General features: G+C 42.2%; 1 protein-coding gene across 1 annotated transcript; it reads right to left on the reverse strand.

Moving 5' to 3' along the window:
• Positions 1 to 3,718: 3,718 nt before the first annotated feature.
• On the reverse strand, positions 3,719 to 95,458 carry ZEB1 (zinc finger E-box binding homeobox 1). The gene is made up of 9 exons (XM_072154059.1): positions 95,361 to 95,458; positions 35,664 to 35,858; positions 33,285 to 33,347; positions 27,866 to 28,027; positions 20,139 to 20,341; positions 19,455 to 19,560; positions 17,052 to 18,817; positions 6,809 to 6,989; positions 3,719 to 4,840 (listed from the first exon to the last, which is right to left on the reverse strand). The coding sequence occupies exons 1-9, from the start codon at positions 95,416 to 95,418 to the stop codon at positions 4,308 to 4,310; spliced, it is 3,267 nt and encodes a 1,088-aa protein (XP_072010160.1). The 5' UTR covers positions 95,419 to 95,458; the 3' UTR covers positions 3,719 to 4,307.
• Between the last annotated feature and the right edge of the window lie 48,721 nt (positions 95,459 to 144,179).

The following is a 144,179-nucleotide window of genomic DNA, read 5'->3' on the forward strand; positions in this document are numbered from 1 at the left end:
TGTAATTAAAATGTTAGCTAATATGTAATTGGTTGTTATTTTAAATTTTGCTCCCCTTAGCAGAAAAATGTTGTGGACATGCAATGTAATGGCCGTTTAATCAGTCCTGTCCCTGTGGAGAAGACACAGGACAGAAGATGGCCGCTGGTCACATGTCCACTTCATGTGTCTTGCACCTGACTGGGTAGGTCATGTGATCACCACTATGTTTGGCTGTATTCGGTTGGTTGCAGTGCATCCAGTATGACCAGTGTTGTGGTGAGAAGTCAACCCAGTGCGGTAATGTGCAGTGATGGCAGTTACACATCATTACTATGGTAACAGAGCAGGACAGTCTGTTACATCATCACTGGGAGCAGAGCATAAGAGAGAGAAGCTTTTACTGAGAACTGAGGGATCGTGGGACTTGTAGTTGTAGATGGTGGCCACCTTGGAAAGCCCATTACATTTTGTGAATGATAAAAGCAAACAATTCAAGGTCCATTTTGTGATTTATGACATGGAGTTCTGTTATATTCATTTACTTGTAGCATTATGGGTTTTTGTATTAGACGTTCAGAATCTTGGAGTACCCCTGTAACTGTGAAGGCTACAGGACTGGGTCAGGTCTAGGGAGATGCTCTCTGCATGTAGAGACTAGCAGCTACAAACAACATATCAAAGACATGATGTGATCCAAATGGGGAGCAACACTAGAGGTCTCTTGCCTGCTGTTATTCAAGCTTCTAGTCAAAGGGTCAATGGATAACGGTGGCCTGGTCTGACCATCTAAGAATTTTGCATCACTTACCTGGTGAAGAGAACACACCTGGATACCTTATGTTATGGGAATCTTTGTATTTACTGCACGTTATATCAAAGCATACCACCTACCTCAACATTCTTGTAAACCAATCCTTCTTTGCAGTTTCCTAGGACACAAATCAAGGTTTGACCTTTTCAAGAGCCTTGAAATAAGACTCAAGTTATCACCCAAACCAGAGAAATCTACTGCCATTGCCTTCTACTGCCATCTACCTTTTTCCCCAGGTAGATTTGCCATGAGGAGTCCTTACTCGTTGGATCTCTGGAGCTCTTTGAAGTCAATGTTTGGCAATGGTGGCAATCACAGAGAACGAACCCCTACTTAACTATGGATGCAAACAGGTCTTCCTAATCTGAAGGCAATTTCAATACAGATGATTTGCAACCTTCTTTTACTTGTAGCCATTGTAACTGCTTCCAAAATGTAAAATTACAATAAGCACGAGGAGGAGCAGAGTTGACTGCACATAGTGTCCTATCGGGTATCTCCGGTGCTCTCTGAGAAGCGACGGTGATTACATAACACAGTACTCAGGAGCGGATGAATATTATAGCACCTACAAGTCTGAAATAACTTCCTACATGTGATAATAGAACCAGCTCCTTGGAGGATGGAGGATGCTTTCCAACTGTGGTTTTGGGACCCTTGGAGGACCTTCTAAGGTTCTGAAATGGCTCTTGTGAACATGTGTATTAAGAGCAGGAACAGATGTACAAGGATTTCATGGGTGAAGGCCCTTCTCATTATATAATTTGGTGGCTATAATTTCGTTTTAGGTGGCTATGGGCCCAGGGCTACCCCCCAACCGCCTATACTATAATCCACTACTGTCGATTACTCTGCAATTTCCAGTACTCCAATAGTATTGAATGTGGGATCAGTCACATGCTCCACCTTACACTTCATACAATTAGTGAGAACAGGATCCCTGTTCTTATGATCGCTCCTAGCAGTTGGACCCCCACCGATCAAGTGCTGTGGATGGGGGAATAATAATACAGCACCTTTAAAAGATCACTGGATACAGCCAGTTATCATTTAGATACAACCCATGTTCAGTACTTGATTAACCACAATTTAGATTTCTAAAAAAGCTTTCCGAAGAATTAATATTTAAGCAAGCCAGCCCAAATTTATATTTTTTTAGAAGGAATTTTATGTTCATATAAATATTAAGTAGCTGAACAAGATTCTAGTATTTGACAAAACTGTAATTTTTTATTACGCACAGTAAATTATAGGACATATTTGAATTACCATTGTATTAGAAAGGAAAAATTGCTGGCTCTCCACAAATCTGGCCTGACCATGGTCTATTATTTTCCTTTATTCTGTGCCCTCGGAGTGTAAATGTTCCCCACCAATCTTGCATAAAAGAAAATTGTAAAAAAAAAAAAGAAAATACATATAAAATATTAATAAAAAAAAAAAAAAACTTGCTGCTATGCAATTTACCCAACAAAAGACGACAGAAGCGGCGTAACTTGTTGATGTATTTTATTGTGAGAGAGGGAGCTTGGTAAAAAACTAGAAAATGACTATGATATTACAATGAACATAAAAAGGTAGGTTTCATTTGCTTTTTTTTTCCCTGCCAAAACATACAAAAAAAAAACCAAAAACAAAAATAACACATGAATACAAGAACTAATTGGCACAAAAAAAAATGTTAAACTTTGTTCCCACTTCCCAACACTGTTTCGTAAAAGTCATCTAATTTGGCTTGCTAAGGACAATAATTGTGGTGTTTAACGTTAATCCGAAATAAACTGCTTGGCATCGGGCCACAAGTCTCACAGTGAATTTCAAAAAGTTTCTTTTACATAGCAAAATCCCCGATAAACGGTAACACGGATTTGATTGAACGTGTAAATTTAATACATTCCGGTCTTTTAAATTACCTGTTCTACAGTCCAAGGCAAGTATAAATGTTAACATAACACTGTTTTAAAATCAAAATCTCAATGCAAGAGAACCACTTGTAGCTCTACTTTAAATCTTATCAACTTTCCAAAATTTCATACTAAAATATATTATTGTATTAATACAAACTACAGTTTTATACACTAGACTGTGTAATAAATAAAGAAATATAAAAATAAGACACATAAATATAAAAGTTTTCTAAAACTAAAAAGGGTACAGGTCAGTAAGAAGGGTATTAATACTGCCAGGGTTTTGAAGACGTACAGTACACAAAACGAGAAAAAAAAAAAAAAAGTTGCACAGGCCTAAAAACGAAAAAAACTTAATACTGATACTGGTAATTTTATAGCTAACACCATTAATAAACGAGGTCTATAATAGTTAGCATTTTGGAGCATATATTGGCAATTTGTTGAAATTTTTTTTTTTAATTAATTCACGGGAAGGCCGTGTACAGAAAATATTAAAAGACAGAAAGAAAGGAAAAAAAGAAAAAGAAAAAAAAAAAAAAAAAAAAAAAAGGGAGGATAAAAAGACTGGAATTAGAATTTTGATTAAAAACTTTGTTGGCTTTAGCTACATAGAAGAGATAAAATACCAATACTACAAATGCTAGTGATTACAGACCACCATTAGATAAAGGCCAAGCCTTTAAAATACTGAAAATGGCACTTACAGCACAGAAAGTCTTGCATAAGGCCAAGAGAAGATACATAGCTTTAAATCCTTCATATAGTTACTACATTTTCCAAGCAAATATGAACACTGATGTCTGCAGTTTACTTCCCCAGAATAAACTGTTAGTCCCTGCAAATAGGAGCTTCATGAAAAAAAAATAATAAAAAAAAAAATAAAAAAAATTGTAACTCACTGTTAAGAACACACCTCTTCCTTCCACGCCGCTGTCTTAAGGCTAAAAAATATGCTGTAAATTATATAATTTTATTTTTCTTCAAACTATATTATCTATAAAACTCTACCCGGGTCTTGGACAATGACAAGGTAGTAGTAGCATTTAAAATAGGATTTGTAAAAGGAATTTTTGTAGTGCAGTTATACTCACATTTCTTTTTTTTTTTTTTTTTTATAAAATAAAATACTGAAGCAGATTTAGTAGATGTCTGTAACGGTAATAAACAATAATTATTATAATAATAATAAAAAAACAAAACAAAAAAAAGATAGAAATTTCTCCCAAATGTACAAACTAACCAACACAATAACAAAAAAAAAACGTAATACTGATAAAAGTAAAAATGTTTCCAGATGTGAATATGAGCAAGGATGAGCAGGTTTCCGGTAAAAAAAACCCGATTCTGAGTCATTATATACTGGACGTTGTATGTAACAAACGCATTTCCTACATTTTTTTTTTTTTTTAAATTGCTGTGAAAAATTTTTTAAGTTTGAGATTCAGGCACACCTGGATTTTTTTTTTTTTTTTTTTGAACACAGTAGTGAATAGAAATCACAGTATACACACTACTGTGTTTCAGAGAAAAGCATGTATAATATAGAATAAACTTCATTAGAACGTCAAGACTTTTTCCATAGTGGAAAACATAGAGAAGACCAGCTATGGTTGGGCAGCCTCATTTTCCGACACGTGATTTTCGGCAACTTCTGGTTCCGAATTTTCAATTTTATCTACACATTCGTCATCCTTCATGGTACCTTCCAATGGTCCTGATTCAACCCCTAACTCTGGTTCCTCTAGATCGTGCATTAGAACACCTTCTTTTTCATCCTGTCCATCATCCGTATCCTTCTCGTCCTCTTCTTCTTTCTCGCTGTCATCTTCCCGCGTTATGCTCTCGCGTTCATCAGAGTCGATCTGAGATGGAGAAGCTTGGGAATCTACATGTTCGTTGCTGAGGGTCTCCTGTAAAGTCTCTTCATGCTCCATGCCGTCACGTTCCTCCGCTTCCTTCTTGCAGTACGAGTAACGATGGTTCATGTGTTGGGAATAGGATCCGGAGTGTGAAAATCTCTTACCACATTTGTCACATTGGTAGGGCTTCTCTCCAGAATGGAGACGCATGTGTTCAATTAAATGGTGTTTGTGTTTGAATGCTTTAGTACAGATCCCACACTCATGCGGCCGCTTTCCTGCAAAGATTGAATGAAAAGGTTAATCAAACGCAACGCATTTATGACCAACATAGTATCCAACACCTAGAAATACAATGGAGACCTTGATTCTGTTTGGATTTTGTGTTCATTTTTATGACTATCCAGTTGCCAATAGTTTACAATGTGCCAAGGCTAATACAGGGTTGGTCTACGTGAATGTTTGGAATGCATTTGAGGTATAACATTCAACAGGTTTTCAAGGTCAAAGACCTGACAGGACACCGAGGGAAGATAAGAGTGAAATACCGAGCTTACATACTTATACAGTTGTAGCAATAACTTCTCTTAGGTCTGAGATGGGGTAAAATACAGTGAATGTGTAATGTCAATGCAAGGCATTTTGTAGATTTTTTTTATCCATTACCTATTGGGGGTTTTGGGCACATTCACAAAGAGAGTGAGAATGGTGGTCGTAAGGGGGGGAAGAGTGAGGAGGATTGTGAGGAGTAACAGCCTCACCACCAATAACGTCTTCAGTTTTGGAAAAGCTGTGGACATATTTGTTGACGACGGGTACTCAATCTCACTTTGCCGTCTAAACTTGTATTTTCGGTGGTGGCTCTCTATCAAAGGCAAAGTCTTATGTGTTTGTCATGTGATCGCCCTTGTTTCTCGGTTTGGTGATCACAAACTGCTTATTTAGACATGACCACTGGAGGGTCACGTGCAGAATAACTGTGAATACTTCTAGCTCACCTGAGAACAGGAGTCGCCCTTCAGAAAGCCAAGAATATTTTTTTCCGGTTTGTCACCTTATCAATTTTTTTTCTAGTATAGGAAAACCCTATTAAGTATCTTGGGGCAAGATCTTCACCTAACTACAGGCAGTCCCCGGGTTACAATCAAGATAGGTTCCATAAGTTTGTTATTAAGTTGAATTTGTTTGCAAATCGAAACTGTATATATTTTTTAGATCCAGACAAAAAGATTTTTTTTCCCCAGTGCCAATTGGAGCCTCAAAATATTTTGCCTTAATGGGACCAAGGATTATCAATGAAGCTTCATTACAGACACCTTACAGCTGATCATTGCAATCTGGGACTATAGTAACATCCAGAGAGCTTCACCAGAGGTCACAGTGGGCAGAGGGGTCTGTCTTTAACTAAGGGTCATCTGTAAGTCAGGTGTCCTTAAGTAGGGGACCGGCTGTACTGCATTTGCTGCTAGATCAAAGTAGTTTGTCTGAAAATAACTTGCGAATGCTGGTTTTATCATCTTAGTTGCCCCAATACATTATTCTTATCCCATAACATCTGTTACTTATTCATATCCTTTGTTTCTGTGCAAAATAACATTGTATGAAAGTCCCTGGAAAATAAACAAATCATCACCTAAGAGGGAAATAAATGAAGTGCACAATTATCTAAACTGCCCTAGAATTGGGTTCTAAATTAGAAATACGTTTTAAATCCCAGCGTGGAAGTGACAGGAGCGTCTTGGTTTTTATGCCTTTTCTTGTAATCGGTGATTATCACAAGCCCCAAGAATCTCTGTACACACAGATTGCACTTGTCATTATTATGCTACAAAGTTAAGCGAACAAATTACATTTCATTAATTAGAAATCTGAAGAGAGAAATGTTGAAGGACGATTTTGCGACTAGAATACACGATTAGGTGTACCACATATGGTGATCGGGTGACAAATCCTTTTTGATAGGAGCGGGAAGTATGACAAGCCTTTTATTATTAAACCGTGAACCCACAGATTCAGGCAGAAGAACCATTTATTGTGTATGGAGGCCTCTCAACAATTGCCAGACCATAGATGTTGAGGGAAATGAGGATCTGGATCCGAGTATCAACATGCCCCATCTTGTTCTTGGGGAACATATTTTGCACCAGGAGTGATGGATTTTTTTGTGTATGGGAGATACAGAAGGGAACAGTAAAGCATTAGGCCAACCTAAAGAAAAAGGCTAAAAATGTACACAGACTACGTACCGGTATGTTCATACTTGTGCCTCAGTAGGGAGCTGCTCTTCTGGAATATTTTATCACACAGGTCACAGGCATACAGCCCGTTCTCCGTCTTCTTCAGTTTCTTCTTGGGTGGAGTGGAATCGGAGTCATTTTGATCCTCTACATTTGACACTCCCTCTGAACTTGTATCCTGTCGCTCTTCCTAAAAATCAAAATTGCAAAGTTACATTCGGATTCTGTGCACACTACACCCCAACCGGTTAACACGCTATTAATCAGATTAATAAATAATGCAATTTAATGCTGGCTACATCCCCTGCAGGACAGGTTTCACATAATTACTGTGATCAGACAGAGTATAACATGATTCCACTGGAATCGAGGAACAATGCGAGGAGTATTCCTAGTTGGGATGCGACTATTAAATTATTGGTGTACCGGTCTGTGCAGAGAGATGTCAAGCCCATTTACAGTTATCTGTGCATCTCATATCTATTTGTTCTAATATGCAACAAAGATATTTGCTGTTTGCAATCTTTAGTCAGAGGTCTACAATATTCAGGAGATTATAGAGGAAAAAACACAAGCAGAACAGCTACAGTGTCCACCTATCCTTAGCTCGGCTTGGTCGTGGCACTTAGTAGACTGCTGAGGTCATATCACGTTGCATGGCTTGTTTGCAGCTTGGTCTGACCCCAAGTGAATGGGGTTATGCTGAAATACTAAGTAGAGCCGCTGTACTTTGTAAGATGCTTGGCTTGGTAGACGGGTTTGGTAGACTATGTAGAGGTTGACACTCTCATCTTGAACGTTTCCGTCTCAATAAACTCACAGTCAAAAGAGTCTGATCCCTGCCGATCAATCTTACTCGTTGCCCATCCCAACAATGGGTGATCAATAAGTTGTATTAGCCAATATAGTTCCCAACCTTCCCACAGATTTGTGACGCAGCATGTACTCTGCTTCTGTAGTTTCATAGAAGTAAATGGAGTAGTAGAACTCATACTGGACTATGGTTCCATGTGTATCAGTGGCAGCGAGGGACCACCATTCTTTTGATTCTAGCAGTTGGACCGTAACCAAACTTATCAATAAGTTTTAAAATGTGTCATCTTGGGACTAAACACAAACAGATAGTGCTGTATATAGTTCTAAATGTTCATGTAGGCATCCTCCTCTATACAGTACAATTTATCGTTACTCTCTGTAATGTGTTGTACATGTGTCTTGGGCCAAGTTCACTCCAGTGTCTATTGTACATAATGGATGCATAAATAAAGCTCCATTAAAGTCAATTGTAGAGTGAAGGGTTAGAGAGAGCATAAGGGAAACCTGAAACAAAAAGTTGGCTTTTTAAAATAATTTTCTAGCACAGAGCTTTGCCAAATTTATTAAGAGACCCTTTGTATAGGATTTTTATTCCACCACGCAAAGGATCAAGAATGCTATAAAAAGACCACCCGTTTTAGGGGCAGTGCACATCTCCCCTAGGTTTTTAGTAGAGGCAGGACCTTTACGCGTCCTGGAGAGGACAAATAGGAGGTAGGGGGCGTGGTTTAGAGTGGCAGGATTCGGCAAGGGGAGGTACAGAAAGAAGGGGACTGCTCGCCAGTAGCCATATTGTCACCAGATGTGGTAGAACACATGGAGAGACTTGCATTTTGTTCCATTACACTTTACCTTATCTTAAGTTGCCTCATCAGGTTTTAGCTCACAATAACTGAGGCAAATAGCTGAAGACCTAACGGAGATGTTAAGTGAACTTGCCCTAAATCGGGTTCTGTCTGCATTTTGTCAAAATTGGATTTGCATTTAGCCTTCTACCAAAGTAATATGTTTAGTGTTGTATAAACAAGAAATAAGGGTTAGAATAATGTTTTAAAGGTAATCTATCATTAAAATGAAGATTCCCTTTAAAGGAAACCTACCACAAGGAATCTACCACTAGAAGTAGATTCCTCCTTCCTGCTTCTGCCCTAATCTGTAATTTAATAATCCTGGAACCCAACTTGTAAAAAAAACATTATTTTAGTAAAATGTAAAGTAACCACAGAGGCTACTGGGGCGTGTACTATCCTGGCCGGGCACTGGGAGCTAAGGCTACTCCACGCCCCAGTAGCCTCTGCGATTAATTTACATTTTACTAAAATAAAAGTTTGTTAAGTTATTTTAGGTTCCAGGACTATTATATTACAGATTCGGGCAGAGGCAGGCAGGAGGAATCTACCATCACATCTACTTCTGATAGGAAACTTACGATGATGAGCTACAAAACAGATTTCAGCCCCAAGTCTCTGATGTATTCATTGTTTGGCAGCCATTAGGATATGACTAGACGGATGGAAGCGGCTACAGGTGCCTCGCACAATGTTTGTGTCACTCAGGATGCCAGACCGGAGGAAAGCATGAACCATTAAAAGATTAGGAACTATGTTTGGAAGCTAAAACCCTGAAGGAGGAAGTAGAGTCAATCCTCTCAGCTGTGACAAGTCAATAGGTGGCGATTTACCAGAGAGGCTAAAGGGAATTATCTGGACTCCTTCCTTCTGTAACGTCAATACTATTATATTGTATAACAGGGGCTTCTAGACTGAGGGAAAATGTAGTAAGGAAAAGTTATAGGGGATGTCAAACTTAAACATGTTCCTGTATGTGGGTAAGGAAGGGAATTGAACTCCTTATGGATTGCCTTTCTCCACTGAGAATTCTGGGTAAGGAAAACATAAATAAGCTACATAAATACAGGGTAAAAAAAAAAAAAAAAGAAAACTATGTTTCCAGTGCTACCTTAAATAGGGCAGCTCCATATAAGACTAATGGACAACTTTATGGAAGATATTACTTCAATTAGAGATGGCGGACCCAGCGGCTTTTCTGGCAGTATTTAAAGGGGTCCTCCAGTCGTAGCAAGTTAGGCTGATCGATGGGAATCTCGATGATGGGACCCCCACAGATCACGAGAACATGAGTCTGTTGCATCCTAGTTACACCTGAAATAACCGCAATCGTGATTCATCACTAAGGAGCTGACGGAGACAGACGAGTGCGGAGCTCGGCTATGTCGGTCAGGGCCATAGAGATGAATGGAGCTGCCAGCGCATGTGTGACTGGCTGCTTCAGTCATCTCGGGTGCAACGGGGCATACAATGGACTCCCACTTTTGTGATCTGTGAGGGTCAAATGTATATAAGGTTGGAAAAATACACAAGTCCATCATTTAAGACTTAAATGTTTTTCCCCGTAACCCGTGATATTTTTGCTCTCCAGAAAGTCATCCAGGCCTCTCCTGAACATGTACAAAGAGTCCACCACAACAACCTCCTGGCAAAGAGTAGTATCCATAGTATCACTGCTCTTACAGTAAAGAATCCTTGTCTATGGCGTAGATAGAACCACCTCTCCTCTAGGTGTAGATTTTGCCCCCTGTCTATGGTGATGGTAGAACCTCCTCTCCTCTAGGTGTAGAGGATGTCCCCTGTCTATGGTGATGGTAGAACCACCTCTCCTCTAGGTGTAGAGGATGCCCCCTGTCTATGGTGATGGTAGAACCGCCTCTCCGCTAGATGTAGAGGATGTCCCCCGTCTATGGTGATGGTAGAACCGCCTCTCCTCTAGGTGTAGAGGATGTCCCCTGTCTATGGTGATGGTAGAACCTACTCTCCTCTAGGTGTAGAGGATGCCCCCTGTCTATGGTGATGGTAGAACTGCCTCTCCTCTAGGTGTAGAGGATGTCCCCTGTCTATAGTGATGGTAGAACCACCTCTCCTCTAGGTGTAGAGGATGTCCCCTGATGGTAGAACCTCATCTCCTCTAGGTGTAGAGGATGTCCCCTGTCTATTGTGATGGTAGAACCTCCTCTCCTCTAGGTGTAGAGGATGCCCCCTGTCTATGGTGATGGTAGAACCTCCTCTCCTCTAGGTGTAGAGGATGTCCCCTGTCTATGGTGATGGTAGAACAGCCTCTCCTCTAGGTGTAGAGGATGTCCCCTGTCTATGGTGATGGTAGAACCTCCTCTCCTCTAGGTGTAGAGGATGCCCCCTGTATATGGTGATGGTAGAACCTCCTCTCCTCTAGGTGTAGAGGATGCCCCCTGTCTATGGTGATGGTAGAACCACCTCTCCTCTAGGTGTAGAGGATGCCCCCTGTCTATGGTGATGGTAGAGCCACCTCTCCTCTAGGTGTAGAGGATGCCCCCTGTCTATGGTGATGGTAGGACTGCCTCTCCTCTAGGTGTAGAGGATGCCCCCTGTCTATGGTGATGGTAGAACCACCTCTCCTCTAGGTGTAGAGGATGCCCCCTGTCTATGGTGATGGTAGAACCACCTCTCCTCTAGGTGTAGAGGATGCCCCCTGTCTATGGTGATGGTAGAATCGCCTCTCCTCTAGGTGTAGAGGATGTCCCCTGTCTATGGTGATGGTAGAACCACCTCTCCTCTAGGTGTAGAGGATGCCCCCTGTCTATGGTGATGGTAGAATCGCCTCTCCTCTAGGTGTAGAGGATGTCCCCTGTCTATGGTGATGGTAGAACCACCTCTCCTCTAGGTGTAGAGGATGCTCCCTGTCTATGGCAATGGTAGAATCGCCTCTCCTCTAGGTGTAGTGGATGCCCCCCTTGTCCTTGTAATGAGGTCTCCCCTCAGTTGTCTTTTTTCTAAGCTAGCTTGCTATGACCGGAGAATCCCTTTAAGAGATTAACACTCCTGCCAGCACCATTTAAAGGTGTTACTAGCAGGGGTAAGCCAGAACTCGGTTCGGGTCTCCTCATCCCTACTTGGGATCATAGCCAAATTACAAAGTAAGAAACAGACACCCATCAAGTCAAAAGCCTCAGATAAAAGTGGTTCACTAGATTGTAGACCGAGCCCTTCGATTCTTTCATCATTTCCATTTATATAAATTTGAGAATGCTAGAAAACACAAGCAGCATTATTGCTTCAGAATGTAGATGAGGAATGGGAAATTATCACACGCTGTGATGAATGTAAAGGGGATGTGCGTAAACACATAGACTGCGGCGCAGCACTAATCTCATATACACAGGTGTCACAACAAACAAAGCAACGCGACGCAACACTCCGAGCCGCCAGTACGAAACACTCCTCATCAACCCAACGTGCCAATTACAGCTAATAGCCGCTATATACTCATCAAAATGTGTACACTACACCTCACGTGGAAAACTGGGTTAGATTTGAGCCATCTGTTCCGACACAGAAGGGGTAACCACTCTATATTGGGCCAAAATGTCCAAGCGGTTTTTTGTCATTTATTTTTACCAAGCCCCACTTTTGAAATTTTCAGTAACAATAGCTGTATGAGGGCTTGTTTTTTGTGGGAGTTAAATCTTTTTTTCAATGGCACCAAGTTCAGTTTATTAGTTCCATATGGGTATTTGAACATCATTTGATTACTTGCATAACACACTACACAATTTTTGTAGTGCAGCACATTATACATACTCACTATTACCAACAGGAAGCCTATGAAACCCCCCTCTAATAGCCAAATAATGAGGGCATACCTTGGGGCCTTTATAGGACCCCAGCTGTCCTCCTTCACAACCAGCACCCTGCAAACACCCTACAGCAGTGATAGCGAACCTTTTAGAGGTCGAGTGCCCAAACTGCAGCCCAAAACCTGCATATTTTTTACAAAGTGCCAAAACAGCAATTCAAGCAGTAACTTATTGCAATTTTCTTGCTCTGTGCTGTACCACAGCTTTCAATGGGCACCAATATCTTTGACAGAAGGAGAGGAAATTTGGGTTGTCACTGGAGCATCCCTTGACAGCCCCCGAAACAGGAAGATTCAGGAGTTGCACAGAAGTGCTCCAATGATAACCTGACCCTGTCCACACCTCCTCTCTCTGCAGCTTCAGTTATACCAGGATTATACCATTAAAATAATGCTAAACATGGCAAGTCCTGAGACTGCAGGAGGATCCCTGTCTGGCGAACTCTGCCATGGTGCAATAGCCTGAGTGCCCACTGAGAGGGCTCTGAGTGCCACCTCTGGCACCCGTGCTATAGGTTCGCCACCACTGCCCTACAGGATGCTAGCAGAGTTAAGTGTGCTATATACCGCCACATCTGATAGTTATACATCGGTTACATGCAGTAATGGCAGCAGACAGGAGTCAGGAGATTATTCACCCCACAATTATGATCATTGGGTAAATCCAACCCAATGTGCATAAAAATACCTAAATATAGAGAACTTTTAATCATCTTTACATTGAACTTTTGCAGTCTTTGTTAATAAAAATAGGCTTTAATCAATACTATATTTTAAAATGGTTGTGGATCAATGCAACCTGGATCAAACGTCCCACTCAAAAACAAAAATCTAAAAACGCAGTTCCATTGGTTAAAAAGAAATTTGCATCCAAAACTACATGTTGGGCTTTCAGATATAAATTTTGACCTGCACTTTAAGTAACGAAACTCACAAAACCCAATGGGAGAGAGCAGTCAAGTATTTGTGAAAATGTATATGTATGTACATATGCTTTCCCATAAGGTGAGAAGTGATAGTTTTCAAGAATTTCACCCCTTAGGCTCTTGACGCAAGGACTGTTCATCTTCCGGCTGGACTGCATCGCTGGCACCATCTTGACCGTTTCGGTGCCAAGGCTGCAGTCTGGCCATCAGGTGAGAAGTCCTTGTATCATATTTTCATATAATGATGCATGGACTTGCATCCTCTGCAAGGACTGCAGTCAGGGGGTCTGGTTTGATGTACAGCTCTGTTCAGGAGGGCTAAATTTGGGGGAGGATTTTGCCATATGGAGGAGACAAAACTCAATTCTTGGTAATCTAAGATTATCGTTTTGTTGGTTACCTATTCAATTAGCCAAGTGTGCCGGTTTCATCCATGTTCCCATTTCATATCCCACCAGAAAAGAGATTTAAAAAGATATGCAAATGAGCCCCCACCCCAGGCTTCGGATTCACATAATCACCCCCCTACCCGTCCAGCTACACTTCAGCTACATCCACTCATTCTTCTGGACATCCTTCTCTTGCCAATGTCTCTCCTCTCCTTTTCAGATCTGTGTCTGCACATTCAAACTACAGGCAGTCTCCGGGTTACGTACAAGATAGGTTCGTTCTTAAAGGAAACCTACCACTTCTGAAGGTAGGTATGAGATGCAAACACCGGGCACCAGCTCAGGGTGAGCTGGTGCCGGTGCTTAGTCTCGTTAGTGTTAAAACCGCGGTATCACGGTTTTAACACTTTTTAAACTTTCTAGCAGAAACTGCTTCGGCCCTACATTGGAAATGCCGCAGGCGTTGCGCACGCACGGTCGCGCGCAGCGCCGAAGCAGTTTCTACTATAAAGTTTAAAAAGTGTTAAAACCGCGATACCGCGGTTTTAACACTAACGAGACTAAGCACCGGCACCAGCTCACCCTGAGCTGGTGCCCGGTGTTTGCATCTCATACCTACCTTCAGAAGTGGTAGGTTTCCTTTAAGTTGAACTTGTATGTAAGTCGGAACGATATAATTGTAGATCCAGAAAAAAATTTTTTTGCCTCAGTGACAATTGTAGTTTAGAAATTTTTTGCCGTCATGGGACCAAGGATTATCAGTAAATCTTCATTACAGACACCTTACAGTGGGCAGAGGGGTCCGTCTGTAACTAGGGGTCGTCTGTAAGTCGGGTGTCCTTAAGTAGGGGACCGCCTGTATAACTGGAACAGGAGCATGCATGAAACCAGCTTGACAGGCTTATTGAATAGACAACCAATTAGTCCGTAATCTTAGTTCGGGGGCTGATTTTGAGTGAAAGTTTCCCTTTAAGCTGTATAGCTGTGCAATGAATTGGGCAGGTATGTAGCAGGTGTAAATACCAGTATTAGTACAGGAACAGGTGGTGCCCATTGTGGTTAATTTACAAGTTCTCACACGCTGCAAAAAAAAAAATCTGAAGTGATGCCTTACAGATAATAATAAGAGCAGTAACCACACGTACGCCGGCACGTGTTAATAGTAGCAATGTGCAGAACGCCTGCTATGTACACCACATGTCAAGAGTTAGAAAATAAAATATTAGTTTTTACTCTCCAAATCCTTCCCCCTTGGTCTTTAAAGAGCTAAAACTGTGATGATTAAGGGGCAAAATGATCCAATGGAACATTTAAAATTTCTTATAGGTCTTCAAATTCTAAAATCGGAGCGTTCCGAGAAAACCAGTGACTGACATCTGAACACACCTCACACCATGGTCCTCGAGACGATCCTCGAGATTCATCCTATAGACGTTTCAGATCATCGTTGCCATGGTTAGAGGAAAATTCTGCTTCTAAGACTAATACTTAGACTCCATCTACATAAGAATCCGGTGTTACCTGGTGATATTACTTCTTGCTCTCAGTTTTGTTGGTTTATACTACATATACACATAAATTACAATACAGCTGCCTGTTAATGGAGTTCAGTTTACTGCAATGGCTAGCATACAATATATTACGTTTTTCCAATTAATTCAAGCATCTAAAGCGCGTCACCTCGAAACCACTCCAACATCTGGTACCAGGAAACGCAGAGAAGAGCTGGAGGGTCATATTTGCAAATCAGGCAACACAAAAAAAAAAATGTTTCAAGAAATATATAAAAAGAACCTGTCACCAGGTTTGAGGCAAGTCCAACAACAAGATGTTATGCAGATGGGATTCAGGGCCCCAAACTTGGCCATTAAAGCAACAATTTATAAACGAACATAGAACTTCAGTACGTGAATGCGATTGTGCAGTGGAGCAGTTTGTACCATCTACAGTTTCATCTGATGCTGGAGGGTATCTGGCATAAGTTTTCTAAAAATTACAGAAACATCTAGTTTTTATATATGTGGCAGGTTCCCACAGAGCCCTAGTAACTAACCGACGCCCTTCTTTTAGCTAAAAATTGTTTCCCTCAGATTCCCATATATTCAACTTTATAATTTTACCTGGTGTCAAAGGATGTCTATAGCAAGTCGAGGTGGGCATGGCCTCCTTGGGCTGAAAGCAGCAGCTCCTCCCCTTGCTATCTCTGCATGTAGCAGTAATGTCATGTAACCAGGGTGACATCATTGCAGGTCCTTTAGCCTTCTAGCATTATATATGCTTGGTTTACAGTTTTCTATCATGAAAACAAAGTAAATGATATCACCTGCCTGCATGGAGAGAAGCATAAGTCCATACAGGCATGCTGTAATTTTTTTTATGGGGTAGTACAGCATGGGGAACAGATTGCTAATGCTAAGAGGCTAAAGGACCTGTGTTGATGTCACCCTAGTCACATGACATTAGGTCATGCCCCTTGACTCGCTCTAAAGATGCATTGATACCTGGCGAGTTTATAGCTCTGATTTTGTGGGTATGTGAGGGAAACAAGTTTAGCTAAAAGAAGATAACTTGATGGACAAGTGTCTTTTTTCAACCGTAGAAACTATGAAACTATGAAAGGGTGTCAGTTACTAGGGCTCTATGGGAACCTGCCACTAGTTGTATTTGTGAAAGATGTGGTGTCAGGTAATATATATTACATATATATGATCATGATATATGATCCTATTAACCACAATACATAGCCTTCATAAGAACGCTGGCCAACACATGAGTTCAACTGTTGTAGGAAATTGTTCTTGGCAATTATACTTCATTATAAACAGAGAAATAGATTTTATTGACGTGGCTAGTTGTCATACAAGTAAATTTCTGGTTGAGAATTCAGTCTAATGTGGACCGTAGTTACTGGTTTCGAGAAGGCGAAGCCGGATTATTGGGAGGGCTCTAGGAGCATGTGCCCTGGGGCCCCCATCACCCCACTCATAATGAGGCCCCCCCAGAAATCTCCGATGGTCAGTTCAGGAGAGATAGAACGCCTGAGGAGGCGATAGAACGCTCAAGGAAGTGTGGCATGGAACTGGCGTGGCAACTGGGACGAGCAGTCAGTATTACTGCCACTGTGGCAGCTAGGCTAATATCCATGTAGGAGAAAGGTTACAATATTAATGATAATTTAGAACAGTAATGTGTACCGCTGTTTGGGCTCCATTCAGTGGGGCCCCCGCCAGATTTTGAGTCCAGGGGATCTACCTTAATCAGGCCCTGCAAGAAGGTTTAATATTACATGTCCCATGTTCCGATAGCACACCTTCTCATATTTGACCAAGGTTCAGGCTTGACCTATTCTTTGGCCAGTAACCCACATTCTCTTTGACAACTGTCAATAGAATCTATATCTGCATGCAGTTTTCAAAAAAACATATTAAACATTACCTGTATCCCGTTTGTTTGGAGGCTTTTTTGTTGTGGTTCGGGAACGACAGGTGTAGACGTGGTGGCATAAGTATATGTCAATTGAGGAATCAAGATAGTCCGTTTGTTGGCAGCTAGTGCCCTTAAACAGGGTACACTGTTCTGATCGGTAATGGCAACAATAGTAGGTAATTGGGCAGTGACGGTAGGAATAGCAATGTTTATGGGATTGGCACTTGGGTTTATAATGAGAGCCGTCTCCGTCTTTGCAACACTGTCTATTTGAATTGGCTCTTTTTTAACACAAGATAAGTTCAAGGGTTCTTCTTGAACAGAATAAACACTGCTCTGGTAAACGCTAGTAATGGAAGGTCTTTCCGGTACATTTCCAAGCTGCTTTGGTAAGGATAAGTCTAGAGGTTCTGCTTGCTGCTCCGATGGGCCTAGTCCCTCGTCAGAGATTGTTGCATCCTCTGAGTTAGTCAAAGAAGAGAGGTTTAGTGGTGAAGGAGAGGTTGTGCCACTCTTAGAACCATTTGCTGTCAATGATTCAGAAGGCTCACTTTCAGGGAGGTCATTTTGGCCATTCTGAGCTCCAGCCTCATCTTTCGATTCAGTACTTTTTTCTGTCAAGACACCATTTTGTTCAGGTTTTGGAGACGATGACCTAGAAGACTGAACTGAAATTTCTCCGCTTTGCATTTTCTTAAACCACTTTTTTACCACGTCCAGTGGTAGATTTACTGAATCTGCAATTTTAGAAAGTTCTTCGGCACTTGGCTGTGCATTCAGCGCATAGTAAGCTTTAAGAAGAGAGAGGAGGTTTTTCAATGGTGGTTGACCGGGAGTAAGATTTCCATCTGTGCCGTCCACAGACGTCGACTCAGACTTGATAGGTTCATCTTTGCTACTTTCGGAAAGTAGATCACTCTTTTTCTCGTCATAGTGCTTGAGTTCTTGAAGTGCATTTGTGTTTTGTGGACCGTCATCGGAAGTCATGCAAGTGCTGTCCGCTGTAAACTTTGTATCTTTTTCCGTTTTAATTGTGAGATCTTCCGGTAATTTTTCCGCCTTGCAGACCTCTGCTGGGACCTCTTTCTTTAGGTTTTGTGGAACAACTGGAAGTTGACTTGGTTGCTCTAGGCTGTAATTTATGATTATTTTGGTTGTACCATCTTGATCAACCAGAGGAAGACTAATCGCTGATATGACAGAATGACCCGCTTGCTGAATTGTTGCAGAGGTGAGTGTCCCTTGATCTTTGGATGCAAGACTTGCGTGGTTATTTTCTAATACTTGTCGGATTACATTCCCATCCACAGCCACCTTCAGAACATTTTGAATGTCACTAAGATTAATACTAATAGGTGATACCAGGCCCATAGTTGGTAGAACAACAGCTTGTACCACACCCTGAGGAGTACTGGTTGCCTGCAAAGGGCTACCACCACTAAAGACCCCATTTTGCAAAGGGGCTGTACAGTTGATTCCTGACGCAACCACTATGGGCTTTATTTCAAAATCCACAGGTTCAGTCTTAATTTGGTTTACTGGAAGTTGTTCCTGTAAAGGCTTGTTCTCTATCTTTTGTCGAATTGGTGGCCGCACTGGGCTACCAGGGGATGCAGTAAGGGATGGGGAAGAACACTGAGGGGTCTTTAATCCAGATCGTGCACGTCCATTAACTGGAATAACTCCAATGCATTTTTTACTGCTTATGTGGGAACTGTAAGAACCCGAATGGGAAAATCTCTTCTTGCAGTTTGGGCACTCATATGGCTTTTCTCCTTTAAGACAAAACGTTTAAGATAATAAAATTACGAGGCAATGCAAATTTATATATTTATAAATTATAGTTAATGTTTAGTTAGTTTCAAGCAACAGAATAATATTCAAGCTGGACACTCTCAGCACTTTCAATAAGATCCATCATATTTAAAGAGAATCCGTCACCACAATTTACCTGTGGCATAGCCCTACATAACATAGCAGTTAGTTCAGGAATCTTAATCAAGGTGACAGATTCCCTTAAATGGGTGGGGATGGTTTGTTGAAAAATATTGTTCTTTAACACTGTTCTAGAATACATACAATATGTAAACAAAAATTTATAAACGGGTTGGCCTAATTTTTATTGTTACGCCAACAGCATCATTGGTGACGACAACCCCTTCTCCGCCAATTACAATCCATCTAAAAGCTGTTATCCTAATAATCAACCGGTATACAATAGATAAACAGGTTGGATAAGACACAGCGAGTGGTTCGGTATGCCGCGCTGGAACTTCTATGATCGCACTGTAAGGTCACCCCCCCCCATACATAATGGAGATCTAGCTGTGCTCTAGTGCAATCATTTCTGCCTTGCTGTGTACAATAACGCCTATAAATTATCCATCCCCAGCAGAGTTTATAAGTACTTACCACTGTGGATCCGTAAGTGTTCCTTTAGGTGATGTTTGTATTTGAAAGCTTTTCCACATTCAGTGCATTTGAATTTACGGTTTCCTCCAGATTGTGTTACATGCCTCTGCACGACACAAAACACAAAAGTAGTATCTACTACAAGATAGAGTAAGGGAAGCCACAATTTTCTCATGGATAGTAGCAACAACCTGACATGGGGTCCAGAAGCAAATTTTAAAGTATTTGAAGCTTTTCACACGGTGCACTCTATAATTTACCATGGATTAATTGATCATCAATGGGGTCCTAACTAAAATGGGGCTTGCACATTTAGGAGGGAGTATTCCTGAAGCACCAGTCAAGTGCAATATGAAGTCCATATTGAGGGCACCCGTGTGTACATAGAACACACGTCTTAGGCCTCATGCACACAACTGTGTACTCACCAGTGTGTACCACACGGCCGGGTGCAGAATAGGGATGGGGTGTGAGCATTCCTCACTCCACACTCTCCATAGAAGCCGAGTGGCCATGCCACAAATGCAGCCAAATATAGGACCTGTCCTATATCTTGCATCGTGGATGGCCAGCTCAGTCAAAGTGTGGCCACAAATTGAGTGTCCGGATCACGTGCCACCATACGGTTCTGTGCATAGGGCCATAGGGAAACAAAAAAAAAATTGCAACAGGCCTGTAACATACCTGATCTTTTCCTGATTTATGTGAGGTCATGTGACGGTCAAGCTGGGTCCTATATGCAAATGTGTAACTGCACATAGAACAGCTGAAGTTATCTTCATTCTTCTCATGCCTGTACTTGATGTGTTCCTTCAGCGATGTGTAGCGCTTGTATCCTCTATCACAGTATGGGCAGGTGAGGAGTTGGGAGAACGCGTCTGGAGTTCCTGTAGACGACATTGAATCATGCATTTACCATACGTGTGTTTCACTGTACTTAAAAGTTCTCCAGTGTTAGAAAAACATGGCCGCTTTCTTCCAGAAACTGCACCACATCGGTTGGGTCTGGTACCAATTCGCTCCACAGAAGTTATTGAAACCAGGTTGCAGCGTAAAACACAACCAATGGGCATGAGTGGTGCTGGTTTTGGAAAGAAGCCATGTTTTTCAAGCGCTAACCAATAACTTGAAATCGTTAAATCTCATAAAGTTGATGCCATACTGTCCCAGGTAACTGTGCCATACCAGCCACTTTAGAATCCCTGCATTTAACAAACTTAACCTTGGCCTTCTTTCCCCATTCTGCACCCCTATAACAAGGAGGTGCTGCCACCCCCATTGTACCTATGACGGTACATAACTTGACATCTTCCATAGAGAAGCAATACACAGCATACACTTAACTTGTAACATGAAAAATCCTCCCATAACGTCGTTTACTTAAAAAAAAAAAAAATGGTGCACAATGGACGACCTGCAATGGTTTGCAAGAAGGATACCCCTATAAACTCGATGAAAACTCCAAGAAACAATACTCAGCCAACTCACCAAGTCATTGTTTTTTGTTTTTGTCATATATGATTGAAGGGGTTTTCCCATGAATCAAAGTTAGGCCCTATCCACAGGAACAAACGACGAGGGGTCCGAATGAGGTAACTAGGAACCCATCGGACCCCTCGTCGCTCCCGGAAAGTAATGGAGCAGACAGTCGTGTATGACCGTTCATGTGCCATCGTCTGCTCCATTACTCTCCGGGATCGACGAGGGGTACAACTGAGGTAACTGGGACCCCATTTGAACCCTCGTTTTCGTGATCTGTGAGGGTCTCATCATTGATTCGCGAGAAAACCCCTTTAAGTGGTTGAAACATGCTAATATGTTGGAAAAGGAAAAAGTTAACTCTTTAGCTACCTTGCACTATAAGCAAAAGTTGCAACCGCATCAGAACATTTGAGAATCTGTTCCTTCTGGAATAGATATACTGGTTTATATCCTGAAAAAAATATTTCCCAAAATCCCCCAGTGGAGAATCAATGGCTATAAAGTCTCCACACGCCTGCAAGGCAGCTTTTATTGGCAAAGTCTCCATAAGGAGAACTCTTACTTCCTGAACCTAAGTGCCTGGGGTACAGACACCATTAGGTTAAAAGATCAGGTTTAAATACTGTAGAAGAAAGGGAAATGCAGAAGAACTTGATCAAAGTCTGTGATGTCCTAAGGGCATGTTTAAAACTATGGATAATGGGGTAATAGTTTGCCTGTCCTGGATAGCACATTCCAGGAAACTGGTGCAGCTCAAGAGAAGTCATAGAAAACGGAATCCAAATTTTGGGGTGATTGGGATAAATGAAAGGAGGTTCAGTAATGTTACAAACTAGGAGTGAGTAGGAGAGATGTCTGATTATATTTTATTTTATAGTGCATGGGTAAACAGAACAGGGATCCAGGATCAGGCCGTTGCAGCCAGTTCCAGTGATATCTGTGCATATCTATGGGGCGGTAGACCTTCTCTTTCATGTACTGAGGTAGAAGGCGGGCGCTGAATCAGAAACTCTCACATCCTTAAAATTTCATTGTATACCTGACCTCTGAAATAGCTGGTGACTCGCGAGATGAAAACGGAGGTTAGATGTTAGAACTCTTCCTTCCAGCAATCACTTTCTCCTCACACGGCCATCACAAGTCATTGTATTCTTATTACAAAGTATCCTATTGCTTCCAGCTGCTACAGTAAATTGCACCTTGTTGCAGACATTACCAACCTCTCGCCATTAGGATTCATGTGATTTATTTGTATTTCTACTCATTTTCCAGCAGTGTTATTGCTGCTATAGAAACTTCTGAAGCCTCCAAACCTTCAAAGAACCTTCAAAGTGGTCCCATCCCCGTCAGCATGTGGAGGAGACACAGACGACGGGTCTTTTATAGAAGCCAGACAGGGTGAATGTTTGTAAAATCCACCTCATTGTCCACTCTTACAATCAGGGACAGGATCGCATTGTGCCACGTATTTTATCTTCTAGAATGTCAACCTGAAAATGTAGTCTGAACTACTTGCAGCACGTTATAGAGCAGGAGGAGCTGAGCAGATTTCACAGTGTCCTGTCTGCAGGCAGCATGTTATAGAGCAGGAGGAGCGGAGCAGATTGTACATAGTGTCCTATCTGCATGCAGCATATTATAGAGCAGGAGGAGTGAGCAGATTTCACAGTGTCCTATCTGCAGGCAGCATGTTATAGAGCAGGAGGAGCTGAGCAGATAGGACACTATGTACAATCTGCTCTGCTCCTCCTGCTCTATAACATGTTGCCTGCAGATAGGACACTAAGTACAATCTGCTCCGCTCCTCCTGCTCTACAACATGTTGCCTGCAGATAGGACACTGAAATCTGCTCAGCTCCTCTTGCTCTATAACATGCTGCCTGCAGATAGGTCACATTGTACAATCTGCTTTGCCTCTCCTGGTCTATCTGCTGGCAGCATGTTATAGAGAAGGAGTATCTTAGCAGATTTCATGTAGTGCCCTATCTGCAGGCAGCATGTTATAGAGCAGGAGGAGCTGAGTAGATTATGCATAGAGTCCTATCAGCAGGCAGCATGTTAAATAGGAGGTGGAGGTTAAGCAGACTGACCTATGTCTGACCATTGAGAACCTAGAGGTCAAGCAATCTACATCATGCTCCATATGATGTAAAGTTTAAGTGGATTTGTGACCATTGCTCCATTTAGCTCTAGGAGACAAAGAAAATCTATCAAAATTAAGCAAGATATCCCGGTACCGAGACTGTGGTAATCTCCTTACATTAGTTATCCATGGCCTCCTAGCTTCTAAAATCAACTTTTTAAAATTGTACTAATGAGCCCAAAGGGCTCTGTGGGGGTTGGGGGAGTACCATATCATAGTATCATAGTATATAAGGCTGGAAGGAGACGCAAGTCCATCAAGTCCAACCTTTGAGAATTAAATAAATGTTTTATCCCCATAACCCGTGATATTTTCTCTCCAGAAAGTCATCCAGGCCCCTCTTGAACATGTACATAGAGTCCGCCATAACAACCTCCTGCGGCAGAGAGTTCCACAGTCTCATTGCTCTTACAGTAAAGAACCTTTGTCTATGGTGATGGTAGAATCGCCTCTCCTCTAGGCGTAGAGGATGCCCCCTTGTCCTGGTCACAGGCCGAGGTATAAAAAGATCTTTGGAGAGATCATTGTACTGTCCGTTCAGGTATTTGTACATTGTAATGAGGTCTCCCCTCAGCCGTCTTTTTTCTAAACTGAATAATCCCAAATTCTGTAATCTGTCAGTGTATTCTAATACCCCCATTCCCCTAATAATCCTGGTCGCTATCCTCTGCACCCGTTCCAGCTCTACTATATCCTTTTTATATACTGGTGCCCAAAACTGTACACAATATTCCATGTGTGGTCTGACCAGGGATTTGTATAAGGGCAGAACTATGTCTTTATCATGAGAATCTATTCCTCTCTTGATACATCCCATTATTTTATTTGCTTTAGCAGCAGCCGCCTGGCTCTGGTCACTAAAATTAAGTTTACCATCCACCAATACGCCCAAGTCCTTTTCAGCTTCAGTTTTACTAAGTAATTGACTGTTTAGAACATAATTATACTCTTTGTTTCCATGGCCCAAGTGCATAACTTTACATTTATCTACATTAAACCTCATCAACCATTTCTCTGCCCATCCCTCAAGCTTCCACAAATCCCTCTGTAATGCTAAACTATCGACCTCAGTATTTATTACTTTACACAGCTTAGTATCATCTGCAAATATTGAAACTTGACTGTGTAAACCCACTACAAGGTCATTAATAAAAATATTAAAAAGAAGTGGCCCCAATACTGACCCCTGTGGCACTCCACTGGTAACATCTACCCAATCTGAGAATGTGCCATTAATGACCACCCTCTGTTTTCTATCACTAAGCCAATTACTTACCCAAATACACAGATAGATTTTCTCCTATTCCCAGCAGTCTCATTTTATATATCAACCTTTTATGTGGCACGGTGTCAAATGCCTTTGAAAAGTCCAAATATGCAACATCTACAGCGTCCCCCAGATCCAGTCTTGAACTTACCTCCTCGTAGAAACCAATCAGATTAGTCTGACAGGACCGATCTCTCATAAACCCATGCTGACGCTGAGTTATAAGGTTGTGCACAGTGAGATACTCCAGGATAGCATCTCTAATAAACCCCTCAAATATTTTCCCCACCACAGCAGTTAGACTCACTGGTCTGTAGTTTCCAGGATCACTATTTGATCCTTTTTTGTATATTGGTACCACATTTGCTATGCGCCATTCCTGTGGAACATAACCAGTCCTCAGTGAATCTTCAAATATTAAAAATAACGGTCTGTCTATCACCGTACATAATTCATGCAGAACCCGGGGGTGTATGCCATCAGGCCCCGGTGATTTATCTATCTTAGTGGTTGCGAGGCGAGGCCGTACCTCTTCCTGGGTTAAACTGTTGACATTATAAAAAGAATTAACATTATTCCTCATTGTGTCTTCTACCTGGGGATTTTCCTGGGTAAAGACAGTTGAGAAGGCGACATTCAGTAGATTGGCCCTTTCCTCATCTCCTTCCACCATGACCCCCATGTTATTTCTAAGGGGACCCACACTCTCTGTTTTTAGTTTCTTATCATTTATGTACTTGAAACATAATTTGGGATTATTTTTGCTCTCCCTGGCAATATTTCTCTCAGTCTCTATTTTTGCGGCCTTTATCTGCTTTTTACAGGATTTATTTTTCTTTCTATAATCCTGTAATGCCTCATCGCTACCTTCATGTTTTAGCACCTTAAACGCTTTATCTTTCTCGCTTATTGCTTTCCTTACAAGACTAGTTAGCCACATAGGGTTTTTCTTGTTCCTTTTATGCTTTTTCCCATAAGGTATGTGTTTCTCACAGGACTTTTTCAGAATATATGAGAAAAAGTCCCATTTTTTGGGGGGGGGGCTTTTGTCTTTGAGAACATTATCCCAGTCTATGCCTTTAAGGTCTTCCCTTAGTTGCTGAAAATTTGCCCTCCTGAAGTTTAGAGTTTTGGTTGCCCCTTCACTAACGCTCTTAGTAAAGCGTAATACAAAATCAATGATATTATGATCACTATTCCCCAGGTTCCCCCCAACCTGTAGTTTTGATACCCTATCAGGTCTGTTGGTAAGGATAAGGTCCAGCAGTGCCCCCCCTCTTGTTGGCTCCAGAACTAGCTGCAACAGGTAATTGTCTTTTGTTGTTGACAAGAACCTGCTGCCTTTGAAGGACCTGCATGTTTCTGCCCCCCAGTCAATATCTGGGTAATTGAAGTCCCCCATGATAAGTACTTCACCATGCTTTGAAGCTGCATCCATTTCACTTATCAGCATTTCCTCTGCTGTCTCCATTATATTTGGAGCCTTATAACAAACCCCTAGTAATATTTTATTATTCTTTTTCCCTCCTCTTATCTCCACCCATAGGGACTCCACATTTGCATTACTGATGTCATCTCGCAGGACGGGCTTGAGGCAAGAATTCACATATAAACAAACCCCTCCCCCTTTTTTATTTATACGATCCTTTCTAAAAAGACTATAACCATCTATAGTAACAGCCCAGTCATAGCTACTGTCCAGCCATGTCTCGCTGATACCCACTATATCATACTTCCGCTCCAACATCAAGAGTTCCAGTTCCTCCATTTTGTTTGTGAGGCTTCTGGCATTTGTGTACATACACTTTATATGGTTTTCCCTGTCCGTATTCCTTTTGTCCTTATTCCCCAATCTCATTCCAGCCCCCCTTCCTCCCCCATGGACTATGACTCTTCCCAGCTCTCTATGTACACCGTCTATTTGCCCTGCACAAGTGTAGTTGCCCTCCCCCCAGGTCTCTAGTTTAAACACTCCTCCAACCTTCTAGCCATTTTTTCCCCTAAAACAGCGGCCCCCTCCCCATTGAGGTGCAGCCCATCCCTACTGTAGAGCCTGTAGCCGACAGAAAAGTCATCCCAGTTCTCCATGAACCCAAACCCCTCCTTCCTACACCAACTTTTGAGCCACTTATTTACCTCCTTGATCTCCCGCTGCCTTTCTGGTGTGGCACGTGGTACAGGCAGTATTTCGGAGAAAATTACCTTTGAGGTCCTTGCCCTGAGCTAATGGCCTAAATCTCTGAAATCATTTTTAAGGACCTTCCACCTACCTGTTACTTTGTCATTAGTGCCAATGTGGACCATGACCGCTGGTTCCTCACCAGTCCCTCCTAGTAATCAGTCAACCCGATCCGCAACATGCCGAACCCGAGCACCCGGCAAACAATACACTGTTCGGTATGCACGGTCTTTGTGACAGATTGCCCTGTGTGTTCCCCTAATAATGGAATCTCCCACTACCAGCACCTGTCTGACCTTGCCTGTGCTCCCATTACCCTTCTTACCGGAGCAGACAGTCCCCTGTTTGCTAGCGGCCACGTCTTTCTGCAGCATTGCTACCCCAGAGCTGATATCCCCCTCATCCGCCAGCCTGGCAAACTTATTGGGGTGCACCAAATGTGCTCCAGATTCACAGGCTGTTACAATGAGCAGAACATGCCTCATCCTCCCCTTGGAGACCTTTTGTGCTCATTGTAACAGCCTGTGAAGCTACAGCACAGGGAAGCTCTGGGAACTGCCACATTAGCATAATTTTAAAAGAAATATAAGACAATTACCACAGTCCCGGTGCCTGGATCTATGAGTAAGTGTCCCTGGTTTATCATGATGGATTTTGATGGTAGATTACTACTACTCACTGCTTTCTAACCAATGACGTGTCCATATAGAGTCGCTGCATGTCGAATTTGCTTAAGATGGTAGGATATGCTTTATCTGAAGAAAAGCGACAAGTCGGAAGCGCGACGTGTTATCATTTCTATGGTTACGTTTTATTAATAAACCGTCGTTTTTCCATTTGACTGGGTCTTTTAAAGAGACAGCGGCGCCGTTCAGATAAAGATCCCATTTTCATGTTATTGCTTTGTTCTGCATGGTGGAGGTGGTGGTCTCCTATTTGGTAGAGCCCCATTCCCTCAACCCCATAGATGCAAATGTGATGGCCAAGCTCGGCAATAGTACTCTGCTTAGAGGAGATACTCGGGGACGGATCAGGAGAATCGGGAGTCCCTGTCATTACCAGAATCACAATCACTGGTTCAAATCATGGAAATATTATACATGAAAATAGTTCAGAAATGGTAAAAAAAGCTAGAAAACCAGTGAAATCCTAATGCACATACATAAATACAACCACTTATTTTGATTATATATAAAGTGAATATGGCACAAGTCCTTCTATGCCAATACACGGAAAGGGATAAATCCGATGTTTATAATAAGAGTCCGATGCCTGCGGCCATTAGTAAGCATTAACATAGACAAAAAGGACTTGAGAGCAGTTTTTGGAGGTTTAATTACCATTTTCATCATGGCCGCTAGCCTCGGGCGTGCCTTGCCTCTGGTCATCCTCGGGAGCTTCTGGATAGATGACAGCCGTATCACCTTGCTGGAGGAACTCTTCCACATTAGGATCATGGTTTTGTTCATTTTCTACATCTGAATCACATTCTTCATCATGAACTACGGAGAGATAGGAGATTATTAACGGTCTTATAAAAGAGAATAAACATATTTATATTAAACTAAATAAAAAGAAACTTAAAAGAAAAAAGTATTGTCAGAACATATTCTCATTTTACACAACACAATCTAGAGAAAATAATATTGTAAAAGGAATCCTTAAAAGGGTCGTCAGCAAATAATTTACATTGTTTATCTAATGAAAGTTTTCAGTATACATTCTGTTTGAATTCCTTACAGTTTCTAGATCTCTGCTTGCTGTCATTCTATCGGAAGCTTCATTGTTAACTCCCTGTGGATAGAAATCCGCACCTGTGTGACATCACATGACCAGGGATCTAACCAGCCGCGCACCTGTGTGACATCACATGACCAAGGATCTAACGAGCAGCGCACCTGTGTGACATCACATGACCAGGGATATAACGAGCCATGCACCTGTGTGACATCACATGACCTGGGATCTAACGTGCCGTGCACCTGTATGACATCACATGACCAGGGATCTAACGAGCCGTGCACCTGTGTGACATCACATGACCAGGGATATAATGAGCCATGCACTTGTATGACATCACATGACCAGGGATCTAACGAGCCGCGCACCTGTGTGACATCACATGACCAGGGATCTAACGAGCCGTGCACCTCTATGACATCACATGACCAGGGATCTAACGAGCCGCGCACCTGTGTGACATCACATGACTAGGGGTCTAACGAGCCGCGCAGCTGTGTGACATCACATGACCAGGGATCAAACAAGCCATGCACCTGTGTGACATCACATGACCTGGGATCTAACGAGCCGTGCACCTGTATGACATCACATGACCAGGGATCTAACGAGCCGTGCACCTGTGTGACATCACATGACCAGGGATATAATGAGCCATGCACCTCTATGACATCACATGACCAGGGATCTAACGAGCCGCGCACCTGTGTGACATCACATGACCAGGGATCTAACGAGCCGTGCACCTCTATGACATCACATGACCAGGGATCTAACGAGCCGCGCACCTGTGTGACATCACATGACTAGGGATCTAACGAGCCGCGCACCTGTGTGACATCACATGACCAGGGATCAAACAAGCCATGCACCTGTGTGACATCACATGACCTGGGATCTAACGAGCCGTGCACCTGTATGACATCACATGACCAGGGATCTAACGAGCCGTGCACCTGTGTGACATCACATGACCAGGGATATAATGAGCCATGCACCTCTATGACATCACATGACCAGGGATCTAACGAGCCGCACACCTGTGTGACATCACATGACCAGGGATCAAACAAGCCATGCACCTGTGTGACATCAAATGACCTGGGATCTAACGAGCCGAGCATCTGTATGACATCACATGACCAGGGATCTAATGAGCCATGCACCTGTATGACATCACATGACTAGGGATCTAACGAGCCATGCACCTGTGTGACATCACATGACCAGGGATCTAACGAGCCGTGCACCTGTGTGACATCACATGACCAGGGATCTAACGAGCCGCGCACCTGTGTGACATCACATGACTAGCGACCAGTTTTTGTACACTGGAAATAACAATGAAGCTTCCCTTTAAAAGGGAAAATGTACATTTATATATTTTTCCAATTTTATTGGAAAATTGTAGAATTTTTCCTTACACAATAAAATTTTTTTCTGTAAACAGGTTTCACAATGCACAAAATTTATCACTCCAACAGGACTTTTCATTCAGAACAGGTGATTATCATAGCTCAACTCCTTCCCCTCCCTGCACAATGCCCTCTGCATAGGTCACAGAGCATGCTCATAATTCTCTCCCATAGAAATAAATGGCTGAAAATTTTTTGGTACAATAAACCCAGTTTTTTGATGTACAAGGCATGAAAAAGTCGGAGTTCATGTCGCATGGCCAGCAAATTGCAACTTTTACACTTTGCCACACCCATTTTTCAAAGACGTGGTTTGCAGTGTACAGGGTGGGGACGCCTTAGCCCCGCCTATTTTGGTATGACCTCCATCTGAATACTGATGCAGACTACAGCTGAAATCTACTAGGTGTATAGTTCATTCTGGTGCACAAGTAGACTAAATTTGGAAAACTGTTGATATTGTATATCTTGTATATCCTGTGCCAGGTTCGGGTATTATTTAGATTTGTCTCGATAAATCTTCCCCATTGAGTTTTTCTAGACACCTGAAATGATTTTATCCAATAAAACAACAGTGATTCTTCATGGCATGGCGCTGACTAGGAATAAGTTCCATTTGTTAGTGGAGATGCCCTTGCCGATATACTTGTCACCCTTTTGAGTCTTTATAAAAATGGTCCCGATAAAGTCTCCAGATTATAAGTATATAGAGATTAACCTTATAAAGTGCCCTTATAAATAATCTTGCAGAGATTAGATTGGGTGCGGGCCGTCTATGCGACATAACTGCTGAGCCTCTGTAGACCACCAGTGCCCGGACCAAAGGTAAGTAGCTGGGTAAATTTAATTATTAATTTTATATTCTATGGGCCAATAGTGAAAAAATTTCCAATCCTGTACAGCCCCTTTAAGGTTATGAATAAAAACCAGTGAAAGTAATAATAAAACAATGGGAGATTGGGTAATGCATTGTTATATAATGAGTTTCGATGGCCATAGTCATAGGACTTCCGAAAAACACAAGACAACTCAAAGACATATATATGGTGACTAATGATTTAAAGGTGTTACGTTCTACACATTGGCGTCCCATTGACTGGCGGTATTATATCATCTACGTATTATAGCGCCAGACCAGTGAATTATTCGGATATAGTTGGATTACTGTCAGAAGTGATGGCTGATAAATCAGATGCACCCTGCGATTTCCAGAAAAGTGGGTAGAAACCGGGAAACCTCATTCATTTGGGAGGGTCTGACATGACAGCAATGAGAGAATACATCAATCCAGTCCTGTCCCGATGCCTCTCATGTCATGTTAACAGAGAAATGTCAGGGCTGAAATGACCCTCAATGAAAGTCAAACCTTCTTGAAGGCGGATGGAAGGGCCGGTATGTAAAGTCAACTTTTATTCTTGTTCCAGTTTTTCACATCGCAAAATTATAACTATATTATATTTAAAAGTTAAAGCGTAACCGTCATTTGAAAAAAAATTTTGTGTGTTGGGGGATGATGACAAACATTTTTCTAATATACTTTATCAACAAATTCTGTTTTGTTAGGGTTAGCTACTCCCTCCCACAGAGATGTATATTTCAGCCTGTACAGTGTGTGTCTATGAAAGCTGCAAGAGCTCACTAATTTGTGTTTGGTTACACAGCTCTGAGAAGGGAGGATTACAGCCAGGGAAGAGAGCAGCAAGGATTACCACCCACAGCTGTGTAAGAAACAAGAGATGAGAGAGAGACTTGTCTTAAATCCCAATTTACCATAGCAATGTAGAAGTAATATTTTAAGGGGCACATTGCAGCCTGTTGCTTTACCAACCAAGCAGAATTTCTTAATGAAGTATATTAGAAAAATGCTCACAACAGACCTCCCCTCACGACACCACACACAATAACAAAAATAATCTGAAATGAATTTCACACTTTTACCACACAAAAGTTAAAGACAGAATGGCTAAAAATAATCAAATCTCAGCTCTTATTTTTCTTTGGCCATTTTAAAAAATAAAAGCAGCGCTCCGATTGGTTGCTATGGAAAACTACATTTTATGTTTGTTTTAATAAATTTTGTTTTGAGGATTTCACTTGGGGAAAGGGTAGAGCTAATCTTTAAAAAGGAGAAAGAACCACAATCCACAAAAGGAAAAGGAATTGAAAGAAACATGCCTGCTCTGCTATTGAAAGACTGTCAGCTAGTGACAGAGGGAGGGAAACGCTGGATTTTAATTACAATGGCAGCAATTCTCACCTAAAAACAATTCCTCCAGGTCAATTACTTGATGGGATAATTGGCAGATGTAATTAGAATAAAGAAAATAACATATAAAAAGGAGTATGCAAACTACCACGCTACAGCTCTGCACCACCTACCACTGGTGTATGGCGCTGTAACCTAGCACCCACTGAGACCCTGGGGGCTCTGCTGAACCTTGTAAATGGGATATTGAGAAGATTCATAGAGGACATGTCCATAACCCACATAATATTTAAATATTTAGACCCCAGACCAAATTGCAAATGTTCATTTGTCTTAGTTTCTGAAAAGGGGGCATCAAGTTCTGGGAGGTTACCTGGGAGACTTGGGGCTTATTTACACGCAAATATACAGGAATCCTAGCATTGTACACATCCATAATGCTAAAAGTCTCCAGGGTAGCATTTGTTCGGTGAAATATGATTGGTCTCCCGATCGCAAATGTGTTTAGAAAAGCCTCACACATTTTTTTTTTTTCAGAAAAAAACGCAGAACATGTGTTGCTAAGCATTTAGGTCTAAACACATATGCATTTGGGAGATACTCCTCCCCACCCTGCTGTGCTTGAATTTCTTTTCTAAATACAAGTCACTGTTGTGTAAACACGACCTATTCCCACAATTCAGTCACTGCGCACCTTGGGCAGTTGCTTAGACCCGATGATTCTCATGTGTGGTGACATGCACTGTGAGGTCTTATATAGACAACTGTGTGCTTTTCCTAATAGAGTCCAATCAGTTTAAACACAGCTGGACTCCAATAAAGGAGTAGAACCATCTCAAGGAGGATCAGAAGGAAATAGACAGCATGATGGACAGCAAATATAACTGTCACAGCAAAGGGTCTAAATACAGTGTACATTAAAGAACAAAAAAAAACCACTTTTCTTACCAATTGGCTGCAACGAAACGAAGGGTGAAAAATTTAAAGGGGTCTGAATACTTTCTGTACCCACTGTATGCTTTGCAAGACTTTGAGGGGCACTCCCTTGCTTTTCATTGGTTAATGCAGTGCCCGCACATTTGTTTTTTTTGTGAACAGAGCTGCAGGCACGTACATGACTGGCTGCTCTGTTAATTTGGGGGTACATTGAAATCCCCTTCATGTGGCATCTATTGCTGCTACACATACCAGTTTGTTAACCCTGGATAAACTGATCTAGTTTGACTATCATTTTGAAGGATCTTCTGACTAAAACCTTACAAAAACTTTAAATGATTACAGGAGACATTACAACGGCGTACACCTCATATTTTTGGTCAATGTAAATCCATCAGACAATGTATTTTGAAACTGCAAGTCAAAAATAACAAAAAAAAAAAATTAACAAAAATCAAGTACCTGCACATCCGAGTTCATCTACTTCAGCTTCAGGCCCCAGGAGTTCATTACCATCTGTTCCATCTGTAAAACACAAAGAAATATGGTTACAAAAAAATAGATCTTATGTTCAAACGTCAGATGTATATCTTTACAAACGTCCAAGTATAGTCTAAGCGATGAAGACAAACCAGATACTAACATCCCGTCACCTCAGACTGACCGGACACATATTTTAGTTACTGAAATCCTTCCAGATCTATCTCTACCAGTCACAATCACCCGAGCACGCAGCCCATGTTCCCTCACACAGCACAGATTTAGAAGTAGCTAAAAATAAAGCATTTACACATTCGTTAAAATCATTTAAAAGGCAATTACACGTTCCACATGACCTTTTGTGTATCAATCATCGGCCATGGGAAAATGTCTCAAAGTGCAACTCCAAAGTAGCTATAAATAGGCGACCCATGTGCTACGGCAAGAGCGGTTTACTATTAGCCTAGAGAACAACACAAGCAAAAGTTTAGCAGACTTGTGGAGTCCATCCTGTTCTACTGACGAGGATCGGAATATGAGCTACTACTCATCATCATATAATCATTGTAATCTCCGTTGTACCATAGTCAGAAATACTAACGCCCAGCGCATAACGTGGCAAAGTGACTCCGTCGACCATGTGCCATTTATAATATTGTGGTCCTAGATAACAGAAGGACATAATAAGCAACTCCACACTTCCTTAGCTATGTCACTGGTCTCCTCCTCAAAAACTTGTACGGCAGTCCCGTTCCTTCTTGCCATTATAGCCATGCTAGAACATCGGGCAAGGTTTAGACCAAGTTACTGCTGCCACTAGGGCGATCTTCAGCTTCCACCACGCAAATTCACCTCGTAGGGGCAGAGCACGGATCGTCAATCCACTTCGAGGGTAACAAAGCATGCAAATAGTATATTTACAGCTCAAATCCACCAAGTCAAGGATATGGTCCATGACGAAGTCCATAACTAAGGACGCGGTTAGCGTCTGAAACGCATTGGAAAAACCGATGTGTCTGTACACAATTTTAACATGGCATGAATAAAGAACGTTTTTAACTAACTCCTTGACTTGGTGGATTTGAGCTGTAAAAATACCATTTGCATGATGGGTTGGACCAACAGTTTAGTTCAGTTGTGCCATGAGGAAATCAGACTCAGCACCCTGATCCTGAATCGGCTAAACTGGACTAACATATATCAGTTCCGGCCATTATATCAGGGTCACATGGATTGAGGCATACACAATGTAGCTAGGAGTAAGTGGCTACAGAATTTAGGATACATTACTGAGGCACGGCTGGGAAAAAAAAAAAATGTAGACATTTTTTGTGGTTCTCTCTCCAACTGACTCTTCATGCACCTGTTTGAACCAGCAGGGAGCGTGGGAGCAGAAAAAGATGGCTAGTAAAACGCACTCACAAAAAGGAAACTTTTCAACAGGTGGACAGATCATAGTGCTAAAGTATGTTTAGAAGCCTTTTTTTTGGGGGGGGGGGGGATTTGAGGAAAGAGATTATTTTTTAAATCAGAAAGTTTAAATATATGCAAAGTTCCATATGCCTTTTGTGTTGGACAAATCGAAATCATATTTGGGATGCACATATATTGGTTATTTTTGCATATTTGTTGGATAGGTCAGAAATGTACACACAAAAAAATTAAATAATAATAAAAAAAATTTAAGGGAAAAAAAAAAAAAGAAGGATTCGCGTGTAGGGGTTGGAAATTGATAGCTCTTGAAAATGATGCTGGGAAGGGCAAGAAATTAAAGGACATCTACCACCAGGATGAAGGATTGTAAACCAAGCACCAATAACATACTGGTGTGTGCTCCCTCTGGCAGGATGTTCTTCTTATTCCCTGGTTTTTAAGAAAAAAAAAGGCTTTAAAAATTATGCAAATCAACATTAGGGACTCCAGGCTCCAAAAATAAGAAGATTAAAGAAGAGAGGATCCTGCCAGAGGAGGCACACACCAGTATGTCATTGGTGCTTGGTTTACAATCCTGGTGGTATATGTCATTTGCAGAATGAGATTGGCTTTTTTTTTTTTGGGGGGGGGGGTATTATTTTGTCATGTCCAAGAAAGGCGTGTCCAAGTAAGGCGACGGAGACATGAGACCTCCGTTTTTCTGATTGACATGGAGTCCCAGAAGAACATTGATCTTGTGACAAAAGCGTAAGCAGGCGTCCACACACGTGACCTTTTCTCTACCACAAATTAAGTGTACAAATTTTTTAACATTGTTAAAAAGTAATAAAAACTGTTCCGAATATTAAAAAAAAAAAAAACCTGCATAATTATCCAACATGTGCACAGCCCAAATTTCCCCCTCGAGCATTTCAAACAAAAGAATACCTTCATCATCCCAACAAGTTTGCTTCACACTTTCGCAGCCTTCTGCTAATACTGTTTGGTCGGTTGGCAAGTCGTCTTCTGGCACACTGCCCTCGCCATCTGCCGCATCTGTAACACTTTCCTCTTCCACTATGTGTAATTTGTCTTCATCGTCGGAATCTGAATTTGCGTCTAACACATTGTTGTAATTGGTAACTGTGACAAAAAAAAAAAATATATTTTTTTTTTAGTGAACGCGTTTTACAAGAGCCACGTTCTAAAGTCATTATAATAACAGGCATTTACGATGCGATTGTGTGGCGCATTAGCGGAGGCACCAACAATTAGCGATTCTCTCCACAGACCACACTAGGAATATGCAACTTCTAATTGGTATATCAACACGCAACGCGAATCAGCCCCTCATTCACTTCCGATAATAAATAGAGTGACCCAACACCTCCATCTTTCCCTTTCTGTTAACACATGAAGAAACAAGTATGAGAAATTATAGTAAATAACATCTGGAAATTTATGTTGGAAACCGCACCTGTAAAACGTAAAGAAGCAAAATTGGAATTTTTTCAGAAAATGTTGATTTTATCCAAAAGTATAATATGGATGATAAACATGTAACTGGAGTAAAAGCAGGAAAACTCAGTATAACGAGTCATTAATTTATTTAAAGGTCTTCCATTTTGGAGACAATAGTCCAGTGGGGGGTACCATTTGGCGATTGACAGATATCTCAGGGTGCATATAGAGAGGCGTCAACCATCACGTAGCACCAGGTCGCAGTTTAGTGCCCCCCTCACACCCATGATACGTCTAAACAGACTTGTGAGAACGGTCATGATATCACTAAAAGTAAATCAGGTCGATAGAGTAAAAAAAAACCCCCAAAATCACCAAATATATGTTTTTATGTTCATATCTAAAATTTTATAAAAAAACAACCAGATTAAAAAAAACAAAAAACAAAGGGACAACAGTCTTCAATAGTCTGGCACCTGTTCTGTAGAGATCACTTTTTAGGTCAAAATGATCAAAACTGCAGGATTGCATATTATACGAGGAATACACAGGATCCACAATTTGGAGTAGGTGATGGTCAGAACTCATATCCTCCCCCTCTATAAAAAATTTTTTTGATACATTCACTTTAAAAATAAAAGGGAAAAAGTAGGCAGTACCACAACTTTATTTTTTTCTCTTTCCAGCCATTTGGTGATAATTGAGCTGCTGCAGTTTATGGATAAAATAAAACTGCTTGCGATGCTTTCAGTAGTTCAAGGGTACAAAGCGGCTGCTGACACCGTCCTTAAATGTTGATATTATTCAGCACATTACTTTATTTTACGAGAGTCCAATGCCATTTACGCTTCCTGGAACTGAGGTTTTTTGTTGACCTCCTCACTTTCCAGCCTGCCGGCCACTTCTTTCACTGTACAATATAATTTGTAAAAAAGCAGGTAATTTAGAATAAGAAGTTTTGTCTCTAGAATTCAGAGAACTTTACTGTATCCTTGCCAACATCCGTGAGGCTCCAGGAAAAGGGGCAACTTTTAGGACCCTCAAAGAACTGGCAAATCTCCCACCGATTGTTGCTACAGTCACTTATTGAGAGCGGACCTACAAGGAGAAGGAAGCTGAAACACTTTAAGAGGTCAGGTTGTTCCAAAATGGTTTGTAGGGTATGCCCATAAATAACAGCAGGGTATACAGCAGAACATTTTATAATGCAAATGCTGTTTTTAACTAGCAAATTCCTATTTTGATTATACTTGATTATCCATTCCTAAATGGTTGAATCCGAATTTTCATCACCAACTTCCAAAAGGAAAAAAAAAAACAAATTAAAAAACCCCCAAACTCTGCTTTAACCCCATTGCCCATGAACAAGTCTGGCCGTCACTCTCACTTCATGTGCTTGAGGGGTTTATTGGACTGAACCTAGAATCACTGAATTGAACTTATTGGGGGAGATTTATCATAAATGTTTAAGAGCAGAACTGTTCTAGTTGCCCCTGCAACCTATCAGAGCTCGGCTTTCATTTCATAAACAGCTGTGTGAAAATGAAATCTGGGCTCTGATTTGTTGCCAGTGACAACTACAACACTTCTGCTCTCAGACACTTCTAAAAAATCTCCCACAACATTGTGCCCATTCATTTGGTCTTGTAAATCCCGCAAGCACCCGCAGCAAGTTTGTCCGACCAGGCCCGCTTGTGGGCAACGGCTTTATTCTCACAACCGGACATCAAGTCTGTGTGAAACCCAAGAGGCTTATAAAAAGAACCGGACCGATTTTACGGATCTAATTCACCCTCTTAAGCTAATGGGTCAGTAAAATAATGGGGCAGATTTACTTACCCGGTCCATTCGCGATCCAGCGGCGCGTTCTCTGCGCTGGATTCGGGTCCGGCCGGGATTTATTAAGGCAGATGTCGCTGCTGCACTGAAAGTTCCCTGGAACGCACTGGAATACACCGAGTCGGGCTGAGTGAAGGTAAGTGCAAGCTCCGCAACACATTTTTGTTTTAAATGCGGTGGTTTTTCCGAATCAGTCGGGTTTTCATTTGGCCACGCCCCCCGATTTCCGTCGCGTGCATGCCAGCGCCGATGCGCCACAATCCGATGTGCCAAAATCCCGGGGCAATTCAGGGGAAATCGGCGCAAATTGGAAATATTCGGGTAACACCTCGGGAAAACATGAATCGGGCCCTTAGTAAATTACCCCCAATGTATCTACCAGTGGACCATCATTGGCCTTGAGAAGCTACCAAGAAATGTGTGAATTCATCCACGTATGGTACCATAATCCAGGACGGTTTCTGAAGTACACCCTTGTTATGGAACCAAGTACTGGTCCGACTACAGTTTTACCATGATATCAGGTCATGCCATGTCAATGGACCCATTGTGGGGTCGAGAATTGCACGTGTAACTCAAGCACATATATACTGCCCATAACAGTATCAGTTTTTCACGTGAAAATCCTTCCAATCCTACAAACTAAATTAATACCTTGCTACATTTTATCCTACAGCTTTAAATAAACATGTGTTGTAATATGTTTACGACTCGTGTAACCTATTAATTATACCGTTTATTTATAGCCTTAAGGTGACGCGCTTACTCCGGATTTTAGTGGTACTCTACCGCAAATCTTGACAGTTGAGTGGATAATCTTTGGTATGTCTGGGCCTATCAACTTCCTAAACCTAGAGTAAATTTGATATAGGGATCAGAGGCTCTCCTGCCAGCCGGGCACTACAAGTTTATCTTTTAATTTAACTTTCCAGTGCCAAATTAACCTACGACTCGAAGGCGAATGCTTGCGCGGCTCATGATGGAAGAAACAGATGTCCGCTTGGAAACAGGCCGGGGAGAGGAGCACATATATTTTTGGGATGGTTTTGCAATCAAGATGTACCATTATACAGTGTTAACGTACAGCACCATAAAACTGGCATCAAATAATCCATAACACACTACTCGCATCACACTATAGAGAACATTAGGCCACACCCACAAAGGGTAGGGAACTAAGGACTAATTTGGTGAAAAATAATAGATAGATAATAAATAGATAATCAACTAAAAGGAAGAAAACTATTATTGACCATGTAAAATTGTGCACTATTGTGATTGACAACTCAAATTACCCTATGGGCCAGTTATCTTTTTTAATTTTATAATATTTTAAAACCTATTTTAAACAGAATTGTTATAATTCATCTCTCCCCTTGTTGTAGGTGGAGGGAAGTAAAACACCCGATATACCACTAAAAATAGAGGGTGCAAGCAGGACTGCCACTAGGAAGTTTGGAGCCACTGACAGCCAAATTTTGTGGGCCCCGCCACAGAATGATCATCCAAAGTTCCCTGCACCTGGAAAGGCAGGAGGGTTTTCTGTAAGTTAGGGCCCCTTCTTCTTGGTCCCCCCTAAACAAAGTCACACTAACCCCCCCCCCCCCCCAATGGCAGCCTTGGGTGCAAGAGTCAAAATGACTGGTGGAAAACCCAACAAGCAAAATTTTGACAAAGAATGTCTGCATCAAATTCCACCTTGTGAAAACACTCCAGAAGGCATTGAAATGGTGACAAATATTCCTCCTGACCCACAATTTAACAAATTGTTTGACTGGATCAAACATGCCTATTCCTATGCATACCCCTTCAAGGCATCATACTGCAAACAACTAGGGTAGGTCATGAATATTAGAAAGACAATGGTCAGACAATAAGCACCCCAACCGATCAATTGTTAAAAGCAAGTGCATTTGCTGATTGTTAGACTATCCTTCGAAGCCGTCAACACACTCCATTGAGTTCTGTTTAAAACTGGGGGTAGTAGTTGTCCGTAATTGATGCCGTTCCCTATTCTAAGATCAGGTTCTCGGATGAAGTGAAAGAGTGCCGGAAAATCCCTTTAAAAGAAGAGCAATACAACTCAATGGATTCAGCACCAACTCTACCGACCAACCTTATATCCTAGAAGACAATGCTGTCGTCATTGCCCAGACTTTTTAAAAAAAATTTTTTATTAAAATCCCCTGCTAACAAATCCCTAGATTTTCTATTATCAAAGAGCAAAATAACCCAAGAACGAAGAAAAGATTACAGAAATTTGACCAACGACTACGACTACGTAGAGGAAACTCACTATTACAGACTAACAGACAATATGATGTGATGTCGCATACATGAAGAGATGAAAAATAGGTCACTTATACAATCCAGAATAACAAAACATATTTTCTTCCTGGAATAAATAATAGAGCCAATGGAAAAATAAAGACATGTGAACCGCCAGAGGGACGCAAAGCCAATTATTTCACTTCTCCCCTCTCCACCAGCGCCAGGTAAATGAATCATTTAGTTCTTTATAGTATAATTCCAATGCTTTGGTTTACGCATTAAAAGAAATTGATTTAAACCCTTCACCACAATGAAAACCAAGAGTCGACTTTAGTTCTCATGATCCGTGCACAGTAACTACATACTCAGAGTTCAGGACGTGAAGTTTTCACCTTCTGACTATATTAGCGTTGATGTAGGAGAACAGTGGAAAAGCATCCATGCAGTAAAGTACAGAACAGAGGATAATGGGCCGGGTGCTAGCAGAATATTAATCTGGCTGGATCGGCTAATTAAAAGTCTTTACAGGAAGTCAGGAAACCAATGAGCACGAGTTCTAAATGTTACGGAGAAGAAGTAGTGTCTACCACTGGTGCCCTCAAGACATTAACACAAGACAGGTGACACATACAGCATAACCCCTTCAAAATAAAATAAGAGAGAAAGTAAAATTGTCCAAAACTTCATACCTATAACTGTCCATTAAATCCCATAAATATTTGTCTTCTTAAAGGGGTATTCTCATCTGGGCACTCACATTCAGTTTGATAAATATGCCATATATAAACATTTCTTCAATTAGATGTTATTAAAAAAAATGTTCCTGTGTGAAGATAATTTCTCATAAATGTAGTCATTCTGTCCCTTAGAAACGAGATAGCTTCCTCGGATACGGCCACCTCTGCTGGAGTGATTGCACAAATAAACACAAAGGTTTTTGTATATGAAATGTCCGGGAGTTACTGCAGGTCCCACAGCCGTCCTGTGGTAATGATCACTGAATCCAGGAGGTCAGGCAGGACTCTATAGCGCAAGTCTGGCCACCGCGGCCAGAGTGTGACGTGGTCGTATCCGAGGAAGCCATCTTGTTTCTAAGGGACAACATGACTACATTTATGAGAAATTATCTTCACACAGGAATTTTTTTTTAATAACATCCAATTGAAGAAATGTTTACATACGGAAGATTAGTGAAACTGAATGTGAGTGCCCAGACGAGAATACCCCTTTAAGTGAACTAACCAACCGGGCCAGTGCCATGTGGCCTGAGCCCGTCCTCTGCTCAGAAGGACTATGGTCCCACAGTCCGGGCAGGGAGGGGAGCTATAGGGGACAATAGCGGGAAGGCTGTGTGGAGGACATTACTATGGGGGCCTGTGGGCAATATTACTTACCGGGGTTTGTGGGGACATTACTTATTTAGTGTAGGGGCGCTATTCATTAGGGGGTTATTTTTTAGTCTTTTTTTATATGTGGTAGTAGATGCAGCCATTGCTGCGATTGGTAAATTTGCAGCAGGAAGCTCCTGAGAATCCATACAAAATCTTTCCCTTATGATCTAGAAGCCATTTAATAATGATACTGTCACTCATGGCATTATAACGTGGGTACAGCCAGTAGTCCCGCACCCCCCTGACGATACATAAACCCAGCGATCGGTTAAGATTTTTCCTTCTGCCATCTTGTATCAATTGGGTTGAGAAAAGAAACTTATTTTGTATAGTTCTATAGAATGGAGAAGTGTTGCGCAATGGTCTCATCCTTCTGTCGATCCTCATTGATCATTATAAAGTGCAGCTGTGGAGAAACACCGTAGGCCAATTGTGCAACTTAACGTAATCCTAAGAAAAACTAAAAATTCCAATTATTAAGAAATTGAACAGCTCTTATTGGGCTACAACACATGACACCCGGGGCTCTGATAATCAACGTTTGAGACTTGCAGCTTTTCAATGTCTTCTCGGAGCTTGTACTTATTTCTTTATACTCATGAGGCCGGTGGCGCCTGTAGAGAATGATAACACCCAGGCTATGATGTGGCCGTGTCTACGTTATCCTCCATTACCCACTGGAAGCCAGCTGTTTGGAGCGTTGTCATAACTTCCCCCGGCTGGAGCATTACATCATAAACAGCTTCCCAGATGTAGCCAGGGAAATTTAGCAGAGCCCTCTTTGTAATGGAATTAAAGAGTCTCCCTGGTAATCCTTTAACCCTTTATCACCCACTCCTCTGGAGGGTTACGCCTGCAACAAAATATGCCCTTTTTCCCTTCAAAACAAAAACATTGATCTGTACAAACATCGGCAAATTAAAAAAAAAATTCTCGTTTTGTCGTTAACGGAATTGGAACCCTCGTGGGTAAGCGATGCCAATTGTGAGTTGTTGGACCATGTGAGCCAACATTAACTACTTTTGTTGTATACATGTCCTTAGATACCCGTACTAATTGTATGAGCGCTAATGACCTGTGACGCGTGTTTGCATGCCATAGCATATGGATCGCCCGTTACTGCAGAGAAACAAAATGCCTACAGGCAAAGAGAACAGTTGTGAGAGCCAGATCCTCTCTCCGAGCGGTAACCCAAACAGCAGGACTCCCACTCACTAATAACCAAAGAGCATGAACACAGCCCAATTTATTATCATCAACAATAAGCATTTTAGTACTGACTAAACTAATAATTCCACCAGCGAAAAATATGTATATACAGTTATGGTCCAATATCACCTACTCCCCCACCCCACAAAAAGTTTATGTCCGGTCCGCTATGGTTCTCCAGCAGAGGTCTGAAGTAATAAGGAGGTGGACATGTACATTTGAAGGAATTTTCCACCCCCCCCCCCCAAAAAAAAAAAAAAAAATTAGCCATATAGAGATTAAAATTTAAAAAATACTAATCTCCCAAAGCGTCAGTCTAGAGCAGTGGTGGCGAACCTATGGCACGGGTGCCAGAGGTGGCACTCAGAGCCATTTCTGTGGGCACTCAGGTTGTCACCCCGGGACAGTTCACCAGACAGGAACAAATCCACCAAATCTTCCAGCAGTCCCAAGCAACTTAAAGCTATTTTAAAGCGACACTTCATTGGCCATTTGGAACTGCAGGAAAAGTGAAAAGGTTTGGACAGAACTGCATTATCTTTGGAGGTCCTACTGCTGGACCCACCTTTCTCCCTGTACAGAGAGACCCTGGAGAGAAGCTACAATGACAGTCAGAATTACAACTGTATTGGTGGCCTCAGGGGGCCGATACAATTGAAAGATGTGGAAAAACAGGTAGCAGTAAGTTACTGCATAAAATGCCCTGTTGGCACTTCACGGTAAATAAGTGGATTTTAGTTGTCGCTTGGGCACTCGATCTGTAAAAGGTTCGCCATCACTGGTCTAGAGGATTACACTGAGCAGAGTACTGAGCAGACTGGTGTCCCACAATGAACTGAAATTTCTCAAAAAATGATCCTTCAGGAAGTGCTTTGAGATGTCTGTCCAACCAATGACCAACTGAATGTAGGGAGACACTAGGAAAAAGGGCAACCTGTGTACCACTGGAAAGGGGGATTGCAGATTTCTGAATAAATGTTTGTGACGCCAATATATCCATCTTGTTAATTATTGAGTATAATAATAGTTATATTATATAGACAATAAACAACCATAATAACCACTCGTGCAGAGTCTTAATACTATTCGAGTTCCCCGTGCGGCTAATGCACACTACGGATTGGCTTCTGAACAGCCAATCCGGCATATTAACGCCCCTAGCAACTAGCCGTGGCTTTGATTGGCTGGGGGTGTCCCCTTGGCCAATCACAGCCATGGCTAGTAGCTATGGGCGTTAATTTGCTGGATTGGCTGTTCATAAGCCAATAGGGCAATATGTCTGGGTCGAGCAGCGTGCACCCAAACCCCAAATGGAAAGTTTGGGTCCGCTCATCTCTAATAACCAGTGATCGCCGATCGCTTGAGCCCCAACCCAAAGTCATTCCCCTAACCACCCATACTTCCCACATGAAAATAGCCAACTAAATTCTAAATACTATGGGACTGATGAAGACTGACATCTTCTGTGCTCCAACAGTGACTAAGTAATAAGGATTATGGGTGTTCCAGTGATTGGTCTTTTAAAATGTGGTAAATGTGGCTTGTGAGACTTAGAAAGTCAAAGTGCAATTTCGGAATGGTATAGGTAATAAAGCAAGAAAGTGAGCACATTAAAGTTTAGCCGTGGTATCCTAAATAGTTAACATCAGTCATGATTTTGAACAAATTTTTTACCCTATACAGGCGGTCCCCTACTTAAGGACACCTGACTTACAGACGGACCTTCCTGCCCACTGTAACCTCTGTTGAAGCTCTCTGGATGCTTTACCTTAGTCCCAGGCTGCAATGATCAGCTGTAAGATGTCTGTAATGAAGATTTATTGATAATCCCTGTTCTCATTACAGCAAAAATTTAAAAAATGCAATTGTCACTGGGACAAAAATAAATACAGTTCTGACTTACATACAAATTCAACTGAAGCACAAACCCTATCTTGTATGTAACCCTGCATGTATTTCTATTTTCCATATTTCTATTTTATAGAAAGAAAAAAAGAAAAAACACCCACTAAAATTCCCAAATTTATTTTTTTAGGACAAACCAGGGTCAGGCTCACAATGACATCTGCCAATAAGACAAGCTGATAAATTCATAGAATGCAACGCAACAACATAAAAGTAACGGAACAAAAATAACCAAAACAACAAGAGCGAAACCAGGAAGCGGAACAGTTAACTGGCCAGAACAGACAAATGTTACTACATATAGCTCAAACCAATTAGGTAAGCAGTGGAGTGAAGAGGGAACAGGCAGGTTAGGGCTGTGGAGGTATTTATACCAGTCCGGAAACCACTGGCTATAAAAGGTAAGAAGCCAGCAATCTTGACACACTTGGGAGGCCTGCTGATTAACAAAGCTACAGGCCACACAGGAACCAGCCAAGGGAAAAAGAAAGGTAGAGATAAATTTCCTGGACACTATACAGCACCTACTATGAGGAATCACAGTCAAGGTTTACAACCTGGCGTCCGGCCAGCATGTGCTTCACAGACCCAAAAGGCAACGCAAAGTTTACCCCTCTCCTTCAGCAACCATGTCAAGCACTCAAAGGAAAGATTTCATATTGTACTTATCAGGGCACATGTATCTGGTGTTAGTATATACCACCCAATGTTATATAAAGGAGCAGAAATCAACAGTCTCCCTATATGGGATTTCATTTGTATCTAAAACTCTGCACTAAAAATTGTCACAAATTTTTCTACAAATAAAAAAATAAATAAAAGCAAATTTGCCACCTTTCTTTTTAGTGTTTGTTGTAATTTTTGAGGCCATATAGAATTACAACATAATAATAATAAGTTAATTAGTTGTCTCCATCAATACGAAACATTAAAATGAATCAGATAAAATTAAAATAAATGTAAACAAAAATTATCAAGTAACTTTATAAAGTTACTGCCCAAAAAAAAAAAAAAAAAAAGGCCAAACTACAATTCTATTGTGGAACTAACTTTACTTACTTACTGGTCTCATGGCCTGCGACTAGTTAAATTTCCAAGCAGAAAACTGACCAGTATAGCATTGTAACCCATAATCTTTAAATTAAGCCCCACCCCTTTGTCAGGAAAGTCATAATGGAGTCCAAAGTTATTGCTTTCTATGACGCAAGTCGTGTACTTTATAGGCAACCTCAATCCTCCACCTATAATCTACCCAAAAAGTTGTTGAAATTTCCAGACGCCGTTAGAACCAATTCATGTCTGATGAGATGTTGGGCACTTGAAATTTCCCATTGCAACAATGTGGGAGGATGGAGGGGGGAAGCTTTTCTGAAACAACTTGGTCCTTTTATTTCATAGAACAGGAAAGGCTGACCCCTGCTGTGCCATCACTATGGGGGAAGGGAGGTGCAAGAACAGGAAGGGGCTCTCAGGAATTAGAGGTGTTGGTGAGACATCAAATTGTGTATGACAAACTTAATATAATTCCTGACAGCTTAGAGAAACCTGCAAACAATCCTATTCCATCTTAACCATCACCACAAACAGCTCAGAGAAACAGGCTTCTAGTCTAAAAAAATGATAATTTTTTAAAATTTTCAGACCATTAATGACCAAATTTTGCAACGTTAAAACAATACCTAAAAAAAACCCCCAAAAACAAAGTTTTTACCTTGTTAACCGCTTTAAATGTTAAAAATGGAAGCAGTAAATCGATGCTGTACATCCTTTCCGATCGGTTCAGGACTTGTGATCAGCAAAACAATAGGGAAGAGAAACCTGCATTGACTACAGGGGAACCTAACATCAAGTCTCAAAATTTTCTCCAAGCAGTGTAGATAATGTTTTCCGTTTCTTTATTCAATCATTAAAAGTGCATATCCACTGTCATCCACTGATATTTTCAGCTGACGCGTTTCGGGTAGAAAGGCCATTAGTCTAAGTTCTTTCTACCCAAAATGAGTCAGCTGTAAATCTTACTTGAAGGTGGATATGGAACATTTAATGATGATTGAGTAAAGAACCAGAAATTTTTAACTAAAACAAACCTGATTTCCTAGAAACCCTTATCCACATTGGTAAAAAATTAAGTTGCTTCTCAGAATTATGTTGCAAGTAGGATTTACTAGGATACATACATGTATCCATAGGGGCATATTTATCAGGACCCTGAAATAATCGCAAATGCTAGCCTATTGCTAGCACTTGCCACTATTAAGCAGTGGCGTGAGGGGGGAACGGCGCGGCCGGCCCGGGAGTGGGCCAGTGTGAGGCGTTACTGTCTGCCGCTTCCGCCCCCTGATGTTTACCGCTGCGAATATGCAGCGGCGGGGCAATCATACGCTGGCGCACAAGCGCCGGCATATGATAAAATGTCCCCCATAGAGTCTGTTTCATGAATCAAACATGCAAACCCAACTTCTATGAAGATGACCAACAAAAACCTGCAACAAATGTTCTTCTAGATGGGTGGATCTTCATAAAAAAAGTGGCCAAAAATAAATAAGATGTGCCAAAATCTTGTCCACTTTGCTACAGATGTAGTTTGGATAGAACATGGACATCATTTGTACTTTGTCTGAAAAGATTGGATTCCTTACTGGTTCTGATCCGGTCTTAGAAGAGTGCAGAAGGTACTGGTGATCAAAACTCAACAATTGTAACATATGCATTGTGTGCATGGTTCTAAATGCAATTTCTGAAAACCAACATCCATTATTATAAAATATGGCCACTACTAAGCAAACATCTATGTAACACATTCCAAAAGTGATGGCATTGAAGAACCGTATTTAACAAAACAAGTCTGCAAGTCATGGCTGCCAAGCTGTCCTGAAAGATGTGCTTCATGGCTGGTGTTTTCTATTAGTTGGGAGGCATGGTGTGAATTAGCGGTCTGGATGTTGTCATTGTCTCGGTATTTATGGGGACATAACAGTCTATTTGTACAGATACTGTATCCATGACCGGGGTGTGATTAACTACAAAGAAGTATGCAAGAGGGCATCATCTACCTCTAAAAAATAGTAACGGTACAATCACGTTAATGTGTTACAGCTGAATAGACTAAAAGACACCTTTCTCCGAAAGTTCTGGGATCAACTTCAGGAGACACATTCCAATGAGATTGTAACTTTTTGTAAAATTTTGTATTTTATCCCACTTTCTTCTCGAAGAAACAGGCCTAAAACAAATACGATAAATAGCGACTAATCTGGGTCTGTAAGTTTTCAAGACTTCTGTCCATAGAATAGTGTTAAAGGGAAGGTTCACGTAAAAGGCAAGTCAAGGGTGTAGAGAAGGGGAAGCCATAAGAATTCATGGAAGATGGGGGGGAACCATTTATATAGGAGTCTTTCTAGTTGGGATTAAAACATAGCCCAAAACTTTCAAGTCATCATTATTATCAAGGCATCATTGACCATATCAGTGGTCAATAAGCTCTGCCAAAAAAAATAAAGCTAAAGCTGGACAGACCATTTCCAAATCAGAGAATATTTCACCAATGTTATGAAGTTCCATCTTAGTCTCAAAATGTTGATGCAATAGGAACATACCGGTGAAAAGGATTTAAATTACCGTAATTTTGCAGAATCTGAGCTGGTCACACGACTCAGATGTCCGTTCAGCCGAGAGCCATTTCTCTTAAATGCTCTATATACATGGACACTTAGCTGAGTGAACAAGTTCTGACGTTGGGGTGAGGGTTATGAAAACAGTCAATAGTGCCTCACCTAAAGGACGGGACGCGTGGAACTATAACGTGCCTAATGCCACGCCCCAACGGCCAAACACTTGGAAACATTCAAGCATCCCAACATATTTCTTCAATAGGTCCACTACCACGTCAAGACTACTACTCATCTCTTGGTCACCCTTCTAGTCAAACGTTATCTTCAGATCTAACAATGTTCAACCATAATCTGAATTTCTTGATTTTGCTCAAGTTCAAAATGCATAAAAATTACAGATCTCTGGGTGTGCCCTCTAAACCATGCACATATATTTAAGCTACACTACAAGACGTAGCTAAACAGGTAAGGTACAGTATCAAGAAGAAAGCAGACATGTTTTACTGACCCTGAACAACCCCCTTAAGCGGTGGCTAGGGGCAATAAACACATCAAGTTTACCCGGCAGAAATAAATACTATCAGATACGGCTAGCAAGTTTATTTTTATATTCTGTGTGTGGGAGTACGAGATCCTGGCTGAAACTTTCCAGAGAGTCATATGTGATGTCTAAATTACACAAGTTACATGAGTAACACTTGTAAACCTCATCCACGGCACACAGAAAACCTATTACTGACCTATACTTAAAGGGCATCAACCACCAGGATGAAGGATTGTATGCAAATGAGCCTTAGGGGCTCCAGGCTCCATAGGTGTTAATGGAGCCTGGAGCCCCTAAGGCTCATTTGCATACAGTCTTTCATCCATGTGGTTGATGCCTTTTAAGGCATGTTCTTACAATGGATGAAGATATTTAAATACATTTAGATGTTACTTTGCCCTTGAAGGCCAAATATCAAAAGACTACCACCAGGAAAATGGCAGCCTCTGCCAAATTAAAGGGGTTGACGTGTAGGAGGCTGATAAATCATTGATTGTCCCAGCAGGAGGGGGGGATTCCATGTTACTATAACCATGTTACTGTAACTATAATTTACATTCACAAATCGTCAATCTCACGTCTCAAGTAATTCATTGCTGGGAATGGCCATGGTCTAATGGTGGTTGTGCCTTGTCAACAATCTGTATAAATGGAACTTAAAAGGTGTTGCCACACAAAAGTAAATGAGCCTTATCCCCATTCTGTAACTATATGAGAGGGTAGAAGCCCCTGCTGGCCTGATAATGGTATACGGCAATGGCCAACATGATGCTAATGTGTTTCCGATCCTGGAACATTCTCCGAGCGCTATCTACAAATGATACGGAGACAAGGAAACTCTTAAGGGGGTTAAAGTTAGAATGCGATAAAACAAGTGCGTTATCGCTGCGTGATACTGTATGTGCTAAAGAAACCCCATCACACAGCCTGACACATAAATACACTCCAACACGGCCCCATTAAACACCGCAGCATAATACCTCCAGTACCATGTTGTCACAATTGTATGTTACATGCAGAACATAATGATCCCTTTTTCTAAGCCTTTCCAGAAGGACTCCGTTAATAATAGTATGCGCCATTCTTCTGTTACATAAGCCTGAAGGCAAACGCCGGCATCCATCACGCATGAAATCATTCAGCATCTCGTAAATAAGACATACGTGCAAAAAAAAAAAACCCAAAAAAACTTCAAGAGTAAACCTGCGGATAATGCTGCTGACATAAAGGGTTAAGTGATTGTTAAACGGCAGTTCTCACCAATGGGTGTCTAAAGAAACATGCGAAAAGTATCACATCTAGTGTTAACTATGCGGAAATCGAAAAATTTCACTGTACTGTATTAAAATTAAAAAAAATATATAATGTATAGTTATAAAATTCATTTGACCCTGATGACACAAAAAAAAAAGACCTTAAAAAAAAGTAATACTAGAAGCTTGAATATAATCATAGTCATCACTGCAGCCCCCCATTATGGTACCCCTTAAAGGAAATCTACCACCAGGATGAAGGATTGTAAACCAAGTACACTTTTATACTGGTGTGTGCCCCCTCTGGCAGGATTCGCTCTTCTTTTAGCTTCTAATGTCCTGGTTTTTACAAAAAAGGGTAAAAAAATTATGCAAGTGACTCTGAGGGGGCCCCGGGCTTCATCGTATAATTTTTGGAGCCTTTTTTTCTTAAAAACAAGAACAATGGAAGCTAAAAGTAAAGCAGATCCTGCCAGAGGGGGCGCACACCAGTGTGCAAGTATACTTGGTTTACAATATTTCATCCTGGTGGTAGATGTCCTTTAAAGTGGTTTTCCCATTAGTTCTCAAATTTCAATCCCCTAGTGAAGTTTACGCAATAAAGATCATTTTAACCCCATACTTTACAATTTTACTCAGTTTTAATGCGGTTTTAGCTCCTATAACTCAGTAATGGTCAGTGTAAAATTCCATTGTGTGGGCGAGGGCTATAGAAGGGATGGGCTGCACGGACACCAATCCAGCAATATGTTCAGGTCAGGCGGGACCCACCCGGACCCCAACTTAAAAAGCAATCCCGCTCATCTCTATTCATAATAGATCATCAATATTAGATCAGTGGCGATTCATCACAAGGCACTTCCACAGTTAGAGGATTTGCACTGCATATTTGGCTGGAGCGGAACAGCCCCATACACCATGTGGTGGTCATGGAGAGGTAATGCAGATCAGCGAACATTCAGATGGAGCTCCATTTCTTGAACCGATACAAAAAAAAAAAGAATATTATTGCATTGTTGAGAGGAAACCATAAGGTTAATTTATAGTAACTCAACCTAATTTAGATAAATTAAAACCCATCTGCGTTAAGATGACATTGGAGGTGCCAGTCGTGAAGAGTCTTCCGCTCTCTTGTACCGCCGTTAATTAAAACCACGACTCCGTTCACATTGGTTTGGGAAAAATCAATCACTATAGCCAACACAATATGATGGTTATTTAGCTCAAGGCTGTAATGTGACAGCTCCCATATACATCAGCGCGTAGGAAATTGTTCCAAGGATGTCACCTTCCATACATCCTAGAGAGGACATCACACTACCCCCGTCGCGGGGATAATTTATGAACTATAAGATACCACTGTACCGTCACATAGGACAATCATTAATCCAGTAATCTGCTTCCTATACACTGTAGAACAAGGGTGTCATTAGAAGAGGAAACAAAAGCAACAACAACAAAAAATCCAACAGTTTTGATATCGGTGCTCCAACTACAGGTCGGACGTGTATCAATCAGAAGTTTATGGGATATATAGGCGGTCCCCTACTTAAGAACACCCGACTTACAGACGACCCCTAGTTACAAACGGACCACTGGATATTACCGTAGTAATTTACTGTACTTTAGTCCTAGGCTACAATAATCAGCTATAACAGTTATCACAGGTGTCAGTAATGAAGCTTTATTGTTAGTTCTGGTTCTTATGACAACCCAACATTTTTATAATCCAATTGTCACAGAGACCAAAAAAATTCTGGCTGGGATTACAATTATAAAGTATACAGTTCCGACCTACATACAAATTCAACTTAAGAACAGACCTAAAGACCCTATCTTGTACGTAACCTGGAGACTGCCTGTACCATAAATATGTGATTAATGTCTAATTAAAGAGGGGGTCCATCTTTAATTAGGGGTCGTCTGTAAGTCGGGTGTCCTTAAGTAGGGGGACCGCCTGTATTGTGGAACATTCCATCAATATTTCTCATCAATTTGAAATGCATTAGTGACAAACAGCGCGGCCTAAAGATTTATTATAAATTTAGGCTTTGTTTTCTGCCCGATAATCCGCCATAAATAAACGCAGTGTATATGGCAGTGATAGGAGGTTCCTCATATGAAACTTCAGTAAGGAGTCCCTTGGCACGAAGGGGTTAATAGCGCCAAATATAAACCAAAAGTAAGTTTAGAACAGAGCAGAAACCTGTTCTCCATCAGAGCCCGCCCAGCACACGGTTAGGACTGAGATGTGGAGTTTGTATTGTAGCGGCTCACATAGCAACCGAATAAACCCGTCTATTTAATGATTACAATCCCCTGTCAGAGAGAACGTCGCCTCAGTACAGCGATCCAGCCAAGCCTTCTCCCTGCCGACATCACAAGCGCTTTACTCAAGCTCATATTGTCCGACAAATCTTTGATCGTCAATCAAACAAACAATATAAAAAACACACAATAAAAAAGTCCACCTATGTTGTATGGAACGGTCTACATGGGGGGAGCAGCCTGTGGATTGGCCTGGAAAAAACAGGAATCGGCCTACACTAGTTATTATCATCTCAAGTTATGTTATGCTGAGGCCCCAAGCCGCTCCCGTAGAGCTCCGCCCTTTCCCCAGGACCGCCCCCTGTATAATGATGCATCAAATTCTACCATATTGTAACTAGACTTAATTTGAAATTGTATCTATAACATTTGTCCCATCACTGTGTCCTTCTTCTTTGCCTTAAATAGGAGAATCGCCAGGTACCACTGCCACCTGATGTACCCCAAACTAGCAGAGAATGCTGCAGGGGCGTAACTACAGGGGGAGCAACCATCGCAGCTGCTGTTTCAAGGGGTCCCAGCATCTGGGGTATTGGATATGTAGGTATGTGGTGTACATATACTGTAAGTGTGTGAATATGTGATGTATAGATGCTGCCTGTGTGTACAAGGTGCTGTATGTATATGCTGTATCTGTGTATAAGATGTGTATATACTGTATGTATGTTTATGCTGTATCTGTGTATATGGTGCAAGTATATAAATGTGTGTATAAATGCTTGTGATTGTAACTCACGTGTTAGTATACAAATATGTATATATTTTTAAGGGGGCCCCATTCTGAAGTCTGCTATGGGGCCCTGCCTCACTTAGTTTTTTTTTTTTTTAAATCAAAGCTTTTTATTGAGTTTTTTCTTTTCAATTTTTAACATTAACAAACAAACATTTCCCACCTTCCCCCCTCCCCCCCCCATAGAAAGACATATAAACCCACCCTATCCCAACCCATCCGGACATTTGCATAATGTACAATAACCTACACAATTATTTTTTCCAAAAGGTACAGCTTATACATATTTCTATACACAGTATAAATTGGTTTCACATTTACCATAGATTTTCAAAGAAAGGCAGTCAACGGATTGCGTTGGCCTCACTTAGTTTTACACCTGGAATGCTGCACCATTTGCTCCAACATTCGGCAGATTTTAGGCCCTACAAAAGCAGATCCTAGGTACAGTCTTTTATAGCATAGTTTTTTGCTTTTTTTTTTTTTTAAATCGGGCTCGAACACACCAGTTTCCCTTTATTTTTCCATGGAAGTTAAAAGCCGTTGTCCGTCATTAATAAAAACAAAAAATTTACTTGGTGGTTTGTGAAAAAAATTAACTTATACCTGTTTGCACTGCCTTTCTGCTCTGAAAACTTCCAACAGCCTGGCACGCCCATGTTACTGCACTGGGAGAGAGGACAAGTGGGCGTGCCAGGTGGGCAGCGTCGTCAGATCGGTGGTGCCGCGCACCTGCAAACAGTCAGGTTCAGCAGTGACGGACATTCCAGAAGCGCCGAGGGAGGCAAATATAGGTTTGGTTTTTTTTCCACGCCCCCCCCCCCCCCCAGTAAAGTTTTTACTAATGTCGGACAAACCCTTTAAGGGTTTTTCTCGTTATAAACGCTTTTGCCCGGGCTTACAGGTAGGGGTTTAATATCTGATCCCTGAGGGTCCAAGCAGTGGGTGACCCAGCAATCAGGAGAACACTTCATGAATGAGGAGATGGTGGGACTTTCATATGAGACATAAGAGAATGGAGCTTTGGTTGAGCAAGTAAACCCCTGCCCAATCACATGGGGTATTCTCAAAATCTTGGCTTCCAAATCCTTGTATTTCCAGTAATTATACTTATCCAGGACTGTGAGGGTGCGGTCACACGTCGCGTTTACCACATGCGTTTAAAAACGCATTGCAATAGCTGAAGAGTGATTTGCCTAATTATACAGCTGTTAACACGTGTGTTTACAAAACGCAACCATAAACGCATTGTAAACGCACATGTTAACAGCTCCCTTCAGCTGTTGCAGTGCGTTTTTTAAACGCATGCGGTAAACGTGCCGTGTGACCGCACCCTCACTGACTGTAGTGGGAAGACCCTTTCAAATAAAATTCTGCTCAGCCCACCGCCAGCACTAGGGGGAGCTAATTAGGCTACTGCAAACAGATTTCACATACAACACAACACATATACAGCATGTTTCTATGGACCAACTAGACAGTTTTATCAAATTTTATGGGCAAGTAGGATATTTGGAGTTTTACGTTCTTACGAGATGATTGAAAAATTTATTCAAAGTAAAAGAGAGACTTCACATGGGCGTCCCCCTTCACATCAGGTCAGGGGCTTCCTGTAATTTGTGGTAAATATTTCGAGTGTTACAGGTGGCCTTTACTAACCAAGTTACGAAACTGCAACAAAACATTCAGCAGATGTGGAGAAGTGCTCGGGCCCAGTTTATAGAAGAACCAGGAATGTGCCTCAAAGCAGACCAGACTGCGGCACAGAGCTGAGAGACCCTCAAAATCTCAAACCAAAAGAGCTTCATCACCATTAAATCCTGACGTGCCATAATGAGAATGGCACCGGGTGGGCGAAACAGCTGCAAGCGTTATACTCAGGGATAAAAAAAAAAAAAACTCGGAAAACACGAGGCAGAGATTGATGACTAAATGAAATGCTCAGTGCATGTGTAACCAGGACTGGTGTGTCATATCTAGCAGCTGCTGCAGCGGCTCAGGACGAGGATTTCTCATGTCAGCTTATATTAAAACGTGAATGCAACTAGCTGGAACGTATAGAAATGGCCGCCTTTCACCGTGTCTATTTATGCTCGACGGGAACCTGTCACATTGAACCTTGTCCTATCAGCAGGCAAATATTTTAAAAGGGAAGGAGTGCAGCAGATCGGCATGTCAATTAAAGGAGCGGTTCTACTAAACATCTGACAGCTATCCTCTGACAACCTTCCATGTGAAAGTGCGTGAATATCATTCCAATAAGCCCACCGACTAAAACTCCTTAGCCCCAAAGCTAATCTATAGAGAAAATGTGTGGTGTCAGGAACCGAAAATACCAAACAGCATACAATTCAGTGATAAAATTCTGCCTGCCAGTAGCGGCCACTAGGGGGAGCTCCCCACAAGCATAATTAAACATGCAATACAATGCAGTAAAATGTAATGCAAAAGTTTCTGTTCTACAAGAAGATCTCCAGAGTTTAGTGAAGGTCCTACACAAACTGTGAAATTATTGAAAGCACAATCTATCGAACAAGTAAAACTAGTAAACACATTGGGGCTTATTTACTAAAGGGTCCCGCGGCAGCATTTCCGACGGGTTTTCAAAATTTTTGGGGATCATGCCGCCGGGACAGGCATTTAGAAGGGGATTGTGTCGCACGCGATCAGATTTTGGTGCATCGGCCTGCTTCTATACTACAGAAATCAGGGGGCGGGCCGTCGGACGATCTGACTGATTTGGATAAACCGCGGGATTTAACTTTCAATTTGTGTCGCAAGAGCAACACTTACATGCACCGGGAAGAAGAAGGTGAACTCCGGCGGACCTGATCGGGGAAGCGACACATGCAGGATATCGGGAGCACAATCTTAGTGAATCACGACAGAGTGCATGCCGGTCGGACAATGCACTTTGGGGATTGCGCAGGACAGGTAAGTGTGGCCCATTATCCCTTTAAAACAGCCAGAAATAATTGAGCCTGCTTCTTTGTAGCCAAGGTACATTACACACACAAGGTTTATAGTCACAAAGTGCATCAAAATGTTCTGCAAGCTTTCAGTCTTTTGCCAAGGGCATCTAGATGGATTGAAACAATGATCAATCGGAAGAGAAAATTAATAGGAACTTTATTAAGATGTATGCCTTTACCCTGCGTCTGTCAGAATGTCAGCCTAGAAATATCCACAGCTCCTGCCAAGGAAAATGAAACTCAATCAAAGCAAAAACGAAAGGCACAAAAATGTACAGGTGCGGCCTTTATGGGTGCTCAGGGTTTTTCTTAAAGGGATAGTCCCATCTGCATACCCTGCATGGGGACTTTAAAAGAATTGACATTTAAACGAAGAGCGTGTATAGTTCTTCCTGGGATCGCAATCATACATTAACTCGGCAGGATTGTGGTCACCCACTAAATCACCTAAAACCTCCCCTAAACCCACTAGGTCAGTGATGGCGAACCTTTTAGAGACAGAGTGCCCAAACTACAACCAAATCCCACTTATTTACCCTGGTGTGCCATTTTAAGCAGTAACTTATTGCTACCTGTTCTTCCACTTCTTTAATTGTATTGGCAACCTGAGGCCACCAATACAGTTGGAAGAAGGTGGGCAAATTCAGACTATCATTGTAGCTTCTCTCCAGGGTCTCTCTGTACAGGAAGAATGGTTGGTCCAGCAGGAGGACCTCCAAAGATAATGCACTTCTTTTAACACCACCTCACTTTTCAAGCAGTTCCAAACACTCAATGAAGTGTCGCTGTAAAATAGTGCTGTGCGCAGCATCTCATAAGTTGCCTAGGACTGCAGGACAATTTAATGGATTTGGTCCTGTTTGGTGAACTCTGTCCTAGGCTGATGGCCTGAGTGCCCAGAGAAAGGGCTCCGAGTGCCACCTCTGGCACCAGTGCCATAGGTTCGCCATCACTGCACTAGGTGGTGACAGAGGGACAGCTCTGGAAACCGCCAACTTGCACTTCTATTCCCCCTAAGGGTGGTGGCACACGTGACATTTTGAACCCGTTTTTAGGCAGTTTTAAGCAGTCAGTTAAAAAAAAGGCATCCGTATTTTGGCCGGTCTTGTCCGTTTTCCAATTATTTTAAGATATATGGGAAAAACGGTCAAAAAAAAAAAGCATGCGTTTTTTAATGGATTGCTTTAAAATGGCCAAAAACGGGTTCAAAACATCACCCAAAAGAGCAATGCAAGGCCTTTAAAGGGATTGGCCACTTTACCTCATGTTTTTTGTAATATGTGCAGCCATTTTATGGACAGAGTGGGCAGAACCTGCTGTTCACATTGACACCTCCCTTTTTTTAAGTTAATTTGCGTTGTCAAAAAGGGTCAAGAGACTCCCATCTAATAATCACATCCTGTTATAAGATGTTCAAATAGTAAAAAAAAAAAAAAAAAAATGGAATTGGACAGAAATAGCCCCCCCTAGAGGTAAATTATTATGAACAATTACAGAAATAATTCAAATTATTACATATCATATACCGTACATTATCTTACTCCAAAATTATGATAAAACACAAAATATTACCCTTAAAAAGTACACTACCCAGGTGGGGGAGAACCCCCTACTGCGGAGCTCATGCTTTGAAGAAGGAATCCAGTTATTTTTAGGACCGTTTCCTGCCTAGTAATACCTGAATCATAAGAATTTTACGGAATGTATAATCATAGACACAATCACTTCCATTCAATGACATGTTCAGTCCGGCTCGGCTCCAGCACACCACAGAAAGGAGCTAGAATTGTTTACTTGGACCGGACCCCGTAACTAGGAACAAAAGCTCGAACAAAGAAAATGTGAACTTCTCTCACATCACAGAAGAAAAAAGTTTACCAAGTTGTATAAGAAGAATAACTCTTTTACTTAATGAGTAAAAGTTAAAGACAGAAAACCGGTCCAGGCACACAACTACAGGATCAGACTACGACGGTTGTGTCTGTAGTCTGTTACCACGGAGACACATGGTCTATATTAGTGCCATAGACTTAACACAACACCATATTTTGAATAAAAACAAAGAGCCGTGTTCTTAATTTTTTTATTTTAGATGCATAAGTGCAATCAGGGCCAGATTAAGGCCGCGATGGACCCTGAACTGTATAAAAGTCATTTTTTTATGGTTTGACATATACTGCTTCACATGGTACCAAAATTAAGCTTCTTGCAAAAGGAGGTGAGGTGTCTTCTGTCCACTCTAGGTTCTGTAGTTTAAGGACCCGTGGAGAACCTACAAAGGTCCTGGAAGGGCTCTTGTATAAATGCAGGTTGAGGGCCGGCACACATGTATGAGGATTTTGGGCCTCGATTTCCCGGTCTTTATTATCCCTATAGGGCAATATTACATTTGGAAATTGGTTTGGGTGGCCACAGGCCCCTTAGAGTTCTTGGGCTCTGGACGGCCGCCCAGTGAGTTTTTAGAGATGTATTTGCGGACGTTCCCTTTAAGCACAAGACTGTACAATTCCAGTTTGTAATTTGTTTATCCAAGTGCTTTGTAGCCGCTAGTCCTAGCAGTGCACATACCGACACATACTGACACACATTATTTCTTGGCGGAAACCTTTGAAATCCTGCTGTGAGAGCAGATACATGTATCCAAGTGCACAATCCTCATTATTCCCTGCTGAAGTTTGTGTCACTTTGGGAGCAGGATCTCAGGAAGCGACTTCCATCTGGACTGCAGCAAATGGCCGGCTGTAACGTGGGAATATATAGACTGCTCAGCATTAGCACCTGTTGGCAGGAGACAAACAGCCAAAAAATACTTTGTGGCCAGCTGTCAGGACCCGGGAGAAATACTGAACATTGTGTCTGGGACAGCAAGAGAACCAAGAACGAAAAGACAAGTATATTCATGTTATTACAGATGCAGCCACCGGAGAGATACCCGACGTGTCCCTCCCTGTGGTCTACACTAGAGAACTGCTCCAATAGATACTCCATGGTGTAAAGTTATCATCAGGGACCAGAGTCACCCAAAAGTCCAAGATTTAGTCTATGGTCTATCACATGCACCTTCCGTTAATGAACGGGTGACTATAATGTATCCTGTAGAGCACCTCCAAACCTCAATTTAAGAGAGGATGCCTTGAAGTCCAAAAAACAAGACCATATCTCTTAGAACATAAAAATTAGAAAAAACTAACCACTTTGTATTAGAACATCCTGGGAAAACATTGTCACAGACACACATCACTGTGAGCTCCTGTGAACCTCCATGTTTTGGTGCATCACATGTAGGGTTGGCATTAGGGGACGGCAAACAGGGCAATTGCCCAGGGCCCCCTTTCCTACACACAGTAGTATGGTAAAGCAAAGTGTTATTATAGTACTAAAGGGAGCCTCTTACTGACTGATTGTCCATTAAATAGTTTTATTTTTGGGCCCCACTTTTAGTTCTGCCCACTTTGTCTAAAACCGGCCCTGATCACATAGGATACAAGATGTCCACAATTCTACACGGTGGGTGGGTAGAGGATACCAGGACCAGTGATATGCCGTATTTAAAAATTTTACAAAATTGTCCAGTTTAATTTTTAGGAGGTCCCCAATTTGGGATTTTTAGAAATTGTTGGATTACAATAGGCTTCTTTTATAAGGAAATTTACAGCGGATGCTTGTGGCACTTTTTGGGGCAGCACGGTGGCTTAGTGGTTAGCATTACAGCCCTGCAGCGCTGGGGACCTGGGTTCAAGTCAACATCTGCAAAGAGTTTGTATGTTCTCTCCGTGTTTGCGTGGGTGTCCTCCGGATCCTTCAGTTTCCTCCCACACTCCACTTTCCTTAGATTGTGAGCCCCATTGCGGACAGGGACCGATTTGACAAGTTCTGTGCAGCGCTGCGTAATCTGTGTGCGCTATATAAAGAATTATTATTATGAGAAAATCTGCTTCTGGTTAAATGTCACCAATTGCCAACAGTATTGAGTGGATTACACACTGATGACACTACGGACTAAGGATCCATTGTATGAAGCCGGAGAGCAGAAGGAAGCCTCGGTGGTAGCGGGAATTCCTGGCTCAAGTCTAAAAGACCTTATTTTATAATATAAATATAAATAGCAAAAATAGAAGCTCTTAGCATACCAATTCAAGTAGTTCTCAAAATCAATGCTCCATAACTATTCACGAGTACAGCGCGTAGCTGGTATGGGCCCCGGTGAGTTTAATGATATTAATTGATATTGTCAAATCCGCTCCTCGCTATGGAATACAAGAGCCTGGAGTCACCCGAGGATAAGAGGAGCCGCCTGCCGCAGATACAATCATTAAGTGACATTGTCGGGATATTTATATGGAGCGCCAAATAAGATTCCTCTTCTACAACCCGATGTGCCACATGGATGCCAGGGCTCTGTATGGTATTCCTGCAGACAGTCAGCAACCTCACGATTAACTCTTTACCAATCGCATACCTGAACGTCTAAAAGAAATCTACCACCAGTACCAAGGCTGCACACATACCATGGGAGGAGTATGTGTAAGGGATCAATGTATCAAACTGAACCGGGGGACATGAACAAGCAATCGTTCAATCACAGCTGATGTCCTGGTTAGAACCTATTTAAAAGGACATCTACCACCAGGATGAAGTTTTGTAAACCAAGCACACTGACATCCTGGTGTGCGCCCCCTCTATAAATAAAGAATTAATTATTATTATTATCCACTGGAAATAAACAAAGAAGCTTTATATAGCAGAACAGCAATATAATAATAATAATCTTTATTTATACATCAAATTCCGTAGCGCTTTACAAATCAAGCAGCGATCTAGAAAATAGTGAGGAATAGATACTGAAAGTATAATGGAAAATTGTATAACTTTTGCTGATAGTAGACGACCCCTTTAAATACTGTATAATATTACTGCCACTAAAGATACAACCGTAATACGTTTATTTTAGATTTGAGTGTTTTAAAATGTACATTATATATGGGTTTATTTTTAATTTCATATATATTTTTTTTTTATTAATGTTTTTTGTTTTTTTTCTAGTCTAGTCTGGAGTTTGATCACTTTGTATGCTTAAGCGCCTCCTGGACAGGAAGGCCAGGACACTTGTACTCCTTAATGTATGAAGTCTGACTTTTACGACCTGCTAAACACTAATTAACATGGTTCTGCTTTACTGGAAACCAGTGGAGTCTGAAAGAAGTGCGATTTGCCCAAAAGGAACACACAATAAACCTATTAAACAAGCTCCACGTACAAGAGTCTGGAAACTGCACCATTAGTAAGAACAACAATGTGACACCGGTGACTACTTCCTTTTTTTCCTCCAGCTTCTACTTCCTGTACATCACAAGTAGCCGGACACTTTACACCTTATTTACAGCAAACATAATGAAGACATAAAACACCAGTAAAGTAACACGATCAGCTCTATTAGTCAACTGTGCATAACATGGTGACATATCCAGCACAAGTCATGTATCTCACACTGAATGACCCCCCCTTATCAGTCCGGCTAATGACGCTACTGTAATTACTCTGTTAATTATATACACATGTCACCGCTGCAACAATAGATCCTGTACAACAGTAGCCGGTCACACATGGGCAGCTGGCCACAAAGTCTAACATATAGGGGGACTTCATACTGCCACGTATTGGCTACTTTCTGCTGTTAATACGTGAGCAATTCTATAGACGCCCTAAAAAAAAAAAATATATATTATACATATATATATATATATATATATATTATACATATACCGTATATACTCGAGTATAAGCCGACCCAAGTATAAGCCGAGGCCCCTAATTTTACCACAAAAACCTGGGAAAACCTATTGAATCGAGTATAAGCGGAGGGTGGGAAATGCATTGGCACAGCCTCCCCATTATATAGCCTGCCGGACCCTGCCCCATAGTGTATAGCCAGCACTTGCCCCCTAGTATATAGCCTGCCGGCCCATATCCCCCAGTATATAGCCAGCCCCTGCCCCAATATATAGCCAGCCCCCTGCCCCAGTATATAGCCAGCAGCAGGGGAAGCCGGAAAGGTGAGTTTTGATATATTTTTTGACTCGAGTATAAGCCGAGTTTGGGTTTTCAGCACATTTTTTTGTGCTAGAAAACTAGGCTTATACTCGAGTATATATGGGTATTGAGAAAGGTGCGGTTTTAGCACCGAAACGTCGCTGTGTGATGGAATAAAAGTTCACCACTTTTCTACAATTCATTGAGTGCTGCCTCTTCACTACGTATATATATATATATATATATATATATACACACACACATACACACTATAGTCTTACAGCATTCTTATAGCAGTTCTTGAATACAATTTTTGAACTTACAATTTGAATACAATTTTGTTACTAAGTTACAGATAATAAAAAAAATAAAAATAAAAAAAGGATCGAGTTCTTCAAGAATGACAAATGGCTGCAATTCAGAAATGTGACATTTTGGTCTCATATGGTCACCCATGTGTAACCACAGACATAGAGGTGAAGTATTCATCATATAAAGCCTGGAGTAGCGCAATGGGAATCAATATAACTGCACACAAAGTCCCTCCACACAGAACCATATAATAAAGGTTATCTACTGCATAACCACTTATAGACTGTATTAATGTACAAAGAGGCCCAACTTTAAGGGAAGCCATCACTAGTTTTGACCATACATAGCTGCAAGCAGTTTAAGGTATTGACCCTGTAGATCCTTGTAACCACACCTTTGTGTAAGTAGAAGCAGAACTGTGAAATATGCCTTTATATTCCAAGATTGTAGCTGGACTTGAAGCACTTCATATGGGTTCTTTAATAATCGTAATTCAGGTACTGTAGAAAGATTGAATATTGTATATGTAGAAAGAACCCCTTCTTAAAGGGAGCCTCACTAGTTTTGACCAGATAAAGCTTTAGGCAGTGTTAGTTATTGGCCCTGGAGATCTGTGCAACCATAGATTTGTGAGGGTTGTTAGTAGCAGCAGGATTATGAAATATGCATTTATATTCCAGGATTGTAACTGGACTTGGAGCACTCTGTGGGTGTCCCAACACCACTGTGTTCTTTAATTTCTGTATTCAAACTGCTCCCCAGTTCCACCCCCTCTGCTGTAGTTACTGCTCTTAGGTCACCTAAATACAAACATGTTGGCTCCATGTAAATGGGACCATGTGCTGATCCCATAGACATTGGATTGGTCCTTGCATCAAAGTGATGGCTAAACAGAAGCGCGGTACTGTGACAACTGTCACAGTGTCGGCGCGGATATTCAGCTGGCAGACAGGGAATCCTTGCATCACACTCTTGTCCACTGCACTTTGGTAGGTCCATGGGATCTCACCAGCCCACGGTCCAGTTTCCACAAAATGAGCACGTTCTTGTGCAGCAAGCCCTACTCTGAGAATTAGGGAGGGGTTCTACTGCATTCAGTGAAGAAATCTCACACGCCAGTGCATTAAGTCCAGCTACAATCCAGGAATTTAGAGGTTCTTCCCTATCCAATGCATTGGGAATAACTTTTTATTATTGTGAAGAGCATTCCCCCATCTGTAATGCATATTGGTAGGTTCATTGGATCTTGTGGACCAGGGAGACTGCAAAATTCTGCTTCACTTTGCAAGAACAATGTGTTAAAGTTAGGTTTTGGTCAATGTTATGGGTGCAGATTCCTGCGTAAGAACTTGAAGGGACCCAGGGGTACAGATCTCGCCCCCTCTTTCTCTCAAATGAAAGATCTGCACATAAACCTTTCAAAAGTGTGCAGTAAACCTGATCTGAACAGCGGCTTAGCGAGACATGAAGTAAATAAAGATTTCCTGTCATTTTTATAGCACCTGATAGACAATGTAACCAGAACCGTGGAAGTATCTATATAATCCGGAGGCTCCAGCCAGTCTTGTGCCGCTATCTAAATATAGTGTTCTGGGATGGAAATACTTTATGTCAAATACTATAGCGCAGAAATCAATATGCAGACATATTCTGCACCCTGGAAAGTGGGGGTGGAGGGGTCTGTACTTGTACTTTGAAATGTGCCTTCTTAAAAAGAACACAGTTAAGTAAAATCTGGAACTTACCAACCCCCTCCGGTAGGGGATAAAATGTCCTTTGTATAATTTCCTCTTTACCTATTAAAAAAAAAAAATCTCCTCCAAAGTCATGAGAAAATGAGCAGAAAAGAGTCATATTTTGCCTGAGATGAGTCATATTTAGTGTGGAGGTGTCACTTAAGACTCCCCTTTCTTTGGTTCTATAGCACCTAGAACCATGGTTTTGGTGTCATATTAAAGATAATAATCTTGCCTTTCTGAGTTATAGATGTACAGACAGTTAAAGGCATAGGTGGAAAAGGGAGCTGCAGTTAAGCGTTAAAGACCTTTTTTTTATTATTTTTTTTGCTCAGTCTATAGCTCACAGGATGACAATGTTGATACAATCTGAAAGATGGTTTTTAGATGCTACAGAACCCGAAGATACAGCAAGGCAAGATTAAGTGCGTGTAAAGGGGACATCGCCTTTAGTGGGCTCCTGTTCTACTCTTCCCTTCCGCACCCTGTGTTTTAACGTGACGATGGAATAAAGACTGAAATTTTACAGATGACGAGTGCCAGCTTTTTCCTTTCTTTCATATGAATGAACCTGAAGATAGGGTTTGTTTGAAGTGGTCCTTCCCCTGCAGCCTCAAAACATGACTCATCTCATGTAAAATATGACTTTTTTCTGCGCAGTTACACACAATTTTGGAGATTATTTTATAAGTAAACAAACAAGATTTTATGTAAAATCCTAGAAAGGACATTTCATTCTCTGCCTCATGGGTCTAGCAGGGTAACATGGGAAAATCTGGCAAAAGTTCTCCGATGGTCCAGAGAATTCATCCAATTAAATGAACCAATTAACCATAATACAAATTGTAGCACAGTCACATGACTCCGGATACAGGAAGATGCTTCACTACTACATCCTGTCCCTCACATTTGCATCACCAGGTCAATAGGAAGATGGACATCAAATACACTAACCTCATCGTGTCGAGTATTTAGAGGCGTGGATCAGCTTTGCTCTTCTAGATCATCCTTGAACACGACTGCTTTGGCTCGGTGACAAAGGACATGGCCTTGAAAAATGGGCGACTACAAGAGGAACAGCTCTGAAGCCAAAATACTTATCCGGTTTTTACATGTATGTGTATATATACACTTTTGTATACAGCTTAATTAGCGTTGACAGAGTGTTAATTGGGTTCTTAAGTCAGATGGAAATATTTGGAAGTGGCAAAAGCTCTTTAAAGAAACAATAGGAAATCTACCATCACAGTCCATCATGATAAACCAGGGACATTACTCATAGATCCAGGCACCATGACTGTGGTCATCTTCTTATATGTGTTACCCATGTCCTCCTTCCTTCTTAAAATCTACTTTAATAATTATGCTAATGAGACTGTTCCCAGGGCCCATCCATGCTTCAGATTCAAAGGGCGTTACACTGTCTCCGCCTCCCCCCCTACTCCCTCAACCTGATGTAATCTCACTGCAGCACAGGAAGTTACAGCACACAGTTGGAGTGTAACAGCCTGTGAATCCAGTGTCACGGTGCCTGGATCTAGGAGTAGGGCCACTGGTTTATCAAGCTGGATTTTGATGGACCCTTGGGGTGGTGGCACACGTGGCGCTTTGAATCCGTTTTTTGAAAACGCATGTATTTTTGACCGTTTTGGTCCCTTTTCCCAATTATCTTAATTAAAATAACTGGAAAAACGGTCAAAAAGGACACATTTTTTTAAAAAAACGCATGCGTTTTTTAACGGACTGCTTAAAAACAACCTAAAACGGGTTCAAAACGCCACATGTGACACCACCCTTAGGGTTAGGTTTGGCCGCTATCACTAAACTTTCTGTAAAAGGGTCAACCACATATTACATTCCCAGGCAGCTCTATACAAACTTTACCAGGGTAAGCAGTGTAATGGTGACCCCCTTATTAGGGTCTTGTACTTACCCTAGTAAAGTTTAATGATTATTTAGAACTTTTTTGGGATTGTCCACTAATATTTACTACCAGGCATCTTGACAAACAGGCAGGAAGTAACTGAGGATGCCAGTCACTGGCTGAGGCTGGACAACATACTAGATTGTGATCGGCTGAGCAACATTTTAGGAACCTAAAAGGGGTGACCCAGGCAGTAACAACACTAGAAGGGTAGTTTAATTCCAGGACATTTGTTCTTAACCCGATTAAACATATTTGTAGCAAACTGGAAAACACTAACTAAATCCATCATGATAAACCAAGAACACTTACTCATAGATCCAGGCACAGGCTGTTACAATGAGCAGAACATGTCTCAGTCAACCCCCAGCAGGAAGTGTAGGGGGAGGGGAAACCAGCTCAGCTCATTGTAACATCCTGTGAAGCAACAGCACAGAGGGGCTCTGGAAACTTATTAGAGTGGTGGCACCGCTGCGGCTTGGGTGCGGTTTGGTCTGCGTTTGCAAATGCAACCAAGACGGCACGTCTGCCACCACCCTTAGGCTACATTCACACTAACGTATGGGGGACGTATATACGGCCGACGTATATACGGCCGATATACGTCCCCCATAGGCAGCAATGGGCGCACGGCACCCTATGGGAGTGGTACGGTGCCGCACACGTGCAGCACCGTACCGTTCCGTACCCGGGAAAAAGATAGGACCTGTCCTATCTTTTCCCGTAATACGGCACCGTGCGCCATTACTTCCTATGGAGAGGGGCGGGGGTGAGCTGCGCTCACCTCCTCCTCCTCTCCCCGTACACAGCCGTTGCCCACTACGGTATGGAAGGGGCGGGCAACGGCAGTGTGAATATAACCTTAGACTTCTTAGATTAGGCTCATTAGAATAATTATAAAAGTTGATTTTAGAAGGAGGCCATGGATAACAAATATAAGTCACGGTGCCTGGGTCTATGAGTAAGTGTCCCTGGTTTATCATGGTAGATTTCCTTTAAGGCAACAAACATGTAGCATTTTATTAGGACGTTAAAAGAAACAAGCTCCACCGTTACATCTTAAATTTGGAATGGCTGCAGTAAATTTAGCAGGGAAGCACATGGTATGAGAGCAGCACAAATGGGCACGTCCATCAGTGACAATCTAAGCCAAGCTGGAACAGCAGGCACATATGCCCGCGCACAAGCCAGCTGCCGGCTGCAGAGTAAACACAGGGCTGGACTTGTTCATTAATGTGCTGCTCCATGCAGCTGGCTCCGGCACAGTTACAGGACCCGCGCGCTGTTTATTTTGTGTGTGATATATAGGTGTCAGACTGCTTAAAATTCACTTAATTAAATCGAGTAAACATGCTGAAGATTTCTGAAAACACTTTGCAAAGAAATTAGTAGAAGGGATTTCCTTTTTTTAAAGAATTTTGTTACAAAGTCAGCAAAAAAAATCCGGGTGAAAAGTAATAAACCAAAAAAACAAAGTGATAGAAAATAGAGAATCCCTTTAAAATGAAACTCAAAAGGAACAAAAGCCTTTGTACTGCAAAGGGAAATCATCTGCATAAAACCAAATAATTTTACTGTATTTTGTATTGTTCCCATTGATCCTCTTCGAAATGTATTAATACATCTTTTCAATTGTGTGGGTATCAACATTCCTCTTGTCAAGCACAGTCTGACATTCTCAGTGTTCGACACCCAATATATAGTCATATCTATACCGGTCAAAACACCTATAAGTTTGTGTATGTTAGAAGCAGCAGGACGGTGAGCAATGGATTTATATTCCGGGATTGTAGCTGGACTTGAGAGCACAACAGAACAAGCAGTGATCAATGTGCCACACAGTGTTTACATTGTATTTTGAATTCCAATCCAAACAGCTGTGGAATGGAGATTCTAGTAATTGAATTGAGTTGACATTGTGTTTACGTAAACACAATGCAATTAGGTAGATCTCCTCTTCACAGCTGTTGAATTGCTTTAAAAAATAAAAAAATCAATACAAATGCCACTAGTCCAGCTACAATCCTGGAACAATGAATTTTTCACAGTCCTGTTGCTACCAACAACAGATATGGTTACGCAATTTTCTATGGACAATATGGAACGCAATCTGCGTTGAATGACCAAAAGTGCTTGTAGACCCCATTTAACATAAAACTCTACAGGCAAAGGTAAATCTTTGACAAACATATTGATGTGGATTGAGCAGAATGTGAATTTGTCGCATGAGAGCCAAAACACACACAAGTTTTTGATGAAGGTCTGAGCAGAAACAATAGTTGTCGTCCATTATTCTTTCATAAACCTTACACTTAGAGTTTTGCGTCATATAAAATACAAAACACACCCAACATTTTCCCCAACAACTTTTTAATATCCTCTCGTAAAACAAAAGCACCAACAACATTTAGAGTGAATGAAAAAGATCCCAAACGCCATTCATTTCCCTCCGCATTTTGATAAGTTTTGCAGAGCACAATCCCGTTGTGCTGACAAGTGGGAGCAGGTGTGTAATCAGGAGGCAGCTGAAGGAAGAGTCGGGGGGAGGGAGCGAAAAACAACAGCGATGCCCCCGCTAGAAACCAAATGTCGCCCTCATGCACCCCTCTCAACATTAGGAGGGGAGGGGAAGGAGTGGGGAACCTCCATCCCACAACACGAAATACTCACAAACTTTGCAAAAAGTTCTAATGAGTTTTCCTGGCGTTCTACAGTACTACATACAGCATAAACAAAAGTTACACTAAATCTCCAAACAAATAAAGGATTCTGAAATCATATACACATATACATTACAGCCATGTACATAACAGAGAACTTGAAAAAAAAATAAAAAATATATATATATTTTACACACACATCGGCCATTTAAACCACTAAAAGCTGATCTGACTGTATGCAAGAATAGAACATAGAAACAAATGATCCCTACAACTGGAGACACTAAAAGTGAAGCTGTCAGTTTAAAAAGTTGCATAATCCGCAGGCAGCCTGTTATAGAGCAGAGTAGATTGTATGTAGTTCCCTAAAAACAGGCACATTGTACATAGTCCTATCTGCAGGCAGCATGTTATAGAGCAGGAGGAGCTGAGCAGATTGTACACAGTCCTATCTGCAGGCAGCAGGTTATAGAGCAAGAGGGGCCGAGCAGCAGGGGCCTAACTACAGGGGTAGCAGTCATAGCAGTTGCTATGTGGCTCGGCATCTGACCTTACACACTAAAGAATGGAGTATGTGCCCCATTATACACATATTTTTTTTTTTAAATGTCGTGGGAGAGGAAGGGGCCAGCAGAACGACAGGACTAGGAATCTCTCATCTCCACTTTCTGCTGTCTACTTCCCTACCGAGACAGTACTGTATAAGTGTACGGATGTATATATCACTTCATAAATGTGTGCGCATGAGTGTATAAATGTGTGTGTAAACAAAAAGGGGGTCCCACCTCTCATAGTTACACCCCTGCTGAGCAGATTGTATGTAGTATCCTACCTGCAGGCAGCATGTTATAGAGCATGGAGCCGAGCAGATTGTATGTAGTATCCTACCTGCAGGCAGCATGTTATAGAGCATGGAGTCGAGCAGATTGTATGTAGTATCCTACCTGCAGGCAGCATGTTATAGAGCATGGAGCCGAGCAGATTGTATGTAGTATCCTACCTGCAGGCAGCATGTTATAGAGCATGTAGCTGAGCAGATTGTATATAGTTCCCTATACATAGGCACATTGCACGTAGTCTCCCATCTGAAGGTAGCATGTTCTAGAGCAAGAGGGGGCTAGGATACTACATACAATCTGCTTAGCCCCTCTTGCTCTAGAACATGCTACCTTCAGATGGGAGACTACATGCAATGTGCCTGTGTATAGGGAACTGTATACAGTCTGCTTATCTATCTGTCAACAGCCTGATATACAGCAGAAGGAGCAGAACAGATTGATGCTTGGCTTTATTTTAGAAATAGACTCAACATAAGATATTAATTCTATCCACGTAAATCTGTTGATGATTGTCAGGAGTCTTTGTACATACACTGATACTCAGTTATTGATAGAGCTGTCCAATAACAATAGGATTGCTTTTTTACCGCAAAAAAACAGGGCCGACTGTGTCCAAACACTGATACGGAAAAATCTGTCAATCATCAAGTGTGGGCGGGGAAATCGGGACTCTTGGCATTTCTCATTTCTCTTGAGTCCAGTCAAGATTTACTCTGCTTTTTACCCCAAAATTTTCATTCCATTCCTATGAACCCATATATTACAGAGCTCAGCTTTTCACCAACAGTCATATTGTTCTTTGGGGATTTTTTTTTTTTTTTTTTGCTGCCCTACCTAAGATTTTGGCACCCGACTTCACAGAAGATGCAGGTAACGTAATCCGCTAACAGTTTTCTAAAAGTGAACATGTTCTGTCAAAACACTGGCTGGGAAAATCATCTGATCAGCCTCAAAGCTCCTAGGTGCAAAAACATATCCAGAATCCAAATGCTAAATGGAGGCTTAGCCGAAAAAGAATAGGAGCGTGATGAAGAGATCTTAGAAGGGCGGCCATCTCTCCCCTACATAGTCCAGCTCTATAGTCACATTATACAATCTTTATACAAACAGCCACGTTGGATCTCCACACACAGAGCTCTCGCTTTCCCAGCTGTTTGTATCTTAGTTTCGGCTGGATTCCAGGAGGTTCCGAAATCCCCAAAATACATAGAGAATGTAACCGAAGACACGAAGGAAATGAGCTGGAATGAGCCGCATTTCTGAACATAAATTATAATTAGATCTTCCAAAAAGCTAAAAAAGCCAAGACCACGAGGGTTTTCGTTACAACTGAGGAACGAATAGTCAACGTTACCGGAACACTACGTGGTTGATAATAAAATTGAAAATCTTCTTACCAAACTTAGTAAGTAAATTTTCCATTCTTATAAACATTTTTGCATAGTGACCGAAATGCTTAGCAGAAACCAAAAGATCTTGTGAGCCCCCACACCTTTTATCGCCTTGTGGTTAAACTTTCCTTTGTGGGCCCTTTGTGCTCTTGAGGTACAGCTCGAGGTTAAGGCCAGTGGTGTGAACCAGAAAATGGAGACTCTTCACATGCACACCTACCTAGATCTGTTCAGCGCTGGCAAAAATGACACAAATTTTTATAAGTGTTCCATCATATTTGACAGTTTTTGGCTGACGTAAAACAAAATCTTTACTTTCTGCGTAAAGTCATTGTAATTTTCACAGAAAATTCTACAGATATCTAAATCTTGTAACCTCCACCTATTATAAACATAATGGGGGAGATTTAGCATCAAGTTTCTGAGGTAAAACTGTTCTAGTTGTCCTTGAAAACCAATCAGAACTCAGCTTATATTTTATAAACAGCTGTGGGAAAGTGAAAGCTGAGCTCTGATTGGATGCCATAGGCAACTAGAACAGTTCTGGCCTAAGAGACTTATGATAAATCTCCCCCAATGTGATCTGATGTCACAGCGTTGGGTCACATGTCCTCAACATTCTCCACTTTGTATTCAGGAACAATGCAGGAAGTCCTCACCCTCTATACTAATTGTGTCCACAAATGCCATGATTTCCTCCACACAATAGAAGATGGGGTCTGCCGTTCACGAGTGTGAGGTTATCCCTGGCTTAGAAGGTACTGAAAGACTAACGTGTAAACTGGTGCTATGGAAAGCATGAACAATACAAGCAGTAAAATAACTAGAGACCTTTCCACCCAAATCAGAACGATCAGCCAAAATGATTATTAGTTTATAGGACATTCAAAAAAATACTTTCTTCAGACCAGGAAATAAACAAGAAGCGAACGTATAGTAAGACCAGACTACACAGAATTTCTGTTTGTAGTCTGTTGCCATGGAAACATTAGATTTAAATAACTTTCCGGGCCCAGAGCTCAATCTCAGTCCTCGGCAGCCTATGTGGGGGTTTAATATAAAATAACCCATGAGGAGGCTCTTTGGGATGATATACTAGGAAACATTTTAGGTAACAGGGGTCTATTTTAGTTTCAGAATTTTTAATTCCACCCCCTGAATCCATTGTAAAGGGGCCCATTGAGGCCCCGGCACACAGGGGCCTATTGAAACCTTGAGGTGGGATCTTAAGATTTTTTTTTTTTAACTTTTCTTATTTATATACTAAAAAAAAAAAAAAAAACACATGAAACTGCACCAAAAACTAAACCATAGAATAATTTAAGCTAATACACACATACAGAATAGACACTTTCTGGAGCAACATAGTAGATTCATCCATGCAAATCTATAAATTACCTCCAAAAGTGGGACTGAATGATCTGAGCCAAAAAAGTTAGGACTGCCGCACTAGAATAAGCACATTTGGCAATTACGGTATAAGACGGCCACAACAGTTAGTGATTGAGTGTAGCGAAAGTGGCTGTCACTGCGTCTTTTGATGTCTGTAGGGACATTTACATATCAATGTCCATTCTAGTGAGCGGTCCTAATGTCAGGGAGAGGTGCCTGTAATGATACAAAGGACGATTTTCTCAACTACGGCGAAACTCTGGGGCGAAACATGAACGTTTTCACAATCCCTTTGTGGAACATTTCCAAATCACGCAAAGCCATTCAAAAAGCAGGTGTAGCTTGGTTCTACCGAAAAGGATTTGAGTCACAAAGTGTTTAGTTGTAGCAGATACCATAATGTCCTTCTAGAATGTAACAGTAGGTTTTTCAGTAACTGGAGAATTTGTGTCAGATATCACCAGTTCCTGGTTTCATGAATGTAGAACAGAAATATATGGTCAGTAAATCTGGACCAAATGTAAAGGGACTCTACCAGCTCCCAGAAAAACTCATACCAGCTTAGGGTATGGCATTTTATAATCTTTCTAGACCTGCCGTTCAGAAGTGATTGAAAGAAGAAAAAAAAAAAAACAGCTGCACAAGAAGAAACGGCTGGACCCCTGTGCACCAATCAGCTCATTGGAATAATTGGGTTTTAGGAAAAGTATGTCCTACACAAGATTGTACTTGTGGGGTGATTTGGGAGTAGGCAGGAAGGGGGATACAGACTTTGATGGCATGACCACTTGAGATAAGTGGAACCGTACTTGGGGTTTGGGTGCACCCTGGACACATGGCTGCACAGCCGGCAAATCTGGCCAACGGACACCTCCAATTACTAGCTATAGGGGTATCAATTTGTAGGATTGGCTGCATGGACGCCAATATACCCAGGTTGCGCTGGGCACACCCAGACCCCAGACTTTGGGTCTGCTTATCTCTAATGATTACCAATGATGAGCAGAAAGAATAGGACAAGCTCTTGTATATCTCAGCACCATGGCTTTTTCATGCCATGCCTTACAAGACCATCCACACATGAAACACATGATGTTGCCAAGGAGAGCCATGGGCAGGCTTATTGCAGGACAGCACGGTGGATTGGTGGTTAGCATTACAGCCTTGCAGCACTGGGGACCTGGGTTCAAGTCCCAGGATCAACAGCTGCAAAGAGTTTGTATGTTCTCTCCGTGGGTTTCTTCCCACACTCCAAAACATACTGGTAGGATGATTAGATTGTGAGCCCCATTGGGGACAAGGACCGGTTTGGCAAATTCTGTGCAGCGCTGCTTAATCTGTGTGCACTAAATAAAATTAAGAATTATTATCCAGAACATGCATGACTCCAGTTTTTGAGGGCAGATTTTCATCCCAAATAATACATAAGGGAGAATACCAATCAAAACCACTTAAAAGTTCATAAGCCCAAGTTATTTTGTATCTACATGACGTTGTCGCCGATACAGGATCTACATCTTATTGGCGACCATCCTGGTTCTGTCATGTGACGGCACTTTGAAAGAATAACGTGATAACTGTAGAACGTCCAAAGACTGATTTAGGCCTCTGCATCATATGGTATTTGTAGCCAATGTGAATAATGCCAAATATATAGTTGATAAATGAACACTGGCACTCCTCCACGCTATAATTTACCAGATTCCCTGAATCGGTATTTTAATGACATCATTTCCACATTACTGTAAACCAAGAATTTTTCAGGTTGTACTTTACCTTCAGACTGGATAAAAATTTCCAAAGTGATGCAAGACTGCAGATAAAGACGAGCCATCAGCTTGAGAGACATATCTTTTAGATAGTTTTGATATTACTAAGTATAGTAAAGTTCCAAAACTATAATGGGATTGTATGAAATTGCCTAATTGATCAGCAACACAGGGAAACTCAGTTTTGAAATTAATCTCAGTTCTGGGAGGGTTCATAGAAGGTCTCCTTACAAGGTCCAGGTTGGAGCTCCTGTTTTCGGCTCCATCTCCAGTATAGGTGTGCACGTTCCAGATACTAAGAAAATGTCATCAGTATCCGAAAAGGGATGAAGGGCCAAACATCTCCATTAAATACAATTAAATTTTTGAGAAAACTTTCGAGAAATCCACAAAACTTTTGATGTGTTATACTAGAGGTCCAATGCCCTCAAAGTGAGGATTACCAAGGAACTGCACTACTACCCCAATGGTAACAGGGGTAGAACCGGAGATGCACAGAGGGCTCATCAGCACTCAAGCCCCGGAGCCATACAGAGCCCATAGCCTCTTCCCCATATGAACAAAAACAGTACCATAAATCGAAAGTTGTGATTATGGACTTTTTATTTTCCTAATTTGGCACAACACGTATCAGTTTTTGCAATTTAGAGGTAACTAGATGGAGTATTTAATACTTAACACAGTTTGAAAGCAGAGTTTAAACCTCACAAAGAATATATCTCTCTCAAAGGAAACCTTGAACTTTTCTATTTTTTCCGAAAACATCTTAAGAAATAAAATCTTGATTGAGGATTTGCATTTTAGCACCACACCTACACACTAGCAGAGCGGAGCTTTCAGCCATGGAACTGAACCGATTCCTGGGGAATTTCATGCTCTACGCTTTATGAGTCATCCATGATTGTGTTTGCAGCTGCCACCTCTAACTTCAACCATATGTCGAGAAAGTCAGGTAGAGCCGAGAATCCAGCCCCCGTGCCCAAATATAGAGTTACAGGCTCTCCGGGTCATAATGGCTAGCGTGAAATGACCTCAGAGGTGACTTCAGAGACCGCAGCCGTGATTAATGACCGGCCTTGGTCTACTAGGTACTTGCTGGGCGTAGCAATCTTTGCTTCGGAAGGTAGGTTAGTCACATACGTCGTGATCATGTTATGGTTTTTGTTGGAAATAAATAAATCTAAAAAAATGCTTAGCAAGAATAAACACAAAACTAGGTCTAATCGATACTGGTTTGGGGTTAGAAATTCAATTTAAGCAATTAAAGCACCATGCAAAGCCTTCATGGCTTGCATGTGTCTGAATGTTGCTTAAAGGGGTTGGTAACACTTAAAGAAAGTTTACCTGTGTACAATACCCTAGTAGGGTCATCCATTTTTTACTTACTCTGGCAAACAGGAGCAGCTGCAGGCCATATAAACTGGGATTTCTGCGGCTGTTCTGTATCCGGTGGATCAAGGGTCGTGTAATCGTTACTGGAGGGGACTGAATTCAGTAAGATCAGGGGGCTATGTGCAGTCTTAAGAAGTCACAAAATCGTCTACCAGTGGGTGATGTGACCTGTGGCTCGTCCAGGCAGAAAGGGAAAGTCTACCCAGGGAAGTACAATTTGACCATATGTCATATCAAACAGGTTTAAATGTAAAAAAAGAGCCCTAAATATTATACATTTATGCATCCAGTTGGGCCATCCAGACAAAAAGATGAATGTAAAAAAGGACATCTCAAAAATACTAAACCTATACTCGAGACAGTAACCGTAAGATAAATAACCCATAGAGGTTTCTGTATTGAGGAGTAAACATCCAGGACCAGAAGGCTCAGATTTCTATTAAATGGCTATGAAATCATATTAGAGGTGTCGAATATCTGAGAGCTGGGAATCGATGCTCCACAGTGGGGAGAGAGATGGAGAGGAGATCTAAAAAAATCTTAAAGGGGCTTTCTGGGTTCGGACTATCGATGGGCTATTCTTAGCTCAGCTGAAGAGGTGTTACAGGAAAGTGCTCTACTTTCTGTATAGACCCTTTATGAGGCTGATAAATGACACAATGACTAGGTTGATGGTCGATTCACACCATCACTCTTCGTTAGGACTAAATAATTGAGATCCAGAAAGTTCTTTTTATAGATTTATTTTGTAATTACAATTCCCCCCCATTTCTTAGCAGGATGTAGGAGAATATTATGTAGTGTCAAACGACTGCAAGCATGTGTGTTCGGCCCGGGGAAACTGACCGGTTTTTTAGTATGATCCCACGGATTGCACAGTATGGGAGTCCTTACATCATACAGAGATACAGACAGACTTATATACAATGCTAAGACTCTCCTATCTGCCGGCCGATCTGAAGTGCTGGTACTGAAAGAGCGGTTTAATTCCAGTCAATGTAGTTTGTCCGGCAGACAGGAGAGAGTCTTTGCATCATATTCCTGTATGATGCAAGGACTCCCTTCCTGTTCAATGTATGCGGTACTTATAGTGTATACAGCAGGTACCTTCCTCATTTTTGTCACTCAACACGCCCCTTTTCAGGATGTGACCAACAAAAAAGATATCCAAAGCACATGTAAAATGGCCAAGAGTCCGTTGCATTCAGGAGCATGTGATGGGGAAGACAAGGGATGTCACACTCTTCAGTGAATCCCTATTTATTTTCGTGAGGCTTTCAGACATTTCAGCATCAACATTATGCCAATAGTAACCGATAAGTAATAATAAGCGTAGTAGTAATAGTAGTAAATATACACAGCATAAACAGACAAAACTAAAGCACAACATTCCGATATCCTGGAACACCTGGTCACAATTTACCCCCAAACTCCACATCTACTAGGAAATTAAGCAGGTGTTGTCTTTGGTAAAACAAAAAAAAAAAATCAAATCAATACATTATCTATAAATTAATTATTATTTTTTTCCCCCTTAGGGGGATGAAAAACATACGGCAAGTATACAAAATTTAGACAGAAGTTTCCCACCACCCCTGGTGAATAGGCTATTGGCGTTTATACACCGGCCAGTGAATGGAGCTTTCCCTTCACAATGACATTCTACGAGGTACATCGAACAAACTGTATAGGTAACAGGGGCCTTTGTAATGGGCTTTCACTGCTCTGACACACAACAGCTCATTAGAGAATTCACAACCCCAAATGGAGACAAACTGTAGATGTAGCACTTTCTTCCACCAAATAAAAAATTTAAAAAAAAAAAACTTTTAGCTTTCTACAGTTACAGGAGAGAACAGAACAGTAAAAGAAAAAAAAAAAGTTTTTTTCCCCTTCTAAATAATTCCTCCCTTGACCGGTTTCCAATGTAAAGTAGGCAGTTATCTCTATGATATCCATACATTACATGTGTCTAAGTACTCGAATGTAATCAATACAAATTTTATACGAACCTTAGAATACAGAAAATAGAAACCAGTTGTAAAATTCGGGAAAAATATTAATAATATATTAATTATAACATATCATTACTGGGGGCAGGGCTGCATGGGGCATTCCATTACCGGACGTGAGGGATACATGGGGCATTCCATTACCGGACGTGAGGGATACATGGGTATTCCAATACTGGGGACAGTGCTGCATGGGGCATTTCATTACTGGGGGCAGGACTGCATGGGGCATTTCATTACTGGGGCAGGGCTGCGTGGGGCATTCCATTACCAGAGGTGAGGGCTGCATGGGGCATTCCAATAATGGGGGCAGAGCTGCGTGGGGCATTCCATTACCAGAGGCGAGGGCTGCATGGGGCATTCCATTACCGGACGTGAGGGATACATGGGGCATTCCATTACCAGAGGCGAGGGCTGCATGGGGTATTCCAATACTGGGGACAGTGCTGCATGGGGCATTTCATTACTGGGGGCAGGACTGCATGGGGCATCTCATTACTGGGGCAGGGCTGCGTGGGGCATTCCATTACCAGAGGTGAGGGCTGCATGGGGCATTCCAATAATGGGGGCAGAGCTGCGTGGGGCATTCCATTACCAGAGGCGAGGGCTGCATGGGGCATTCCATTACCAGAGGTGAGGGCTGTGTGGGGCTTTCCATTACCAGAGGTGAGGGCTGCATGGGGCATTCCATTACCAGAGGCGAGGGCTGCATGGGGCATTCCAATACTGGGGGGAGGGCTGCATGGGGCATTCCATTACCAGAGGTGAGGGCTGCATGGGGCATTCCAATACTGGGGGCAGGGCTGCGTGGGGCAGGGCTGTTAAAAATTTGTTAACACAATTAAAAAAAAAAATTTAAATCAACAAAAATAAATAAATAAATCACTTGCCATCCCCCAAGTTTTGGGTGTTATCCAATGAAAATTTAAAAGAAAAAAAATATATAAATAAATATAAAGGAAAAAAAAAATTGATTTTAATTTAAAAAAATGGGGGAGGGGGTTGGAGTTTCTTAACATAAAAATGAAAAAATTAAATGGGTTCAGTCTTACAGAGACATTGCAGTACATCTTTCTTCTAAAGAAAGTACAGAAAGGGAAACCGATTGAATTGGCTGTAATGAGATCCATTGTCTCTATGATAACAATGAGCAGCCACAGCAATGAAGAGGAAGTGTTGCCACAGCGAACAAAAACACATGGGGTCGACTATTCGGACAAAGTTTATTTGACATACAGAATTTTGGCTCTTTTAAATGAGAAATATTAACCAAATTCTCCTCGTCTCTATAAATCAGTCATTTTTAAATAGATACAATATCATAGAATTATTTCGTACCCGCAACGTCTCACAGATTCAGGAGATTTATAGGTCAGAGACTTAACTTTTTTTTTTGCATCTTCCATTTGATGACATTGAATTAAATAACCCGGTCTGACTCCCCATAAATTCTTCATTAAGGGAAATGGCAATCCGACATATTACTAGCAGAAAAATCTCCATCTGCCTGCACTCCATGATAGGTGTCGAGAGGTTATCACTAGTCTGCAAGATATAAAACTTTAATCTGCATCCATCCCCTGCCAATAATTCCATTCAGAATGTCATTAGCAGAACTGATAAAAATATAAAAATAATAATTAGCACACAAAATGAAATGGCCAAAATTTAAAAAACTAATATCGCAATTTAAAAAAAAAAAACAATTAAAAAAAAAACACATTAATCAAGGAGAGCTGGGAAATTAAACGTGACTAGCTTGAAAGGTATATTATAACTATCTACTAGATAGGATATTGGACCAATTACTACAGCGCAAGACCATGGTCCGGCAACCCCCTCCACGATCTTACTCTGAGAAGGAGGAGGGGGAGGATGGGTTTTAACAATGAGCTGGTTAAAGAAAGTCAGCAGTATTAATCTCATTTATTAATCGTGAAAAGCTTGGGTGACTATTTTAGTCTGCTCAGCTCCTCCTGCTCTATAGCAGGTTGCCTGCAGCAAGGACACTATGTATAATCTGCTCAGCTTCTCCTGCTCTATAACAGGCTGCCTGCAGCTAGGACACTATGTACAATCTGTTCAGCTCCTCCAGTTCTATAACATGCTGCCTGCAGATAGGACACAAAGTATAATCCGCACAGCTCCTCCTGCTCTATAACAGGCTGCCTGCAGATAGGACACTATGTACAATCTGCTCTGTAATAAGCTGCCTGCAGATACGGTACCATATACAGTCTACTCAACTCTTCCTGCTCTATAACATGCTGCCTGCAGAGAGGACACCATGAACAATCTGCTCAGATCCTCCTGCTCTATAACATGCCGCAGGTACACTAGCACAAACACATTCTGGATTATCAATTGAACATATTAAAATCTATTTAACAACAAATAATAATTCTACTAATTATTATTAAAACAAATAATTTTCAGTTTTTATCTTCTTCCCATAATGTCACTCCTTTTGTGACGACTTTTGTTGACAACTGCCGGTTTATCAGGATTTTCTAGATTATCAAAATGTCAGATTACAGAATACCCAAACCAATAATTGGTGATTGCAAAGATATGATCTCCGCTTGGGAGACACCACATGATTGTCCACGTGGTTATTTGCCCCCGTCTATACAATTCCATTATCTCCAAAAAAAAAAAAAAAACGAAAATTTGGACTCCACTTATATATGCACTGGCCAGAACTTTCTAAGCCTACGTGAAAAATTGGAGTTGATAAGAGATAGGGGCAGCACGGTGGCTGAGTGAGTAGCACTTCTGCCTTGCAGCGCTGGGGTCCCGGGGTCGAATCCCACCCAGGTCAACATCTGCAAAGAGTTTGTATGTTCTCTCCATGTTTGCGTGGGTTTTCTCCGGGTCCTCCGGCTTCCTCCCACACTCCAAAACATGCTGGTAGGCTGCTTAGATTGTGACCCTATGGGGATAGGGACCAATTTGACATGCTTTGTGCCGCGCTGCGTAATCTGTGTGCGCTATATAAATAAAGAATTATTATTATAGACCAATTTTCGTGACAATTGGGGTTTCGTGACAAATTGTTTTTCGTGACAATTGGGGTTTTAGTAAATAGGTTTTTATTTGTTTAATTCAATTAAACCTCGAATATACACTCAGCATATGGTGCACATGTTGTCTGGCCATGCCACCTATACATCACACTGCCAAAAAGATCCAAGAACTGAAATAATTCGGAAGAATCCAGCCTGCAAGGATAGCCTCAAAATAATCCCTGTGCAGAGAGCCGGCTGGAACAATGGACGGCTGGACCGAGTCTGAATCGTAAGAGGGTACTGGTAATTTACTAAGAGTGACCGCACTGGGGGGGGAGGGTGCGAGAGGGACAACACATGCATCAATTTCCATGTCTGCAGTAGCTGGGAATGATCGGCTGACAAAGGAGCGGGGAGGACCCAGCTGTCACTCCAACGTGCACAAGTGGGGTCCAGGGATTGAGGCCGCGGCCCCACCTCTGCCGGATTGAAACCCCTACGGGACAACTTGTGGTTTGATGTTCATGATTTGCCAAGAACAAAACTAAAAACCTCACAAGGCAGTTTCAGCGCTGGAGAAGTTGTTTTCAGGCTCCGGGCTCTGATATCTTTTCATATGGATACAAGCCCTTAGAGGCCCGAGATCTAAGAGTCTGGTGGCAGCAGCAGCAAAAGCAGGCAATGCTACGTACGTGCGCTGGATAGACGCAATTTTATATGCAAGTTTAAAGCCTAAAAAGTAAAGAATTATGATAATGTAGTCCATATAATTGCAGTTCTGTATGATGGAGACTGTGCAAAACAGACCAATTGTTAAGGCTAGCAAGGGCCTTTACGGGAGTAATAATAATAATAATTCTTAATTTATACAGCGCACACAGATTACGCAGCGCTGTACAAAGTTTGCCAGATCAGTCCCTGTCCCCATGGGGCTCACAATCTAATCACCCTACCAGTATGGTTTGGATTGTGGGAGGAAAACGGAGGACCCGGAGGAAACCCACACAAACACGGAGAGAACATACAAACTCTTTGCTGTTGACCTGGGTGGGATTCAAATCCAGGACCCCGGTGCTGCAAGGCAGAAGTGCTACTCACTCAGCCACCGTGCCGCCATGGGAGTAACAAAAGAGGTCAAATATATACACTACACTAGGCCTTACTGGCGTGACAGATAGTACACACACTACAGTACGACATGAGCCAAAGTTTTAGACACAAAGGGAACATTTATCAGAAGTCTGAGGTAAAACTGTTCTGGTTGCCCATGAAAACCAATCAGAGCTCAGCTTTCATTTTATAAACAGCTGTGGGAAAAAGAAAGCTGAGCTTTGATTGGTTGCCACGGGCAACAAGAACAGTTCTGCTCTCACACACTTCTGATAAGACTCTAGGCCAAAATAAGGCAATTTCAGCCCATTTCTTTCTAATAAATATTGATTAGATCATGAGCCCCATTAGGGACAGGGACCAATTTGACAAGCTCTGTGTTATCTGTGTGTGCTAGATAAATAAAGGAATTATTGCTATGCTAAAGATTGACACATGGTGCGTTTTCATTGCGCTTTAAAACGCATTACAATACTTCAGGAGAAGTGATTTGCTTAATTTCATTACTATTAACATTTGTGTTTACAAAACGCTGTGTATACGCAAAGTTAACAATGTGTTAACACAAACGTTTATAAACGCAAATGTTAACAGTAATGTAATTAGGCAAATCACCTCACCTCAGCTGTTGTAATGCGTTTCAAAACACAATGAAAACGCAACCAAAAGGCACCTATTATAGGCTATTTGCTGTTCTCGGTCTGTAGACTTGAGATCTGTGGAGTTTTTGTGGCCCATATGCCATCAGTGAGCAATCCATTGCTGAGCCTTGTGTTGGCAAAAAACGGTCGGTGTGTCATCTGTTATTCCGAATCCGTAAACAAAACATAAGGTTGGAAAATGATATCAGTAGCTTGTCACAACCTCTTGAAAGGTCACATGACTACGTTACCTACGGTCTACATGCAGATGACGCCTATTGAATTTTTGCGGTCGCATAGACTTCTATAGGAAGTTTCCCAGGCTGCAAACACTGAGGGCGCATTCACACGATGCGTTGCAACGCTTTGCGTTATGCGTTGCGTTTTTGACCCATTCCACTGGCTTCAGCCTTGATTACATACTAAAGTTACATTGCGTTTCCACTGCATCTGCAAAAACGCAATGTAACTTTAGCATGTGTTCAAGGCTGAAGCCAGTGGAATGGGTCAAAAAACGCACCGCACAACGCGACGCAAAGCATCGGGTGAATGCGCCATAACAAAAAAAAATAAATAAATAAGGACTCGCTCTGAGATTTCTACATGAAAAACACATTCATGTGTATGGGGTCCATTGAAATGGATGAGTCAGCTGAATAAAAACGGATAGTGCATAGATGAATACAAGGTTGGTGTGAATGTAGCCTAATACAAGAGGATCAGCACGGAGTTTTGGATGCTGCCAATGCCTGAGATTTTCCTATAAATTTCATGTCTCCACCAGGACTGCAACTCGAAACAATGGCACAACCAGCTGCTAATAAATGGGGAATCGCAAGGGTCAGAAGCAACACCCCTACAGTAGCAGGAAAGTGGATGAAATTCACATCCCATAAAATGAACCCTAAACGTGTAGGGAAATTATTGAGAGTCCACTCAGAACAGAGATCGATACCAGTGATGCCATTATGTGTAATCCGCTGCTGAGCGGGTTATAGGGCACTTCATAAATCACGGGAAAAACAAAAAAAACACAAAAATATTATTGAAAAAAAAAAAATTAAAAACATTGTTGGGAGCTTGAAAAATTTCAAAAGGTTTTTCAATGCAAAAAAAAAAAAAAAACCATCATGATTGTCATGTCTCCCATGTGGCTGCTGAATGGGAGAAAAACTTCACCCTGTGGGGGTAGGGAAAAAGTAAGGGGGTGGGAGAATGTGACCCTAGCTTGTATCTGCAAACTCCTGCAGTGAGGAAATAAAAAAAACCTCTAAAGTGAAGACTTGAGAGCCTAAAGAAGGGTTTTTCTTTTCAGCAGGGGGGGGGGGGGTTCTGTAGTTCATACAGAATACAAAAACTTTATTGACAAGTGCAGGAAAACTCGGAATACTTTCAGCTGTTCTCCGCTGGGTTTAACAGTTTATCCAACAGGAAAAAAAAAAGGAATAGATCTTTCTCTGTAGATGACATGTGACCGGACATGAAGCACCAACATCATGGGAGCACATCACATGCCTGGAGGGGAACTATCCAAATCTACAAAGACAGTCATCTGAACCCAATTCCTACTTGTCAAAAAGTGGGAAAAGCAGGGATCAAAATAGGCCAAGGCTGAGTAGTCATAGCCCGACAGATTAAGGACAAAAGCCCACAAACCGGGTGTAAAAACACTTGATTTTGATCAGAGTTTGGTCTGATTTTAGTCCTAGTGCTAGCTGACCAACCTTTTTTTGTAGTCCTAGAGTTTTGTCATGTATTTTTACTTACCGATTTTCTTAGTCCTGAGCTACTTCGTTGAAACACTTGCCTAAAAAAAAACTGCTCGCACTTAGTGGCCTCCTAATGTAGTCAGTAGGTTTTTTCAGGCACCCATATACTTCAATGGGAAAGTTTAACTCTAATTTGTATAGTGTATGCCGTGATTTTCTCTGATCTGATTGAATCTAAACAGTGAAGAACCATTTGAACAGAGCAAAAAGCCACCGGAGAGTCAATTTCCATCCCAGTTCTGTCCGATTCAGACTCATTAATGGCCGAGAGACCCAACTATAACCTGAAAACTTTTTGGTGCAAAAAATGGCCAAAAACTCAGTTTCAATAAAGGCGATAGACCGGAATTATAAATAAAAAGTCACGGTATCTTGAGCCGGATTAGTAGAACCAGTGCACAAAGTTTAGTTTTTGATAACTTGTACCATTATATGTATATTGTACGTTTTTTAATACTCCAGATAAGTGGTAAACGTGCGATTCCTGGGACCCCCCACTGGATCATGTGGATCACGTAAGGAGTGAGCACTTGTTTTTGTAATCCCCTAGAGAAGAAGGAGGCAGACCTCGGCTCAGAGAAGGTCTATTGTAAGAATTGGTCAGACACCTGGATTCGTGAATTAATGAGTTGCCTGTCAATCAAAAGAAAGGGAGCGAAAAAGAAAAAAAAAGTGATGTGAAAAAGTAAAACAAAAACTCAAAAACTATGGAAACAAAAGGTCCTCAACTACATTCCTTAAGGACCCCTGCCCATCCAGGTTGAAGGGATAATCCACACTATAGAGCATTTGTTTCACTGGATCAGTTGGGGTCAAGCATGGACACAAGGAAAGAGGACAACATAAAGCAGACACCTGAATACAAATCACAAAAAATACACAAAACTTTCACAAAGTTTGAAAAAAGTTTCAAAACTTTTTTTTTTATGGATAGATCCAGCAATGTTCTTTTTTTTTGTACTATTTTTATTTTTCATCTGTTTGAGACACGTCACCCCCAGCCCCCCCCCCCCCCTTTAACAAAAATACCCGGGAAGGTCCTGGCATGAGGAGGTTTCAAAGAAGAAAAAAAAAATAGCCCGTCAGGGAAAACAGGTGGGTCAACGTGTGAAGGCGATATCTTAAAAATACACTACCATATGGTCACAGTGGTGAGCAACGCTGCTGCAGCCAAGATAAGTTACAGCTAAAAAGTACAAAGTAAGCCTCAACAGGAATTTATTACCCAAATGAAAACAAAAAAAATTGGGATCTTGGACGCTCAATGGCCTTTTCTGGATTATATTTTGTTCTAGGCTTTATTATTATGTTACATTTCTCCACGAAGTCAAGCGGTGAACACACAAACATATATATAGGAGCCAGTTCACATTTTTAGAAGACGCTGTCAGCAGGGTCGGCTCCAAGTTTTAGTGGGCCCCTGGGCGACAGAACCTCACTGGGCCCCTTTCCAGTGAACTCATGTGGTGGCATTAAAAATTCAGAAATGAAAACTTGTGTTCCCTAAAATATTCGTTAGTTTATCATCCCAAAAATCATGGTTATTTTATATAAGCCCCTTACCCCCATGTATTTCTTATGTACAGCGTTATGTGGGCCCTGGGCCCCGGCACTTGCCCGGGCACGCGCAGTGCTGGCACCAGCCCTGGCCATCAGTGTCAGAGAAGGTTCACCTGAGGCAAGTTCTTCCTCTGCAAATGTGCAGAGTCAATATCAAATTATATCATTATAATAAAAAAAAAAAAAAGAGCCCAGAGCCCTTCCGTGCTTTTGCTTTACAGGCTGTTACACTGTCTTACCCTCCCTCTGCCTGATGTAATCTCACTGCATCAGAGGAAGTTCCACCACACAGTGGGAGGGTGGGGGTGCTCCTGCACAGTGTAACAGCCTGTAAAGCTACATTACAGAGAAGCTCTAGTAACACCCTAAGGAGCCCTTCAGGATTATTAGCATAATTTTATAAGGAAGGAGGCCATCGATAACACTTATAAGATTACAACAGTCATGGTATAACAGTTTAAAAGTCAGTGCTCTACTCCTACAAACCATAGGTAGTTCATACTGTTCTGAAGATCCATCTCACCAACCAGTTCATGTCAGGATTGGAAGGATCAATAATAAACCCGCAAATACGCATGGCACGAGGATGACAACTGTATTTTTCACGTTCCGAGCCGTTAACACAGGTAGAAATAAGACCTGGATTTCTCCCAAAGCCTCCACACAGGACAGTGAAAAACACATTCATGTGCACGGGTCTAATGGTATTAATGAGCCTGAAGGGCTCTGGGAGGGGTTTAGCAGAGCCCCTGTGTGTTCTGGAAAGCTGAGTGACATCAAATGAAAAAAACGAATAGCGCACTGACGAAAACAAGGTTCATGCGCAGGTAGCTGGAAATAGTTGCTTTGATTTTAAGCAAAGTTCAACAATAACCGAATGTCACGTATTTTACATTATCTAGTGGTAGATTATATCCCCCCTCCCCCCCCAAACACAATCCAGGTACAGTACAGACCTGGAAGGTCAAACACTAATCTTTTTGATAGAAAACACATCCACCTCTGCTTAGTTTGTGGTAGTTCACGTCGTTCTATTTATTTGGCGCACGTTTCCTATAGATCATCACCCCCCCCGAGAGGTCACGCACCCCCCCCCCCCCTCCCTATGGATGAAACAAATCCAGCACAATGACTCCGCTAGCATCCTCACAGCCATGCGCGGAGACCTGTGTAAGCTGGATGAGGGGCTGAGCGGAGCAGATGGCTCTCTAGACCTGGATGAGATCAGAATTCACAATACAATGTAATGAGTTTAGCTGAAGGATGACATAACAGGACCAGCACAGCCCTCCGGATCACACACCTTCCTCCAATCCATGACCCCAGAGAAGCGACCACATAAAATCCTGAACCAAATAAACCAAAATATTAAGGCCTGATTTATATTATAAGTCTATGAACTCTGGTATCGCTTCACTTTCATACAGAATTATTACATTTATGTGCAGAACCCGCGACTGTGTGTATATGGAGGTTTTCTTCTCTAGACGGCGTCTGAGCACCCTGCTCGACCATGTGCATCAGCCCATAGCTGTGATCAATTTCTCCCATGTCTACAGTAGCTTTAAAAGGGGCTGCCCACATTAGAAAAACATGGATGCTTTCTTCCAAAAACAGTGCCCCCACCTGTCCACAGTATATGTAAGGTATTGCAGATCAGTTACATTTACCTTAATAGCGCTAAGATGCAATACCTGACACGACCAATGGACAATGATGGTGCCGCTTCTGGAAGAGCGAGCTTGGGCAACCCTTTTACTGGCCCTTATACATACTGTACCTACCGTATCTCTACACAGACTATATTATATATGCACATACATACAGTGAAATCTTTCAGAGCAGACTGCCCAATTTTGCACAGGAAATTGGTCCCTTAAAAAGGGTGGTCTGCTCTTGAGTATAATGGTGGTGGTGGGGAATTCCATATAATATATACTATATATAATGTTTTATTTATCATACTTTGTTTTCATTTGGTGAAATTTTATATATATATATATATATATATATATATGGTATGGGGTAGCCAAGCTTTCCCCAGAAAGAGACTTGGGGGGGAAAAAAAAAAAAAAAAAAAATACCCATAAAATACTTATAAAAGTTTAAAAACCAGACGACTCCTTTACGAACAGCTAAAATCTACATAACCATCTTCATAACCCTGTGCGCAAATTTCAGTTCAGTTCTGTTCTGAGCATGTCAGGAAAAATTAAAAAAAGAGCAAAGAAAAAAAAAAATAAAAGTTAAGTTGAGAATATGAAAAAATATTTTTTATTTTAAACAGCAACATTTTTTTTCAAAGCTGAGCCAGAACTCTCTAGTGTTCTTGGGTAAAGAGGTCAGCTGCGCTACAAAATTTTAAAAATATACAACAAAAAAACAAAACGAGAGTGAATTTATTTTCTCACTTTACCTCCCTGCATGATTCTAATAAATAAATATAAAATAAATAAAATAAAGCGAATAAAATAAATTTTTAAATAAAAGCGTAATCGCACAGGAGACTGGCGCACGTTGCGGCGTAGAATGCATAATGAAACGGAGTCATGAGAAAACTTGTCATCGCCTCCATCACCGTTCTATTTTAATATGTCCTCTGCTCCCCGCACGTTGCTATTCCTGGTACGCAGGCACGGCCAGTGGATTTATATTAATACTATCTGGCGCTCCCGCAGGAGGGTGCAGCAGAAACACTGAGAATTAGAGACGCTGGGGGTGAGCGTCTGTACAGGATAATACCCCAAATACTCCCTGTCAGTCTCTATGGGGGCAGGTGGAGACGGTTAGGCCCCGTATAATGGAGCTGCTGTCACTCCAATCCGCCACTTTATATGGATATATAAGACAGACTGGATCCTTACCACCCATAACCATTAAATGGCCAGGCCGGAGCTGTAGGTCATTACACACTCATAGCATCATTCCTGCCAGATGACAAACACAGCCCTGCTCCCTCTGCATGTGTATGGAGGTCCAATCCATAGGATACAGACCAGTGGTAACAAGTGCCTGCTAGAGAAACTCTGGCGCTTACCGTATTTTTGGGACTATAAGGCGCACCATCAATAAATGCCTACTAAAACGTCTAAGTTCATATATAAGGCGCACCGGATTATAAGGATGAATGACCAGCAGGCGGCAGACCTGTGCACAGTGCAAGGCAGCTGTTGTCTGTAAGTAGGGTTCATATATAAGGCGCACTGGACTATAAGGCGCACCTTTGATTTCTGAGAAAATCAAAGGATTTTTGGTGCGCCTTATAATCCGAAAAATACGGTACATGTATGGAGCAGCAAGACCCAGTTCACAACTGAGTTTTGGCTCTACCGGTCACACCCTCTATTTAAGAAAGTCTTCCTCCGTACACTAGAATGGAATATCAACAGCAGAGAAAAAAAATATAAATACATTTAAAAAACAAATTTCCGCTATCGATTCCGGAATGTGTAATGGAACCTTACTTTATTACAAATCAACCATGACAGCGACGGAAACACCAGTCTCGGGCCTGGTACTAGTGGAAATCCACATAAGAGACTTTCTTAACCACAGAACACCACAGGGGAGGACTGGTAGAGAAAATAGAGAACAGTTCATCCAAAAAAAATGTTTCTGGAGTTGGCACTACTACCAAGTCATCAACAATTCCTAAAGCTGTTCTTCAACTGTGGGTCAGTCACCTGACAACCAATATGGCCACCTGTACACTTATTAGAGGTTTGTCATCCAATCTTCACAAAGAGCAGATTTACCAAACAGGAACCTGGAAAAGCAGCCCCCACCCCCCCAAAAAAAATAAGTAATAATTCTGGAAAAATAAATTTTTATTCTCTCTGTGTTGCTCTCCGTTCCTCTGTTATACCATTTTGACACTTATGAATAAATTGTCAACTGGGCGTTGCCATTCTGTTTGTCAGAGGGTTAAGTTTCTACAAGAAGCACTGACTGGACAGCCCATTATCATACTGTGAAGGGACACACCCCAAACTGGTAACACCCACTTGTCAATTTATTTAAAAAAAAAAAAATTATGACAATAATAATAACAATTATAATAATTACAGATCAAGAGCGGCCCCACCCAGTACTAGTGGTGGCTTTTTGCTTTCTGGGATGTCCGTTTTCACAAGATATCACTTGCATTGCACATGTGACATCTAGGCAAGTAGTCACATACAGCTCATTCAGACAGGGATTGGCTCAGTGGGTATGTGCACCATGTATGCAAAAGAGAGCCTCCAAGACCAGAGAGCCAAAGCTGGACCTGGGTAGAGTGGGTAGATCAAACCTTCAGAGAGAAAGTTTCCCCCCCCCCCCCAATTTTTATTCTACTTTACTCAAAACCAGCCCCCTATGGAATTTGCCCTAATGCCATAAAACCCCTTCAGATTCCCATGGAAGCATTAGGACCCAAACTCCTGCAGACAAGGGCCCAAAAAAGTTTGCATTGGTTTCCCCACTATAGGGTAATCCATTTTCAAAGTTGAAAAACAACTAAAAAAAAAAAAAAAAATTAAAACTTTTTTCCCCCCACAAACCAAAAAGTTTAATTCGCCCCTTAAAAAACGAGCACGTTGTTCCTGGAATGTTCACTCCGGACGAATTCCTCTATTCCCCAAATGAAGGTTTCAAATCCAGCTCGAGAGAATACGATACCAGGTTGAAAGTAGAAGTTAAAAATGGGGGAGGACGCTGCAACAAAGAATGCAGTATCCCCGGCGTCACCACCACCTGACATCCTGACACTTGTTAACACCTTTCCTCAAGCAGGGGGGGGGATATAGATAGCTACCAGGGGTCACTTTAAAAATACTTACAAGTAGGTTCAGTTTAGCCATCGCTGCCGATACCCTGATGAAGCAGAGTCGAGTTTGTTATTTAACCGCTTGATAAATGGCGACAACCTGTCATAACTCTTAACACGTGATGTCACGTTACAAACTCAGCCCTGCTATTTCTACATGATGCCACGTTTTGGCCACTTAATGATTCAGCTCCATGAACAATTTGGCACTGCTACATCTGTGTCACCTTGCAGGAACAAGGTGCGTTCATACGCAGCACTATATGTACATACGGTATGTAGCAGAGCTAAGTGTGTTATTTTGCATAATTCATTATCCGTGGCTGTAAATAATGCAAAAGTTCTGTCCAATTTTTGGCACGCGTCATCAAAACGGGTTATCTGCAGATCTAGGCAAGACGGAAGGTAAAACTATACTCAGATGTTGTGACAGATCTGTGCGTTATATAAAAACACTAACTGAATGATGGCAAATAACCAACTCGGCTCTGCCGGTATTTTCTGTATATTGGTAGGAGTGATTGGCTATACAGAACAGTCTTGTATTGATGTAGCAGGGCCGAGCTGGTTATTTTGCATATAATATACATAGGAGACATTGGTTATGCTCAGCTCTGCTACATTTGTACAAGGTTATTCTCTAGATACCTAGGTGTCAGTAACGACACAGAACAAACTTGTACAGATGTAGCAGAGCTGAGTTGGTTATTTGGAGTATAATATGCATAGGAATAATTGGTTTTACCCAGGACTTGCTACATCCATACAAGGTGTTATGTACATACGTAGTAGTCATTGGTTATGTAGCAGTGCTGAGTGGTTTATTTGGTAACCATAGGAGACATTGGTTACGTTCAGCACTGCTACATTGGTGCAGGGTTATTTCTGTGTGTTTGTAGCAGTCACTGGCTGTACAGATGTAGCAGAGATGTTTTGGTCATTTGCCATATAGCACACATAGGACATTGCTTAGGCTCAGCTCTGCTACATCCGTACAGGTGCAAGGTTTAATGTATTTAGAATATAGGTAGGAGTAATTGGATATACAGTACAACCTTGTACAGATGTAGCAGTGTTAGTAGTTCATTTGGCATATATGTAGGATAAATAGGTTATACACAGCTCTGCTACATCAGTATAAGGTTAAATGCATAAACTATATACATAAGAGTCATTGGTTATACTGAACAACCTTGTACAAAGGTAGTAGAGCTGAGTTGGTTATTTGCCATATACAATACTTAGGATGCATTGGTAATGTTCAGCTCTGCTACATCTTAAAAGGTTCTTCTGTATACAGTAAGGAGCCATTGCTTATACAGAACAATCTTGTGCCGATGTAGCAGTGCTAAGTTGATTACTTGGTATACAAGCAGGATAAATTGGTTTTGCACAGCTCTGTAACATCCGTTCAAGGTTTAATGTATATAGTATACACATAGGAGTCATTGATTATACAGAACAACCTTCTACAGATGCAGCAGTGCTGAGTTGGTTAATTGGCATAGGAGGCATTGGTTATGCTCATCTCTGCTACATCATACAAGGTTCTTCTTTATACTGTATAAATTAAAAAGTCATTGGTCATACAGAGCAACCTTGTACAGATGTAGCAGAGCCGTGTTTGTAAAAACAGTATACATCGGACTCAATGGTTTTGTCCAGCTCTGCTACATCTGTGCAAGGTTTCTCTGTACAGATGAGTCACTGGAGGCCAACACTCCATCGGTCTCATCTATTTACGTTTTTTTATTATCTCTAGGTCCGCCACCCAGTCGACACGTATGGAAGTAGAGGTCAGCCTCACCTCACCCACTGAATGACATTTTAGAAGAGAGAAAATAGCAAGTCATCCTTAAGAGCGGACTCCTCCCCCACTGTATCTGTACAGACCTTTAATAGCATTCGTTCCTGACTGTTACTGGACTGAGCAGATAGATAATACGCCGCACTACCCCAGTGTATCGCCGCACACCACAAAAAGGGCTTAAAAGCTTATCGCAATTCTCTTTCCCTACACTGCAAGGGAGATGGAGCTTCATCATACGAGGAATAAAACGCTCCCTCTAATGCAGCTTTATAATACATGAGCAATTGCACTAGTGTGACGCCTGATGCATATACACTCCGGCTTCTGCTCTCAATTACTTTACAGGCTGTCAACTTCCATTACCTACTAGCAGCGCCCTCCCCCTTCAATGCACCTTGCCGCAAAGTGCCCCCAACCCCGTCCAGTGCCAGATCACCCATCCAGATACAAGAACACCAATCACAACTACATCAAATGGCAACAAAGTAGCGAAAGAATCAAGAAATGTTTATTGTTTACATCAACAAAAATTGCAACACACAACAAATCCAGGATCACCTACACACAACAGAGACGAGGCGACGGTGACGTCAGCGCTGGAAATACCTGGAATTAGATTGGTTTCCATGATCCCTGCCCAGTGCACCTTTGCTGCCAGGGTGGGGCATCATGAAGCAGACCACGCGACATGTCGGCAGCTTATAAAAATTACATTAAAACAGAAGGTAGGAGGGAAAAAAAAAAAAGAAAACGTTGCGAGAGGTAAATCAATGCTTCCCTGGAGATCGGAGGAGGAGGAGGGGGCTGCCAGGCGCTGCAGGAATGGACTAAACACCATTTTTTTTTGCATTTTTCTTTTTATTATGCCTCTACCTGCCATATCTCATAGATAGCGATAGATCCCGGCTCAGATTAGATCTATTTTCCAATCAAATCCAAAATCCTCGCCTGCCCAGGTAAACATGTTTACAGGTCTCGACGCTGGGTGGCACATGCCCACATGTCAAACGCATGTCGTCAGCAATGACAAGACGTACACCCACACCCCCCCACACACACACTTCATTTCCAGAATCGGCATCCCCCCCAAACTTACCTTGCCCTGCATCTTAACAAGCATCCCCTACTCCTTCATCCCACTATGGGGTTAAATAGCATCAGGCAGCAGCTCAGCACAAATCCCTTCCCAATACAATCCCGGTAAGACAGGAAGTCCCATCATCACAAAACCCATAATACTACAAAGTGTCATCCGCAGCACCAGGGAGGGGGGGGTTGTGCGAAAACAACAAGTATTTCCTCCCCTTCCTTCATGTGGATTTTCCTGGGATAGGAAATATCTTTATTTTAACCCATTTCAGTCCCTGCCCTCCTAACTAAGAATCAGCCCCAAAACGATGGGATGAAACTCCGGAATAATCAGCAATAAGTAACGGTATAGAGGGGAAAGGAGAAGGGGGGCGTGAGAATAAAAGGCAGCCGGAGTGTGAAATGTAAATGTTTCCCTTATATAGACTGCAGACGGAGTAAAAAGGGGCCCCCCTTTTCGGCAAACAGACACCACCCCTTTGTAGACAGGCAGGTACCTCTCTCTGTAGAAGGAGGAGAGAGATGACCAAAAAAAAAAAAACTTTCTGTAGGCCATTCCCCGGTTCTCACCGCACCCATATTCATCATGATTATCACCATCAGCACCCACCCACCCCCGGGCTGGAAACCACCCAACCAAAATAACCACCAAGCACCTAGAGCAGAGCTGCACCCATCCAATATGGGGGGACCGAGCCCTGATATACATCAAAAGAGGAATAGAAACCAGCAGGAGGGAGTGAAAAATTACCTTCAAAGTGGGCGGAAATGTGATCAAATACACTGCTCTTTTAACCCCTTGTAGGACGAGCCTGGACAGTTCTGCGGTACCGGCTCTGCCTGGAGATTATATCAGCTTCTATACAGCGCAAAGGGGGTTAAGCCAATGGTTGAAGGAGGCGTCACTTTGAAGTAAGGGGGGAGTCAAGCCAATTACTCCTATTCCCCCCCCCCCCTCTATTTAAGGTCAAGTAGTATACAGCCTGGGATATAGGGGCTACTTCTCAAAGTCACCTATCAATCATCCCAACGTCACTGCAGCAAGTGACCTACCGCAGAACGTCATTGCCTTTAAGACCTACCCCTCTGTGTCATCAGCAACTCTACAATCTAATTACTCCTTTAAAGGGGTCACAATTCATTAAAATTTTCTTAAAAATGTTAATATATATTCATTATTACCCACCCACTGCAATGATCACTACTTTTTCCATTACTTTTGTTGGATAGACTATGCCTTTAATAGTTGAAAGAGGTTCTGCAGCAGCTGCGGTGGTGTTACTTTAGCCCCCCCAAAATAAAAATTAAAAAAAGTGATTACTAGTCCTGGATGGTAGAAAGTTGTGATCAGTTGGCATGAAGAATGGGCACAGGGGTGGGTGTATGGCATTTACCTGGCATCACCTATGGGTGCGGGGAGGATTGCAGCAACAGTGTGGGGACACTGCAGCACCCACTCCCCCCTCCAGGTGACCCCCCGCCCCAAAGTTCCATCAGGACTGATACAATGTAACGACGCGGAGGCTGCGGCCGAGCACAGCAGCAGCTGCAGCACCTTCTTCTTCTTCTTCTTCTTCTTCTTCTTCCTCCCCTAGAATAACGTGGCCGCTGATCCGCTACTTCTGCACTACCTGGAGGAGGAGGAGGAGGGGGACACCAGGGGGATGGAGGAAGTTTGGGGTCCGGGGGTCCTAGGGGGACATATAGCGGGGACAGTGCGCGGCTCCATACAGTAACATGGAATAACGGTCCAGGGAGGAGGCAGCAGGTAACATAACGGTACACGGAGCCCCGGCCCCCAGCCCCTGCTGTGCCCGGGGAGCAGCCGTGCCCAGGACCCCAGCCCGCAGCGCCCCCTGCCCCCCGGCCCGGGCACTCACCGTTATTCCGCCGGGGGTTCGCCTGTTTTCTGCGCTTACACCTGGGGCCATCCGCCATGATCCTCTCGTTCTTGTGTCTAAATGCTGGAGTCACCTCCCTCCCCCGCCCCTCCTAACACCACCACCTCCTCCTCCTCCTGCTCGGCTCTCCTCTCCCCCTGGCGAGCTCCGCACCTGGTTTACGACACTTCTCGTTTACGACATCACCTCAGCCCCCCTAGTGGTCTAGTGGGGGGCTCAGGTAGACAGAACAGGGCTGTACCTATACACTGGGCTGACACCTCCATCATGTCACATCCCTGCCTGAGCTGCTGGGGGGGGACTACAAGTCCCAGCAGGTAATGGCCATATGACAGCTGCTGGAGATGCACTACAAGACCCAGCAGTCAATTTATTTTTTTTTGGCACCTGTACAGGAGATCAGTGTCAGCCACAGGTCTCTATGATTACATTATAGCCTGATATAACATAGGGACTTGTGTGGTACTACTAGTCCCATCAGACCGCCATAGTACTACAATCCCCAGCATCTCATGTTATGGTGGATGTTGGCACCTGTACAGGAGATTAGTGTCTACAAGGTTTACTATAAATACATCATAGCCAGTTATAATAAAGGAAGCTTATTTACCAGACACCTTAGCCCCTGTGGTACTACAAGTCCCATCAGGCAATCACAGTACTACAAGTCCAAGCATGTCTTGTGTTAGCACCTATACAGGAGATCAGTGTCTGCCAAAGGTTTCTGTAATCACTTCATAGTCAGCTATGACATAGTAAGGTTATTTATCAGTATCCTCAGCCCCTGTGGTACTACAAGTCCCATCAGGCAATCACAGTACTACAAGTCCCATCATGTCATTTTGTATTGGCACCTGTACAGGGATCAGTGTCAGCCACAGGTTTCTACAAATACATCATAGTCAGATATAGCATAGAGAATTACAAGACCCTTCATACTATCACAGTACTACAAGTCCCATCAGACCACCATAGTACTACAATCCTCATCATCTCATGTTGTGCTGGGTGTTGGCATCTGTACAGGAGATCAATGTCAAGAATGTTTACTATAAATACATCATAGCCAGGTATAATAAACTAAGATTATGTACCAGAAACCTTAGACCTGTGGTACTACAAGTCCCATCAGGCAATCACAGTACAACAAGTCCAAGCATGTCTCGTTGTGATGACACCTCTACAAGAGATCAATGACAGCCATAGGCTTATATAATTACATTATAGTCAGTTTGGACATAGGATGCTTATTTATCAGCATCCTCAGCCCCTGTGGTACTACAAGTCCCATCAGACAATCAGTACTACAAATCCTGTCAGACCACAATAGGACTACAAATCCAAGCATGTCATGATATGTTGGCACCTGTATAAGAGATAATTGTCAGCCACTGGTTTCTATAATCACATGAAATGCAAATATAACATAAGGAGCTGTAGTACTCAGTGGTACTACAAGTCCCAGCAGACCATCACAGTACTATAGTCCCCAGCATGACATGTTGTGTTGGCAGCTGTACAATAGGTCAGTGCCAGCCACAGGTTTCTACTAATACATCTCAGCCTGAAGCCTGTGGTACTACTAGTCCCATCAGACACCGTAGTACTACAATTCCCAGCATGGTATGTTGTGTTGGTACCAGTATCACCTGATCAGCTGTAGCCACATGTTTCCATAATTACACAATTTCCAGCTACTGCATAAGGACATGTAGTTCTCTGTGGTACTACAAGTCCCATCAGACCATCATAGTACTACAAGTCCCAGTATGCAATTTATGGGCTGGGTGTCATTTGAAAGAAAGAATAACCACCGATTCCTATAATTACACAAGGAGTTTTTCCACAAGACCCGAAGCACCTGTCTAGCCCCATCATCGTGGTACTACAAGTCCCAGCATCTCATGTCTGTGCTTCATATATATATATTGGCGTCTGTAGTCTAAATTCTTAAAATTACATGGTATCCAACTATAGCATAGGCAGCTTGTTTACCCTGTGGTACTACAAGTCCCATCATTCTGTAGTTTATGCTATAAACACTGTATATTTACAAGTTAATTCCCAGTAGTACTACAAGTCCCAGCAGCTCAGTCTGTTATTTCCCTTGCTGAGGCCATTGTTTTATGTGGTACTACAAGTCCCAGCATGCTTCTGATGGGCAGCTGGTGGTGAGACCTTGTGGGCAGCCACAGGTTATTGTAAATGATCCCCCCTGGTGAACCCCACAGATGCCCATGCAATGTGCCATCTTCAGTAGGTGGAAGGTGTCACTGTGGCATGGATACCCTGGCAGTGGGTGGTGCTGGAGGCTGCAGTCATTGGGGAGGAGGAGAAGGAGGATGCCAGTTATAGGGACACAAGTTGGGCAATGCCAATGAAACTTTAGATTTGAAGGAAGGTGTGGAGGGCGGGTAAGCTCTTGGCACCAGCCCATACACTGCTGCATGTGACAGACAGGAGGGGGCATTTGTGTGGGCATAAGCTTGAAGATAAGGTATAGGGTGTCTTATCATAGGAGTGCGGGTACTGGGGAATATCACATGGCAGCAGTGCCTAGGAGGGGCATGTGCCAGGAGGTGCTCCCACCACCCTCCTCCTCCCCAGGCAGCTGAGTGACACAATGTGACAGGAGCTGCTGCTGTCTATTCAGCATCCTGTGCCAGGGCTGCAGCCCACCTGCCAGCCACGTAACCAGGTGGGGAGGGGCTCCCTGCATGCTGCAGTCTCCCCCTCCCCTGACACTTCATCATACAGGGGAAGTGAAGAGAGAAACTACAACAAATGGAAAATACAACAAATGTAGAGGAAACTACACGCCCCAGGGCTCCGGAATAAAGCTCCGCTGCCATTACTGGTGGCATTTCTGTGCCCTTTGATGATTTTGCTGTGCCCCTTTAAATGAACTTCATGTATTTGTAATTTATAATAGTAAACACATAGAATATACATTGTAACAAGAATGTAAACAAAGTATATACTGACCTGTCAATGAGATGTGTAAGATTCCATATGTGGGGGTCTGTGAGCTGGGACCCCTACGTAGGTTCGGAATGTGCCACAATGTAAGAGCCCCGGCAGTACTGTACTGGTAAAGTATTGATTAACTTTACATGAAAATGTGGTTAACCTGATGTTTATCTTGAGGATGGACTCAGAACCATCCAGAAATAATAAAATTAATAAAATGCAGGATTAGGGTATACGTTAAAGGGGAAGTCCTGTAAAGTCCCACAGAACATGCGTAAATGCAGGGGTGGATTAAAGGAAACCTACCATTTGATTTGATGCATTATGAAGCAGACATACCTTGAGAATGCTGTAGCTACATTGATGCAGAAACATATCTTGGTTAATCCCAGAGTTGAGTGGTTTTGCTGAAAAAACAATTATAACATTCAGGACCTTGGAAAAGCTGGGTGAGGCTGGCTGACATGCATTACACATGGAGCTTTTAATTACAAATAGAGCTTAGTCAAGACATGACTAATCAACCGGAGCTGGATCACCCATACACAGCAGCTGAGGGATGGTGCAGCAATTGATTTTTCTGTCTTGAGGCACAACCCAGGGATTATATCATCCTGTGAAGCGGTGAATAACTAGCTGAAGGAGCCACAGAAACAAGACAGCTTCATTATCATAATGTTATGATTGTTTTATCAGGAAAACCACTCATCACAGGGATTATCTAATTTATGGTTCTGCATCAGTGTAGCTACAGCATTCTCAAGGTATGTTTGCTTCATAATGCATCAAATCAAATGGTAGGTTTCCGTTAAGACATGCGCCCTGGGCTGTATGAATTTTATAGCCCCTACAAGTCTGGAATTACTTCCTACACCTGGTACTAGAATTAGCTTCTTGGGGAATGGAGGATGTCTCCCGTCTGCCTGCTTTCCATCTGCAATTTCTGGACCTTTGGAGGACCCAGGGGTGCAGTCACCTGCTATAAAGCAGGACCTGACACTCGATGTCGGAATGAGTTTGAGAAACTACATGAACCCACCTACTAAAAATATAACCTGCTTGAGGCAGGGTGTATTAGGGATTGCTGCATGATAGCACTCCTGCAAGTGGAGTCTATGTCATTCCTTTTTTAAATTTTAATGTAATTGTGCTGCAATACCGCACACAGCCTATGGAGAGGAGTGGCGCCCTTCCTTGAGGGGAAAAACAAAGGACAATTCTGATAATACATGATCGGAAATATGATGTATCACCTTGGGAGCTATAAGCAGACCCTAAACTATCTCATGCCATTTCTTTGTGATAATACAGTCTACATTTCTCTGTTATCAGCCATTTCATGCTAGTCTGCACCCATGACCTGATCTCTGTGTCACATGTCCGCAGTTGTAAAGCTCTTGTACTTTTATATATGCTCCATTAGACAACCAAAGAATGTATTGTCCAGGGTTAACCCTTTCTCGGCCAACACTGCGCCCCCCCTGTGCTTTGCTGACACTGCCAAGCGTGCTGTGCCTCCAATTTGGCATCATCTGTTGGAAACTTGTATTACCTTAATGCACTTTGTGCCATCAGCTCCACATCTTTTACGGATAACAGCAGTTTTTCCCTATTGATTTAGCGTCTCGGAGAGATGTTGATATGATTGCTCTTCCTTTGTGTGTAGGTAAAATCCTCCCCGATAAGACAATTTCTGCAGAAATCCTCATTTCTGGACCTTTTTACAGAATGTGGCGGATGAACTCAAGGTCAGGTTGGACAGCGTAATAACTGTGATTACTATTTGTGACACTCAACTAGTTTACAGTAGAAGAAGTAAAGAAGACTTTTATAGGCTAGAGAGCCCCCTCTTCTTACATTGAAATACAAAGATCTTTTAAGATGTAACCTGATCATATAGGGGTAATGTGCTGACAACGTATAGGATTAAATGCAATGACCACTAGAGGCAGTGTAGCTGCAAAATGTGAGCTCCTACGCCAATATAGGGGTATTTAATAATAATTCTTTATTTATATAGTGCACACAGATTACAAAGCGCTGCACAGAGTTTGCCAAATCGGTCCTTGTCCCCAATGGGGCTCACAATCTAATCAACCTACCAGTATGTTTTGGACTGTGGGAGGAAACCGGAGGACCCGGAGGAAACCCACGCAAACACAGAGAGAACATACAAACTATTTGCAGATGTTGACCGTATTTTGTAGTATTGGCTTATATTATGCAATCTTTAGATAGAGGGTCTTACTAAAAGAATATGGGACCCTCTAGATGAAGGCTCTTACTAACACAAGGATAGATCATATATAATAGGGGGTCATTTACCCGATTCGCGTTTTCCCGACGTGTTACCCGAATATTTCCGTTTTGTGCCTATTTCCCCTGAATTGCCCCGGCATTTTGGCGCATGCAATTGGATTGTGGCGCATCGGCGTTGGCATGCATGCGACGGAAATCGGGGGCGTGGCCGAACGAAAACCCGACGGATTCGGAAAAACCGCCGCATTTAAAAAAAGAAAAGTGTCGCGGAGCTTGCACTTACCTTCACTAGGAATAGGCCGGTGAACTTGAGTGCGTTCCGATGCTCTTCAGCGCAGCAGCGCCACCTGGTGGACGTCGGGGGAACTGCCTTAATGAATCTCGGCCGGACCCGAATCCACCGCAGAGAACGCGCCGCTGGATCGCTAATGGACCGGGTAAGTAAATCTGCCCCAATGTGTATGATTGCTCAGGGCCTGACGACTGGGAGCGAAATGGCTTACGACAACGGTAGCCTCAGAGCCATCCTATGCGAATAGAAATTAGTGCACATGTCAGGCCACCACTCCATTCACTTCAATAGGACGGAAGTGTGGAAAATATAACATAATAGTCAGATACAGTAGTTTTATTTATTTATTTATTAAATTTAAACTTCATTGAATTTTGTTAAAATATTTAACATATTATATTTTTATTATCTGCATAATTTACTAAATATACACTAAGTATATTATGCTTTTAACAATATATTAGGCTATTGTTTTTGCAGATTCTGAGGGTGCTACCCAAGCACACTTACATTCTGGTGACTGCTCCTTCTGGCAGGATCCACTCTTCTTTTAGCTTCTTATTCCCGTTTTTACAAAATAAGGCTTTCAAAACTATGCAAATGCATAAAATGAAGGCATATGAAGCTAAAAGAAGAGCCGATCCTGGCAGAGGGGGCACACACCAGTATGTACAGTAAGTGTGCTTGGTGTACAATTCTTGATTCTGGTGGTAGATGTCCTTTAAATGAGGGGACCAAAAAGTATCATGTGGGATAACTATGGCTACTGCACACTGGTTTTTGGACACCTGTGACTACCCGATTGTGGCTTAGACACAGCTTTATAGGGACACCTGTGGATGGATGGCAGCTGTGGCTTTCACACAGTGACTTGAGGGCTACTATAGAATGTCATATAGTCACAGGTTCAACTGTGACCAGGGCTGGATTAAAAAGAGGACTCCTTGGGCATGCAGGCTGGGGCCTCCTTCACCTACATAGAGGTAGGGGCTTCCACCACATGTTTAATTACATCGTTATCTCTCATATTTTACCTCTTTCACTACTTTGCCTTCCACCTAACGTCTTCTCAAAAACCTCAGCCCATCTACTTTCTCCCCAATACTAACAGCCCACCTACTGTTTGGACTGCCCCACAGCTCACCTACTGACTGTTGGTAGTAATTATACTAGACTGAGGACTGATGTTTGACAGTAACTATACCAGACTAAGGACTGACTGTTGGCAGTAATTATACTAGACTGAGGACTGACTTTTGGTAGTAATAATACTGGACCTCAGGACTGAATTGTGGCAGTGATTATACTAGACTGAGGACTGATGTTTGGCAGTAACTATACCAGACTAAGGACTGACTGTTGGCAGTAATTATACTAGACTGAGGACTGACTTTTGGTAGTGATTATATTGGACCTCAGGACTGAATGGTGGCAGTGATTAAACTAGACTGAGGACTGAATTGTGGCAGTGATCATACTCGTCTAAGGACTGACTGTTGGCACTAACTATATTAGCCTGAGTGCTGACTTTAGGTAGTGATTATACTGAACTGAATGGTGGCAGTGATTATACTAGACTGAGGACTGAATGGTGGCAGTGATTATACAAGACTGTGGACTGACTTTTGGCAGTGATTATACTAGACTGAGGACTGGCTGGTGGCAGTGATTATGCTAGGCTGAGGACTTACTGGTGGCTGTATTTATACTAGACTGAGGACTTACTTTTGGCAATGATTATGTTAGATTAAAGACTGACTGTTGGCCAATAAATGTTGTAAACACTCTTTTAAGACCTAGTTTTGTATCAGAGGAAGATGCCATGCACCACATCTAAAGTAGCTACAGACAATTATTTTAAGCAGTTTGCCTTCACACACATGTATGGGGGACGTATATACGGCCGACGTATATGTGGCCGATATACGTCCCCCATACACTTCTATGGGCTCACGGCGCCCTACGGGAGCGGTATGGTGCAGCACCGTACCGCTCCGTAGCCTGGGAAAAGATAGGACATGTCCTATCTTTTCCCGTATTACCGCGCCGCGGCCATATATCGCTATGGAGAGGGGCAGGGGAGAGCTGCGCTCACCTCCTCTCCCCGCGCTGCCGTGTGCCCGCCGTGCTACGGTGCGGCGGGCACACGGCGGTGTGCATGTAGCCCTAATCCGACACTGCAAGTGAATGGCCACATTCTTCTGCATGTACCTGTGGCTGAAACACACTCGTAGAATCAAAATTATTTTTTGAGCTGTGGCATGTACCCCTTGAGGATGTGGGATCTACTCATACTTGTAGATGTGGGATCTACCGGTACTCATACTTGTAGATGTGGGATCTACCGGTACTCATGCTTGTAGATGTGGGATCTACTCATACTTGTAGATGTGGAATCTACCGGTAATTATACTTGTAGATGTGGGATCTACCGGTACTCATGCTTGTAGATGTGGGATCTACTCATACTTGTAGATGTGGAATCTACCGGCATTTATACTTGTAGATGTTGGATTTACCGGTACTCATGCTTGTAGATGTGGGATCTACTCATACTTGTAGATGTGGAATCTACCGGTTATTATACTTGTAGATGTGGGATCTACCGGTACTCATGCTTGTAGATGTGGGATCTACTCATACTTGTAGATGTGGAATCTACCGGTAATTATACTTGTAGATGTGGGATCTACCGGTACTCATGCGTGTAGATGTGGGATCTACTCATACTTGTAGATGTGGAATCTACCGGTAATTATACTTGTAGATGTGGGATCTACCGGTACTCATGCGTGTAGATGTGGGATCTACTCATACTTGTAGATGTGGAATCTACCGGTAATTATACTTGTAGATGTGGGATCTACCGGTACTCATACTTGCAGATGTGGGATGTACTCATACTTGTTGATGTGGGATCTACTCATACTTGTAGATGTGGGATCTACCGGTAATCATACTTTCAGATGTGGAATGTACTCATACTTGTTGATGTGGGATCTACTCATACTTGTAGATGTGGGATCAACCGGTACACATACTTGTAGATGTGGGATCTACTGGTACTCATACCTGTAGATGTGGGATCATCTCATACTTGTAGATGTGGGATCTACTCATACTTGTTGATATGGGATCTACTCTTACTTGTAAATGTGGGATCTACCGCTACTTATACTTGTAGATGTGAGATGTACTCATACTTGTTGATGTGGGAACTACTCATACTTGTAGATGTGGGATATACTCATACTTGTAGATGTGGGATCTACCGGTAATTATACTTGCAGATGTGGGATGTAATCATACTTGTCGATGTGGGATCTACTCATACTTGTAGTTGTGGGATCTACCGGTAATTATACTTGTAGATGTGAGATCTACCGGAACTCATACTTGTAGATGTGGGATCTAGCGGTACTCATACTAGTAGATATGGGATCTACTCATACTTGTAGATGTGGGATCTACCAGTACTCATACTAGTAGATGTGGGATCTACTCATACTTGTAGATGTGGGATCGACCGGTACTCATATTTGTAGTTGTGGGATCTACCAGTACTCATACTTGTAGATGTGGGATCTACTCATACTTGTAGATCTGGGATTTACTCATACCTGCAGATGTGGGATCTACTCATACTTGTAGATCTGGGATTTACTCATACTTGTAGATGTGGGATTTACCGTTACTTATACTTGTAGATACTTATACCATAGGTTGAGAATGCTGCTCTAGATCAACAGGATTATTACAAGAACAGATATGAATAAAATGGAAAAAAAAGTTAATAAAATGATTATGTTCTTCAAAATAAATTTTGGTGTTCTCGACATCTAGAGCTCATGTTACCCTTAAATGTCTGTGAAGGAGGAAGCACACAAGTTAAAAGTGACCCTCTCAGTCTAAGTTTCCCACATGTTCCGGTTGTAAGGAATGTTTTGAAGCATGTTCAGTCTGTGGGAAGAATTCTCTGTTTTCCTCGTATTTTTGTGGATATCACTTCTCCAAACAGGAAAGATCTGATTGCAGAGCAGTAACAGGATAAAATGTTCTGAGACGTGAGTCGTCGTGGCAGCCATCGTCCCGCGTTCAGAAAATAAACAGTTTCCTGTTTTAATAACTTTATTTATATGTTTTTGCCGATCTGCAGTTTTAGTAACACGGTTTGTTTTCTGCGCTCCTCGTGTTCTTGGTGGCTGCTGTAGGCACATGGAGCGAACATCTGTTTTCATGTGGTCACAGTACGTCATTCCTTTTCTGTTTGATCTGTGATGAATCAGGTTATCCCCAAAACCACCTATGTAAACCATAGTAGCTCATCATCACATGGGACACTATTATTGTATATTGTGCTGTCTGTATTTTGGATCTTTTTTCGGGTAAATAGGTGAACCACTACCCTGGCATAATAGTAAAAGGTTATCAAATAAAAAAAATAATTCTAAGGAGTAACTTTTGGCCACATAAACACTTTATTAACACAGTGGTGTTAAAAATTTGGACATTTTACAGAACTTTTGATAAGAAGCATCCCTCTGCAGAACGCTTCACTTATTCATATATCCAGGCACCATGACAGCGATCCTCCACCACCGCTATGCATTAGCGACGCTTGTTGGTTACTATATGACCAGACTCCTCGAGCAGCACTAGTTTCTAGTCACTTCCGCTTCGCATATGCCCTTAAAGAGGTCTACCACTAATAACAAACTTTACCAGCTCCCCCACCCCACCCCCCCTCCAAAACATCCTAGCCCTAGCCTTTCTTCAGTGGCTGTAGACAGCGAGGGGCCCAGAATACCGGAGTGGCTGGCTAGTGCGGCCTTGGGCACACTGTGGTCACGGTGCTTGGTACTGGGACCGGAGGATGGACCTACAGCCTGGCAGGTCTTCAGCAGGTGGTGTGTGCAAGAAATATGGAGGGAGAGGCTGATGCAATGGTTTCTCCCTAGGGCAACCCCTGAGGTATATATGGGAATCCCTGGGTGATGGAGGATGGAGAGCCCGTGATGGTGAAGCAGCCTGATCCAGGGATCACAAGGAGGCACGTTGTGCAAATCAACTCACGTTTTTTAATTTGAACTGAAACAGCAGGCAACAGCCTAACATCAACAGCAGAGCTGGTAAACTGCTAGGAGATAGCTGATCCACAGGAAGGATTTCTCACAGCCTGGTAGTTGCTTCAGGCTGGGCTGGTAGATGGGGCCAGACAGTGGACCTCTGCTCTGGGGCTTGGTCTCCTGACTTTCCCACGGTGTCAGGCAGCAGTCTGAGATACCTCTGCTTCCTGGTAGTGTGACACTGGCTTGTGCAGCACTCTCCTCTGCTTACTCAAAACTGAGGACCCCCTGAGTCTGACCTGACTGACCATGTGCCTCCGTCCACAAGGGGCTTTTATACTCCCCTAGTGAGGTGGCAGCACCTTCCAATCAGCTTCCTGCTTGCTTTACAGTAAGAACACATCATATCATTGGTCACAGACAATTGATATGTTAACTCTTATCCTCCTAGGCAGTGGCTCCAGCTGCAATTACAAAGTTTACCCAACAGCAGCTTCTGAGTGAGTTGCACAGGCTCATCAGACCAGGGCTGCATCTGCCATGAGGCGAGATGAAAATCTCACCTCAGGCGGCAGAATGCGGGTCCCTGTAAAGGGCGGCGAAATTCGCTGCTCTAAAGTGGGCGAATCGCCCACTAGCTAAATAAATCGCGCCCGGAAGAGCCGCGTGAAGACCGGAGCCGCGCCGAGGGAGCAGCTGCCTGCAGCTATGTATGTATTTTAATATTTTTCCTGTACTGTAATTTATTTTATGTGGGGGAGTGGGGAGGTGTCGTTATCGTTGGAGGTCGGGGGGAGTACTGTATATATTATATGTGGCCATAATTGTGGTGGGGGGGGGGGGTACTGTCTATATTTTATGGGGCCAGAATTGTTTTATACTGGGGGGGGGCTGTTACTGTATATATTGTATTATGGGGCCAGAATTGTTTTATACTGGGGGGGGTTCTGTATATATTGTATTATGGGGCCAGAATTGTTTTATACTGGGGGGGGGGGGGTTATGTACATATTTTATGGGGCCAGAATAGTTTTATACTGGGGGGGGGGGTTAATGTATATATTGTATTATGGGGTCAGAATTGTTTTATACTGGGGGGGGGGGGTGTTACTGTATATACTGTATTATGGGACCAGAATTGTTTTATACTGGGATTGGGGGGTACTGTATATATTTTATGGGACCAGAATTGTTTTATACTGGGGGAGGGGGGAACTGTATATATTTTATGCGGCCAGAATTGTTTTATACTGGTGGGGGGGGGGGGGGATACTGGTTTTACTGTATATATTTTTTGGGGCCAGAATTGTTTTATACTGGGGGGGATGCAGTATATATTATATGGGGCCAGATACATTTAAACTAGGGCGGGGGGTGCTCTATATATTATATGGGGCCAGAATCATTTTATACTGGGAGGCTGTATATATTGTATGAGGCCAGATTATTCTTTTCCTGGGGGGGTTATATATTTATATGGGTCCAGATTACAGCTGGGGGACTGTATATGGGGTACAGTATATTACTAAGCTGGGGGATGTATATGGGATACAGTATATTACTAAGCTGGGAGGCTGTATATGGGATACAGTATATTACTAAGCTGGGGGGATGTATATGGGATACAGTATATTACTAAGCTGGGGGGATGTATATGGGATACAGTATATTACTAAGCTGGGAGGGGGCTGTATATGGGATACAGTATATTACTAAGCTGGGGGGCTGTATATGGGATACAGTATATTACTAAGCTGGGGGGCTGTATATGGGGTACAGTATATTACTAAGCTGGGGGGATGTATATGGGATACAGTATATTACTAAGCTGGGGGATGTATATGGGATACAGTACATTACTAAGCTGGGGGGCTGTATATGGGGTACAGTATATTACTAAGCTGCTAAGCTGGGAGGCTGTATATGGGGTACAGTATATTACTAAGCTGCTAAACTGGGGGGCTGTATATGGGGTACAGTATATTACTAAGCTGGGGGGCTGTATATGGGATACAGTATATTACTAAGCTGGGGGGAGGGCTGTATATGGGATACAGTATATTACTAAGCTGGGGGGCTGTATATGGGATACAGTATATTACTAAGCTGGGGGCTGTATATGGGGTACAGTATATTACTAAGCTGGGGGGCTGTATATGGGATACAGTATATTACTAAGCTGGGGGGATGTATATGGGGTACAGTATATTACTAAGCTGGGGGGCTGTATATGGGGTACAGTATATTACTAAGCTGGGGGGCTGTATATGGGATACAGTATATTACTAAGCTGGGGGATGTATATGGGATACAGTATATTACTAAGCTGGGGGGGTGTATATGGGATACAGTATATTACTAAGCTGGGGGGCTGTATATGGGATACAGTATATTACTAAGCTGGGGGGCTGTATATGGGATACAGTATATTACTAAGCTGGGGGGGCTGTATATGGGATACAGTATATTACTAAGCTGGGGGATGTATATGGGATACAGTACATTACTAAGCTGGGGGGCTGTATATGGGGTACAGTATATTACTAAGCTGCTAAGCTGGGAGGCTGTATATGGGGTACAGTATATTACTAAGCTGCTAAGCTGGGGGGCTGTATATGGGGTACAGTATATTACTAAGCTGGGGGGCTGTATATGGGATACAGTATATTACTAAGCTGGGGGGGGCTGTATATGGGATACAGTATATTACTAAGCTGGGGGGCTGTATATGGGATACAGTATATTACTAAGCTGGGGGCTGTATATGGGATACAGTATATTACTAAGCTGGGGGGCTGTATATGGGATACAGTATATTACTAAGCTGGAGGCTGTATATGGGGTACAGTATATTACTAAGCTGGGGGGCTGTATATATGATATAGTATATTACTAAGCTGGGGGGATGTATATGGGATACAGTATATTACTAAGCTGGGGGGCTGTATATGGGATACAGTATATTACTAAGCTGGGGGGCTGTATATGGGATACAGTATATTACTAAGCTGGGGGGGCTGTATATGGGATACAGTATATTACTAAGCTGGGGGGCTGTATATGGGGTACAGTATATTACTAAGCTGGAGGGGCTGTATATAAGGGGGTGCTATATATTCACATTGGTCAGGGTAGCACTGTATGTAAAATCATGTAACATAATAACAGGATGGGATATATTAGTTATAGGATACATTAGATTACTTTGCATAATTTAAACACAATGTTAGGGGTCTGTATTAATAAATTGGGGTGTTGTATATTGATTGGTGCTGTGTATGCTATAATTCCAGTAGAATATATATAATGAAGGGATGTTTGGGGAGAGTGCAGTCAGTTGTGCTGTGAGGGGTATATACTTCATACTGTAAGTGACTGTGGTATTTTTAGGGACGCCGGGTGGAGATGCTGCACGGAGCTGAAGATATCCGCCCGTGAATTCACCTTTGATACGTCATGGATTGGAGAACCCGGAATAAAGTTCTCCTGATGGAAGAGATTGTCATCTATAAGGTACTGGATGCCACTAATGCCTCTCAGATCCTGTAGTCAGTCACACAGTGTCAGGGAGCTGTCTGTAGGATTGTTAATTGTTAGTAAAGTTTTCAGCATTTACTTAACAGGGAGTGCGGGGGGGGGGGGGGGGCAGCATTTTAATATTCGCCTCAGGCAGCAAATATGCTAGAATCAGCCCTGCATCAGACAGTTCCTGATAAGGAGAGGGCACTATTCGCAACAACCACTTAGCCCATGCATTGGGAGGGTTGTTGCAATAGGGTTTCCCATATTATACTTACCCCGATGAAGTTTGCCTGTAGTCCACAGGAGCTAAGGACATGTGCGCACCACTCCCACAGGTTAATCTTATCAAGACAATGAGGTCCATCAGGATTTACAGTTTTACAGGAATTTTATTTAATTTTACGTTTTTTGGGGGAAATATACAGGCGGTCCCCTACTTAAGAACACACCGACTTACAGACGACCCCTAGTTACAAACAGACCCCTGGTTGTTGGTAATTCACTATACTTCAGCCCTTGGCTATAATAATCAGCTGTAGGAATTATAAAAGGTGTCTGCAATTAATCTTTATTGTTAATTCTGGTTCTTATCACAATCCAACATTTTTTAAATCCATTTGTCACAGAGACCAAAAAAAAAAATGCTGCCAGTGGTTACAATTATAAACGATACAGGTCTGACTTACATACAAATTCTACTTAAGAGCAAACCTACGGAACCTATCTTGTACATAACCCGGGCACTGCCTGTATTACAAAGAGTGACAAATTTTTCTTTGATTTTAATTATTTCATAAAAATTTTAAATTTGCTTTAAATGTAATTCTTTAATTTTGTATTTGCAGATCATTTTAACAAAAATGATCTTATATATCTTATAAAATATGTACAGGCGGTCCCCTACTTAAGAACACTCGACTTACATATGACCCCTAGTTACAAACAGACCACTAGATATTGGTAATTTATTGTATTTTGGTCCTAGGATACAATGATCAGCTGTAACAGTTATCACAGGCGTCTGTAATGAAGCTTTAGTGTGAATACTGATTCTTATGACAACCCAACATTTTCAAAATCCAATTGTCACAGAGACCAAAAAAGTTCTGGCTGGGATTACAATGATTAAAATATACAGTTCCGACTTACATACAAATTCAACTTAAGAACAAACCTACAGACCCTATCTTGTATGTAACCTGGGGACTGCCTGTATAGTCAAGGAGAAACTGACTTTCTCTTTGCGCCTGTTTCTGACGGACTTTGTACTTAAGAAGTGTCGGCGCCACTATTGTGTCACATGTGAAATTTTTGTGGCGCAGTTGCACTAGCCTCCAGGCAATACAAATTAGGGGGCGTTCTGCCGCTCCGTCGGACCGTGCACCATATTTAACATGTAAAGTCTGTCGCATGCCCTGCTGGGCCAGTGCCGGGAAGCGACAGATTGATAATTTCTGGCGCAGATTCTTAATGAATGTGTTGCACCCAGCAGATACACGGCAGAGCACTTTCCGTTTTTCTAAGTAAATGTGCCCCATAATATCACTGAGCTTATGTGACTTATCCCATATCCCTCACATAAGGTTACATAAGTGAGTGCACACTTGGGGAATACTTTGGGGCAGGCCTTGGCTAGTAGTAATGTATAGTGCTCTGACATTTGAGCGTTATTTATTTGTGATCTTCTGAGCCATTGGACATTTCCTAAGGTCATACAAGTAATCCAACAAATATGTCTTTGACAGCTACTTTTCTGAGATCTGGAAGAAAGTCAAGACTGGCACTGACCGGATAGTAGTCATGTGTCTACTGGAGCCACGCTGCATCTGCCAGCTCATGAATAGTCATTGTAACGGAGAGAGAGCGATGAATGGAAGCTCTAACATAGTGTTTGTTCCCCTTATTATGGAAACTATAAAGCTATTTTATGATCTGCAGAAAAATGCATGACAAAAACTCCTAGGTGCCAATAAAGAGCGGTGCTTTTTGGTCTTATGCACATAGGTGGTCCCTATATATCTATATTATTCCAGGATTGTAGCTGGACTTGAAACTCTAGTAACACAACTGTGCTGTTAGATTTCTTTACGTGCAATAGAGAGAGAAAGAGATGTTTATTCAGATCACCACTTGTACCTGGTGTACGCACGGCACGGACCGTCCTTGGATTCCAAAGGTAGTTTACTGCAAAATAAAAAAATGATTCAGTGCTCACCAAGGTATGAGATGTAAGATTAAAGTCCAGCTATATTTTATAACCAAAAATATGTCACAACGATAACACCAGCACTAAAACCAACACGTTTCGAGCTATAGCCTGTGCTCTTAATCATTGTTTACAGCTCTGAGTAAAAGCTGTAGTAGGTTTTAGGCTAAATACTACAGCAGTCACTCAGTGCAGGGCAGTTTGGACAGGTAGAATCCATTGGGTTATTCAATGCTGGACATACAACAAATTGTATTCTGACTGTTATGTACCCCATCTCCTCAAAAAGCACTGTGTTAAATCAAAAAGTATATGAAAAGACCCTTTATTGCCCTATACAAAGCAGCCAAAGACATGAAGACTCACAAAAATGATATATTTTTTTTCTTATCAGTATCCAATGGTTCTTTCCCCCCACCCAAAAAAGCCGAAAAACCTCTTCAAAGGTAACCCACCACCAGCATCAATAATTATAAACCAAGCACACTTACATGCTGTTGTGTGTCCCCCTGGCAGGAACCACTCTTGTGGATTGTTTTTACAAAAAAAGGCTTAAAAAATTATGCAAGTGAGCCCGGAGCCCCTGAGACTCATTTGCATAATTTTAAAGAACGTAATAGTAGGGCGGATACTACCAGAGGGGGCACATACCCACATGTGTAAGTCTGCTTGGTTTATAATCCTTGATCCTGGTGGTTAATTACCTTAAAATAGGTTTTTTGACTTTTTGGGGGGTAAAAAAGAACCCTTAGACACTGTTAAGAAAAAAATAAAATATAATTTTTGGCAGTTTAAAAAAAACCTTGCGTTAATGTCTGGGGCTGTTTTCCTTTAAATACATTTACAGAAAGCAGATAAAGAGAAGATGCTGAAGTCTTACTGATTATAGGTCTTTATAGTATTTTACATGATAACTCAGGTCTGTAAGGAGGTAAATCTATCCACTAACTGTAAGACGTCACCAGAAACATCTTCTTCTTCTTATTGAGTACTTCGAGTATTGAGGAAACTATAGAGGAAGAGAGAGAAACACAGAAAAACAGAAATTACAGAACAAAGAAACATTTTTCTTTAATACACTATATTATACACTCACCGGCCACTTTATTAGGTACACCTGTCCAACTGCTCGTTAACACTTCATTTCTAATTAGCCAATCACATGGCGGCAACTCAGTGCATTTAGGCATGTAGACATGGTCAAGACAATCTCCTGCAGTTCAAACCGAGCATCAGTATGGGGAAGAAAGGTGATTTGAGGCCTTTGAACGTGGCATGGTTGTTGGTGCCAGAAGGGCTGGTCTGAGTATTTCAGAAACTGCTGATCTACTGGGATTTTCACTGGGGTTTCACTGGTTTGAGCTGATAGAAAGGCAACAGTGACTCAAATCCCCACCCGTTACAACCAAGGTAGGCAGAAGAGCATCTCTGAATGCACAGTACGTCGAACTTTGAGGCAGATGGGCTACAGCAGCAGAAGACCACACCGGGTGCCACTCCTTTCAGCTAAGAACAGGAAACTGAGGCTACAATTTGCACAAGCTCATCGGAATTGGACAGTAGAAGATTGGAAAAACGTTTCCTGGTCTGATGAGTCTCGATTTCTGCTGCGACATTCGGATGGTAGGGTCAGAATTTGGTGTCAACAACATGAAAGCATGGATCCATCCTGCCTTGTATCAACGGTTCAGGCTGGTGGTGGTGGTGTCATGGATCCATCCTGCCTTGTATCAACGGTTCAGGCTGGTGGTGGGGGTGTCATGGTGTGGGGAATATTTTCTTGGCACTCTTTGGGCCCCTTGGTACCAATTGAGCATCGTTGCAACGCCACAGCCTACCTGAGTATTGTTTCTGACCATGTCCATCCCTTTATGAGCACAATGTACCCTGTAACATCTGATGGCTACTTTCAGCAAGATAATGCACCATGTCATAAAGCTGGAATCATCTCAGACTGGTTTCTTGAACATGACAATGAGGTCACTGGACTCAAATGGCCTCCACAGTCACCAGATCTCAATCCAATAGAGCATCTTTGGGATGTGGTGGAACGGGAGATTCGCATCATGGATGTGCAGCCGACAAATCTGCGGCAACTGTGTGATGCCATCATGTCAATATGGACCAAAATCTCTGAGGAGCTTCCAGCACCTTGTTGAATCTATGCCACGAAGAATTGAGGCAGTTCTGAAGGCAAAAGGGGGTCCAACCCGTTACTAGCATGGTGTACCTAATAAAGTGGCCGGTGAGTGTATACTGTTCTATTGTCACTTACACTATTCAACGGTAAAAAAGGGTTTATAAATTTTAGCTATGCTTTAAAGGGAATCAGTCATTAGTTTTAACTTACCACCATACAAACTGCAGATAGTGTTGGGTATCAGCTCAGGAGATCTTTGTAATCATATCTCTGTGTTTGTGTCTTAGTAGCAGCAGGACTGTGAAACATGCATTTATATTCCAGGATTGCAGCTGGGATTAGAGTTCTCAGGATGTGAGATTTCTTCACAACCTGCTTCGAATGTTCTGATAGACTTATAGAATTCAACCTGAAACCTACTAAAGTTTGTTTTCAGAGCAGAAGACAGGGGCTGTGGTGTAGTTTAGTACAGAAATGTAGCAACACTTTTCTAAAGCTCCATGTCCAGCTACAACCTTGGAATATACTATATACATATAATATATACTATACACAGTCCTCTTGAGAACATGGATCCTTTATCTTGTTATTGTTCATAGAAGGCAATACCACTACACCAAAACTGTGCTACCATCAGAGATAACGCCGTCACTGTGTACGGGTGGTCACTGTCTGGACGCCAGAACATTCAGATTTGTTCTCTTCTAATTCAGTGCTGGGTGATTTTTTTTCTCTTTAAACAACCTGTATGTTGTGACCACTGCAACTTCTACAGAACTAAATGGAGAGAGCCATGTATTTATGGCATCCTGTGCTTCAATGTGGCCATGGGAGAGGGGTTCTTGACCACACATCCATAAGACATGTGGATAAGCCATAAATGTCTGAGATGAGAAAAACCCATCAGGCTTGGGACACATGGGAGGGAATCGCTGACGGTTAGCCTCTTTATAGTTTTTGGTTGAAAGTGGTCCAGGTATACTGAAATTACAGCTGCAAGTTACTGTAGAAACCAATCCTCTGGCATGTCCAGTTTGGAGTGCCTTGACCCTTGTACAGGCAGTCCCCGGGTTATGTACAAGATAGGTTCTGCAGGTTTGTTCTTAAGTTGAATTTGTATGTAAGTCAGAACTGTATATTTTATAATTGTAGCTCCAGGCAAAATCTTTTGGGTGTCTGTGACAATTGGATTTGAAAAATGTTGGATTCTCATAAGAACCAGGATTAACACTAAAGTTCATTACAGACACCAGTGATAACTGGATTCCCCGGTGGGCCTAGGTTCTAACCCAACACCGGACTCCACACTTCCAGCAGAAGGCAACCAGATTTAGAGCCTACTAAGGTGTATTTACTAGGAGTGGATGGAGGGTGGACCCCAGTCTGACACTGCCTAGAGGGCATCCTGTTGCCACCCGGTCTCCAGGATCGTCTTGTCCGGTATTCACCGAGGGCACATGAGCTGATTTTACACTTAGAACCGTAATATAATTGAATCATGATGAAGGTTATATATAATCTTTCTGATAAAGACTCGGAGACATCCCTTTATACTCCGTACTAATCTGGTTTGTTTTTTTCCATGTGATCCCCTAATAGAATTGACATTGCGCTGTCAGGAAGGAATATCATGCCGTGACTTTTTTGTAACCTACAGACTTTTCTATCCAATGACTAATGGAAAATCTAATTGAATAGAAGTAACACACAGAAAAGCTTATTTAAGGAGTTTAATTAAAGCGCCATATGCTGAACTATTCCATTCCCATGGCCAGTTCTTCTAATATCGGGTCCAGAGAGTTAAAGTCACATTAAGGGTTTTTTATTATCAAGAATTATAAAGTTTATACCGCATGTCATCTGTTACTGGCTTACAAAGTATCATATCTGTATCCATTAGAATACATGTAAGATGTGCAATTTAAACTTTGCTCTTAAAATGTAAGGTTTCTCCATTTTATAATAAATTAAAAAAAACCAGCACTGCTTCTCCATCAGTCCTCCCTGTCTCAAGTTAGGTTACATTCATACCATGTTTCTGCCCTCCATTGCAAGGAAACATTGGACAAATTCCCATTCAGTGGGATATGGTGTCCTGCCCCCCCGAAAGCAGCAAGAGGAGGAATAAGCATTGCCAGCAGCCTGATGTTCTGGGTGTTACCTTATATAAAAAGTTACATCACTGGGGACCTCCCTGGACGTACGCTTAGCAGAGGCAGGGACGGATGCAATACTTTGCATCCGCCCCCAAAGGCTATTATGGCATCTGGTGAGCATATTTGTCACAGCAGAAGGGAGAAGTATAGAAAGATGCAACGTTCCTTGCAGCATCTTTCCATCCTGCGTTTTCCACAGTATATGACGTAGACTTTGCAGACTAAAGGAAGCCTATATGATCTGCCAGTATATGCCTATAATTATAATTAGTGTATATGCCAGGAGCTTTTCTGGAGTTTATCATAAATATTTTTTTTTAATATGACCAGTAAAAACATGATTGTGATTGAATGCTTCGCCTAGATATGTTTTCTATTTATAACAATTTGCATAGTTTTATACTGTTTTCTAGTGTTTTGCACTTATTTATAATGCTATTTAATAATATACACCTTTATGAAGAAGGAGTGTACCATGTATATCCATTGCAACACCTAAGGACATGATTGGTAGGTCATAGAATTTTTTTAGAATGAGGAAGGGTCTTTGGTTAAATAAATGGAGACTTCGGCTGAGTTCTGGGGGGGTGTAGAGAGCACAGCAGCAATAACTACAGATAGGGGACTCCACAGGACCAGAGCGAAGATACCAAGCGCAATGTACGCATGTCCGAATTTTCGAAAGAAAGAAGGCAGGGCAGGAATCGGCTGAAAAGAGAACTATTGGGGGAGTTTTGATGACGCAGCTGGCCGTAGGCTTGGTGAACGCTTGACTGCTGGACCCTGAAGCTCACCCCCCTGACTGGTAGCTGCCTGTGAATATAAGTTGTTATATCAGCATGCGGCCGGCACACCATCATTATAAGGACATGCCTGGACAACATTTAATGCAGCCCATAAGGTATGTTTAGGGGTTTAACAAGCGTCCAGCTGGTGACAGGTTCCCTTTAAATACCTGTGCCAGCAGTTTGCACTAGAGAGAATGAACAATGCCCGACAGAAACCTGATGCACGACCCTTAGTAAATGTGCCCTATTGTGTTTATATCACAGTAACACTCTGTAAAAAAACTGTAAATATAGGGGCTTATTTACTAAGGGTCCCACGGCCACATTTTCGTTGGGTTTTCCGACTTTTTGGGGATCGCGCCGCCGGGACAGGCATTTAAAAGGGGATTGTGTCGGGGTAGGGCGGGCCATCACACGATCTGATGGATTCGGACAAACTGCGGGATTTAGCAAGCCAAGCACTTACACGCACCAGGAAGAAAAAGGTGAACTCCGGCGGACCTGAGCGGGGAAGCGACACATGCAGGATATCGGGCGCATGATCTTAGTGAATCGCGACAGCTGTACATTGGAGTCGAGGAACGCACGGCGGAGATCGCGCATGGACGGTAAGTAAATGTGCCCCATAATGTTAACGCACTGCAGTTGCAACCTTTGAATCGCATTTGAAATGGCCTAAGGATTCTTTAAGATGACCTGTACGAGCAGCAGCAAGCATGCAGCAGCCATAGGAGTGTTCCCATGTAAATTTATTCTTATGAGATATTTTTATGATCCTGTTTTTTAGAAGGCCAGCAATGTTTTGTTTGGTACAACTCAATCTTTCTGAGCATTGTGGAGTCCATGCTACCCTTATACATTACAAGACCTGCCGCCACACTCTTCGTAGCTTCTGTGCCATGAAAAAACATCTATTTTTCAATATACTTGTACTATCCTTCACTGATCACTTCCAGTAGACAAGAATCTGTCCCGGTCATGTGGTGTATCAGCGCAGAAACATGGGTTCAATGCTTATTATAGTACAGTAAGAGTACAGCTACATGTACCAGTGTATCCATCGCATTACTGGAACACATTTGTCTCTACTGGAAGTAAACAATGAATGCGTCTAGTAACTTCGTAACACACCATAAGTAGCTGTACATCCTTGAGGCATCATGACGTATAGATATATCACACGATTTGCATGGGTTCAGAAGCCTTTGCAATAGCAGCGGGAGGATGGGGGTGACTGGCAACCGTGCTCCCACTGCATTGGTTATTAAAAACACTGATTCTGGCCTTTTAACACCTTAGATGCCATGGTCATTAGAAAATGCACTATCCAAGTGTTTTTTTTTTACATGCTCTTAAAGGGAACCTTTAAGAGCATGCCATTTTTAGCTGTTGACAGGTTCCAATAGACTCTGCAATGATAAGACTTTGAAGGTATATTGGACATAAACTTAGTCCCTGGTACCACTGTCCAGCAAGTCATGGGGGGCAGCTCCAATGGCCCAAGTTCTCGTCTTGATGATTTGCTGAAGGTCTCCAGCTGATGTGTACAGTGGGGAATGAGCAGGAAGAGGCAGAGGGTGGTAGATAAATTAGAAAAAAATAAAGGATGAATCAAGAAGACAGAGAATGAGGCTGTTGGAGCTGCTCCCCCCCCCCCCTTCTAGGGACTCAATGGATGCTGCTGGGAACCAGGTAATGACTATACCAGTGATGGCGAACCTTTTAGACACAGAGTGCCCAAACTACAACCAAAACCTACTTTTATGTCGCAAATTGCCAAGATGACAATTTAAGCAGTAACCTACTGATCCCAACTGTATCATAAGTCTGGGATTGTAGCTTCCTTCCAGGGTCCCCTGTAGAGGAAGAATCAGGGGACCCAGAGCAGGAGCTCCAAGCATAATCCATCTCTGTCCATACCTTGTCGCTAGGTAGGTAGTAGGTGCATCCAAGAAGAAGTTGCTTTAAAATAGCTTTGGACCGCAGTAAGAAACCTTGAGTCACGTCTAGCAAATTTTGTGCTGGGGTGAAGGCCTGTGTGCCCACAGAAAGGGCTCTAAGTGCCACCTCTGGCACCCGTGCCATAGGTTCGCCACCAGTGGTCTATACTATTATAAAGTACTGACAATATTCAGAAATCCAACAAAGGCATTTTAGAACTCATTACTACAGAGGCTACTGGAACCTGTCATCAGCTAAAAATGACATTCCTGGTGACAGGTTCCCTTTAATGATGGACTGACATCGTATCTGGGTCCTGAAAATGGCTGCTTGATCTTGATCCATCTTTTAAGCCTAGCAGCCCCATCCCAGGGATAAAATACAATGCAACTAAATTTATTGTTATATATTGTTATAAAGTACTTTAGTCATGGAAAAAATAATTCTCCATCTCAGAATCTGCAAAACCTCTTCAAAACCATAATGAATAGATTTTAATGGTCTAACTTTACTGTGTATAAAAAAATAACCCTTATTTTCTTAAACTGGAATACCCCTTTAACTTTAAATGACCTACTAGTATGTGTGACAATGGGATTTCCAAATGAGGAAAACCCTACATGGGAAATATTAGAGATTATTTCCTATTACCTTCTGAGCAGTTTAGTAGAAACCACCTACAGAGGTTGGGGAAAGGTGAGAAACATTACGACCTATCATGTTTAATATATATTTATTGGAAATAAACCACATGGACTGAGTGGTTTTAACCCAAGCATACTTACACACTGGTGTGTGACCCCCGAAACAGGATCCGATCATCATTTAGCTGTTAATGCCTTATTTTTTGTGAAAAGGGAATGTTTAGAATATCTAAATGATCCTCAGGGGCTCCGATGTACGTCACAGAAGCCCCTTTAATATTTAAAAGAAATCTACCATCAAATCAAGCATGGTAAGTGACACTTCCTCACAGATCCAGGCAGTGGGGGATATTTATCATACGCTGGCGCTCGTGGAGGCTTCTGCCTCTTCATGTATCGGGCCACCAGTTGCGCAGCGCTTATCCTACGCCAGGCAGGGCCTGGCTTAGAAAAAAACCGCAACCGGCGACTTTTCACGTTTGAAAAGTCGCCGGCAGCAGCGAAGTGCGCAGGCGCGGGGACAGTAACGCCCGCGCCGGCCCACTCCCGTCCGGCTGCGCCCCCCTGCTCAGCCGGCCAAGACCCCCCTTCACGCCCCTTCACGCCCCACTGGCGTGAAGGTGACGGATTGGGGAAAATAATCGCAAAAGCTAGCAATAAGTTAGCATTTGCGATTATTTCAGGGCCTCTGCGCCACTGGCGGTGCGCAGAGGTCCTGATAAATATCCCCCACTGTGTCTGTGATAATCTTTTTATATTTGGTATCCATGGCCTTCTTCCTTCTAAAAATCAACTTTTAAATTCATGTTAATGAGACATAAGGGTTCTGGCGGTGGTGGGTGCTACTAGAGCCCATCTGCGCTGTAGTTTCACAGGCTGTTACACTGTAGAGGAGCGCTTTCCCCTCCCACTGTGTGACATAACATCAGGCAGAGGATGAGGGGAAGTGGCAAGGGAGGAGGAGGAGACAGTGTAACAGTATGTTAAGCTGCAGCACAGAGGGGTTCAGGTAATGCCACCCAGAACCCGACTGTCTCGATAGTTTTAGAAGGAAGGAGGCCATATAAGAAGATCACAGTGCCTGGATCTACGAGTAAGTGTTCCTGATTTATAATGCTTGATGGTAGATTTTCCTAACTCCTAACAAAGAATACTAGGAATCATCCACTAAGCCACTTTACATCTCCTGTGAGACAAACATTTGCCAATATTCTGACATGCAATAGGTCAAATATTTTGGAGGTGACTGGCTCCATCTTAGTCTAAGGAGAAGAAGCTTTAGGTAGATAGTATAGTGTACCTCAATTTATACTGCTCATATGACCATTTATTAAAATTGCTCTTAGACCCTTGCAGAGTGAACTCATTGGCAACAAATGTTTATGATCCCAAAAAGTAGGTGACGCTCTCTAGATGTTACATTAGTCCCTGACTGCAATGATCAGCTGTAAGGTGTCTGTGATGAAGCTTTATTGTTAATCCTTGGTCCCATGAGAGCAAATTTTGAAAATCCAATTGTCGCTGACACAAAATTTGGTCTTTGTCTGGAGCAACAACCATAAAACATCCTGTTCTGACTTAGGTACAAATTCAACTTAAGTACAAAAAAAAGGATCTATCTTATATATAACCCGGGGACTGCCTGTGCAGTCATATAACACAATATAACATAACATGTGAAATGTGACATTTAACATTATGTTATGACAAAGTAATACAATATATGATGCAACATACTATAATATAAAGCAATATATTATAATATGATATGAAATACTATAATCTAAAACGATACAATATAATATGTATGCAGTGGCATAACTTGAATCTGCAGGGCCCCAGTGCAAAGTCTGTGCCAGGCCCCGACTATAATGTATGGTATACACTCACCGTCCACTTTATTAGGTACACCTGTTCAAACCGAGCATCAGTATGGGGAAGAAAGGTGATTTGAGGCCTTTGAACGTGGCATGGTTGTTGGTGCCAGAAGGGCTGGTCTGAGTATTTCAGAAACTGCTGATCTACTGGGATTTTCACGCACAACCATCTCTAGGGTTTACAGAGAATGGTCCGAAAAAGAAAAACATCCAGTGAGCGGTAGTTCTGTGGGCGGAAATGCCTTGTTGATGCCAGAGGTCAGAGGAGAATGGGCAGACTGGTTGGAGCTGATAGAAAGGCAACGGTGACTCAAATCGCCACCCGTTACAACCAAGGTAGGCAGAAGAGCATCTCTCAACGCACAGTACGTCGAACTTTGAGGCAGATGGGCTACAGCAGCAGAAGACCACACCGGGTGCCACTCCTTTCAGCTAAGAACAGGAAACTGAGGCTACAATTTGCACAAGCTCATCGAAATTGGACAGTAGAAGATTGGAAAAACGTTGCCTGGTCTGATGAGTCTCGATTTCTGCTGTGACATTCGGATGGTAGGGTCAGAATTTGACGTCAACAACATGAAAGCATGGATCCATCCTGCCTTGTATCAACGGTTCAGGCTGGTGGTGGTGGTGTCATGGTGTAGGGAATATTTTCTTGGCACTCTTTGGGCTCCTTGGTACCAATTGAGCATCGTTGCAACGCCACAGCCTACCTGAGTATTGTTGCTGACCATGTCCATCCCTTTATGACCACAATACACCCAACATCTGATGGCTACTTTCAGCAGGATAATGCGCCATGTCATAAAGCTGGAATCATCTCAGACTGGTTTCTTGAACATGACAATGAGGTCACTGTACTCAAATGGCCTCCACAATCACCAGATCTCAATCCAATAGAGCAGTGACCTGGTGCCAGAGGTGGCACTCAGAGCCCTTTCTGTGGGCACTCAGGCCATCATCAAAGACGACTCCAGGTATCTTCCTGCAATCCCAGACAGCCCAGGACTTGCTGTGCATAGAGGTATTTTATATATATATATTAAAGGGACAGCTGTACCTGGGACTATTTTCTGCTTTATTGGTGTCCTCAGGGTGCTGGTATCAATGAAAGATGTGACACAGAAGGGAGTATAAATCACAAATTAAATTTCTGTGTTGGCACTTTGCGATAAATAAGTGGGTCTTTGTTGTAGTTTGGGCACTCGGCCTCTAAAAGGTTCGCCATCACTGCAATAGAGCATCTTTGGGATGTGGTGGAACGGGAGATTCGCATCATGGATGTGCAGCCGACAAATCTGCGGCAACTGTGTGACGCCATCATGTCAATATGGACCAAAATCTCTGAGGAGCTTCCAGCACCTTGTAGAATCTATGCCACGAAGAATTGAGGCAGTTCTGAAGGTAAAAGGGGGACGAACCCGTTACTAGCATGGTGTACCTAATAAAGTGGCCGGTGAGTGTATATTAATAGTCTTCTCATATGGGGAAGTGACACCATAAGGCCCCCCTAAACCTCCTGGGCTGGTTACGACCGCACCCTCGGCACCCCCTAAAGTTACGCCCCTGTATGTATTTCCGCTAAAGGAATCTCTACCAGAGCCGCTCTCTGTGACTCAGGCAACGTCATAGACTCGGTTTTGAGCCAAAATTTTCACCCCATGCTTTCCAAAATCCACTTATTAACCACCATATACAGGAGCCATTGTCTGGGGCAGTTGGAGGTCATTAATATGAGCTCTGAGCTGTGATTGGTTACATAGGCCAGTGATGGCGAACCTTTTATAGACCGAGTACCCAAACTACAACCAAAATCCACTTATTTTTTGTAAAGTGCCACCACAGAAATTTATACTCCCTGCTGTGACACAACTTTCATTCATATCAGCACCTGAGGACACCAATAAAGCGGAAAATAGAAGAAATTTGGATGATCATTGTAGCTTCCCCCCAGGGCCCCATAAACAGGAAAAATTGTCAGGGCCGGAGCAGGAGCTACAACGATAATCCAGATCTGTCCACACCTTCCCACTCCTCCAGTAGTCCCAGGTAGCACTGTCACTTTAAAATAGATCTGTGCACAGCAAGTCCTGGGATGTCTGGGACTGCAGGAAGATAACTGGAGTCCCCTCTGGTGATGGCCTGAGTGCCCACAGAAAGGTCTCTGAATGCCACCTCTGGCACCAGTGCCATAGATTCGCCACCATTGCTATAGGCAATGAGTATAAGACTCTTATGTATGAGGTAAGATGGATAGAGACAGAGATAGGGGGAAATTTATCAGAAAATGTCTGAGGTAAAACTGTTCCAGTTGCCCATGGAAACCAATCAGAGATCAGCTGTAATTTTATAAACAGCTGTGCAAAAATGAAACTTGAGTTCTGATTGGTTGCCATGGCCAACTAGAGCAGTTTTGCTCTCAGACACTTCTGATAAATCTCTCCGTAGAAAAAGTGACAGTCGAAGACAGAAACAGTCACTGGAATGAGAGTGCCCGAGACAGACAGTCACTGGAATGAGATTGCCAGAGACAGACAGTCACTGGAATGAGAGTGCCTGAGATAGACAGTCACTGAAAGAGTCTGCCAGAGACAGTCACTGAAAGAGACTGCCAGAGACAGACAACCACTGAAAGAGACTGCCAGAGACAGACAGTCACTGAAAGAGACTGGCAGAGACAGACACTCACTGAAAGAGACTACTAGAGACAGACAGTGTCAGTGACAGAGACGGTCAGTGACAGAGACAGTCAGAGACAGTCTGAGACAGTCTATAGATACATATAAAATATTTTTTGTTAACCCATTCTATTTTGTTATAGCTAAGAGCAGTTACTTACTATCCCGGGCAATGCCGGGAGCTACAGCTAGTAATATAACATAACATAAAACACTGCAACACAATGTTACATAACATAAACCAGTAGCATATAATATGATATAAACCAGTACAATATAACCTGATAATATAAAACATTGCGATATAAAATCATAGAATAGTAAATAAATCTCTAGCAGTTATTGCTGTACAGTAACTTCTGCACAGTTGTAGACGCGCGGCTGCTCGTGTAATTGCAGACTCCACTCATTATTAGGTCCTTCACATAAACGGTGAAGCCAGTACTTTATTTCCTGCGAGCAAATTTTGACAAACGACACATTCATTTACTTAATCTTTCCACGACAACAGAAAGCTTAACATGTCACTTAGCAAATTAGTTAACGACACAATCCAGTTGATTTTTTTCTATTTGGCAATTTGCTCTCGGGTCGGAGCCAGGTTTGGCATAAATTTGCCAGCTTTGACTTTGTGCGAAAAAAACACCTGTACAGAGAAATTATTCAACGTGAAATGTTGTCTGTTTGCAGCTGCCGGCTCCATGTGTAGGAAGCCTATTGAATATGTCATTGTCTGTGGACTCCGCTGAATACAGTGTCCCCTTCTTTTCCAGAGTGTGAGAATTACAAGTCGACAATCAGCTCGTGTCATAGCGAAAAAGTCACGGGAATCGGAATCACGGATACAAAGAATTTCCAGAACTCGGCAGCTTCCCTTCTGTGGCTGGCACCTGGATTTACGAGCTTAAAGGTTATGCATCTGTACTCATTGCTCTGTTAATTTAGATAATTAATTAATTAGTGCCTCATTACAATCGATCTGGAACAGTTGCCACGAGTGTTTAGAGCTGCCAGGATTTGTTTCGCATCTATTGACCTTGTGCAGTGAAAATCCCTTTCAGATCCAGGTTAAACCAACAAAAGTTGTATATATTCAGTTCCGGGGCGGAATAGCAGGAAACTATAAAATGGGACATAGATTTACTGTCAATAGGAAAGGAGTGCAAAAAATGTCTCAGGGTTATATAACTTAAAGGAAATCTGCCATCTCAATCCATAATGATAAACCAGGGACACTTACTCATAGATCCGGGCCCCGTGACTGAGGAAATCTTCTTATATCTGTTATCCATGGCCTCCTTCCTTCTAAAATTAACTAAACTAAAATTATGCCAATGAGTCAGAAGTGCTCTGAGGGCGTTACCAGAGCCCCTCCATGCTGTAGCTTTATAGGCTGTTACACTGTGCAAGAAAATGTCTCGCCTTCCCCTTGCTCCCTCTGCACTTTCCCCCTGCCTCAGTTTGTAAAGTTAAAGTAAGGATGGGCTCAGGTGAAGCACCACATAGCACTTTTGGCTCATTAGCATAATTTTAATAGTTGATATAAGAAGGAAGGAGGCCATGGATAGCAAATATAAGGAGATTACCACAGTCACATTGCTTGGATCTATGAGTAAGTTTCCATGGATTATCCTGCTTGATTTTGATGGTAGATTTAATTTAATAGGATCTTAGAAAATGATTCTAAATGTGGCTGCTTTCTTCCAAAATGTGAGTAACAAGAGATCGGCACTTAAAGGGGATATGTCATGAAATATGTTTATCTCCTATTCACAGCGATAAGGGATAAAAATATAATCGAATATACATCACATATTTAGGATACCCGAGTATAAGCCGAGACCCCTAATTTTACCACCAAAAACTGGGAAAAACTACTGACTCGAGTATAAGCCGAGGGTGGGAAATGCATTGGTCAAACCCCCCCAGTAGTATACAGCCTGCCAGCCCCCAGTAGTATACAGCCTGCCAGCCCCCAGTAGTATACAGCCTGCCAGCCCCCAGTTGTATACAGCCTGCCAGCCCCCAGTTGTATACAGCCTGCCAGCCCCCAGTTGTATACAGCCTGCCAGCCCCCAGTAGTATACAGCCTGCCAGCCCCCAGTAGTATACAGCCTGCCAGCCCCCAGTTGTATACAGCCTGCCAGCCCCCAGTAGCATACAGCCTGCCAGCCCCCAGTAGTATACAGCCTCCCAGCCCCCAGTAGTATACAGCCTGCCAGCCCCCAGAAGAATACAGCCTGCCAGCCCCCATGTAGTATTTAGCAGCCCCTAGTAGTATACAGCAGCCCCTAGTAGTATACAGCAGCCCCCTAGTAGTATACAGCCAGCCAGCCCCCATGTAGTATTTAGCAGCCCCTAGTAGTATACAGCAGCCCCTAGTAGTATACAGCAGCCCCCTAGTAGTATACAGCAGCCCCCTAGTAGTATACAGCAGCCCCTAGTAGTATAGAGCAAGCCCCTAGTAGTATACAGCAGCCCCTAGTAGTATACAGCAGCCCCTAGTAGTATACAGCCAGCCTGCCCCCACGGCCCTTAAAAAAATAAACTTATATACTCACCCTACGATGTCAGCGCGGCTCCCCGATGTCGGCGCGACTTACCGATGTCCCCGATGTCAGCGCGTCCCGTCTTCTTTCTTCTCCGCGGCTCCGCTTCTCTCTTCCGGCATGGACGCGGCCATGTTTTCTTCTAGCATGCGCATACTATGACGGAAGATAGAAGAGAGAAGAGAGAAGAGGAGCCGCGGAGAAGAAAGAAGACGGGACGCGCTGACATCGGGGACATCGGTAAGTCGCGCCGTCATTGGGGAGCCGCGCTGACATCGGAGGGTGAGTATTTAAGTTTATTTTTTTTTAAGTGGGTAATTTTTTTTTGTTATAGACTTGTGTATAAGCCGAGGGGACGTTTTTCAGCACATTTTTTGTGCTGAAAAACTCGGCTTATACACGAGTATATACGGTAGATGCTTTCTGATTTCACAACATGATGACTATACAGAGAAGAGTGGGGAAAGCATCTCAGCATCTTATAAAGAATATCTCCCATCAGAATCCACCACTAGAACTGTGTCCCTGTGGACCAAGGTCCATTCCAGGAATACAGGGGGATCGGATCTACCATTAAAATCCATCATGATAAACCAGGGACACTTACTCCGTGACTGTGGTAATCTTCTTATATTTGTTATCCATGACCTCCTTCCTTCTAAAATCATCTTTAACAATTATGTAAACGAGCCCAAAGGCCTTTGGGGGACATTACCAAAGCTCATTTGGGCTGTAGCTTCACAGGCTGTTACACTGTTTCCCCCTACTCCCTCAGAACTTCCCCTCCCTCTGCCTGATGTAAAGTCACACAGTGGGAGGGGGACAGTGCTCCTACACAGTGTAAAATCCTGTGAAGCTACAGCATGGAGAGGCTTGGGTAAATTTTAAAAGTTGATATTAGAGGAGACCATGGATAGCAAATATAAGAAGATTACCACAATCACAGGGCCTGGATCGATGAGTAATGTTTTTGGTTTATCATGGTAGATTTCTTTGAAGGTTCAGAGTTAGTTAACCTTACTCTACAGCAAAGTCAACTGATTTCCATGAGATAGGACTATTTGTGATAGGACACAAAAACGATCAGGCATGTTGAATTTCAACACAGTCAATCAATGTTTTCTCAATGGAAATAAGCCACCGCTAGAGGCAATTGTCTTTGGCTTCCTCCTCTCTCCTAATCCGAACACAAATATGTGTGGATGAATCAAGTCTGTGATCTTGGTGGGTTAAGATGGTCACATCCAAGCTGAATGTTCTGCTTCTGACATTTTATATATACTTTTATAAGCCTTCATCTGCCTCAAAGAATATGGCATGAAACTATCATTACTAGTTAATGATTGGCCACAATTTAAAGCACAACAAAACTATAAACTTTATTGTATAAATGAATAGTGCCAATGATAATAGTAAACTTTGTAACATACTTTATTATATAAATCTGTTCCTGTGTCCTTCTTTCTCCCCTGCCTTTCTTCTTGGTTTTAGCAGTGTGTATAATTCAGCTTTGTGTCCTGTAATTATGCTAACAGATTTTTTGAGTTTTTTTTTTCACTTTTTATTCACATTTATTCAGGAAGCAAATAGTAAAAAAGGAGGTATTCAGATACTTCAATAGTGTTCCTTTTATGAGATATTTATTTTTTACTCAAAAAGTGATTTATTTTTTTTTCTTTCAAGCTTCTTTTCCATTTCTTTTATATGTAATATGTGGATAGGGGAAGAATTTTATTGTTCTTTTAAATATTTGAAAAAGCGCCAAATCTTTTTAATGTCGCCAGACAACCTCTAGTACCAGGTCCAAAATAAACACAGTAAACACAATATAGCAAAGCACCGAGAATAAAACTTAACTTTTACTAAATCAGTAAAACCACAATGTATATAAATCAACAAACCAATAAAAGGTAGAACGTTCCAAGCCAGATATAAATTTAAAATAGTCTTATGGGGTAACACTCCAATTGTGAGGGGGGGGGGGCGGGCAATAGGACTGGTCTTCAGGCGCAAAGTTGCCTATTTCTATACACACTCTAGTGACCCAATTTTGACTCCCATCCTTATGAGGACAGTACCCAACTTGCCTATGAAAGAAAGTTCCCAAATTTTAATCCCGTAGTGATGTTTACACAATAAAGATACTTTTTACCCCAGTTTTATTGCTGTTTTTGGTCCTATCACTCACTAGACAGCTCAGTAACATTCAAGAGTATGAGCAGGGACTCTCTAAGCAGACACTTCATGATCCCTCTGTGCTATGAGATGCTGTGTGCTGCCAATGTGCTTAGATTATCAGAGTATAGGGTTTATCTACACTTTTATTTAGCTTCTAAACATGGAAAAAGAGAGATGAGACAGATCAGACATGAATAGATACATGAGATGGATATAAAACACAATGATAGTCTCAGCACTGCTAAGTTACCTAATCAATAAAACACACAGTCAGCTCTGCTACAAGGACCTTATCTGTCTATAGTTTGTAGAGTAAGTCTCTACACACTGCTGCCTGCATGCAGGAAGTGCCTGTGTCTGAGCTGGTCTTGTAATGCAGGGGGGAGGGGCAGGGGGCAGAGAGCACTGCAGTGTGCAGACATGAGAAGCTATTTATGAGAAGAATCCGATCATAGTCAGAAGAATTATGGTCAGATAAAGGGACAACTAAAAATGTGTTCGCCAGGACTGATAGAGACATAGAAACAGTATGCAGAGAAGAGAAGCTATTAATGAGAATGACCATAGTCAGAGATTTACGGTTGTATCCAGGGACAGTCCAAAATTGTAAACACCAGGACTGATAAAGAAAGGTTGGAATTATATCTGTGAAATGCAGTATTTTTGTTAATAACAGTGAATTAGACAATGTGTTATTTTGTTATCCTGAGTATATTTAAAAATCTTACTTTTGTGGAAATACCACTCTAAGCATGCTCCTGAGTGCTGCACCACATTAGTTGTTATCTACCATCCTCAGAAGAAACCATGGCACCCTGGACTTAGATAACACACAGGCTTTCCATATGGCATAGAATAATGGGTAGCTGTGGGTAAGGCTAGTGAGCCCTGTGGTTTTAACTGATTTTGTAAAAGTTATGTTTCATTGTAGTTACCTTGCAATATTGTGTTCTTTTAAAAATTAATAAAACGCTTCCTACCCCTGACTAAATTCATTAGAATGATTCTGCCATAGGCTGTAATCAAACTGTATTTTATTCTTTGGACAAATTACTGTATCACCAGCGAGCCCTGCCGCAGGCAAGGTTCAATAGTGATAGAGGATCTGCCGCAGTGGATAGAAATCTGTCCGTGGTTACACAGGTGCACAGGGCTAATTAATATCACAGAGAGTAATCAGAGCCGTGTGTTATAACGATGCCGTGCACCTGTGTGACCATGGTCAGATTTCATGAACTGGAAGTAAACATAAAAGCTTCTTATAGCAGGACAGCAAGCAGAGATCTAGAAAACAGTGAGAAATTGATACAGAAAGTATATTGGAAAATTGTTCAACTTTTCAATATACAAACCATATCAATTATTTGCTGAAAGTGGACAATCCCTTTAATTATGTTAAGTAAGAAATTCAGCAGTGATCATACCCATTTCTGAGCAGGCATATATACATGTCGAATGTCAACAATGGTTTACGTTGAACATGTCTCAGTCATCTTTTCTTATAGCTTTGTGTTGTGTCGTTCCTCTGTTATTCCTACTAGAAGCCTAAGAATGAATTGACATCTGAGCTATTCCATTAGTTTGGTCAAATAACTGTTTCCCTACACATTTTGCCATTGGCCACAACTAAAATGAGCATCTGTAGGGACATGCATCCAACTAAATTTTTTAAAAAAATTTCGAGGAGGAATAACAGAGGAACTGCCCAATAATGAAGAGCTCTAATAAAATATTCAGCAAATTTTTAGGAAATACAATTATTTACTATAATAGACTTGTCTAAGATGATGGCAGATCTACTGTAAGAGGTTAGCAGATGTCTCTGTACCAATATACCGTATGCCACAGACCACAAACCATTTGCACTTAAAATTCTACATTAAAGCAGATATTTATATGTGAAATTTGCCTTAGACCTAAGATAAATAAGGTTCAATAGCGTCATAAATGTCACTTTTTAGATTAAAAGGTCTCTATGAAATACTCCCTGCATCTCCGCCTGTACATTTTGCTCACCACCAGCAGAATTTGCATTACAAACGCACAGTAGGAGCATTTATGTTTCCTAATCAATAGGGATTTATGGCCTACATGGGAATTTATATGCAAATACATAAGCATGTGACCTCACCTCTATTGTGAGTCCCCTAATACACTCCACATTTCCATTATTCCTTATTTTATGTGATAAATTATTCATCGGAAATTAGATACTTTGTAATGGAACCTGACGTCACTTTCAGCGAATCCGTCATATTACTTTACCTTGGGTTCACACTTCTATGGCAATGTATGGCATTTATGTTGTCACTGGGTTATACACTGCTGATGGAGAAGACATTTATGCATGTAATACATGGGCAGCGCCTCCAGCAGGTCAATCAGCACACTGCTTTGTAACACTGAGGGTTATGCAAACGATAAAAGTCATGTTTGTTGGACATGGGTTATTCATAAAAACAAAAAAAAACCTCAGTACTTGCCTTAAGAGATGAGCTGACCCTGATGCTTGGGTTCGGCGTTCGGGTTCGGCCACCTGACCCGGACATATTGGCAGCCATTGCGTAAAATTTACCCCCCCCCCCTAGCAACTAGCCATGGCCATGATTGGCAAGGGGATGTCCCCCATGAAAATCATACCCCTGACTAGCTGCTAGGGGCGTCAATCTGGCAATATTTCCAGGTCCGGTGGCCAAACCCGAACACCGAACCCAACCATTGACTCCCCTCATCTCTACGTGCCATAATTTTCTGTGATCATATACTATGGGCATGTGTCTGCTACAGCCGTGAAGGGGCTACGAAGGTCATGTGCTGAATTTTACCATTGAAACCAAGCATGATAAACTAAGGACACTTATTCATAGATCCAGGCACCGCGATTGTGGTAATCTTCTTATATTTGTTATCCATGGCCTCCTTCCTTATAAAATCAACTTTAAAATTATGTTACTGAGCCAGAAGGGCTGTGGAGCTCTCACAAGAGCCCCTTCATGTTCCACTGTGCCTCTCCTGCTTAGTGACATTATAGCAGGTAGAGGGAGATGGAAGTATTGAAGGAGCAGGGGTGACAGAGACAGCATAACAACCTGTGAAGCTTTAGCATGGAGTGGCTCTGGTAACAACCCCTCCATAATTTTAAAAGCTCATTTTAGAAGGAAGGAGCCCATGGATAACAAATATAAGAAGATTACCACAGTCTGTGGGTCTATGGTCCAGGGGTCTGTGGGTCTATGGTCCAGGGGTCTGTGGGTCTATGGTCCAGGCGTCTCAGCTTTAACTACACAAACATCTGTGGTAAGATAAAAGCCGAGCTCTGATTGGTTTCCATGGTCAACTCAAACAGTACCTTAACAGTTCCTTCACTACCGGAGATAAGATGGCTGCCATAGGCATAACGCTCTCAATAGGAGAGTTGTCCTGCCTCTGGATGCTGACGCTGTCAGGCAGTCAAGCGTACAGTGTCAGCATCTGGAAGCAGGGCAGTTCTCCTCCTAAGAGTGTGAGCAGCGGCTATCTTACCTCCACTCACTCAGCAGGAGAGTTTCCCCGTCTTCGGATGCCGTCATGAAAAACCTCTCATCGTGTCACCTCTGACACTTGTATCATAGGTTAAGCCATCACTGCCCTTGGGTGCCTGATTACTGATACAATATACTGGGGCACATTTACTTACCCGTCCCGTCGCAATCCCCTCGGTGCTTTGTCCGACGAGCATTCGGAGCTGCCGTGATTCACTAAGATCATGTGTCCAATTTCCTGCATGTGTCACTTCCCCGCTCAGGTCCGCCGGAGTTCACCATCTTCTTCTTGCTGCATGTAAGTGTTCCGCTTGCGACACAATTTTGAATTTTAAATCCTGCGCGTAGTCCGAATCAGTCGGGTTGTCCAACGGCTACGCCCCTCGATTTGCTATAAATCAGTCACCAGCTTCATAGGAAGATAAGATACCCAAGAACACGGGTGACAAAACAGGTTTTCTGGCAATGATATAAAGATGAATAAGAAAATATCATTTATTATGAAGCCTTAAAGGGGTTGTCCCATTTCAGCAAATTAATGTTATTGTATGTATTATAAAAAGTTATACAACTTTCCAATATACTTTCTGTATCAATTCCTCACCGTTTTCTAGATCTCTGCTTGCTGTCATTCTTTAAAAAGCTTCTGCGTCTACTTCCAGTGGACAGAAATGTGACCATGGTCACACAGGTGCACTGCTCGTTATATCACACAGCTCTGATTACTCTCTGTGATGCTAACGACCTGTGTGACCATGGTCAGATTTCTCTCCACTCAAAGTAAACATAGAAGCTTCCTATAGAATTACAGCAAGCAGAGATCTAGAAATCTGTGACAAATTGATACAGAAAGCATATTGGAAAGTTGTATACCTTTTTTAGAATACATACAATAACATTAATTTGCTGAAATGGGAATATCCCTTTAACAGACTTCCCTGATATGTGAAACATCTACTATAAAATAACAGGAGGCAGAAGTAAAAACATTATATCCTCTTCTGAGCGTGAATGGACGTTGTCATGCGGAGGTTTTCCATGTGAATGAAGCGGCCTGTTATTTATGCACATCATGTATTCATGTCTGGGGAGCCGGGGCCTTTCAGCTCACAAGTGCCAACTTTTTCAGTTCTCTGCCCAATGCTCTCCTGTAACTATGGGCTATAGAGGAGTCCAGCTGCCGGTGCTGCTCACGTGATGACCCCTCGCGTGCGCCTCTCCACCAGACCTGCTCACAATCGTCTTTGTAACGTATAATAAAACACAATTCAGCCACAGTCCGAGGGATTTTTCCTAAAAATAACAGTAACATTTTTCATTTTCTTACTTGATTGTTGCTGATTTAAGACAAGGGGCTCATCACATAAAAAACGGAATAGTGTTTTATTGAATACTTATAAAAAAAAGTTTGAAAAAGAAAAAAAAAAAGTAAAATTTTATGTATTGTTTTATAGAAAATGTTGTAGTTACATTGAGGGCCTGCACACGCGTCTCTCTTAAGTTAAAAGAAATCAACCACTGAAAAAGAAAAAACCTACAAATACTCATCCCCGCTCCTCTTCATTTTGATCCTATAGCTGTCTGTCGTTAGTCTTGACACGCCGGGATCATCTAGAAAAGAAAGTTGTAATTAGCAGCTGAAGTACAGGGACAAGATGTCCGGCGCTCCAGGCTGCTAATTATGCATGACCTTGTTACCTCCCTCTCCCATGCAAGCATGGAAGAGGGAGGTGCGGGGGTTTGCATAATTTGCAGTCCAGAGCGCCGGACATCTTGTCCTGGTACTTCAGCTGCTAATTACAACTTTCTTTTCTAGGTGATAGATCATTTTAAATTTAATACATAGTAGTAGGACAAATACTGGTAAATTATTTGTCCAATGTAGTAAATAGAAATAAAAATGTATGGATTTAATACTTTCATGCATTCTGTCATTATAAAAAGTTGTCATAAGCTCTGACTTATACGCTCTTGACTTATGTGCAACCCATCCTACAACAAACACAAAACAACAAAAATCTATTGTAGGTATAAAAATAATAAAATGTATAGATATAAAATATTATACCGAAAGAGGATGATGCCACTTCCACCAATTACACCTCTTTGCATCCTTTCATAGGTGTCACTGTACGGATTCTGGCCCAGATGAAGTTATTTCTGTATTATTTCTGCCCTCATCGGTCCTGAGCAATCAGTGCTGTTTGTTACAGCACCTTAGGCTCTCTAAGTGGGAGGGCCTTGGTTGAAGCACCGCCTACTTGTCATATTGGATGCCAAAACGAATAGAACTGATTGCTATGAATCAGTGGGGGGTTGAGAAACCACTCCAACTGATCCAGGATCTGTAAAGAGTCTCTTTAAGGCCCAATTTGACTTGGTCCTTAAAGGGGTTAACAGGGTGCTCACACCCTGTAAATATTCAAATTGTGAAAACATTTTCTAACCCGTCCTATTAAATGCACATTTATTACCACATTAGGTGCATTGTCCTCCGGCTTTCTTTGCTCCCTGAATTTTACTATTTTTTTTTGCATCGAGGAGGGAAATAAAAGTAATTTTGTGGATGTGGATAACACTGGCCGCACACATAAAACACACATGAAACATTAAGAGATAATTGATCACCAACCGAGAACTAATGTGTGTTAATAATTTACAGAAAAGAGACCTCGAGGGGGAAAGCAGGGGATTGTAATGTGTGTAATTGAATAATTTATTCTCATGGCAGACAGGTTCACACTATTCCTTGCAGCCCAATTTTGCAGGTAAGGAATGAAGTTCCCGTATTTACATGAATGCTACATGTTGGATGTTTAAGCCTCGTGGCCTCTTCTTCGGTGAAGTAGAACAGAAATGAATCGTAAAATCCTAATAGAAGGTTAGGGCAGCGCAGACAAAGGATATGATGGGCTGATTATTAATGCGGCTGGATTGTGCAGGGCATATCGTCATGGGGGTTCCTAAATGGGCTCATGTACATAATGGCCATTGTCCTTCTCTGCCGCTCCGTTCCAGAGGAAGTCCTTTCTCAAAGGAAAGACTCTCCAGAGATTTTCACATCTCGTGATTAGATGTATTTCTAGTCATCGCTGCTTATTTTACTAAATCACTGCTTTACTACTAATACTACAATACTTTAGTATAGTTCTGTCATAGAGAAGGGTCCAAAAAATGTCTAACTCACCTCTTCCTATTGCTGCAACACAGAGGAAACCAGGTGGAAAGATGCCATGAGTCTAGTTAAATGGGTCCATGATGACAGGTTCCCCTAAAGGATGAAAAAAAGAGTCTGGTGTGTCTGGTGTAGTCTGCATTGTCTGGGTATCCGGGGCGAGTACATGGCAGGAGGGGGAGGTCAGAGGGGTAAGCAATCTTGACCCCTGCTTAGGTAAATGAGCGAGCACCCGACACGCTAACAGACAGGGCTGGCTCCAGGTTTCAGTAGTGCCCTGAGGGACAGAGCCTCAGTGGGACCTTTTGCAGTGAACTCAGGTGACTTTTGTTCGCCACTTGCCTGGGTATACCCAGTGCTGTCACTGGACCTGGTGACAGACCGTTTTTCACCGTACCATCACAGATCAAGGTCCCCATAATGACCATCTAAACACACCCTTAGGCTACATTCACATGAACGTATGGGGGTTGTATATACAGCCGACGTATATACGGCATATATACACTCACCGGCCACTTTATTAGGTACACCTGTCCAACTGCTCGTTAACACTTAATTTCTAATCAGCCAATCACATGGCGGCAACTCAGTGCATTTAAGCATGTAGACATGGTCAAGACAATCTCCTGCAGTTCAAACCGAGCATCAGTATGGGGAAGAAAGGTGATTTGATGCCTTTGAACGTGGCATGGTTGTTGGTGCCAGAAGGGCTGGTCTGAGTATTTCAGAAACTGCTGATCTACTGGGATTTTCACGCACAACCATCTCTAGGGTTTACAGAGAATGGTCTGAAAAAGAAAAAACATCCAGTGAGCGGCAGTTCTGTGGGCGGAAATGCCTTGTTGATGCCAGAGGTCAGAGGAGAATGGGCAGACTGGTTGGAGCTGATAGAAAGGCAACAGTGACTCAAATCACCACCCGTTACAACCAAGGTAGGCAGAAGAGCATCTCTGAATGCACAGTACGTCGAACTTTGAGGCAGATGGGCTACAGCAGCAGAAGACCACACCGGGTGCCACTCCTTTCAGCTAAGAACAGGAAACTGAGGCTACAATTTGCACAAGCTCATCGAAATTGGACAGTAGAAGATTGGAAAAACGTTGCCTGGTCTGATGAGTCTCGATTTCTGCTGCGACATTCGGATGGTAGGGTCAGAATTTGGCGTCAACAACATGAAAGCATGGATCCATCCTGCCTTGTATCAACGGTTCAGGCTGGTGGTGGTGGTGTCATGGTGTGGAGAATATTTTCTTGTCACTCTTTGGGCCCCTTGGTACCAATTGAGCCTCATTGCAACGCCACAGCCTACCTGAGTATTGTTGCTGACCATGTCCATCCCTTTATGAGCACAATGTACCCTGTAACATCTGATGGCTACTTTCAGCAGGATAATGCGCCATGTCATAAAGCTGGAATCATCTCAGACTGGTTTCTTGAACATGACAATGAGGTCACTGGACTCAAATGGCCTCCACAGTCACCAGATCTCAATCCAATAGAGCATCTTTGGGATGTGGTGGAACGGGAGATTCGCATCATGGATGTGCAGCCGACAAATCTGCGGCAACTGTGTGATGCCATCATGTCAATATGGACCAAAATCTCTGAGGAGCTTCCAGCACCTTGTTGTATCTATGCCACAAAGAATTGAGGCAGTTCTGAAGGCAAAAGGGGGTCCAACCCGTTACTAGCATGGTGTACTTAATAAAGTGGCCGGTGAGTGTACAGCCCCCATAGACTTCTATGGGCTCACGGCACATGTGCGGCACTGTACTGTTCCATAGACTGTAGAAAGATAGGACATGTCCTATCTTTCTACGTGAAAAGGCGATGTGCGCTGTATATTCCTATGGAGAGGGGCGGGGGTGAGCAGCGCTCATCTCTTGCTCCTCTCCACAGCGCCGATGTATGCCCGCCGTACCTTAGTATGTGTGAATGTAGCCTTAAGCTGATGCGACGTACATTCTACATTTGATGTGATGTCCTTATGGATGGATTTTGAGGAAAGTCGAATTATAAGCTTTTATTGAAATCACAACGTTTGGTTCTGTATTCTTGATCGTTTTTCTATGTGATAACTCAATCCCAGATGTCTCTTGTAGTGGCTTATACTTCAATCCATACTTTGAATGCATCAACTTTTGTCCATGATTGGGAATAAATGAGGATCAATGTTGTGGTAGATCCTAATCTTATATTAACAGATGCCAATATCCCATTTCCACGTACTAACCCAGCTATAGACTGCCATAGTAAAGACTGCCGTGGGCCCTGGGCTGTATGAATATTATGGCCCCTACAAGTCTGGAATCACTTCCTACATCTGGTACTAGAATCAGCTCCTTGAGGAATGGAGGATGTGTCCCTTCTGCCTTTCCCTTCTACCTTTCTACTTTCAATCTGCCATTTCAGGACATTTGGAGGACCTTTAAAGATCCTGAAATGGCTCTTTTGTACATCTGTTCTGAGCGCAGGAACAGGTGTGCGAGGATTTCACGGGTGAAGATCCATCTCAATAAACAATTTTGCTGTATGGTTTTGGTGGCCATGGGCTCCTTAGAAGGCAGGGGCCCCAGACTACCACCAAAACCGCCTATTTTTTAATCCACTATTGATCTCATCATCAGTCTGCTGTTTTTGATTTTTTGGGTATTTTTGATTATTTGTCGTTACATTTAGGAAGGCTGTGTAGTTTTGGGGCTGCCAGGCCGGCTTCACCTCCTGTCTGACCTCTTTCCTGTCCCGGCTTCCTGCCTGGAGCTACACTACCTGCAATCCACACTCTGTCAGCTTCACGTGACCAGGAAGAAGGGGACAGCGTGACAGCAACATCTGCCGCCCATATGTCTGCACAGACTTATAGTAATATCATGGATGTGACAGTAACATGTATAATAGGATTTAGCATCCTTCATCATGTATATCAGTTATTAATGGCACATCTGGGGCTTCACCTCAAAGATTTATATTTTTGAACAATGTCTAATGTGAGGGAATATCAGGATCCAACAGGAAGGAATTTTACCTGTAAACAGCAAAGTCACAGTACAGAGATAATACACACAGTGATGTCACAGTACAGGGATAATACACATAGTGATGTCACAGTACAGAGATAATACACACAGTGATGTCACAGTACAGGGATAATACACACAGTGATGTCACAGTACAGAGATAATACACACAGTGATGTCACAGTACAGAGATAATACACACAGTGATGTCACAGTACAGGGATAATACACACAGTGATGTCACAGTACAGGGATAATACACACAGTGATGTCACAGTACAGAGATAATACACACAGCGATGTCACAGTACAGAGATAATATACACAGTGATGTCACAGTACAGGGATAATACACACAGTGATGTCACAGTACAGGGATAATACACACAGTGATGTCACAGTACAGGGATATTACACAGTGATGTCACAGTACAGAGATAATACACACAGTGATGTCAGAGTACAGGAATAATACACACAGTGATATCACAGTACAGGGATAATACACACAGTGATGTCACAGTACAGGCATAATACACACAGTGATATCACAGTACAGGGATAATACACACAGTGATGTCACAGTACAGGCATAATACACACAGTGATGTCAGAGTACAGGAATAATACACACAGTGATATCACAGTACAGGGATAATACACACAGTGATGTCACAATACAGGGATAATACACACAGTGATGTCAGAGTACAGGAATAATACACACAGTGATATCACAGTACAGGGATAATACACACAGTGATGTCACAGTACAGTGATAATACACACAGTGATATCACAGTACAGGGATAATACACACAGTGATGTCACAGTACAGGCATAATACACACAGTGATGTCACAGTACAGGGATAATACACACAGTGATATCACAGCACATGGATAATACACACAGTGATGTCACAGTACAGGGATAAGTGATATCACAGTACAGGGATAATACACACAGTGATGTCAAAGTACAGGGATAATACACACAGTGATGTCACAGTATAGGCATAATACACACAGTAATGTCACAGTATAGGCATAATACACACAGTAATGTCACAGTGCAGTGACAATACACACAGTGATGCCTCAGTACAGAGATAATCCACACAGTGATGTCACAGTACAGAGATAATACACACAGTGATGTCACAGTACAGGGATAATACACAGTGATGTCACAGTACAGGGATAAGTGATATCACAGTACAGGGATAATACACACAGTGATGTCAAAGTACAGGCATAATACACACAGTAATGTCACAGTGAAGTGACAATACACACAGTGATGCCACAGTACAGAGATAATCCACACAGTGATGTCACAGTACAGAGATAATACACACAGTGATGTCACAGTACAGGGATAATACACAGTGATGTCACAGTACAGAGATAATACACACAGTGATGTCAAAGTACAGGGATAATACACACAGTGATGTCACAGTACAGGCATAATACACACAGTAATGTCACAGTGCAGTGACAATACACACAGTGATGCCACAGTACAGAGATAATCCACACAGTGATGTCACAGTACAGATATAATACACACAGTGATGTCACAGTATAGAGATAATACACAAATTAATGTCACAGTACAGGGATAATCCACACAGTGATGTCACAGTACAGGGATAATCCACACAGTGATGTCACAGTACAGAGATAATACACACAGTGATGTCACAGTACAGAGATAATACACAAATTAATGTCACAGTACAGGGATAATCCACACAGTGATGTCACAGTACAGAGATAATACACACAGTGATGTCACAGTACAGAGATAATACACACAGTGATGTCACAGTACAGGGATAATACACAAAATAATGTCACAGTACAGGGATAATCCACACAGTGATGTCACAGTACAGGGATAATACACAAAATAATGTCACAGTACAGGGATAATACACACAGTGATGTCACAGTACAGGGATAATACACACAGTGATGTCACAGTACAGGGATAATACACAAAATAATGTCACAGTACAGGGATAATACACACAGTGATGTCACAGTACAGGGATAATATACACAGTGATGTCACAGTACAGGGATAATACACACAGTGATGTCACAGTACAGAGATAATACACAAAGTGACGTCATAGTACAGATATAATACACAAAGTGATGTCACAGTACAAGGATAATACACACAGTGATGTCACAGTACAGGGGTAATACACACAGTGATGTCACAGTACAGAGATAATACACACAGTGATGTCACAGTACAGGGATAATACACACAGTGAGGTCACAGTACAGGTATAATACACACAGTGAGGTCACAGTACATGTATAATACACACAGTGATGTCACAGTACATAGATAATACACACAGTGATGTCACAGTACAGGGATAATACACAGTGATGTCACAGCTCAGGGATAATGCACACAGTGATGTCACAGTTCAGGGATAATACACACAGTGATGTCACAGTACAGGGATAATACACACAGTGATGTCACAGTACAGGGATAATACACACAGTGATGTCACAGTATAGAGATAATACACAAATTAATGTCACAGTACAGGGATAATCCACACAGTGATGTCACAGTACAGGGATAATCCACACAGTGATGTCACAGTACAGAGATAATACACACAGTGATGTCACAGTACAGAGATAATACACAAATTAATGTCACAGTACAGGGATAATCCACACAGTGATGTCACAGTACAGAGATAATACACACAGTGATGTCACAGTACAGAGATAATACACACAGTGATGTCACAGTACAGGGATAATACACAAAATAATGTCACAGTACAGGGATAATCCACACAGTGATGTCACAGTACAGGGATAATACACAAAATAATGTCACAGTACAGGGATAATACACACAGTGATGTCACAGTACAGGGATAATACACACAGTGATGTCACAGTACAGGGATAATACACAAAATAATGTCACAGTACAGGGATAATACACACAGTGATGTCACAGTACAGGGATAATATACACAGTGATGTCACAGTACAGGGATAATACACACAGTGATGTCACAGTACAGAGATAATACACAAAGTGACGTCATAGTACAGATATAATACACAAAGTGATGTCACAGTACAAGGATAATACACACAGTGATGTCACAGTACAGGGGTAATACACACAGTGATGTCACAGTACAGAGATAATACACACAGTGATGTCACAGTACAGGGATAATACACACAGTGAGGTCACAGTACAGGTATAATACACACAGTGAGGTCACAGTACATGTATAATACACACAGTGATGTCACAGTACATAGATAATACACACAGTGATGTCACAGTACAGGGATAATACACAGTGATGTCACAGCTCAGGGATAATGCACACAGTGATGTCACAGTTCAGGGATAATACACACAGTGATGTCACAGTACAGGGATAATACACACAGTGATGTCACAGTACAGGGATAATACACACAGTGATGTCACAGTACAGAGATAATACACACAGTGATGTCACAGTACAGGGATAATACACACAGTGATGTCACAGTACAGAGATAATACACACAGTGATGTCACAGTACAGAGATAATACACACAGTGATGTCACAGTACAGGGATAATACACACAGTGATGTTACAGTACAGAGATAATACACACAGTGATGTCACAGTACAGGGATAATACACACAGTGATGTCACAGTACAGAGATAATACACACAGTGATGTCACTGTACAGAGGATAATACACACAGCGATGTCACAGCACAGGGGATAATACACACAGTGATGTCACAGTACAGAGATAATACACACAGTGATGTCACAGTACAGGGATAATACACACAGTGATGTTACAGTACAGGGATAATACACACAGTGATGTCACAGTACAGAGATAATACACACAGTGATGTCACAGTACAGAGATAATACACACAGTGATGTCACAGTACAGGGATAATACACACAGTGATGTCACAGTACAGGGGATAATACACAGTGTGATGTCACAGTACAGGGGATAATACACAGTGTGATGTCACAGTACAATCCACTCTGTAATTTTACATTAGAGAGATATCATATTATATAATGCATGGATTATGCAAACAATTGCTCTACTGAGGGATGCATGCAGCTACATCAGAAAACTAAGTAAAGCTACGTGAAAATTACACCATAGGTGATGATGCTTTTTGGAAACTTACAAGGACAGACATAGACAGTGGGCCCTAAATATAGACTCACACAGATGTCCCTACCTACTAGCTGATCCTACCCTAGATGGTAGGTGACAACTGGTCGATGTTCCCTTCCTGCAAGTGAAAACATTGAGACAAAACAGGACAAAACAAACACAGAAGAATAGTCCTACAAATACAGGTCAAAACCATGAGGACAATGCTACATAGAATCAAGAGACAAATGAATGGCAGAAGGCAACAAACGTCAGAATATTAAAAAAAAACACCTGCAAGACACATAGCAAGCACTGGGAAGTGTCTAGACAATCCCCTTATGAGATCTCAAAATGCCGTTCAAAAGTGATGTGACTGTTCTGCTTAAATCCAGACAAAAAAATGTAATAATAATAATAATAATAATAATAATAATCTGTATTTAAATAGCACCATCAAATTCAGCAACACTTTAAAAATCATAGGGGACATATACAAGTTTAATAGTACATAACAGAGTACAAAGAGTCATATTGAACATTAGTGAGGGCCCTGCTCACAAGAGCTTACAGTCTATGAGGATGAGGGGATGACACAAGAGCTTATAGTCTATGAGGATGAGGGGGTGACACAAGAGCTTACAGTCTATGAAGAAGAGGGGGTGACACAAGAGCTTACAGTCTATGAGGATGAGGGGGTGACACAAGAGCTTACAGTCTATGAGGATGAGGGGGTGACACAAGAGCTTACAGTCTATGAGGATGAGGGGATGACACAAGAGCTTACAGTCTATGAGGATGAGGGGGTGACACAAGAGCTTACAGTCTATGAGGATGAGGGGGTGACACAAGAGCTTACAGTCTATGAGGATGAGGGGGTGAAATAAGAGCTTACAGTCTATGAGGATGAGGGGGTGACACAAGAGCTTACAGTCTATGAGGATGAGGGGATGACACAAGAGCTTATAGTCTATGAGGATGAGGGGGTGACACAAGAGCTTACAGTCTATGAAGAAGAGGGGGTGACACAAGAGCTTACAGTCTATGAGGATGAGGGGGTGACACAAGAGCTTACAGTCTATGAGGATGAGGGGGTGACACAAGAGCTTACAGTCTATGAGGATGAGGGGATGACACAAGAGCTTACAGTCTATGAGGATGAGGGGGTGACACAAGAGCTTACAGTCTATGAGGATGAGGGGGTGACACAAGAGCTTACAGTCTATGAGGATGAGGGGGTGAAATAAGAGCTTACAGTCTATGAGGATGAGGGGGTGACACAAGAGCTTACAGTCTATGAGGATGAGGGGGTGACACAAGAGCTTACAGTCTATGAGGATGAGGGGGTGACACATGAGCTTACATTCTATGAGGATGAGGGGGTGACACAAGAACTTACAGGCTATGAGGATGAGGGGGTGACACAAGAGCTTACAGTCTATGAGGATGAGGGGGTGACACAAGAGCTTACAGTCTATGAGGATGAGGGGGTGAAATAAGAGCTTACAGTCTATGAGGATGAGGGGGTGACACAAAAGCTTACAATCTATGAGGATGAGGGGGTGACACAAGAGCTTACAGTCTATGAGGATGAGGGGGTGACACAATAGATTACA

This window comes from Engystomops pustulosus, chromosome 5 (genome assembly GCF_040894005.1).
Source record: "Engystomops pustulosus chromosome 5, aEngPut4.maternal, whole genome shotgun sequence".
In the NCBI taxonomy this organism is placed as follows: Eukaryota; Metazoa; Chordata; class Amphibia; order Anura; family Leptodactylidae; genus Engystomops; species Engystomops pustulosus.

What these genes read in the sequence shown, in the direction of transcription:
- ZEB1 (XM_072154059.1), bottom strand. Translation starts at nt 95,418, where the DNA reads ATGGCGGATGGCCCCAGGTGTAAGCGCAGAAAACAGGCGAACCCCCGG. An exon ending in TAGCGGCCATGATGAAAATG is followed by an intron (nt 20,342 to 27,865) that starts GTAATTAAACCT and finishes TGTCGTCTACAG; the next exon opens with GAACTCCAGACGCGTTCTCC. An exon ending in ACACTTACGGATCCACAGTG is followed by an intron (nt 18,818 to 19,454) that starts GTAAGTACTTAT and finishes TTTGTCTTAAAG; the next exon opens with GAGAAAAGCCATATGAGTGC.